Raw genomic sequence first — 144,179 nt, forward strand, 5'->3', positions numbered from 1 at the left:
GTATCTAATCATTTCATCCTCTGATGCCCAGTGGAAATGCACATAGAAAGGCCATTATTTTCCCTGTGACTAGTAAGAGACTATTGTAAAAAATAGCCATCTCAGTGCTAAAGTCTTGAAATGGTAAGATCTGGGACATGGAGAAAAGGATAAAAGAGAATTCCTCTAGTAATGTTTATTAAAGGTTATCACTAGTTCCTTAATGAGCAAAAAGTAGAGATTGTAATCAGGATCCTTTTTAGTTCATTCCACATAAATATTTATGTATTGTCTTATCTTAATTATTTAATTATTCTCAGATGATTTTATTTTTATCTTCACTGAGGTCAATGTTAAAGTATTAATCTATATATTCTGTTTTTCTGCACATACCAGATGGAGAAATGCGTCTGATTCTAGTGCTCGGAATATACAAATCTGGATAACTAGTAGTCCTTAGAGAATAGAGACAAGGTACATATGTCAAAAGGCTTCTGTGGTGGCTCAATGGTAAAGAATCCACCTGCAATGCAGGGGATGCAGGAGAGACATGGGTTCAGTCTGTGGGTTTGGAAGATCCTCTGGAGAAGGAAATGGCAACCGAAGCCAGTGTTATTCCCTGGAGAATCCCATGGACAGAGGAGCCTGGCGGGCTACAGTCCAAAGGGTCACAAAGAGTCAGACACAAATGAAGCAACTGAGCATTCATGCACATATTTCAAAGGGGTCCATCCAATCCCTGAAATGAAAAGTAAAGTTCCATCTCCTCCTTTATTCCCAACTACACCCTCCACCCACAAACATTTAGAAATACAATTTAAAAGTCTGACTCAAAAGAGTCAGTAGGAAGTTTCTTTATCCCCACCCCCACATTTAATGATGGAATACTAAAAAGACTTGGCAATATTTACATTAATACAGAGTTTATCTTCAGATTCTTCACATATTTGCCTTTAATCTCATCCTCTGAGAAAAGCAGAAAAGGCATCACAATTCTTATTTGGTAGGAAACTAGGGCTGTGGTGGCATCAAGTTTGTCCAACATTTCACCTCTAGTCAATAGCAGAACCAGGACTAAAACTCAGGTCTCTTGACTCGCAGGCTCCTCTGCACATCACGTCACACCACCTACCCTGGAGCAAAGGCAAGGCTTCCCCTCTCATTTCTCTTGCTGGAAGGAGGAATGCAACACTATCATTGTTAGGGAAAGCAGACGAATTGAAGGGCATTTACTGGTCGAAGAGTTAGCTGAGCTTATGGAGTGAAGACCATCTGAGTCACATGGTATCCTGCTTAATGAGATGGTAGAGCATTCTAGAAAAAACAACAAAAAAAGTTGTATTGACACAAAAAGTTTACTTAGAGGACTGGTAAAGGATAATTTCAGATAAATACCAACAATGAGTGGTGACAGTGAGGAGAGGTAATGTGAGGGGCAACACAGAGAAGGAATAGGCTTGAGAAAATTTGGATTTTATTGCTCCTACATCACTTACTAGGTCCATGCTCTTGAGCAAAGCTTTTAATCTCTCTGTGCCTCAGTTTCCTTGTATGTTAACCTGCTTATCCTTCTCATAGGCTTCTGTCAGAATCGAGTAAGATAATGAACATGACTTTCAAGATTCTGAAGTGCTGGATAAAGGTAAGAAATCATAGAGCATTACACATAGTGGGTATTAACAAACATTGTTGAACTAAAAAGACTATTTCAACTGGAATTGATTATCACTATATGTGGTGATTCGTACGATTATGTGTTGATAATTATTGCTTTAATGGAAATGGCTAAGTGAATTAAACTGCTGCCAGAATTATGGATCCAATAACATTTTAGAAAATGGTTATTATTCTTCAGTCCTGAAATATCTGGGTATGGAATGCAGTAACAAACACGCAAATTTTGGCCAGCAGCCTGGGTGTTTCTGCTACTTGATAAAATTGGAATGCTCGAATACAGTTTTCCATTTGAAAGGCATATTACAAAAATCTACCAAGACAAGTTAAGTATGTGTCTCTGGCAAAGAAATTAAACAAATGTAGGGAGTGAGAAACATCGATGCAATGTTAGCTATTTTAGTGCTCTATTATCACCCATAGAGATTCTTAATGCAGTATGAAAATGTCATGATTATAAATTCCAGCTATATGGCCTGCCTTGTAGACTATCAAGGTCAGTGTTGCTAAGAACAGATTAATTTGAATTTTACAAACATACTAACCAGTCATAACAGACCTCCATTTCATATGCATGGTGCTTAGTCACTCAATCATGTCCAACTCTTTGAGACCCCATAGACTATAGCCAATGAGATTTCCCAGGCATGAATACTGGAGTGGGTTGCCATTCTCTTCTCCAGGGTATCTTCCTGACCCAGGGATTGAACCTGGGTCCCCTACATTGCAGACAGATTCTTTATTGTCTGAGCTACCAGGGAAGCCTTCATATGTGTATGTATATATGTACATGTATGCATATCTATGTCTATTACATCAGATCAGATCAGTCGCTCAGTCGTGTCCGACTCTTTGCAATCCCATGAATGGCAGCACACCAGGCCTCCCTGTCCATCACCAACTCCCAGAGTTCACTCAGACTCATGTCCATCGACTCAGTGATGCCATCCAGCCATCTCATCCTCTGTCGTCCCCTTCTCCTCCTGCCCCCAATCCCTCCCAGCATCAGAGTCTTTTAAAATGAGTCAACTCTTCACATGAGGTGGCCAAAGTACTGGAGTTTCAGCTTTAGCATCATTCCTTCCAAAGAAATCCCAGGGCTGGTCTCCTTCAGTATGGACTGGTTGGATCTCCTTGCAGTCCAAGGGACTCTCAAGAGTCTTCTCCAACACCACAGTTCAAAAGCATCAATTCTCCGGCACTCAGCCTTCTTCACAGTCCAACTCTCACATCCATACATGACCACAGGAAAAACCATAACCTTGACTAGATGAACCTTTGTTGGCAAAGTAATGTCTCTGCTTTTGAATGTGCTGTCTAGGTTGGTCATAACTTTCCTTCCAAGGAGTAAGCGTCTTTTAATTTCATGGCTGTAGTCACCATCTGTAGTGATTTTGGAGCCCAGAAAAATAAAGTCTGACACTGTTTCCACTGTTTCCCCATCTATTTCCCATTGTAGTCACCATCTGTAGTGATTTTGGAGCCCAGAAAAATAAAGTCTGACACTGTTTCCACTGTTTCCCCATCCATTTCCCATGAAGTAGTGGGACCGGATGCCATGATCTTCATTTTCTGAATGCTGAGCTTTAAGCCAACTTTTTCACTCTCCTCTTTCACTTTCATCAAGAGGCTTTTGAGTTTCTCTTCACTTTCTGCCATAAGGGTGGTGTCATCTGCATATCTGAGGTTATTGATATTTCTCCTGGCAATCTTGATTCCAGCTTGTGTTTCTTCCAGTCCAGCGTTTCTCATGATGTACTCTGCATATAAGTGAAATAAGCAGGGTGACAATATACAGCCTTGACGAACTCCTTTTCCTATTTGGAACCAGTCTGTTGTTCCAGGTCCAGTTCTAACTGTTGCTTCCTGACCTGCATACAGATTTCTCAAGAGGCAGATCAGGTGGTCTGGTATTCCCATCTCTTTGAGAATTTTCCACAGTTTATTGTGATCCACACAGTCAAAGGCTTTGGCATAGTCAATAAAGCAGAAATAGATGCCTTTCTGGAATTCTCTTGCTTTTTCTAAGATCCAGCGGATGTTGGCAATTTGATCTCTGATTCCTCTGCCTTTTCTAAATCCTGCTTGAACATCAGGAAGTTCATGGTTCACATATTGCTAAAGTCTGGCTTGGAGAATTTTGAGCATTACTTTACTAGCGTGTGAGATGAGTGCAATTGTGCAGTACTTTGAGCATTCTTTGGCATTGCCTTTGTTTGGGATTGGAACGAAAACTGACTTTTTCCAGTCCTGTGGCCACTGCTGAGTTTTCCAAATTTGCTGGCATATTGAGTGCAGCACTTTCACAGCATCATCTTTCAGGATTTGGAATAGCTCAACTGGAATTCCATCGCCTCCACTAGCTTTTTTTGTAGTGATGCTTTATAGGCCCACCTAACTTCACATTCCAGGATATCTGGCTCTAGGTCAGTGATCACATCATCGTGATTATCTGGGTCGTGAAGATCTTTTTGTACAGTTCTTCTGTGTATTCTTGCCATCTCTTCTTAATATCTTCTGCTTCTGTTAGGTCCATACCATTTCTGTCCTTTATCGAGCCCATCTTTGCATGAAATGTTCCTTTGGTATCTCTGATTTTCTTGAAGAGATCCCTAGTCTTTCCCATTCTGTTGTTTTCCTCTATTTCTTGGCATTGATCGCTGAAGAAGGCTTTCTTATCTCTTCTTGCCATTCTTTGGAACTCTGCATTCAGATGTTTATATCTTTCCTTTTTTCCCTTGCTTTTCGCTTCTCTTCTTTTCACAGCTATTTGTAAGGACTCCCCAGACAGCCATTTTGCTTTTTTGCATTTCTTTTCCATGGGGATGGTCTTGATCCCTGTCTTCTGTACAATGTCATGAACCTCATTCCATAGTTATATATGTTAATAAGAAACAACCACTATAATAAAGAACAATATTGCTCTTCATCTAATCTTATCATTTCACTAAAGGTTAACTGTTGCAGAGAACAGTTACAGATAAGAGAACAAATCTTATCTGTAAGTGGCTTCCAGTGGGCCTTGCATTGAAAGTGAAAGTGAAAGTCGCTCAGTCGTGTCCGACTCTTTGCAAACCCATGGACTGTACAGTCCATGAAATTCTCCAGGCCACAATACTGGATTATGTAGCCTTTCCCTTCTTTAGGGGATCTTCCCAACCCAGGGATTGAACCCAGGTCTCCTGCATTGCTGGCAGATTATTTACCAGCTGAGCCACAAGGGAAGCCCAGGAATACTGGAGTGGGCAGCCTATCCCTTCTCCAGTGGATCTTCCCAACCCAGTAATCAAACTGGGTCTCCTGCATTGCAGGTGGATTCTTTACCAACTGAGCTATCAGGGAAGGCCTTGCCTTGCTTTGGTTTTAACCTCTGCGCAGTCCTTTTCTACTTTGCTCTATTGCTTTGTGAAGAAAAACACAAAGTGTCAGTGGCTGTTGTTTACTCAGACTAATCTTAGGTCCAAATCTCTGGTTTCTCGAAAACTTTCTTGGGTCCATCATCCTCTAAGGCCTCTCTGCCCATAAAACATACCAAACAGTTTAAAGGATAAGACTACCCTGGCCTAGCATGCTTGCATGTTTGAGAGGATTGTTTAGTTTCTCCAGGAGCATGGCTAATGTGTTCTATACTCTGGAAGTGTCTTTCCATCACCCAGCCTGGGTTTGGTTGTTGCAGTCTGTCTGGTGAGTGTGTGCTAAGTCATGTCTAACTCTTTGCGACCCCCTGGATCGTAGCCCATCAAGCTCCTCTGTCCATCGGATTTCCCAGGCAAGAATACTGGAGTGGGTTGTCATTTCCTCCTCCAGGGGATCTTCCCAACCCAGGGATAGAACCTGTATCTCTTATATCTCTGCCTTGGCAGGTGGGTTCTTTACCACCAGACCACCGGGGAAGCCCACAGCCTATCTGGAGCCAAGACTTTCCAATTGTGAGTGGCTCCTGGGTAACTGGATTCAGCCACTTGGGCTGCACCCACAGTGGTGCTTCCTCTCCTTAAGTTATGGCAGATTCCTCTAACCTGGACAGTGGCTTTCAAATGCCAATTAGCACACAAAATGAAAAAGGATAAAGGAAACTTTGTGAATTTTTAAAATTGAAATAGAATATATATACAACATGAATTTCACTATTTTAACAATTTTTAAATGTATAGTTGAATAGCCTTTAATACATTCATATTTTTGTGTAATCATCGCCACTATCAATTTCCAGAACTTTTGCATCTCCAACTCAAACTCCATACCCATCAACAAATAACAACTCCCCAACCCCCAAATGCCGGAATCCACCATTCTATTTTTTGTCTTTATGAATTTGGCTGTCATCGGTATCTCATTTAAATAGAATCAAATAATACTTGTCCTTTTGTGACTGGCTTATTTTGCATAGCACAATATCCTCAAGATTCATCCTTGTTGTAGTATATGTCAGAATTTCCTTTCTTTTTGAGGCTGAGCAATATTCCTTTATGGATATACCATGTATGGATATATATGGATATATATTTTGTTTGTCCATTCCATCAGTGGATGCTTGAGTTTCTTCTGTTTTTTGGTGTCTCTCCTGAATAATACTGTTGTGAATATGGATGTGACAGCTTACTGACTTTCCAGATAGCGCTACTGACGATAAAGAACTCACCTGCCAATGTAGGAGACGTTAGAGACGTGGGTTGGATCCCTGGGTCAGGAAGATCCCCTGGAGGAGGACTCCAGTATTCTTACCTGGATAAACCCATGGACAGAGGAGCCTGGAGCACGAAGGTCCATAGGCTCGCAAAGAGTCAGACACAGTTGAAGCCACTTGGCACACACACACACACACACACACACACCACATTTTGTTTGTCCATTCCATCAGTGGACACTTGGATTACTTCCACTTCTTGGTACCTTTCATAAATAATTCTGTTATGAACATGGGTGTGGCAGCTTAGCGACTTTTTATGAAATTAAATGTGTTTAAAGATCTGCCCTTCCAATTTTTTCCTTGGTGTTCCTCTGTCTTTTTCTGATGAAATGATGGTGATAGCAGGTAGTTTATTTTTCTTTATTTGGTAAAGCAAGATGTTAACAACTCTAAGTCAGACCTCTTTTAAATTTAATTAAAAAAATTAAGCCTAGAAAACATAAAAAATCTTCTCAAATGTGGTAGAGCACCAGAATCACCTGGAAAGTTTTGCAAACTATAGTTCTCAGGAGCCTGCACTAAGGCTGATTGAGATCCAGTCTACAAAGGTGAACTCAGAGGCATTGATATTCTTTGAAGGCTTCCAGGAGTTATTCTAATTTATAACTACGTTGAGGAATTCTTTATGGCTTTCCAAAAGTCTGTGTCAAGCCAGATATTGCATTTTGGTCAGTGGCTACCCCTGTGCCACCACCAAACCAATCACGGGGTGAAGTCCATGTTAAGCATGTCCAGGGCAAGGAGATTCTGAGCTAGGTCTGTGACTATCTAAAGGTTAAATCCCACGGTGCAATTTTTACTTCCAAATCCAAGTTGAAGTTTGTGTGTTTCCCCCACAGCTGCTTGCACCTGTTCTGTAGAGGAAGGGGAAAAATCAGTTTCCATGACTTCTTGCCTTCTTTTCACTTCCTCAGAGTCCTTGAACTTGGCCATGTCATGCTTCCAAAACTACATTCCACTCAAACTGTACAATATCCAGCCTCCATGATTGTGCTATTTTCTGAAACTAATAATATAGTTATCATTTCTTTTCAAAACTAAATATCTACAGAATCTACCATGTGGCCAAAGGATCAATAAATCATATAGAGAAGCATGTCAAAAATGATGAAGAAAGTTGAGTCCCACAAGAATCTTTTGGGTGCCATCCACAGAATGAACCCAGCTTCCCTGCTGGCTCAGATGATAAAGAGTTTGCCTTTTGCCTGCAATGCAGGAGACCTGGGTTCAGTCCCTGGGTCAGAAAGATCCCCTGGAGAAGAGAATGGCAATCCACCCCAGTATTCTTGCCTGGAGAATTCCATGGACAGAAAAGACTGGTGGGCTACAGTTGATGGGGTTGCAAAGAGTTGGACACAACAGAGCAACTAACCCTTTCACTTTCACAGGATTAACACATCATTCACAAGGTGAATACATCATCCGTGCGGTAAACACACCATCCATGGAGTGAACACATCCAGGCTGATTGTTCACCTTCACTGCCTCCCAAATACATACATCAGTTGATATGTGATTAGTGGGGAAGCTCTGAGGTGACTGAGTGCAGTGATATCTTGAGGAAAGCAGTACATTCCTCATTATCCACCAATCTGTGGGTACTAGAGAGATTGTGAGCTTCTATATTAGCATTTCCACATCCGTCCTCCATCCTCTCTGCAACCTCCAGCAAGGCAGCTTGCCTTATTAGTAACGTGTTTGGGATTAACAGCTTTGCTATTGTGTTAGTGTCTCTGTCGCTACCCAAGGAGGGAAACTGGCAAGTGCTGCACCAGTTGCTAACAGACCTAAAACAACGCCCAGGATGGAATTCTCACACAGCTACCTACCTCAGAGCCAAAAGCTCACCAGCTGTAATCGAGGTATGTGCACCTTTAATAAAATGGACTTCATAATTAAGGTAGGGAAAATTGTAAACATGCTAAAACTCTCACATTGAATTAAAAAGAAATGCCATTCAGATATTTACCAAGTAATGGAATCCCATTCCCATCTGCTTGGGCTTCTTTTCAACACCTCTCCCCTTAGCAGTGCCAAAAGGAGAAAAATTCTCGGCTTGCTGCGTGAATTGTAGCAGAGCCAGCCCGGAGTGTTGTATTGGGAGGGGCTAGGCCTTGAAAATGGCTGGAACTATTAAAAGTGTCTGACAGGTGCCACAAGGACCTGTGAGCTCAGGGGTTGTAAGGTTGACACACTGAGAACTGACTTTCTAAAACCACGATGCTGGCAGAGATCTCTGGCCGGCACAGATCCCAGCAGAGGAGGCCCAGGAGTCGAAACTGGGCCAGGTGTGTTTGTACCTCAAGGCCTTTCTGACAGATACCACCATTCTGGGGACAGTCCCATCCCTGGGTCACTTTCTCTTAAACCACATTAGAATGAAATTTCAAGCAAGGGACACAGGTGCTGGAGAGAAGTGGAAGTGGAAGTCGCTCAGTTGTGTCCAACTCTTTGCGGTCCCGTGAACTATAGCCCTGCTAGGCTCCTCTGTCCATGGAATTCTCCAGGCAGGAATACTGGAGTGGGCTGCCATGCCCTTCCCCAGGGGATCTTCCCGACCCAGGGATTGAACTTGGGTCTCCTGCATTGCAGGCAGATTCTTTATCGTCTGAGCCACCAGGGAAGCCCTGCTGGAGAAACTCCGCCATTATTCTGGGCACATACCCAGATTCCCCATCTTGGTCATCACATCACTCTGCTCTAGAGCTGGAAAGAAGAGAATAATAAGCATTTCCCCTGATAGTTTCCCTCACCCCTCAGTAGTAACCAGCTCTGTCAGTTACAAAAGTGGAAACTGAGAGTCTGGGAAAATAAAGAAGCTCCCTGAACCATTCTGAGAGTTAACTCAAGAATCAAGCAAAGAATTTGCCCTTCATTACTAATTGAAGGTTCCAATTTCAAATGAGTCTGCTTTTGACCAAGGTTCTCAGGCCCCTCCGAGCCATCAGTGGAATGAATACCAGCTGTATGTCATGACATCTCATGGTGACATGGGCCTCTCTTCCCCCCAGTTTCTTTCACCACTTTCTCCATGGACCAGCTTATCCTCCTTTTGTTAGAATGAGGTTTACATTCAACATCCCCAAGTTCAGCACATAAAGGAACCCCATGACTAGCCTCAAACACCTGTGCCAGCGAGCCTGTGATGATGCTGGAGCCATGGTGATCAGAGTGGTGAGAAAAGCTGTGACACAGGAAGAGGGAAAGAATAAGAAGGGCCAGGCTGCTGACTTGGAAAGCTAACTTTATTCATGTCATAATTTTTCCAGAGACAGGTCCTCTTTCTAGTTTCTAGAACTGGTGACAAAACTTTGTGAACCAGAAATTTCAGCATGTGGTCTGACAGGATTTTCTTGATTTGTGAGCTTTCTCATCTAAAAGAGTCTTACAAAGCAATAATAACCCAACCCTAGCAAGGGACATAGTCACATATCACTTTAGTGTAAAGAATAAAAATGTGTGAAATGAGGGCTGAACTACAAAGTCTAGGATGTTCTATTGCATGTTGGAGCCCAGCAGGTGTGTCCAGGAACAGGAGGCTTCCAAGGCTGTTCAGTTCACAGCCACACTTGAAGGCAACTTGCCTCATGTATACACTTCCTCTCACTCTTTCCATGCTCCCCCTGTCTTTTCTGACAATGCTTTCTCTTGGAGAAGGGTAAGAGATGGTAGAGGTGAATGAAATTCAACATATCTGCTTTGGTTCTTGCAGCATAGCTCTCCCAGGAGTAATTATATTCACACCCCCAGCTTATTATAATTGATGTGATTGGTGGGTCCGTCTCTGAGCCCCAGAAAGCCATGCCTTTGCTCGCTGCAGTGGAACTATGTGAGAAAATATACATTGATGTCTATCTAGAAAAGAGGGCTGATTAGAGCTGTGAAGAAGACCCGAAGGAACCTGGTACCTGCAGACAGAGGTCCTGCAATCAGGAGGCAGACTGGGCTTTCCTTGGCTGGGTCACACAGAATCTCAGCAGGTCTAAAGACTTCTAGTGGGTGTCAGTTCAATTCAGTTCAGTCACTCAGTCATGTCCGACTCTTCGTAACCCCATGGGCTGCAGCATGTCAGGCTTCCCTGTCCTTCATCAACTCCCAGAGCTTGCTCAAACTCATGTCCATGAAGTTGGTGATGCCATCCAACCATCTCGTCCTTTGTCATCCCCTCTCCTCCTGCCTTCAATCTTTCCCAGCATCAAGGTCTTTTCCAATGAGTCCGTTCTTCGCATCAGGTGGCCAAAGTATTGGAGTTTCAGCTTCAGCATCAGTCCTTCCAATGAATATTCAGGACTGATTTTCTTTAGGATTGACTGTGATCCTGAATTATAAGGCACTGCCTTACAGGAGGTGAAGGTGAAAGTGAAGTCGCTCAGTCATGTCTGATTCTTTGCAACCCCATGGACTGTAGCCTACCAGGCTCCTCCATCCATGGGATTTTCCAGGCAAGAGTACTGGAGCGGGCTGCCATTTCCTTCTTCAGGGGATCTTCCCAACCCAGGGATCAAACCTGGGTCTCCTGGCACTTCAGACAGATACTTTACTGTCTGAGCCACCAGGGAAGCTTTGGAGGAGGTATCAACCCTGTAAAAAGCCAGAAAGTAAATATTTTAGGTTCTCAGGGCCCTACAGTCTCTACTGTAACCACACAACTCTGCCATTGTAGGTAGAGCAAAAGCAGCCACAGCATCCATAAATGAACAGACATGACTGTATTCTAAGAAAACTTTATTTATAAAAACAAACAATGGGATAGATTTGTCCATGAGTTGTGGTTTGTTGACTTCTGCCTTTGAAGTTGTTCTCACATGTCATTGTTCAGACGCTCAGTCATGTCTCTTATTGTGACCCCATGGACTGCAGCATGGCAGGTCTCCCACAGTTTGCTAAAACTCATGTCCATTGACTTGGTGATGCAATACAACCATCTCCTCTGTCATCCCCTTTTTCTCCTGCCTTCAGTCTTACCCAGCATCAAGGTCTTTTCCAGTGAGTCAATCTTCACATCAGGTGGCCAAAGTATTGGAGCTTCAGCTTCAGTATCAGTGCTTCCAATGAATATTCAGGGTTGATTTCCTTTCAGATTATGGTTTTTCCTGTAGTCATGTATGGATGTGAGAGTTGGACCCTAAAGAAGGCTAGTACTGAAGAATGATCCCCTGGAGAAGGAAATGAAAACCCACTCCAATATTCTTGCCTAGAAAATCCCATGGACAGAGGAGTCTGGTAGGCTACAGTCCATGGGTTCACAGGAGTCAGACATGACTTAGCGACTAGACCACCACTAGGACCATTCCAGGCAAGCCTGGCTGGATACGCACTCTAATTACCCCCTCAAACTCAGTGTATCATGTCCTATTGTTTTCTGAGCTATCAACTCCTTTAAGGAATCTCTGCATAAATCTTTATTGAATTGAATTGAAAAGTACTAACTCCCTCCCCTTCCCCACCATGTTTTGTTCTGGGTTTGTGGTGGTTGTTGTTTGATCACTAAATCATGTCTGCCTCTTTTGCAACGTCATGAACTGTAGCAAGACTCCTCTGTCCATGGAATTTTCTAGGCAAGAATACTGGAATGGTTTGCAATTTCCTTCTCCAGGGTATCTTCCTGACCCAGGGGCAGAATCCGCGTCTCCTGCTAGCAAGCAGATTCTTTACCCGCTGAGCCATCTGGGAAGACCCGGGTTTGTGGTAGACAGACAGACATTAATCTTCCCAGATACAACTGGGTTATTAGCTCATCTTCCTTCACTCATGAGGAAGTTTGCAAAGAGAATTAGATGACTTCTGTATCCAGAAACCAATTTCTGAAACAAATGAATGCATCTGAAGAACTAAGCATGTTAAGTACATTTTAAAGCAGCATAATTCTTCCCAAGAACTGAATTATGTAAACTAACTGGTAGTTTTGAGGACAGAAATACACACCCAAGGACCAGCACGCAGGTTTGTTAAGTCAAACAATTTGTCTTCTGAAGGGTCAATCAAGGAACCAGCTTAAGTCAGTGGGGGAAAAAAAAAAAACAAAACACAAAAAACTTCTTGTTGGACCCCCCTCCTTTGGCCCTGATCCTGTTATTTGATTGAATGTATCTGATTCTCACCCCCCAAACTGCTTGTTTTGTCCCCATAAGCTTAGTGTATCTAGGGTCCAGGCTATAAAGCTGTCCTCTCTGGTAGGGAGTTTGAGGAGAAGATCATCCCTGTCCTGTTGTTTTCACCACCCTCCATCACCCTCTGCGGTGGGGGCCCTCCCACGCCAGCAGGCTGACCAGGCTCTTATGCAAAGAGCTCCAGGCCCCTAATGAGATCCTGAAGAGGCATCATGCTTCCATTGTACACACGGGGCCTCTTTTCAGTACTCAGACCACATTTCCTTGAGATTCTGTAACTAAAACCTAGAGGGCCTTGTCATCAGGTACCCAATGGAGTGGAGGAATTTGCCTTCCCTTAATGTTGGTTTACTTAACATCCTAAAGGTTCTGTTGGAAAAGGCAATGGCAATCCACTCCAGTACTCTTGCCTGGAAAATCCCATGGATGGAGGAGCCTGGTGGGCTGCAGTCGATGGGGTTGTGAAGAGTCGGACACGACTGAGCAACTTCACTTTCAGTTCTCACTCTCATGTATTGGAGAAGGAAATGGCAACCCACTCCAGTGTTCTTGCCTGGAGAATCCCAGGGACAGAGGAGTCTGGTGGGCTGCCGTCTATGGGGTCGCACAAGGTCAGACATGACTGAAGTGACTTAGCAGCAGCAGCAAAGGTTCTGTTAGACCAATTTATTGAACCTGTTTCATCTTTGTGAAGTAAGTTGTTGTCAGGAGAATAAAGTTGCTAAGTTTCAAGGTGAAATCCTGAGGAATGTTGATAAAGGCTATAATTTAAAAGATGTATTCTTACTCCCAGATTGTTTCAGGTGTTTTAGCCTTTTAAAGATATTAGAGTCCATGGTGGGAAGCATCTGCTTTGAAGAGGCCTGAATTTCATAATAATTCCATCATTTTTTTCTCTGTTATAATGCAACTTTTTAATAAAATAACATCAGAAGCAATCTCAAAAAAGACAGAATGATCTTTGCTTGTTTCCAAGGCAAACCATTCAATATCATGGTAATCCAAGTCTATGCCCCGACCAGTAATGCTGAAGAAGCTGAAGTCGAACACTTCTATGAAGGCCTACAAGACCTTCTAGAACTAACAACCCCAAAAGATTCCTTTTCTTTTTTTTTTTTATTAAATTTATTTATTTTAATTGGAGGTTAATTACTTTATAATATTGTATTGGTTTTGCCATACATCAACATGAATCTGCCACGGGTGTACATGTGCTCCCCATCCTGAACCCCCTCCCACCTCCCTCCCCATACCATCGCTCTGGGTCATCCCAGTGCACCAGCCCCAAGCATCCTGTATCCTGCATCGAACCTGGACTGGCGATTTGTTTCTTATATGATATCTGGAATGCAAAAGTAGGAAGTCTAGAAACACCTGGAGTAACAGGCAAATTTGGCCTTGGAGTACAGAATGAAGCAGGGCAAAGGCTAATAGAGTTCTGCCAACAGAACGCACGGGTCACAGCAAACACCCTCTTCCAACAGCACAAGAGAAGACGCTACACATGGACATCACCAGATGGTCAACACCGAAATCAGACTGATTATATTCTTTGCAGCCAAAGATGGAGAAGCTCTATACAGTCAGCAAAAACAAGACCAGGAGCTGACTGGCTAAGATCATGAACTTTTTATTGACAAATTCAGACTGAAATTGAAGAAAGTGGGGAAAACCACTAGACCATTCAGCTATGACTGAAATCAAATCCCTTATGACTATACAGTGGAAGCGACAAATAGATTTAAGGGACTAGATCTGATAGAGTGCCTGATGAACTATGGATGGAGGTTCATGACATTGTACAGAAGACAGGAATCAAGACCATCCACAAAAAAAAGAAAAGCAAAAAAAGCAAAATGGCTGTCTGAGGAGGCCTTACAAATAGCTGTGAAAAGAAGAGAAGCGAAAAGCAAGGGAGAAAAGGAAAGATATGCCCATTTGAATGCAGAGTTCCAAAGAATAGCAAGGAGAGGTAAGAAAGTCTTCCTCCGCAATCAATGCAAAGAAATAGAGGAAAACAACAGAATAGGAAAGACTAGAGATCTCTTCAAGAAAATTAGAGATACCAATGGAACATTTCATGCAAATATGGGCTCAATAAAGGACAGAAACGGTAGGGACCTAACAGAAGCAGAAGATATTAAGAAGAGATGGCAAGAATACACAGAAGAACTGTACAAAATAGATTTTCATGACCCAGATAATCACGATGGTGTGATTGCTCACCTACAACCAGACATCCTGGAATGTGAAGTCAAGTGGACCTTAGGAAGCATCACTATGAACAAAGCTAGTGGAGGTGATGGAATTCCAGTTGAGCTATTTCAAATCCTGAAAGATGATGCTGTGAAAGTGCTGCACTCAGTATGCCAGCAAATTTGGAAAACTCAGCAGTGGTCACAGGACTGGAAAAGGTCAGTTTTCATTTCAATCCCAAAGAAAGGCAATGCCAAAGAATGTTGAAATGACCGCACAATTGCACTCATGTCACATGCCAGTAAAGTAATGCTCAAAATTCTTCAAGACAGGCTTCAGCAATACGTGAACTGTGAACTTCCTGATATTCAAGCTGGATTTAGAAAAGGCAGAGGAATCAGAGATCAAATTGCCAACATCCGCTGGACCTTGGAAAAAGCAAGAGAGTTCCAGAAAGGCATCTATTTCTGCTTTATTGACTATGCCAAAGCCTTTGACTGTGTGGATCACAATAAACTGTGGAAAATTCTGAAAGAGATGGGAAGACCAGACCACCTGAACTGCCTCTTGAGAAAGCTGTATGCAGGTCAGGAAGCAACAGTTAGAACTGGACATGGAACAACAGACTGGTTCCAAATAGGAAAAGGAGTATGTCAAGACTGTATATTGTCACCCTGCTTATTTAACTTCTATGCAGAGTACATCATGAGAAACACTGGGCTGGAGGAAGCACAAGATGGAGTCAAGATTGCCGGGAGAAATATCAATAACCTCAGATATGCAGATGACACCACCCTTATGGCAGAAAGTGAAGAAGAACTAAAGAGCCTCTTGATGAAACTGAAAGATCAGGAGAGTGAAAAAGTTGGCTTAAGGTTCAACATTCAGAAAACTAAGATCATGGCATCCAGTCCCATCACTTCCTGGCAAATAAATGGGGAAACATTGGAAACAGTGTCTGACCTCATTTTTCTGGGCTCCAAAATCACTGCAGATGGTGATTGCAGCCATGAAATTAAAAGACGTTTACTCCTTGGAAGGAAAGTTATGACCAATCTAGACAGCATATTGAAAAGCAGAGACATTACTTTGTCAACAAAGGTCCGTCTAAGTCAGGGTTTTTCCAGTGGTCATGTATGGATGTGAGAGTTGGACTATAAAGAAAGCTGAGCACCAAAGAATTGATGCTTTTGAACTGTGGTGTCGGATAAGACTCTTGAGAGTCCCTTGGACTGCAAGGAGATCCAACCAGTCCATCCTAAGGATATCAATCCTGGCTGTTCATTGGGAGGACTGATGTTGAAACTGAAACTCCATTACTTTGGCCACCTGATGCGAATAGCTGACTCATTTGAAAAGACCCTGATGCTGGGAAAGATTGAGGGCAGGAGGAGAAGGGGATGACAGAGGATGAGATGGTTGGGTGGCATCACCGATTCAATGGACATGGGTTTGGGTGGACTCCAGGAGTTGGTGATGCACAGGGAGGCCTGGTGTTCTGCAGTTCATGGGGTCGCAAAGAGTCAGACACGACTGAGCAACTGAACTGAACTGAACTGAACATCAGAAGGCACCAGTTACATTATTACATTCAAAGTGGTATTAGCAGCTGTTCATGGCTAAGAAACAAGCCTTTTTTTCAGCTAGCTGGAGTTCATTCTATTGAAAATGAGTCTGTACTCATCTCTTTGAAGTATTTCATGGTGATTTTAAAAATCAGAACTAGGAAGGCCAGAGTTTAGCATATGCAGGGATCCTGCATCCAGAAAAGCCAGACTCAGTGAAGGCCTAGGGGGCAAAGAACACCCCTGGGTCAGCTTGGGCCTGAGGACAGTCTCACACTTCCTGCACAGTCAGAGCCTGTATGGCTGGGGGATTGTTATTGTTTGACCTTGTTTTCTTAAAGAATTCATTACTAACACTGAAGGAGGGTGCAGGTCAGTTCAGTTCAGTTGCTCAGTCATCTCCGACTCTTTGCCACCCCATGGATTGCAGCACACCAGTTTTCCCTGTCCATCACCAACTCCTGGAGCTTACTCAAACTCAAGTCCATTGAGTCAGTGATGCCATCCAACCATCTTATCTTTTGTTGTCCCCTTTCCCTCCTGCCTTCAATCTTTCCCAGCCTCAGTGTCTTTTCCAGGTAATCAGTTCTTCGCATCAGGTGGCCAAAGTATTGGAGCTTCAATGTCAGAATCAGTCCTTCCAAAAAATATTCAGGACTGATTTCTTTTAGGATTTACTGGTTTGACCTCCTCGAAGTTCAAGGAACTCGCAAGAGTCTTCTCCAACACCACAGTTCAAAAGCATCAACTCTTCAGCATTCAGCTTTCTTTATGGTCCAACTCTCACATTCATACATGACTACTGGAAAAATCATAGCTTTTACTAGATGGACCTTTGTCGGCAAAGTAATGTCTCTGCTTTTTAATATGCTGTCTAGGCTTGTTGTAGCTTTTCTTCCAAGGAGCAAGCGTCTTTTAATTTCATGGCTGCAGTCAGCATTTGCAGTGATTTTGGAGCCCAAGAAAATAAAGTCTGTCACTCTTTCCATTGTTTCCCTATCTATTTGCCATGAAGTGATGGAACTGGATGCCATGATCTTCATTTTTTGAATGCTGAGTTTTAAGCCAGTTTTTTTCACTCTCTTCTTTCACTTTCATCAAGAGGTTCTTTAGTTCCTCTTTACTTTGTGCCGTACGGGTGGTGTCATCTGCATATCTAAGGTTATTGATATTTCTCCCAGCAATATTGATTCCAGCTTGTGCTTCATCCAGCCTGGCATTTCGCCTGATGTACTCTGCATATAAGTTAAATAAACAGGGTAACAATATACAGCCTTGACGTACTCCTACTCAATTTGGAACCAGTCTGCTGTTCCATATCCGGTTCTAACTGTGGTTTTGATGTGCATACAGATTTCTCAGGAAGCAGGTCAGGTGGTCTTGTATTCCCATCTCTTTCAGAATTTTCCACAGTTTGTTGTGATCCACACAGTCAAAGGCTTTGGCATAGTCAATAAAGCAGAAGTAGATGTTTTTCTTGGAGAAGGCAATGGCACCCCACTCCAATACTCTTGCCAGGAAAATCCCATGGATGGAGGAGCCTGGAAGGCTGCAGTCCATGGGGTTGCTAAGGGTCAGACACAACTGAGCAACTTCACTTTCACTTTTCACTTTGATGCATTGGAGAAGGAAATGGCAACCCACTCCAGTGTTCTTGCCTGGAGAATCCCAGGGACAGGGAAGCCTGGTGGGCTGTCGTCTATGGGGTTGCACAGGGTCGGACACGACTGAAGTGACTTAGCAATAGCAATAGCAATAGATGTTTTTCTGGAACTTTCTTGCTGTTTCGATAATCCAACGGATATTGACAATTTGATCTCTGGTTCCTCTGCTTTTTCTGAATCCAGCTTGAACATCTGGAAGTTCTTGGTTCATGTACTGTTGAAATCTCGCTTGGAGAATTTTGAGCATACTTTGCTAGCGTGTGAGATAAGTGCTTTTGAGTGGTAGTTTGAACATTCTTTGGCATTGCCTTTCTTTGGGATTGGAATGAAAACTGATCTTTTCCAGTCCTGTGGCCACTGCTGAGTTTTCCAAATTTGCTGGCATATTGAATGCAGCACTTTCACAGCATCATCTTTTAGGACTTGAAATAGCTCAGCTGGAACTCCATCACCTCCACTAGCTTTGTTCGTAATGTTGCTTCCTAAGGTCTACTTGAGTTCAGACTCCAGGATGTCTGGCTCTAGGTGACCGATCACACCACTGTGGTTATCTGGGTCATTGGGATCTTTTTTGTAAAGTTCTTCTGTGATTCTTGCCACCTTTTCTTAATATCTTCTGCTTCTGTTAAGTCCATACCATTTCTGTCTTTTATTGTGCCCATCTTTGCATGAAATATTCCCTTGGTATCTCTAATTTTCTTGAAGAGATCTCTAGTCATTCCCATTCTATTGTTTTCTTCTATTTCTTGCATTGATGTCTTAGGAAGGCTTTCTTATCTCTCCTTGCTATTTTTTGGAACTCTGCATTCAGATGTTTTTACATAAAAATCCACATTTATGACTTGTTTCTCTTGAAAACACAAAAGATCCATTAACCCCATCTGGCTCAGTGACAATATTTTGGCACCCAGTAGAGGCTGCCTCTTTTAAATATAGGGTTTAAATAAATCCTTTTGTTGAACACTGACTGAGGCTATTTGTTGCCCATAGTGTCAGGCTTGCCTGAGTCCCTCCCACTCTGTGTTATTTCTTAATGTCAAAGGCAAATACCATCGCCAGTTACCATCATACTTGAACTCATGGTTTTCTTATCGTCAGACTAGTATTTTCTCTTCCCTGCATGTTATCTGCAAGCATTTAAAGCTTTCCATCCTCAGTGCCTGGTGATTAGATTTGTTCCCAAATATCTGGCTCAAGTATGCCTGAAATTCTGCCCCTCTTACTCATCATTTTTGGTTAGCTGGTTCCTCATGTGTTTCTCCATTAAATCACCAGAACACTTCTGAGAAGGCAAATGTGGTACTACTTCCTTAACATTTCATTAATGAGGATTTAATCAGATCACTTTGCATACTTGTGTCCAAGAAGAAGCATCTCTGCCATGAGGATTAGGGTTGGATGGCAATGTACCAAGCAGGATTTCCAGAACAGCCCACAGAGTTTTGGAGGACTATGTCTCCACGTAAATGCTGCAGAAGACACACCCAGAGCATACAGTACCTGGAGTCAGTACCACCTTTAGTGCAGGAGGTGTAACAGTGCTAGCTTTTAGGGATTTCCCGCCACCCCCGCCCCCCAGCAAAATAGCTCTCTTCCTTGCAGTATTCAGATGAGATGGGAGGTAGGTGCAGAGGTTGGACATGTAGAGGTCCAAATATTAGCTTTTTACTGATTCAAGGTGGATTAAAGAATGTGGCTTTGATGTGAGGCCAAATGGAATTGCCAACACCCTGCTGAATTGAATCTGCCCTTCTCTCCTAAATTACAAATCTCACCTCCAGGGACAGACCCCCTTACTCATAGCCCCAGACAAGTAGATGCATCCTTCTGCAGACAGGTGAGTTCAGAGAATGGAGATGAGAGTCTTGAGCCTTGTATGGCCACTTTTTCTTCCTGACTGACAGTCAGTCAATTTATCATTCCTTTGGGAGTGGGGTTGGGGTGGTTAGTAATGAGGGATGGGAGGAAATCACAGGGGTGAGTCTTTCTGGAATCCCACTCATGGATTCACTAGAGTTGGGGACAAGTGCTCCCTCCTACAGTAACCCGCAGGCTAACTCATGCTTGACCTATAGAAATACAGTCTTTTTCATCTGAATGGAAGCATTTCCTCTTGGCAAGTGGAAGCCCAAGGCTCTGGCCCCAATAGGCTTTTACAGAGCAAACAGGGCTTCCCACATGGCGCTAGTGGTTAAGAACCTACCTGCCCAGGCAGGAGATGTAAGAGATGTGGGTTCAGTCCCTGAGCCTGGATGATCCCTTGGAATAGGAAATGGTAACCCACTCCAGTATTCTTGCTTGGAGAATCCCATGGCCAGAGGAGCCCCGATGGCTACAGTCCATGGGATCGCAAAAGAGTTGAACACAACTGAACACACATGCATACAGAGCAAATACAGCCATGGGGTTTAGAAGTTCCATATAGAAAAAGTAGGCGCAGGGAGAAAAAATGAATGTCCAGTGTCTCAATGGGAACAATAAAAAACAGGAACAGTGAGAAAGATCCAGAGAGTTCTGGAGGACAGGGAGGAATGGGAGCCTTTCACTTGAGTTACTTGAATAAACTTCTTGTTGGGAACCTGCAGGACCTCCTTTGAGGAGCTGTTAAGAGGGTTTGGACAATCTTTGTTTCTAAAAACCCCATAATGGACAGAGTACTCTATTTTATACCTAATAGGCACTCACTAAAATGTTTGGTAGATTGAATTAAAGAGAATCTTCTGAAGATTACTACAGTAATGAGAGAGGTACCGAAACATAATAATTCATAGGCTTAACCCTTTAAGGAATGCTTGCATTTTAAAAGAGGACTTTGTTATATCAAATTAACCTGCAAGTGATGGAATATTCATCATGGAGCATTCATGTGCATGCTAAGTTGCTTCAGTTGTGTCCAGCTCTTTTACAGAATTTATTTGGATCAGAAGCTCTTGTGGGGAGGCTTCCTCCCCAACATGCACACATTCCCCAGAATACCAAAGTATTAGTACTGCAGTTAGTCAAATCTCTACCACAGTCTGAATTTGATGATTTCTTCTAAGGAATACTGGTCTTTCTCTTATTTTTGCCATTTGTCTGAGTATAAATATCTCTAGCTCTCATTAACAATTAGAAACACACATTTGTGACAGTGGTTTCTACCTGAAGGATTTATTAGAAACTATAACATTTGTTACAGTGATAAAGACAAAAAGTAGAGCCCACCGCCACCCAGAAGCCCAAATCTCCTTCCATAAATTATGGAATCCATCACTGCTATCTTATATGGCAATTGTAAAGCCAATGGAATGTGATGCAGTAAGGATGGATTTCATATTTATTTTGCTTTTTGTATCAAGTAGGTAGAGAGTTGCTGATGTCAGGAAAGTCCCTAATCGAGAAATCACAGTGCACGGGTTCTGATAAATGACAACTATCTAACCAGGGCCAGTGACCACATGGGTTCCCACTTCATGACCAGGGTCACTGGGGAGACATTTCTCATTGGATCAGCTTATCATAAATATTAGGTTTCAGCCTTTGAGCATATATTGCTGGTTTTCAGTTACTTGTAGCTTTAGAACATCTGCTTTTTCATAGCAAAAAAAAAAAAAAAATAGTAATGAAGACAAGGAAAAGAGAAAGAAAGAAATCTCTTAAGGAAGTGTTTAAACGCTGAGCTGATAGTTTTGGCAATTCTTATTTGTGGCAGGAATAACAGGCATCACAGGGGCAGTGTGACTTCAGTATGAAAGAATAAACGCTTTAATATTGTTAAATACATCATAGCAGGTTTTATAGCAAACTTCATAATAAAGTTAGATGTTTCAGTCCCAAAAAAGCACACACATTGCTTTAATGGTATCTACATGTTATGGATTGTAACGGCCTGTTATGACATCATCTGTTAGGAATTTACTATGAATGCTTGGGGAGGGGTTCAAACAAGCTCCTTCTAATAAGATGCCATGGAGTGTAACTGTATCTAATGACAATTGGTCAATTATGAATAAAGCGTTTTCAAAGAGAACCGTTGCTTTAAGCTCTATTAAAACGTTAATGGGGCTTAGCAAGAAGTCTCCATTTCTTGCCTGCTGTTCTCTCATCTGAAAAGCCACACTCCTATGTGACTCTGCCCAGCTCTCAGGGACTGCTCAGTTCAGAAGGTGATTGGGGACCATTTAGGTTGCAGACAAGCTTTTCCGCTTAACAACAGAGCCAGTTTTGGGGTCGACGCTTGGAGCCTAGTGCAATTCAGATGGGCTGGAAGTTTTTAACATATTTATTTATTTGTGTGGCTGCACTGGGTCTTAGTCGTGGCACATGGGATCGTTAGTTGAAACGTGGAATCTAGTTCCTAGCCCAAGGATCAAACTCAGACCCCCTGCATTGGGAGCATGGAGTCTTAGCCACTGGACCACCAGGGAAGTCCTTAAAACTGTAAGTTTTTAAGCTCTTTTCTGTCTGATCCACCCTGTTTGTCTCTGCTTTTGGATTCCATGGGAAGCATCGGATTGAAAAGGAATCTACTGACCTGAATTTCTGAAAAGAAAAATGTCTTAGCTGGTAACAGACAAGTTGGCTACCTTCAGGAAAAATATTTTCTCTAGTTCCGGAGATGGTACGGGGTCTCAAACCTGCTGTCCTTGGTTGTAAGCCAACCCGCGGAGTTGCTCTGTGTGACAGGTGCAGTGCTTAGAAGACATGAATTTGAGTGCCTTTGGGTGGGGCACACCCTCTCTGGTTTAGAAGGAGCTTCACATTTTCCTATTACCATAGACCTAGCATGTCCCACATTACCTGCCACCTACCAGGCCTCTCAAAAAACTGAGAATCATGAGCCTTGGTGGCACACGGTTCATGGTTCTTTTCTGCTCCCTGCACCTTCTGTTTGACTTGACGTCTTTCACTGATGCCTTCCACAGCTGGGCCTTGTTCCTCACAAAGAGTTTCTGGTGAAACTAGAGTCATAAAGACTGGATTAAGAGCAAAGTCTAAGGAATCCCAGAATCTAAGAGTTTGCAAGCAAATGTCAAGGTTTGGGATACTCCCACCCCAGATGAGCAACCTGAGACCCAGAGAGGGGAAATGCCTCGGGGAGGTCATTCTCAGAAAGGAGAGAGCAGAGACTGAAGCCTTGGTCTCTTCATTCCACATCCTGACACGCTGCACCCACCCCTCGACACAGCTGGCCTGAACGACACCTCCTTTGTAGGGTCTTTCCTCATATTCCCAGAGAGTGTGTCTTTTCCACAGCCACCATGCACACACAGAGGATGGCACCAGCTGTGCAGCCAAACCCCTCCTACACTATAGTAGTGTATCCGGTGAAATGAAAGTCAGGGCCCATGTGTTCACAAAAGCCGCCTAAGTCTCAAAAAGAAGTGCTTCCCCATCAGTGCCAGAGAACTTGGGGCTGGAAACATAAAGGTTTAAAACAAGTCCCAGGAGTCAATTTTGCAGACAGCTCAGGTCATTGGAGTCCAGGCCCTTCTCTGTGCAGAGCACACTGCAACTTCCCTCTGAGCTGGCCTTGGGCATAGGCAGAATGGTGTCAATGATTCCTGGTGCTTTGAGCTACTTGAGGAAGGCTTCCTTCAGCCAAAGATCACTTTATAACTAAACCCTCCCATCCTGATAAAGGAATATCTGAAATTTGTAATGTGTTCATATGAACTAAATATTGCCCACTTTAAGCATTGTGTTTTGTGAAAAACTTCCTGGAAGAGAAGAGCTTCTAGCTTGGTTGTTTTGATGAGCTTTCTTCATGAGTGGAAAGGACTAGGGGCAGGAAGAACCCTGAGCATTAATGAGTCAGGAAAGCAGGTGAAGGAGGTGTTGAGGGAGAGACATTGGCTAATAGCAGTGAAGGAATCACCGAAAGGGATATCCTAAAGAAACTGGTGGCATCGTCTAACCCCATCTGTGGGTGGGACTGATGGTCAGGAGTTGGCTGTGGCCTCTGCCTCAATATCCTTGAAATTCTCAACCCTCAACTGCTGCAAAGGTCTTTAGCAAATACTTTCGGCAATCTGGAAGACAGAAGATAAGTGTCCCAAGTACTAGCTCAGTAGCTGGTCATGGACTCAGTATTTGTTGAATATATGAATCAAATGTATGTAGTATGTACTGTGCTGCCATCTCTATCAATAAAGCATTCTAGCCTGGTTGCTGGAGCCCTTGACCAAAGCTTTGGTGCCTGTGGAACAGGTTCTTAACTCCAGGAGATACGGAGTGGAACAGACCTGAAATCAAAAGATCTGAGATTCCACATCTGTCAAACAACAACAAAAATCATCCAGTCCCTGCCTATCTTGCTGCTGCTGCTGCTAAGTCACGTCAGTCATGTCCGACTCTGTGAGACCCCATAGATGACAGCCCACCAGGCTGCCCCATCCCTGGGATTCTCCAGGCAAGAACACTGGAGTGGGTTGCCATTTCCTTCTCCAATGCATCAAAGTGAAAAGTGAAAGTGAAGTCGCTCAGTCATGTCCAACTCTTAGCGACCCCATGGACTACAGCCTACCAGGCTCCTCCATCCATGGGAGTTTCCAGGCACTGCCTATCTTAGAGAGGTGCTATTTGGTTGTAAAATAAGAGGTTATATGTAAGCGTTGACAACCTGAAAGTATCCACAGAGAAAAAAAGTGTTACCTTATCTTTTCTTGTCTGCTCTTTGTGGGGTTATTGGTGGTTGAGGACTTTCTTTTTCTCACTTCAGGTACAATGGGGGTTGTTCTTAGCTCATCCATTTGGATGTCCCTGGTACGTATCACTCAGAAGTCAGGTTCCCAAGAATAATTGAAAGTGAGAGCAGATTGTTCAGGAGAGTTGGAGTGATGTCGTAGGTGGAGGTTGGAGTGAAATGAAAAATTCTAGTTAAATGGGGAACTTGGAGGGGTCACAGAGAGGACTGGTTGAAGCTGGGTTGCAGCTTCCATTGATGATATAGGGAACTGAGAGACTGTGATAAAGAGACATGGCAGAAGTGATCCCTGTGGCAGCTGACAGCCATTTTTGTTTTCTGAGAGTGGAAACAAGGTTAGGAATGCCTAGGAGACTACTTGTTGTAAGCTGAGCTGGAGTGAAATAGACCCAAACCAAATTTCAGGGAAAACAGCGAGGCTCAGACTCAAGAAGGGTGTGCATGTGAATATATGTGTGTGTGTGTGTGTGTATGTAATGAGGGAATGGGGGCAAACTATCAGCTAATCCTTTGGCCACAATAGAAGAGAGATGAGGACTGCTAAAAAATTTGAGGGCCTGCAAAAGGTAAAAAGCTAGCTAGAAGCAAAAATAGAGAAAGTTTGAGGAGAGGGTAAGCTGAAAACATCTTTGGATAATTTAGAATAAAATGAGCATATCTTGTTTTCTTTTTCTTTTTCCTTAGTTCATTTGCTGTGGTGGAATATTATATACATTCAATGGAATTTTGTATTAGGAATCTGGTGAATGCATCAGAATTTCCACATGGGCCAATGCCTCATGCATTAGGGCATTTATGGGGTGAAGGTCAGAAATATGTATCAAAAATTGCCTATTTCTTAGTTCACAGTTTTATCGTCCCTGCCATTTCTGTTAGGGAGCCAATGTTCTCTCAGACTTGGAGTGCTTTCCTCATTTATGTACTTGTTTATATATAAAAAACTTGAATTAGTGAAACTTTTTCCAGACACATAATTCCAGGAATGTTTTATGCCTTTGTTATTAGTCTTTTGATAAAATTTTCTAATTAAGTCAGTGTGACACTCAGCCAAAGAACAGATTACCTCAGCATCTCCTCACATGTTCCCTTTGTGTGCAGTTTACTCTGAAAGCAACACAAAGTGATCAGTTTCAGCTGCCATTAGATTCATTTAGGTTAGATGGGGAGAAGAACTCCCCTACTGCAAGAACCTGGCTAAACTGCCACATGGGAAATTTTAAATCTCATCTTTAGAGAATGCTGGGGGAAAAAAAATCAGTCACACGTAGGGTTGCCTCTGAAAATAATAATGTCCAGGAAAATCCTCAGTGCTTGAAATATTTTAATGACCTTGTGGCTCAGTGGTTAAAGAATCCACATGCCAGTGCAAGAGACTCAGGAGACATGGGTTCCCTGGGTCAGGAAAATCCCCTAGAGATGGGAATGGCAACCCACTCCTGTATTCTTGCCTGGAAAATCCCATGGACAGAGGAGTCTGGTGGGCTACAGTCCATTGGGTTACAGTCAGACACCTACTCAGCGGCTGAGCTACAGCACAATTCTGTATTGCTACACTGTCCCATGACTTGGCTCAGAGAGCATCAGCATTTTCATAGAGTAATATGAAGACTTTGTGGTATCTGTCCAAACCCCATCTCCATTCTGGGATAACTGATTCCTTAATAGCACTGAGATGGGCCCTACAATTCACGTTGTGCCATGTGGTCCTGCTGAGGTCCATCTATCACCACCTTGGCCAGGGCTGATTGGAGTGGGGTGCCCACCCAATCCAAGTGATGCCAACCACATTCTCTCTTCTGGGAAATGGCACTGGGGCTCAGGGAGCAGAACAGCCCTGATTAAGAGCACAGGCTCTGGAGTTAGGCTGTCTCGATTTGAAACCTGTATCTACTGCTCACATGCTATATAAATTTGGATAAGTCATTTAATTTTTCTGCCTCAAGTTTGTTAGGGGTTCCCTGGTAGCTCAGCTGGTAAAGAATCTGCCTGCAATGCAGGAGACCCCAGTTTGATTCCCGGGTTGGGAAGATCTGCTGGAGAAAGGAACAGCTACCCACTCCAATATTCTGGCCTGGAGAATTCCAATGGGGTCGCAAAGAGTCGGACACGACTGAGAGACTTTCACAAATTTGTTATCTCTAAAACGGGGATAAACCTAATAGGCTGGGTAGAAGGGTTAAATGAGTTAATACAACATGCAGATTGTTTGGAAGCACTCTCTTAAGGGATAGCTCTTTCATTATCTGGGCTGGTCACTTGAGCCAAGTGACTGTGTAATGGGAGACATCACTGCAGAATGGTCCTCTTCAGCCTTGAACCTGAATAAGGAGAGAAATCCAGTCTGGGATAAGAAGAGAGAAGCAGAATGGAGGGAGAGGGTAAAGCAGGGGACCAGAAAGGCAGACAACTGAACAGATGGAGCAGGTGCCTTGGCTCTTCATGGCTCTCTGGCTCCTGTTCTGGCCTCTCCTATGACTGACCTCCGTTTGATCCATTACATTCCATGGGATACTCCTGTATCCTTGTAAGAAATGTTGCTTTTCTGTCTTAACATGCATTCAAGTGAGTTTCCATTACTTGGAACTAAGGATCCTTGGCTAGGAGGGTTAGCTATATCCTCTGTTCCCCTTGAACACACATTTACAAGAAACCAGAACAGAAGTGAAACTTGGGAGAGAAAGATATTCCATATGCTATTTTTTTAGAGTCAATTCGTCTTTCTCAGAATAAAAGAGGGTCACTATTTGACTTATCCTTTTCAAAGAACAGTCATGTTCTCCATTAACCACTTGTAAACTGAGGGACTTCTTCAACAACCAAAACTCACTTTTCTTCTATGTAGAAATGACTTTAGAGCTAAGCCAAATTTCTCATATTCTAACTGTTGCATTTGGCAGTCCAAAAAATAGCGTCCTCTTCCTCTGTCTCGGATGGTAGGAGAGCCCTGGGCAGCAGTGGGATGCAAAGCTCACACATTATTTGGTATTTTCCACTGCCCCATCCAAGTCCTCAGACTCAACTTGCTAAATCCTTTGACTTCAGTCATGAAAAATGACACACATTACCATGCCTCATAACACATCTTCTAAAACCTTTCCAAATAACCAGCCGGTGGGCGGCATTGCCAGCCTCACCACAGACACCATCATTTTTTCCTTTCCCTGTCTGGCTCTGACTTTTTGGAACAGAGGTGAAACTTAACCTTCCCAAACAAAGACGGTTTACTAGGCAACTTAGGGCAAGTAATTAGCTCACACACCATAAGGTGCCACAGAGCTGTTTGAGGATCTCTTCCAAGTTGAGATCTTCCCCACCCCCACCCCACCCCCAGAAACTCACCCTTTTCTCTAAGAACCCACGATCATTTACCACTGAATGAAGGAGCTACACTTATTATGAAAGTAAAATATTTAAAGCCTTTTCAGGGATGGTCAGACAACCTCATAAATCATGTTCTCCCCACGGGTGAGTTTGCGATGGGAAGGTCATGTGTTGACACATTTAGAAGCCATTGGGGTACTGTGGTTTCACAGCTAGGAGGGAAACTTGAGCTTGTTGAAGTTGGAGCTTACTTGTATTTTTATTTATTGAATTAATGAAATCTGGGCAACAAACTGTGCTTTTACTTTAAGCAAATGTGATTTTTTTTCTTTGCTCCCCCACCTACCTCCCCCGCCGTACCCCTCCCAAATACATTTTTATAAATGTTTCAAACACTAGAAAAGCTTCCTGGGCAGCCAAACTGAACCTTAATAAAATCAAGATGAACCAATCAATTGAGGAGATGTGGCTTCCATTAAAATTGACATTTGGGTGTTAGAAGAAGAAGAAAGGAACAGCATGAAAGTAAATATTTTGAATGTGTTTACAAGGCTGCTGGATCCTAAGTGTTCACACATTTATCAATCCATACGTCAGCCTGACTGGTAGCCTGCAAAACCAAGATTACCTCACTTTTGGTGAAGGCTCTGCCATTCTCCCTGTGAACGTGAATATGCATGCATGTGTGTGTATATATGTACTAGTAATTCAACTAGTGATTCAACAACAACAAAAATCATCATCATGATTTAGTGCAGAAGTTTGCAATCCCTTCTATCAGCTAGAATCACCTGGAGAGTTTTGGAAGCCCCCAGGCATCTGTATTTCTTAAAAGCTCCTTGGCATATCGATTATAGTCCCAACAGGAAATCACTGGCATGCTCAAATTGGGTACCTTGAAGAAGGTTTAATAAAAGGACTTTTACAAGGGTGCCAGCAGGGTGGAAGGAAACCAGAAGGGATATTCCAGTACCCTGGGCTGGGGACAGTGGGTTGCTGTTTTACCCCTAGTCTGAATGGGAAAAGGGTGGGAGCAGCTGTCAGAAACAAGAGAGAGGGCAGCCTGACCTAGGAGGGAAGTAGCTGACTGTAGGTAACCCCACAGGAAGTCACCCAGGGAAGGACTACCCCAACCACATTATCCTTCCCGCTTCTGCCCCCAGCTGGTGATCCTGGTTGAGCGACCCCAGCTAGAAGTCAGGAGCTAAGAGAGCCTTTTGGAGCCATCCACCAAGTTCATTCCTCCTCCACCCACAGACAAGAATGGAGAGTGGACCTGGGAGGCAAATAGGAGTAAATCATGCAACCAGATTTAAGATCCTCTGGTTTTCAGTGAAACGGGTGTAGTGAAAGAAGTCAGAAGTGTCAGGTTTAGTCTGACTCTAATTTGGGGAAACACAATCCACCTGGCTGAGTCCTTTTTCTCAGTTGAAAGAAATACAGGGCATTAGGCTAGTACTTTGCTTATCTACCTTAGAGGTCTCTTGGGGTGGGAAAATGGAGAGACAAAATGATGGGTTCTAGCCTCATTCCCCCTTGCAGTCCATAGTAAGTCAGTCACATGCTAAATTTCCTTCAGTTCAGTTCAGTAGCTCAGTCATGTCCGACTCTTTGAGACCCCATGAATTGCAGCACACCAGGCCTCCCAGTCCATCACCAACTCCCAGAGTTCACCCAAACTCATGTCCATCGAGTCGGTGATGCCATCCAGCCATCTCATCCTCTGTTGTCCCCTTCTCCTCCTGCCCCCAATCCCTCTCAGCATCAGAGTCTTTTCCAATGAGTCAACTCTTCGCATGAGGTGGCCAAAGTATTAGGAGTTTCAGCTTCAGCATCAGTCCTTCCAATGAACAGCCAGGACTGATTTCCTTTAGAATGGACTGGTTGGATCTCCTTGCAGTCCAAGGGACTCTCAAGAATCTTCTCCAACACCACAGTTCAAAGCATCAGTTCTTCGGTGCTCAGCTTTCTTCACAGTCCAACTCTCACATCCATACATGACCATTGGAGAAACCATGGCCTTGACTAGATGGACCTTTGTTGGCAAAGTAATGTCTCTACTTTTAAATATGCTATCTAGGTTGGTCATAACTGGGGAATGCTAAAGTATTTCTCTAATACTTGGGCCACCTGATATGAAGAACCAACTCATTGGAAAAGACTCTGAGGCTTGGAAAGATTGAAAGCAGAAGGAGAAGGCAGTGGCAGAAGATGAGATGGTTAGATAGCATCACCAGCTCAGTGGTCATGAATTTGAGCAAACTCCAGGAAATAGTGGAGGACAGAGGAGCCTGGCATGCTAGCATGCTACAATCCATGAGCTCACAAAGAGCTGAATATGACTGAATGATTAAACAAGAACAAAATTATTTCTCTTAAGACATTTTAAGACAGTGAGCATCTATAAGCTACAGTGTATGTTCACAACCAAGAGAAATTGTGTCTCTGTGTGTGTGTAAGGATCTTAGAGATGAGAGTGTAAGGTATTTATAGAGTTGATAAAATTGAAACTTAAAGAGTTTGACCTTGGCTTGCTTATGTTTAAGAGACAAATACATGATGGAGTTACCATGCAAACTTATGTCTGTTTTATTCCAAATATAATCCCACCAAAAGACATGAAAACTGGAAAAACAATTTAAACCTACTTCCACATAGACACATGCACACACTTTTACATGTATGTATTTTAGTATATCTCATTACCTTCCCCAGGTTTAAATATCTTGTCCTGCAGACTGTCCTAGCCAGGGTCCCTTCATCTTCTGACCTTTCAATAGAGGACAAAAGACAGACCATGTGGCAGATGAGCAAAACTACTCTCATTGGGTTTATGCAACATTTGAAATAGATATTTGAAATAGAAATATCTCCATTCTTCCCAAATTCCAGAAGAGTTTTATTTTAATAATAAGTAAAGACGCAGCTTTTGAGAAATTTATTCTCTCACACCATGACTGTCAGGTTTTTCTCAATGGGAAGTTGGGTTTTAGAGGTTCATGTGTTCACAGTTCAGAGAAGAGAGAGGTCAGTGAGAATGAATAGTCACAGGCGCTGTGGGACTTCAAGGGGTCTTACATGATACGGATGAGAATTTTCACAACTGTTCTATGTAAAGTTCTATAAGCCCAGTCTTTGTTCCACTACTGCTACTGCTACTGCTAAGTCACTTCAGTTGTGTCCAACTCTGTGCAACCCCATAGACGGCAGCCCACCAGGCTCCACCATCCCTGGGATTCTCCAGGCAAGAACACTGGAGTGGGTTGCCATTTCCTTCTCCAATGCATGAAAGTGAAAAGTGAAAGGGAAGTCACTCAGTCGTGTCCGACCCTCAGCGATCCCATGGACTGCAGCCTTCCAGGCTCCTCCATCCATGGGATTTTCCAGGCAAGAGTACTGGAGTGGGGTGCCATTGCCTTCTCTGTTGTTCCACTAAGGGAATACCAAATATAACCCTAGAAATGTAGTGTTTAGAGGGTATAATCGTGTCTTTTAAATGGCTGGCCCTAAATACTTCTTTCAGCAAATATTTATACAGTAACAAATATGTACCATGCTAGGTGATAAGTGATGGGGAATAAGGATGAAAAATATATTTTGTTTAAAATAGTGGTTATTAAAATACAGTGAGATGATTGGCATACTGTGGATTTAGTATAAAGAACAACAGGAGTAGAAACCAAATTCTTTTTTTCTTCTTGGCATAATAAGGTACGTTTTCATTAGCAGGTATGATTTGAGCTGAGATTTGAGAGGTGAATAAGATTTTACCTGATGGACAATGAGTCCACTTAAAGGGAAGGCAAAGGGAACTGCATACACAAAGGCACAGAGGTATGAAATGGGACAGTGATTTAAAGACTAGCAAATAGTTCAAATGTCTGTCATATAGGATGCAAATAGGGCAGTGGTGGGAGCAAAGCTGGCTTGGTAGGTGGCAGTGAGATGATAGACCATAATTAGCAAGTTAAGGAGTTTGTATTTCATCTTGTATTTTCCATGATTTTCAACTATTTTGCACATATGCCCATGGATACAACCCTGCAGAGTGTGTATGTGATGTTATGTTAAACATAGCACATCTTCCCAAAGTACCAATTTTCCTGGAAATATTAGACATTTTCTTTTAATTTGTTTATTCATACACTCAGATTATTGTGATATATACCATCTGTTCATTAAAGCAGGAGAGTAAAACACATGTATATGTGGTGGGTAATAAGAAAGTTTTATATTTTGTGTCATTAAAAACTCAGTAGGATTAATGCTATAGTTGAATCATGATAACTGGGGTAAAAAATGAAAAATGTGAATGTCTATTTGTTCGAGGAGGTGGATTGGGGTTTTTTTGGTAATAGTGAAGACTGGAAGAGCTAGTTTGTTCAATTAGGAGCTAGAAATTTTTCATGAAGACAAAAATAAGCTTTTACAAATCTGTCCAACTTCTCTCTCTGTTTATATTTCATCAAACATTTTATCAATGTTTAGCTACTCTTAGTCCTATTTGAATGGAAATGACTTTTCCAATAATTCAGAGGATCCAAGAATTAAGGGAGAAGAAATTAGAAGCAATGTTAATGGCATCCTTAATATACATTTGTAAAATATAATTTAAATATATTTCTCACCAAGAAGCATAAACTTAAGGAAATTTATGAGAGAAATTTGAAAAGCTAAAGTAACTGAGATTCCAGTTTCATCCACCTCATTAGAACTGATTCAAATGTATTCTTTTTAATAGCTGAGTAATACTCCATTGTGTATATGTACCACAGCTTTCTTATCCATTCATCTGCTGATGGACATCTAGGTTGCTTCCATGTCCTGGCTATTATAAACAGTGCTGCAATGAACATTGGGGTACATGTGTCTCTTTCCCTTCTGGTTTCCTCAGTGTGTATGCCCAGCAGTGGGATTGCTGGATCATAAGGCAGTTCTATTTCCAGTTTTTTAAGGAATCTCCATACTGTTCTCCATAGTGGCTGCACTAGTTTGCATTCCCACCAACAGTGTAAGAGGGTTCCCTTTTCTCCACACCCTCTCCAGCATTTATTGCTTGTAGACTTTTGGATCACAGCCATTCTGACTGGCATGAAATGGTACCTCATAGTGGTTTTGATTTGCATTTCTCTGATAATGAGTGATGTTGAGCATCTTTTCATGTGTTTGTTAGCCATCTGTATGTCTTCTTTGGAGAAATGTCTATTTAGTTTTTTGGCCCATTTTTTGATTGGGTCATTTATTTTTCTGGAGTTGAGCTGTAGGAGTTGCTTGTATATTTTTGAGATTAGTTGTTTGTCGGTTGCTTCATTTGCTATTATTTTCTCCCATTCTGAAGGCTGCCTTTTCACCTTGCTAATAGTTTCCTTTGATGTGCAGAAGCTTTTAAGTTTAAAAGAGACACTGATGTATAGAACAGTCTTATGGACTCTGTTGGAGAGGGAGAGGGTGGGAAGATTTGGGAGAATGGCATTGAAACATGTATAATATCATGTATGAAACGAGTTGCCAGTCCAGGTTCGATGCACGATACTGGATGCTTGGGGCTGGTGCACTGGGACGACCCAGAGGGATGGTATGGGGAGGGAGGAGGGAGGAGGGTTCAGGATGGGGAACACATGTATACCGGTGGCGGATTCATTTTGATATTTGGCAAAACTAATACAATATTGTAAAGTTTAAAAATAAAATAAAATTTAAAAAAAATAAAATAAAATAAATAAAGTAACTGAGAAATATGAAAAACTCTGCACAGAAATTTGACAATGAAGAAGATAACAGCAATCTGAAAAGTATAATATGCACTTATATGATTCTTTTAAATGATGAATTTATTATTGTGAAAGTAAAAATTAACATAAACCTTGGCAATTCTTAGGATAGAAAAATATCAATCGCAATATCAGGACAGAATAGCTCTTAATGAAATCTCCAAAAGAAACACTATACTGATAAATGACCAATAAATAGGGAAGATATATCAACAATGAGTATATTTGTATCTAACAACATAACTTCTGCATATACTAATGACAAGGGAGACCACGATAGGAAAATAAGATATTTTTTTCTGTGAAATAGCAGATACTCAGTATATTTCAAGTTGAAATAAGTTAAAGGTAGCCATATAGTGTTCTCTGTGCTGTTTTAAAACTAGACTTTCTTTAAAAAAAAAAAAAAAGCACATATATTTCTCTCTATATAGAAGATTCTCATTCATTTTAGACATAGAATTGTTGGACCAGACCTGAGAAGTATTTTACCTGGAAGGGAAATTTAAAGAGTTCCAAGATATTGGCATAGAGAGACCCTGAACTGACCTCCACCCACAAACACACCAAATCTACACCTACATTTAGAGCAATTCCTCCTGAAGATCCGAAGGCTGACTAAACACCTACTGCAAATAGAAGGACCACATCAAGACTGATAGGAAAGACAGGGAGACACAGCACCTATGGGAATCCCGCTGCCAGTGCAGTGCCTTGCACTAGGGAGGGACATTGCCAAGGAGCCCAAGTGCAGACTCACCCACCCTGGGACACAGCTAAACAACAGCAGTTTAAAGGGCTCCTGGATTATATGGGAAAAAAAACAAACCTAACTCTAGTGCTCCTGCCAAACAGGGAAATGCTGTGGGCCTCTTCAAGGTTGGACGTATCTGTGAGTCCCATTGTTTGATTGCCCATGGGACAAAAAAGATCTTTATGACCCAGATAATCAGGATGGTGTGATCGCTCACCTAGAGCCAGACATCCTGGAATGTGAAGTCAAGTGGGCCTTAGGAAGCATCACTATGAACAAAGCTAGGGGAGGTAATGGAATTCCAGTTGAGCTATTCCAAATCCTGAAAGATGATGCTGTGAAAGTGCTGCACTCAATATGCCAGCAAATTTGGAAAACTCAGAAGTGGCCACAGGACTGGAAAAGGTCAGTTTTCATTCCAATCCCAAAGAAAGGCAATGCCAAAGAATGTTCAAACGACCCACACAATTGCACTCATCTCACATGCTAGTAAAGTAATGCTCAAAATTCTCTAAGCCAGGCTTCAGCAATACCTGAACCGTGAGCATCCAGATGTTCAAGCTGGTTTTAGAAAAGGCAGAGGAACCAGAGATCAAATTGCCAACATCCACTGGATCATCGAAAAAGCTAGAGAGTTCCAGAAAAGCATCTATTTCTGCTTTATTGACTATGCCAAAGCCTTTGACTGTGTGGATCACAATAAACTGTGAAAAATTCTGAAAGAGATGGGAATACCAGACCACCTAACCTGCCTCTTAAGAAACCTGAATGCAGGTCAGGAAGCAACAGTTAGAACTGGACATGGAACAACAGACTGGTTCCAAATAGGAAAAGGAGTCCTTCAAGGCAGTATATTGTCACCCTGCTTATTTAACTTATATGCAGAGTACATCATGAGAAACACTGGGCTGGAAGAAGCACAAACTGGAATCAAGATTGCCAGGAGAAATGTCAGTAACCTCAGATATGCAGATGACACCACTCTTATGGCAGAAAGTGAAGAAGAACTAAAGAGCCTCTTGATGAAAGTGAAAGAGGAGAGTGAAAAAGTTGGCTTAAAGCTCAGCATTCAGAAAACAAAGATCATGGCATCCGGTCCCATCACTTCATGGCAAATAGATAGGGAAACAGTGGAAACAGTGTCAGACTTTATTTTGGGGGGCTCCAAAATCACTGCAGATGGTGATCGCACCCATGAAATTAAAAGACGCTTACTCCTTGGAAGGAAAGTTATCGCCAACCTAAATAGTATACTAAAAAGTAGAGACACTACTTTGCCAACAAAGGTCCATCTAGTCAAGGCTATGGTTTTTCCAGTGGTCATGTAAGGATGTGAGAGTTGGACTGTGAAGAAAGCTGAGCACTGAAGAATTGATGCTTTTAAACTGTGGTGTTGGAGAAGACTCTTGAGAGTCCCTTGGACTGTAAGAAGATCCAATCAGTCCATCCTAAAGATCAGTCCTAGGTGTTCATTGGAAGGACTGATGCTGAAGCTGAAACTCCAATACTTTGGCCACCTCATGTGAAGAGTTGACTCATTGGAAAAAACCCTGATACTGGGAGGGATTGGGGGTAGGAGGAAAAGGGGATGACAGAGGATGAGATGGCTGGATGGCATCACTGACTCAATGGACATGAGTTTGGGTAAACTCTGGGAGTTGGTGATGAACAGGGAGGCCTGGCGTGCTGGGATTCATGGGGTCGCAAAGAATTGGACACGATTGAGCGACTGAACTGAACTGGGACTCCTCCTGAGCCATGTCCACTCCAGCTCCAACCATCCCATCAAAGTGAAACAAAGGAAAATGTTCCAAACAAAAGAATAAAATAAAATCCCAGAGAAGAAAACCATAATGACATGGAGGTAAGTAATATACCTGATAAAAAGTTCAAAGAAATATTCATAACAACCTTCATAAAACACAGGAAAAGCATGCAGGGATTCAGTGAGAAGACTTAGAAAACACAAGAAAGAAACAATCAAAATTTAAGAATACAATAACTGAAATAAAAAATAACCTAAAAATGGAGCTTCCCTGGTGGCTCAGTGATAAAGAATCCACCTGCCAGTGCAGTTGACACGGGTTTGATCCCTCATCTGGGAATATCCTACATGCCACAGAGCAGCTAAGCCCTTGCCCTATGACTATCGAGCCTGTGCTCTAGAGCCCGAGACCTGCAAGTACTGAGCCCATGTGCTGCAGCTACTCAAGTCGGTGCGCCTTAGCACCTTGGAGCCTGTGCTACACAAGAGAAGCCACTGCAGTGAGAAGCCCGCATACAGCAACTAGAGAGCAGCACCCACTCACCCCAACTAGACAAAATCCCGTGTAGCAATGAATGCCCAGAACAGCCAAAAGTAAATAAAGTTATTTTTTTAAATGCCTTCAGGGAGAACAAAAATAATATTAAAAAATACACTAAAGGAAATCAACAGCAGTTTAGATGATACAGAAGAATCTTGAAGCAATATGAATAGACTGATTGCTATAAAGAGATTGAATTAGTTAATTCCCCCAAAACAAAGCCCAAGACCAGATGACTTCCCAGGTGAATTACATCAAACATTTAAAGAAGAGTTAATACCTATCCTTCTCAAATTATTTCAAAAAATGGAAAAGGAGAGAGCACTTCCAAACTCATTTTACAAGACTTGAGACCAAAATCGCACAAAGATGCCACCAAAAAAGAAAATCACAATGTACCTGGTGAACATAGATGTGGAATTGCTCAACAAAATATTAGTGAATGGAGTTTGGTGCAGTCGCTGTGGAAAACAGTTCAGAGGTTTCTCAAAAAAGTGAAAATGGAACTACCATATGATCTAGCAATTCCACTCCTGGGTCTGTATCTAAAGAAAAGAAAACAAATATGTTAATTTGAAAAGATGCATGCACCCCAATGTTCCTAGCAGCATTGCTTACAATGGCCGAGGTATGAAATCAACCTAAGTGTCCATCAGCAGCTGAATGGATAAAAAAGATGTGACTTTGGAATATTACTCAGCCACAAAAAGGAATGAAATTTTGCCATTTGCAACAGCATGGATGGACCTGAAGGGTATTATACTTAATTAAATAAGTCAGAGAAAGACAAATACTTTATGTTATCACTTGTATGTGAAATCTAATAAATGAAAGGAATGAATATATCGGAACAGAAACAGACTTACAGATATAGAGATTAAATTAGTAGTTACCAATGGGAAGAGAGAGATGGTAAGAGAGGGATAAGACATTAAAAGAGACAAACTACTGGGTATAAAATAAGTAAAATATAGGATATATTGTGCAGTACAGGGAATATAGTCAATATTTTATAGTAACTTTAAATGGGATATAATCTATAGAAATATTGAATCACCATGTTGTATACCTGAAATTAATATAATATTATAAATCAGCTATGCTCCAATCAAAATATATTTAATAAATAATTAAACAAATGAACAAACAGAATGACCAAAATTCAGGACACTAACAGCACAGTATCCTGGTGAAGATGCTGAGCTACAGGAAGTTTCATTCATAGCTGGTAGGCATGCAAAATGATACCACCAATTTGGAAGATAGTGGCAGCTTCTTTTAAAACTAATCATATACTTATTGTATGGTCCAGCAATCTCACTTTTTGGTATATCCCTATAGGATTTGAAAATCAGCACATGGATATTTATAACAGTTTATTATTTACCAAAGCTAAAAGCAACCAGAATTTATTTCAGTATGTGAATGGATAAATAAACTGTGCTGCATCCAGACAATGGAATATTATTCAGCACCAAAAAGATATGAACTATTTAGTCATGAAGAGATATGGAGGAAATTGAAATGCATGTTGCTAACTGAAAAAAGCCAATTTGAAAAAGCTACATACTGTGTGATTCTAACTATTTAAACCTCTGCTGCTGCTGCTAAGTCACTTCAGTCATGTCCAACTCTGTGCGACCCCATAGATGGCAGCCCACCAGGCTCCACCATCCCTGGGATTCTCCAGGCAAGAACACTGGAGTGGGTTGCCATTTCCTTCTCCAATGCATGAAAGTGAAAAGTGAAAGTGAAAAGTGAAAGTGAAGTCGCTCAGTCGTGTCCGACTCTTGGTGACCCCATGGACTACAGCCTACCAGGCTCCTCCATCCATAGGATTTTCCAAGCAAGAGTACTGGAGTGGGGTGCCATTGCCTTCTCCATATGAACCTCTAGAAAAGACAAAAAAAAAAAAGTTAGAGATAGCAAAAAAAAAAAAAAAAAAAGTCAATGGTTGCAGTGGGGAGGAGGGATGAATTGGTAGAGCATAGAGGAGTTTTAGCCCAATGAAACTGTGTTATGATGTCATAATGATGGATATATGTCCATTCTACTGGACAACACCAGGAGAGAACCTATGTATGCTAATGGACTCTGGGGGATAAAGATGTATCAAGGTAGGTCCATCAGTTGTAACTAATGTGACAGCTACTCTCGTGGGGAGGTAATAATGGGGGAATCTGTGTATGACTGTAGTTTCCACTCAATTTTCTGTGATCCTAAAACTGATCTTAAAAATCTGTTAAGGGGAAAAAAAAATCTGTTAAGAAAGGAAAACCGTAAGTCCCATTTCATATTCATGAACATGGAGATTTAAGATAGTATTTCACATTAAAAATATAATATGTGGATATTGTTATTGTTATTGTTCAGTCAGTAAGTTGTGCCCGATACTTTGCAGGCCTGGACTGCAGAATGCCAGGCTCCTCTGTTCTCCACCATCTCCCAGAGTTTGCTCAAATTCACATCCATTGAATTGGTGATGCTATCTAACCAGCTCATGCTCTGTCACCCCCTTCTTTTGCCTTCAATCTTTCCCAGCATCAGAGTCTTTTCAAATGAGTCAGCTCTTCGCATCAGGTGGACAAAGTATTGGAACTTCAGCTTCAGCCTCAGTCCTTCCAATGAATATTCAGGTTAATTTCCTTTAGGATTGACTGGTTTGATCTCCTTGCTGTCCAAGGGACTCTCAAAAGTCTTCTCCGGCACCACAATTCAGAAGCATTAATTCTTCATCACTCAGCCTTCTTTATGGTCCAACTCTTACATCTGTACATGACTATTGGAAAAACCAGAGCCTTGACTATATGGACCTTTGTCAGCAAAGTGATGTCTCTGCTTTTTAATATGCTGTTTAAGTTTGTCATAGCTTTCCTTCCAAGGAGCAAGCATCTTTTAATTTCATGGCTGCAGTCACTGTCCACAGTGATTTTGGAACCCAAGAAAATAAAGTCTGTCACTACTTCCACTTTTTCCTCTTCTATTTGCCATGAAATGATGGGACCAGGTGCCATGATCTTAGTTTTCTTAATTTAATTGAATTTTAAGCCACTTCTTTCACTTTCTTCTTTCTCCCTCATCCAGAGATTCTTTAGTTCCTCTTTACTTTTTGCCATTAGAGTGGTATCATCTGCATATCTGAGGTCGCTAATATTTCTCCCAGAAGTCTTGATTCCAGATTGTGATTCATCCAGCCTAGCATTTCACATGTAACTGCATACAAGTTAAATAAGCAGGGTGACAATATACCCTGATGTACTCCTTCCCCAATTTTGAACCAGTCCATTGTTGCATGTCTGGTTCTAATGGTTGCTTCTTGACCCACATACAGGTTTCTCAGTAGACAGGTAAAGTGGTCTGGTATTCCCATCTCTAAGAATTTCCACAGTTTGTTGTGATCCACACAGCCAAAGGTTTTAGCATAGTCAATGAAAGAGAAGTAGGTGTTTTTCTGGAATTCTCTTGGTTTTTCGATGATCCAACGGATGTTGACAATTTGATCTCTGCTTCCTCTGCCTTTTCTAAATCCAGCTTGAGCATCTGGAAGTTCTTGGTTCACATACTGTTGAAGCTTAGCATGAAGGATTTCAAGCATTACTTTGCTAGCATGTGAAATGAGTGGAATTGTGTGGCAGTTTGAACATTCTTTGTCATTGCCTTTCTTTGGGATTGGAATGAAAACAGACCTTTTCCAGTCCTGTGGCAACTGCTGAATTTTTCAAATTTGCTGGCCTATTGAGTGCAGCACTTTCACAGCATCATATTTTAGGATTTTAAATAGCTCAGTTGGAATTCTATCACCTCCCCTAGCTTTGTTCATAGTAATGTGTCCTAAGGCCCATTTGACTTCATGCTCCAAGATGTCCAGCTCTAGGTGAATGATCACACCATCATGGTTATCCAGGTCATTGAGATCTCTTTTGTACAGTTCTTCTGTGTATTCTTGCCACCTCTTCTTAATCTCTTCTTGCTTCTCTTAGATTCTTACCATTTCTGTCCTTTATTGTACCCATCCTTGCCTAAAATATTCCCTTGATATCTCCATTTTCTTGAAGAAATCTCTATTCTTTCTCATTTCTCTATTTCTTTGCATTGTTCATTTAGGAAGACCTGCTTATCTCTCCTTGCTATTCTCTAGAACTCTGCATTCATTTCCTTTTCTCCCTTGCCTTTTGTGTCTCTTCTTTCCTTGGCTATTTGTAAAGCCTCCTCAGACAACCACTTTGGGCTTCCCTGATAGCTCAGTTGGTAAAGAATCTGCCTGCAGTGCAGGAGACCCCAGTTTGATTCCTGGGTTGGGAAGATCCCCTGGAGAAGGGAACGGCTACCCACTCTAGTATTCTGGCCTGGAGAATTCCATTGGACTGTATAGTCCATGGGTTCACAAAGAGTCAGACATGACTGAGAGACTTCCACTTTCACTTCTTGTATTTCTTTTTCTTTGGAATGGTTTTGGTCACTGCCTCCTGTACTATGTTATGAACATCCATCCATAGTTCTTCAGACATTCTGTCTACCAGACATAATCCCTTGAATCTATTCATCATCTCTACCATACAATCATAAGGGATTTAATTTAGGTCATACCTGAATGGACTAGTGGTTTTCCATCTTTTCTTCAATTTAAGCCTGAATTTTGAAATAAGAAACTCCTGATCTGAGCCACAGTCAGATCCAGGTCTTGTTTTTAATAACTGTTTATAGAGTTTCTTCATCTTTGGCTGCAAAGAACATAATCAGTCTGACTTTGGTGTTGACCATCTGGTGATGTTCATGTGTAGAGTCATCTCTTGGGTTGTTATAAAAGGGTGTTTGCTATGATGAGCATGTTCTCTTGAAAAAACTGTTAGCCTTTGCCCTGCTTCATTTTGTACTCCAAGGCCAAACTTGCTTATTTTTCCAGGTATCTCTTGACTTCTACTTTTGCATTCCAATCCCCTGTGATGAAAAGGACATCTTTTTGGTGTTAGTTCCTGAAGATATTAGTTTTTCATAGAACCTGTCAACTTCAGCTTCTTTGGCATTAATGGTTGGGGCGTATACTTGGATTACTATGATGTTGAACCATTTGCCTTGGAAACAAACTGAGATCATTCTGTTGTCTTTGACATTTCATGTGCTTTTGCCTTTTCATACTGTCCATGGGGTTTTCCAGGCAAGATTACTGAAGTGGACTGCCATTTCCTTCTCCAATGGACTACATTTTTTCAGAACTCTTCACTAGGACCCATTCATCTTGGATGGCCCTACAGAGCATGGCTCATAGCTTCATTGAGCTATGCAAGCCCCTTCACCATGACAAGGCTTTGATCCATTAAAGAGCTGCGAATATTATGAACCACTTTATGCAAATAGATCTTGAATTTATGTGAAAAAGACATATTCCTTGAAAAGAGAAACACAATGTACCAAAACTTATACAAGAAGATGTAAAAGATCAGAATTTATCTATATCTATTTTATAAAGTTTATTCCTTATTAAAATCTACCTTAAAGAAAACTTAAAATTTGGATGACTTCATTGGTGAATTCTAGCAAACATTCAAGGAGGAAATAATACCTAATGTATACAAACTCTTTCTGAAAGTAGACTATGAAGGAACTCTTCTCAATTTCCTTAATACTCAGATTTGATGGAAACATTAACATCAAAGAAATTCACTGACAAATATCTCACAACCATGGACACAAAAATCTTTAACAAAGCATTAGTAAATTTAATCAGTCAAGATTCAAAAAGGATAATGTGTGGGTGCTAAGTCACTTCAGTTATGTCTGACTCTTTGCAACCCTACAGGCTATACCCTGCCAGGCTCCTCTGTGCATGGGATTCTCCAGGCAAGAATACTGGAGCAGTTTGTCATGCCCTCCTCCAGGGGATCTTCCTAACCCAGGGATTGAACATGCATCTCTTATGTCTAAAGCATGTTCTTTCCTACTAGCACCACTTGGGAAGCCCCAAAAGGTTAATACATCACATCTAAATGTATTTTATCTGAGGAAGACATGGTTATTTTGACAGCCAAAGGTCAACCAATGCAGCTAATAACATTAAAAAGCTAAAGGAGGAAAACATACATCATGATAAATGCAGGGAAAAAATTTACAATTTTTTTTTTTTACAAAATTCATTATATAAACTCTCAGCAAACTAGAAAAGAACTTCCTAAAATGTTATCTTGTTTAAATTTTTGCACTGATTTGTTATACTGAGGCTAAACATGCTTTTATGTGTTCCTTAGAATTTTAGATTTTCTCCTCTACTTAGGGTTTCCTAGGGACTTATTGTTTATCTTATCAATTTATATGATTTTAATAACATGTCATAAAAACTGCTAATGTTCACCAATATCTACTTCTACTCTTTCCCAGGCTTGCAGCTAAGCTATATTTCTCAATTCCTTCCCTATCATCCTTGCATCTAGATGAGACCATGGACCTGAGTGCTGATCAAAGGAAAGTGAACAAAAGTATGTATGTCATTTTCCAACTAATCCTATGCAGTATCTCATCCAAACTTTCATTCAATAACTCCATTTGCCTCACTTTCCCATTTGGTATAAGTCAAGGATTCTGAGGATGTAGAGAATTACAGGTGAAAATAACCTGGATCTCTTGAGTTACTGTCTGTCAGAGAGCCATTCAGGAGGCCCACCCAGTTGGTATACACCCACAGTGAACTTTGTACAAATGAAAAAGAAACTTTACAAAAAGGCACTGAGATTCGGAGATGTCACAGACCAATCGTACTTACAAACTGCATTGCATAGCATAGTTTATCATAAATATATTCTTTCCCAAATATTTAATCTTGCACAAACAAAAAATATGTAAATCTTTTTTCTTTCCTTTATTCATTCATTCAACAAACATTTTTTTTGTTTGTCTCTTATGTTCCAGGCACTATTCCAGGCACTAAGGGTATAGCAGTGGAAAATTGAGACAAAAATCTCTACATTTATTGTTTTTATATTTTGATGCAGAGATACTGACAGTAAATCATTAAAGTTGTAACATCACATAGAATAGGGACTATGGATGAAAATAAAGTCAGAAAATAAGTAAGGAATATCAGGATGAGGTTTACAATTTTACATAGTATGGTCTGTGAAGGACTCACTGAGAAGGTGTCATTCAGGCAAAGATTTAAGAGAAATGAGAGAGTCGTGAAGATATCTGGAGGAAGAATGACCCAGGCAAACGAGAAAACAAATTTTTAAAAATTCCCAAGGCAGAAGAATGCCTGATGTGTTCAAACATACGTTCAAGGAGCCCAGAATAGCTTAGGCAGAGTGAGAAAAATAGAGGTGACTTCAAGATCATGTGAAAGAAGTAAGATGTGGGTGGCAGACTAGTAAGGCCTTCTGGCTGTTGTGAGGATCTGAGCTTTTCCTCCGAGTCAGGTGAAGCCTTTGTTAAAGGTCTGACATGACAGGCTCTGGCTGCTATGAGGAGCCTGAGCTGCAGCTGTCAAAAGGAAAATAGATCAGTTAGAAACCACTGCAGTCACTCAGGTGATTGATGATGGGGGCTTGGACCAGTGGAATTGCCTGTGAGTGGTGAGAAGTGGTCAGATTCTAGATATATTTTGAAGATAATGGTCAACAGGATTTCCCACTCAGTCGGAGGTGGGGATGAGAAAAAGAAAGAACTGAGCAACTGGAAGAAGGAGATTGTCATTTTCTGAGATGGGGAAGGGGTACATGCCTGAGAAGATCAGGAGTTTCATGTGGAAGGTGACAGCCTGTGATGTTTATTAGACTTCCAAGTGGAGATGTCAAATGGGCAGTTGGATATATGAGTCTACAGTTCAGGGGAGAAGTCTGGGCTGGAGACATACATTTCCAAGTAGTCAACACTTACTGGTATTTAGAATCATAATTCAAGATGAGATCACCAAGGGGGTGAGCCGAGATAGAGAAGAAGATGAAGGACTGAGCCTCCTTTGGCTCAGAGCTAACAGTCCATATGTTAAATTTGTTCCATGTTCCAGGGCTCCACTATGCTCTTAGTCAATGGAAACTGGTATGGTGGAATATACTATCTGGGATATGTACTCTGGGAACCATACTGGGAACTCCCGCAGTCAACTCCTGCTCCAGAGTACTCACTACATCAAGAATGTGGCTTTATCTGTTGTGTCTCCTCTGTGATTTATTGTATTCTGTAGACCCTTTGATTTATAATAACTAATAAAAGGGATGCAAGAACTGGCACCAGGCCTGCAGCAAAGAAACAAAGAATGTCATTCTGGGTGTTACATGCAAATTATGAGGTCACTACAAGTGCCTTCACTAAAGTGACAGGAAATGATAAAAGTTAGCAGGCAAAGGGGAAACTCTTTGATATTATGAAATGTGCTGTAAGTACCACTGCAACCTGTAGGGATCGTCCCATAACTGTAATCAGCAGTGGCTCAGAGGAACTGTGAGAGGACACATTTGTGACCTCGAGAGATATAAAGAGCAGAGAACAGTGATGGCCAAGAACACACCTCTCAAGGATGCTGTTGGGCTGATGCAGTGAGTGCTGCCTATTCTCAAACTCCGAGGTACATTTCCTCCCACCTCAAACAGAGTGTGGAAACATGTGCCGATCACAGTGACGCCAGACCACCTTACCAGGTTACCTTTGACTTTGTTCCATTCCCTAATGTACAAATCTTTTGTGTTTTATATCATCAAATCCATAGTTTCATTTCTTCATTGTACTTATGCTTAGAATATTTCTAAATCCAATTTATTTCTAGTATTTTTAAGAATCACCATTATTTTTAGCAAATATTCCATATTTATTCAAGCAGATGGATCAAGAAGCAGAAAGTTGAGTTATGTTGTTGTTGCTTTTTAATCCTGAATTCCCCCTCTGGCTGTAAGGACAGTCCTTGGGTATATGAAGAACCAACTGGGGTCCCCATCCTGAGCTCAGTCTCCCCCACCCTGTACACACCTGGACCTCTCTTTATTAGCATCCTTCTAGAAACAGAATGACCGCTGCTGTGTTGGCACTGTGGAAGGGGGTGAGTTGGCACACCCATGAGAGGGCTATGACTCTAGAAAGTACAGACTTAGTTGCCTTACACCCAGATTCCTGTTCTCTCCAGGACACTCCCAGTTGCCCTGATGACTTTCCATCTCTTGTTATTCTCAGTGCTGTCCATGTCTCTTTGAGTTTCAGGGTCCTGCATGACCTACTTTTTCAAAGTGATAAATTCACATGCTGTGGTTAGAACTCTTGAATGGGGCCTGCTGTCTCCTCTGCTGAGGGGCCCTGGGTGATAGCAGAGCACAGGGATGTGGTTGAACAAACTGAAGTCTCTGAAGACCAGAACAATAATCCTGTTCTGTCTTGGTTTAGTGTGTCACACAGGGCAACAAGGGCCATCCGTCTGGGCCTTACTGTCCTCACCTTTAATGCACCATCTTTAAGATCCTTCCCAGATTAAAGAGTCCATCATTCTTTGATGCAGTATCACATGGCACTTTATGTTCTCTTTCAGGGAAGGTGGAGTAAGAAAAGGTATTGCCAGAAAAGAATGGATTATCCTAAAAACATTGCTGGAGTGTCATTGTGCTCTGGTTCTAGGAGAGAATTACCTGCTAATGCTGTAAGGTATGCACTGTGTGTAATGAATTAACTCCTCTCCTGGGCACCCAGAATGGTACTGGTACCTACAGCCTTGAGAGAATCAGAGAAAAGACACTGAAAACCTTTGTTTGTGTTCAGTGGCTCATGTAAGGAAACTAAGTTGCAAAACTGTGTTAGACTTTGATGGACATTATGTGGCTGGGGCTGTGTGTGTGTCTGTGTGTGTGCCTGTGTATACATGTTGTGCATGTAAGAGCTGAGATGGGAGGAAATTGCCCTTGAAATAATCCAAAGAAATCCACACAGCCAATGAAGTTGGCCTCTGCACTCTCTAGCGCCATAAACCATGACCCTAAAGTCCTGTGTCCTCCTGTGCATAGGCAAAGTCTGCTCTTGCCATTTCCCCCACCCCTGAACTGCAGGGGTATGACCCAAATTTCTTCTCTTGGATACTGGATGTAAAGGACCACTCCATTATAAAGGGGTGTGGAGGAGCATTTGACTTATTTCAGATCAGTCTGGAAAATGCTGCGTTCAATGAATTTCTTTACTGCAGAACATTTCAGTGCCTTTGGAGATCAGAAATCAGTCGCTCAGTCCTGTCCGACTCTTTTCAACCCCATGAATTGCAGCACGCCAGGCCTCCCTGTCCATCACCAACTCCCGGAGTTCACTCAGACTCCCGTCCATTGAGTCAGTGAGCCATCCAGCCATCTCATCCTCTGTCATCCCCTTCTCCTCCTGCCCCCAATCCCTCCCAGCATCAGAGTCTTTTCCAATGAGTCAACTCTTCGCATGAGGTGGCCAAAGTACTGGAGTTTCAGCTTTAGCATCATTCCTTCCAAAGAAATCCCAGGGCTGATCTCCTTCAGAATGGACTGGTTGGATCTCCTTGCAGTCCAAGGGACTCTCAAGAGTCTTCTCCAACACCACAGTTCAAAAGTATCAATTCTTCAGCACTCAGCCTTCTTCACAGTCCAACTCTCACATCCATACATGACCGCAGGAAAAACCATAGCCTTGACTAGACGAACCTTTGTTGGCAAAGTAATGTCTCTGCTTTTGAATATGCTATCTAGGTTGGTTGTAACTTTCCTTCCAAGGAGTAAGCGTCTTTTAATTTCATGGCTGCAGTCACCATCTATAGTGATTTTGGAGCCCAGAAAAATAAAGTCTTACACTGTTTCCACTGTTTCCCCATCTATTTCCCATCAAGTGATGGGACCGGATGCCATGATCTTCATTTTCTGAATGCTGAGCTTTAAGCCAACTTTTTCACTCTCCTCTTTCACTTTCTTCAAGAGGCTTTTGAGTTCCTCTTCACTTTCTGCCATAAGGGTGGTGTCATCTGCATATCTGAGGTTTTGATATTTCTCCCGGCAATCTTGATTCCAGCTTGTGCTTCCTCCAGTCCAGCGTTTCTCATGATGTACTCTGCATATAAGTGAAATAAACAGGGTGACAATATACAGCCTTGACGTACTCCTTTTCCTATTTGGAACCAGTCTGTTGCTCCATGTCCAGTTCTAACTGTTGCTTCCTGACCTGCATACAGATTTCTCAAGAGGCAGGTCAGGTGGTCTGGTATTCCCATCTCTTTGAGAATTTTCCACAGTTTATTGTGATCCACACAGTCAAAGGCTTTGGCATAGTCAATAAAGCAGAAATAGATGTTTTTCTGGAACTCTCTAGCTTTTTTAATGATCCAGCAGATGTTGGCAATTTGATCTCTGGTTCCTCTGCCTTTTCTAAAACCAGCTTGAACATCAGGAAGTTCACGGTTCACATATTGCTGAAGCCTGGCTTGGAGAATTTTGAGCATTACTTTATTCATTTTGTTACTAAGCAAGGGGCTACAGCACATATGTTACATTGATAGTCTTTGCAAATCTTTTGTCAAGAGAACCCTCATTAGACTACAGCTTCTGGGACGAAAGGTGGAAACCAATGAAGTTCCATATGAAGTGTCCCTGGCTATTCCATATCTTTATTAGAATCTTGAACTCAGTTTTGGAGAGCAAGTTTAGAAAAAAATCTCTTGGCCAGTAGAGGTTTGCTGACTGAAATCCCATCTATATTAGGGGGATTGCCTTCTTTACCTGTAGGTAAGGTTGGCCCTGCTTTCACCACTGAAGGAACACACAGCCTGCCTTTCAAGACATGCTTCACTCCTACTCCCATCCACCAACCAGAAGCCATTTTAAAGGTTTGCTTTGGGAGAAAACTCTAGTGGACAATGCTAAGTATTTACTTGCTCTTTTCCATAAGAGCCCTTAATTCTGTCTTCCCTAAAAGCACAGACAGAATGCTTTCTACCAACATCCCAAGAAGTTATTGCTACCCAAGGACCAAAACATTCTCTTGAAGAATGCCTCCATTAACCTCAGACTTTAATGCATTACTTTCAAATCCAATAAAACAATTAAAAAAACAAACAAAAAAAGAATAAATAAAGTAGGTAAATACATAAACATTTCTATAAGCATATCAAAGTAAAATCTTTAAATGATTTGAAAAGACCCTGATGCTGGGAAAGATTGAGGGCAGGAGGAAAAGGGGACGACAGAGGATGAGATGGTTGGATGGCATCACCGACTCAATGGACATGAGCTTGGGTAAATGAGGGAGATTGGTGATGGACAGGGAAGCCTGGTGTGCTGGGGTTCATGGGTCACAAAGAGTCAGACACGACTGAGTGACTGAACTGATGATGATATAAATACAAAAGCTGAATTTTCATAACTGTTCCCTAGACACTTCCTTGGTTTTTAGGAAAGTTATACTTCAAGGCCAAAATGAATAGAAGAGTTTCTCCCCCTATCTCAAGTAAGACTCCAAAACCTTAATGGTTTTAACATTTTATTCATAAGGAATTGTTCATATTTGCTTGATCTGTTGACTCCAGCTTCATATTCGAAATGATTTATGAAAAATTATCAGATTTGTATAGACTTACAAAAGCTAAGGTTCAAGAAGCAAAGGGTACCAGTAAACATACACTCTTAAAAAAATCTAAATTCCCTTCCCTGACCAACTCTAACAGAAACATTAAAGGGGCCTTTGATGAACAATTGGGGAGCCGACCAAAAGACCCAATTTCAGTTTCAACAAGTCATCAAATATTATATGAGTCAATTACATAAACATTGGAATTTCCCGACATCTGATTCCAATAGCAGGAGAGCAGCCCAGGTTCACAATGGAGATTTCTCAATAGGCAATGCCGTTTTCCAGGTAATTAAAACTGTTTGTATAGGAGAGCAGATTTATCTTCTGAAACCATTTTAGCGCTAGTGCTCTCCTGAGTGGTATCAGTTGACACACTGCATAATCTAGAACAGACTAATTGCTGCATGATTTCTAATTTTTCTGCAGCCATGTAAATGAGCTGAAGTCTGCACAGGTGGAGCCCATTAGAGTGAGTGATTTCCCTCTCATGTTGTTATCTTCATTTGCCGTTGTCTTATCAACTCCAAGTAGGAAATCCGCTGTCATGAAAAGCAGGCGAGGGAACAATGTCTGGCTGAAAAGTCTTGTTTCATTATTTTTTAATTCGTATAGTCCTACCTGTTTAATGCAGCTTTCTGATTAGCATGCTAGGCAGCCAGTAATGCAGTTTTATTTAAATAAGGAGGCAGGGCTTTCATTTAAACTAAGAAATCATCTCCATTTCTTATCAGGGAACAAGGATTCATGATTCAATAATACATGAATTTAATAATGCATAATGGTAGACTTCACAGGTACTAAATAGCAATACCAGAGTGGGTAAGTATGCTCCATGGGTCATCGTCTCCGAGTCCCAATCTGGTCTGCCCATACCTCCTCCCTCATCCTTTCCATTATTTCCTGTCAGTGAAAGAGCTACGTGGTTTGCCATATTCCTCTGACGCTGCCAAGAGCCCAACTCGAGGGCTGCATCTTCACTTTATGACCGTGTTTAATAGCTGTTAAACTGCTGGACTTCGGATTCTGCAAGAATTCCCAAACTGGACCCATGGGAGACTTGAAAGGATTGGGAGGGAGAGGATGGGGAGAGAAAGGTAAGGAACTTCATTCCCTACCACTAATTGCTCTTTCTATGGAGGCATCATTCCATCACTTTATTTTAGTAAGGGGAAACAGTCTATAGTGCATTTACAACATCCAGGGCCACATAATCTTTTCATAATTCTACATATGTTTCACAGCTCATGGGTAACTGAGTCTGGCAGGTCAATGACAGTTCAGCTTAACATTCCTTCCCTTTTGGTTTGTGTGGCTGTCTTTGCTGTGGGCTACCCAGTGGATACCAAGGGAACATTTAGAGATACCAAGGGAACATTTTGTGCAAAGATGGGCACAATTAAGGACAGAAATGGTATGGACCTAACAGAAGAAGATATTAAGAAAAGGTGATAAAAATACACAGAAGAACTATACAAAAAGATCTTCATGACCCAGATAATCATGATGGTGTGATCACTCATCTAGAGCCAGACATCCTGGAATGCAAAGTTAAGTGGGCCTTAGGAAGCATCACTATGAACAAATCTAGGGGAGGTGATGGAACCCCATCTGAACTATTTCAAATCCTAAAAGATGATGCTGTTAAGTGCTGCATTCAATATGCCAGCAAATTTGGAAAACTCAGCAGTGGTCACAGGACCGGAAAAGGTCAGTTTTCATCCAAATCCCAAAGAAAGGCAGTGCCTAAGAATGTTCAAACTACCTCACAATTGCACTCATCTTACACACTAGCAAAGTAATAACTCAAACTTCTCCAAGCCAGGCTTCAACAGTATGTGAACCATGAACTTCCAGATGCTCAAGCTGGATTTAGAAAAGGCAGAGGAACCAGAGATCAAATTGCCAACATCTGTTGGATCATCAAAAAATCAAGAGAGTTCCAGAAAAACATCTACTTCTGCTTTATTGACTATGCCAAAGCCTTTGACTGTGTGGATCACCACAAACTGTGAAAAATTCTGAAAGAGATGGGAATACCAGACCACCTGACCGGCCTCTTGAGAAACCTGAATGCAAGTCAAGAAGCAACAGTTAGAACTGAACATGAACAACAGACTGGTTCCAAATCAGGAAAGGAGTACATCAAGGCTGTATATTGTCACCCTGTTTATTTATATATGCGGAGTACATCATGTGAAATGCCAGGCTGCATGAAGCACAAGCTGGAATCAAGATTGCCAGGAAAAATGTCAATAACCTCAGGTATGCAGATGACACCACTCTTATGGCAGAAAGTGAAGAAGAACTAAAGAGCCTCTTGATGAAAGTGAAAGAGGAGAGTGAAAAAGTTGACTTAATACTCAGCATTCAGAAAAATAAGATCATGGCATCCTGTCCCATCAGTTCATGGCAAATAGATGGGGAAATAATGGAAACAGTGGCTGACTTTATTTTATTGGGCTCCAAAATCACTGCAGATGGTGACTGCAGCCATGAAATTAAAAGATGCTTGCTCCTTGAAAGAAAACTATGACCAACCTAGACAGCATATTAAAATGTAGAGACATTACTTTGCCAACGAAAGTCCATGTAGTCAAAGAGATGGTTTTTCCAGTAGTCATGTAAGGATGTGAGAGTTGGACTATAAAGAAAGCTGAGCGCCAAAGAATTGATGCTTTTGAACTGTTGTAGAAGACTCTTGAGAATCCCTTGGACAGCAAGGAAATCCAACCAGTTTCAGTCCTAAAGGAAATCAGTCCTGAATATTCATTGGAAGGACTGATGCTGAAGCTGAAACTCCGATACCTTGGCCACCTGATGCAAAGAACTGACTCATTTGAAAAGACTCTGATGCTAGTAAAGATTGAAGACAGGAGGAGAAGGGGACTACAGAGGATGAGATGGTTGGATGGCACCACCAACTCGATGGACATGAGTTTGAGTAAGCTTCAGGAGTTAGTGATGGACAGGGAAGCCTGGTGTGCCTCAGTCCATGAGGTCACAACATGGGGTCAGACACAACTGAGACTGAAATGAACTGAACTGATCACGGTGGACGGTGTGCTATCCTGCTTGATATTTAAAGTCAAATGTGCAAGGAATTTCAGCCTGCCAACTGAATTCCCTGAGTGGTTTGACCAATAGGAAAGTCAAATAAATCAGACATACATTGCTTTTTGTGATCCATTTGTTTGTTTTTCATTGTCTTCAATTTGGAAAATTAGATAAAGCCGGCCCACTCCATGCTTTACTGCTTTCATCTGAATATAAGGGGTTAAGCTTTCTTTTTTTTAAAACAATTTGTAATTTTTTTATTTAGGAGAAAATAAAAATGCACATGTGAAATCTTGTTGGCACAAGTACATGAGCACAAAATGTGCTAAATTTGTAAGAATGATTAATTAAGCATTTAGAACTTTTTCATGTGCTCCAGAGTGTTTCTCCATAAGCACAAATGTGTGTTACTGTGTGACCTAAATAAAACTGTCTTATTGGCTTCGGTGAGATTATGAAACCAAATGTGTAATGTGGCCAGTAATACTATGGAAGAATTCCATTCTGCTTGTTTCAGGACAATGAGTACTAAAACCACAAAAATATGATAACCTGTTTGTAGTCAGGATGGTGTCTCAGACCTTTTTGCATATCTCTCAGAATTATTCATATACAAAAATCTGTCCCCGACTACTTGCCTATCGTATGTCAGCCACTGTTGGAAACTGGGTACAAAAACAATAAGTAAGAGACAAGTCTCCCCTCAGGAAGCTCCCAGTCAGGACAAATGGGAAGAGAGAAGATACACACAAGTCCACACAGTGATGTAAGAGAGCTGTGTGTGCAGTGCTGCAGGAGCACAGAGAGGAAATACTCCAAGAACTAGGCACTGAGTAATTCCTCAAAAAAGACTTGTGAAATTGTAATTTCGAGGGTCCGTTCCCTGAGGCGTGATTGAATTGGTGGTGCTCTGTGTGAGACAATAATTTTTACTCTCTAGCCAGTTGTGTAGCCAGCAGTGGATCTGGTTTTGACGTATTTTATATGATTCCTTTGGCCAAAATCACTTGAACAAACTAGGCAAAGAACAACCCAGTAAAAGCAATTCTCAAAATGTTTTTAAAATCCAGTTCACTCTTCCTTAGAGTTTACGGGTTTGTAAATATATGCATGAAAGGAGATTATTCTGTGTTTACTTTTATGTCTTTATAATTTATATTCCTCAAGAAGCCTTTAAGGTGAATCATAATAAACACACACATACATAAGCACACAAGTGCTAGGGTGGTTAAAATAGAAATTTAAAAAAGAAAATAGAACCAATAGAAGGGCAGTTGTACCAGGATCAACGCGTGAGATAATTACGATAACTAAGCTTAAAGCTTCCTGGAAGTTGAATACATTTCTGTGTAAATACTTGAGGGAATACGGTTCACACTATAGTTCTTTTCACTGGTCTTTTGCCCATTTCTCCTCCCTGGGTGAGATGGGGAGGGGGCGGTAATAGCACAGAACATCCATAAATCAACTCTAATCTCTAATGGTATTTTCCATGCACAGTCTTATAGAAGGTCATAGAATGAATTTTTCACCCTCAACAGAATTTTGCTTTCTGTAATACCCCCACTTAAGAAGATTGTAACCTGGGAATTTTTCCCAGGGAGTCAAAATGGGATGTCAAATTCATTATCCTGCACCCTGCTTAGAGCACTAATCCAGACTCCTCAGCGACAGAAACTTGCTTCACAGGTGGTTGCTGAAGTTACAGTATTTTTCTTTATATTTAAAGTTAATCCAGTTCAGTATCAATAGCAAATCCTCTTAAAACATGTACACAGGAGGCCAAGCCAGTATTTTGACATTCCTGGCTGGGAATGATGCCATTAACACCTTCAATTAATCTCCATGCAAAGTCATTAGGTGGCCCAGATTCAAGACCATATGTTAAGATGTTATTAGTTTCCCTGCAAAGGGAATGTTTGGTCAGTTACAACTAGAAACAGATGCCCACCAGTAGGATCAGAAGGGAATAGTTGCTTTAGTTATGACATCTCTCATCTCAGCCATCACCAGGATGGGGCAGGGACCTTCTTAATTAATTACTGAAGTTGCTGCTGCTGCTGTTGCTAAGTCGCTTCAGTTGTGTCAGACTCTGTGCGACCCCATAGATGGCAGCCCACCAGGCTCCCCCGTCCCTGGGATTCTCCAGGCAAGAACACTGGAGTGGGTTGCCATTGCCTTCTCCGAATTACTGAAGTTAGGATTCAACAATTTCAGGTCCTTTATGAAGTTTACTAGGATCAATTATGAGCAGCAGAAGAGAGATGAATATAAAATCCTTAGAGGAAACTGATCTGGTTGAATAGCTACATCTTAGAAAATTGTCCAGTATACCTCCTGGAATGTCAGAGAAAATAATAAACTGAGTATCAGAAAGGCTTCCCTGGTGGTTCAGATGGTAAAGAATCTGCCTGCAATGCAGGAGACCCAGGTTTGATCCTTGGGTTGGGAAGATTCCCTGGAGAAGAGAATGGCTACCCACTCCAATATTCTTGCCTGGAGAATTCCATGGGCAGTAGATAGTCTATATAGCCTGGCAGGCTGTAGTCCATGGGGTCACAAAGAGTTGGACACAGCTGAGTGAATTTCACTCACTCTCACTCAAGTATCAGGAGAACATGATTTAAATATTTATTGTACCACTAGGGAGGTATGTGGCCTAGGCAAGCTTGACTAACATTGCTGTTCTTCATTTTCTCACTCCTAAAATGAGAAGGGGGAAGATGTAGGGAGAGGGCATTATTAAATCTTAGTGCATGGGAAACATATCTTAAAAGTCACTCTTTAAATTCAAGGTGTGTCCAGTCTTTATAACTGACAAATTACATTCTTTGTAGAATAGTATGTATTTGGGTGTAAACCCTTGCAACAATTTGCGCTATTGGTCAAATCCATTTAAATTAATCTGTGGTGGGGATCAACATCTCTTGATTGTAAGCCATTTGTCTAAGAGAATCACTGAATAGTTTTCAAAGTACAATAGACACACAGTTCTGTTTGATGTTCCTAAAATGTATGCAGATGATACCACCCTAATGGCAGAAAGTGAAGAGTAACTTTCACCCTCTTGATAAGGGTAAAAGAGGAGAGTGAAAAAGTTGGCTTGAAACTCAGCAGTCAGAAAATTAAGATCATGGCATCTAGTCCCATCACTTCGTAGCTAATAGATGGGGGGAAAATGGAAATAGTGGTAGATAGATTTTATTTTCTTGGTTTCCAAAATCACTGTAGATGGTGAAGCAGCCACGAAATTGAAAGACATTTACTCCTTGGAAGAAAAGCTATGACAAACTTAGACAATGTACTAAAAAGCAGAGACATCACTTTGCCGACAAAGGTCTGTATAGTCAAAGCCTTGGTTTTTTTCAGTAGTCATGTACGAATGTGAGAGTTGAACCACAAAAATAGCTGAGCACTGAAGATTCGATGCTTTCACATTGTAATGCTGGAGAAGACTCTTGAGAGTCCCTTGGACAGTATGGAGATGAAATTGGTCAATCCTAAAGGAAATCAACCCTGAATATTCATTGGAAGTACTGATGCTGAAGCTGAATCTCCAATAATTTGGCCATCTGATGAGAAAAACAGACTCGTTGGAAAAGAGCCTGATGTTAGGAAATATTGAGGACAAGAGGAGAAGGGGGCAACAAAGGATGAGATGGCGGATAGCATGACCAACTCAATGAACATGAATTTGAGAAAGCTCTGGGAGATGATGAAGGACAAGGAAGCCTGTCATGCTGCAGTCCATGGGGTTGCAAAGAGTTGGACATGACTTAGTGACTGAACAACAGCAAAGTGTATGGAATGGAAGAGAACCATTTACAAGATAGCATGCACACCCTGGAATCTGAGTGAGATTTGTAGATGCCTTGCCACTTACCAAAGTGAATCTCATTCAGTGAGCTTGCAGTATTCACTTAAAGGCTCTTATTTCTTAAACTTGAGTGAACATACATTGGAATCATCTCAGTGAATTGTAAAGGCACAAATGCTTGGACTCTACCACCAGTAGGTCTGGGATGGACCTGAGAATCTGAATTACTAACAAATTCCCAGGTGAGGCTGGTGCCGTGCTCAGGAAACCATGCTTTCAGATAGCTTCACTTTATAGTCCACTTCTATTAAGTGAAAATAAAATTAGACAGATGTGGTTTTCAAAGGTGTTTCCATTCCTGAGTTGCCCAGAGGGGAATTTTCTTTTCCTCCCCCCATGAGAGTAACTGCATTTTTATCAATTGCATTGATTGGTTACTTGCATGGGAATTTATTTGATAAAACATGTTCCATACCCATCCCAAATATGTTTGAAAGCCAAGACACTATAATTGGAAGGTTTCTAAGTTCTCTTCAGACCCTAACCTTCTACAAATATCTGTGACTTGGTAATAAAGAAGAACCTTGAACATCTTTTCATTGTGATATCCTGGTATTGTGCAAACCCAATAGAATGTCATGAATAATCCCCAAATTACTAGTTTGCCTCAACTTTAAGAGTGGCTAAGAAGTAAAGCTGAAGCTCCGATACTTTGGCCACCTGATGTGAAGAGCCAACTCATTGGAAAAGATCCTGATGCTGGGAAAGATTGAAGTCAAGGAGGAGAAGGGGATGACAGAGGATGGGATGGTTGGATGGCATCACCAACTCAATGGACATGAGTCTGAGCAAAATCAACAAGATAGTGAAGGACAGGGAAGCCTGGCATGCGCAGTCCATGGGGTCACAAAGAGTCAGACATGACTGAGCAACTGGACTAAGATATAAAGGAGGTTTCATAAGCCTAAATCTCCCAAGCTCAGCATCATTTGTCATCTCAATAACTTGAATGTCAACACTGCTCTGAGGAAGGAGAGGACTCACTTCCAGGAGGGGAGCTAACGTTTTTTGAAATTTAAGTAGCCAGCCAGCCTTTCCCCTGGTACTTTGATGTTAATTAAACATTTGCTGCTTCAGAGTCTCCATTTGTTTCCTCATTTTACTCCTGTGGTCTAGGTGTTGAACCTGCATTTAATAAACACCAGCAGAATAACCCCTTTGGGATTGTCAATATCAGTAGCTCACGGGACAAAGGAAGAGTTCTGAGGGGAGTGAACCTGAAGATCATGGCAGTAGATGGTGAGCAGGTGGTGACCTGGTGAACTTCAGAAGTCCACCGGAGCATTGTTTAGGTTTCTGAAGTCACTGAGAAAACTGCTAGTGGCCTGAATGTTAAGACCTTGTTAAATAGTAATAAATATTACTATTATTGATGTTATTGTCCATCAGGTATTGGTTTCAAACACTCCACTATCATCACGTCATTTTCCTAATGTACATTTCCTCACACACATTCTTCTAGTTCTCTCCATAACACCCGAGGTAAGCATTTTTCCCCAAAAAGAAGAAACGGAGGCCCGGAGTGGTTCAACGTCATTTCTGAGGTCTCTTAGTTAGAAGAAGCATGTGTAGTTGGAAGTTGCACCCAGGGGTGTGCTAAATCGCATCAGTCGTGTCTGACTATTTGCGATCCCAAGGACTGTAGCCTGCCAGGCTCCCCTGTCCATGGGATTCTCCAGGGAAGAATACTGGAGTGGGTTGCCATTCATTTCTCCAGGGGATCTTCCCGACCCAGGAATAGAACCAGAGTCTCCTGTGAGCCTGCACTGCAGGTGGATTCTTTTGACACTGAGCCACTGGGGAAGCCCAGGAGAGCCTTGCTCAAGACTCAGCCCACCAGAACAGTTATCAGCTTTCAAATGGCCTGCCCATCCCCTTGTTTCCTGAGAATCTGAAGATTTACACTCTGAAGACTGACAGCCATGTTTCACATTGGAGATCACTCCCTCAGGCTGCTTCTAACCCCTTGCTGATTTCTTTCAGACTTCAGGCCAAGGGTCCTCAGGCCAGGCTGAGCTGGGGCCGCAGCAGCCTTTGTAAGTGGGTCAAGCTGGACCTTGTCTAGTTGACTGCTGCCCAGGGAAGACATAGTTCTTCATTGTCCATGGCACTCGGAAGCAGGAATCAATTAACTTTTAGGACAGGAAAAATAGATCACTTGGATTGCTGAAGCAGGAATAGCTTCTGTAACAATTAAGGGAAACCAGTCCAGAGAGGGGATAGCTGTGTCCATGCTCAGGAGCCAGGTGGAGCTTCAGAGAGTGCACTTAGCGGCCAAGGCCTGGGAAGTGCATTAGCCAGCCCAGCCCATGCAGAACACCCTTCAGAACTTGGGGCATTGTTCAGAAGGATGGAAAAAGATGAGCTGGAAAACGTCAAAAGTTACCTATTTGATTCTCAGGGCAATTCCCTGATGGCATTAAAAATGCAAAAGAATGCCCCTGTGAGCTGTCCCTGTGTATTCTAATGATACCTCTAATACTGTTTAGGAATCAAGAAAAACTGATACAGAACAATTAGTGTTGTTCCATGAAGGAGCCAAAGAAAGCAGCCTGGGACTTCATTTAAAATTAACTATGAATGACATTAGATCAGTGGTCCCCAACATTTTTGGCACTGGGTACCAATTTCGTGGAAGACAATTTTTTCATGGACTTGGTGGGGAGGGGTGGTTTTGGTTTCATCTGCTGCTCACCTCCTGCCTGGTTCCTAACAAATCATGGACCAGTACCCATCTGTGGCCCAGGGATTGGGGAACTCTGTTAGATTCATGAAGTAGATAGTATAAGCCACGTTTACCAACATGTTACTGAATATGCTTAAAAGCCTGATCTAAACCTGGCATTAGGTGCAGGAGTCAGAGCCACCCTCACCCATCAAGATGCCAGGCTGATGTACTGATCCGTTCCACCAGATGCCCTGAAGACAGATGGCACATTCCAGACAACAGAGAAATCAAGGGCCATTTACAAGTTTTGCTGTGAAATGTGGGGTGCAGGTGTGTTTTGGTCTTGCTGTAAATCCTCACAATGTGCTACTTCATTCTAAATTGCAGCCCCAAGTCCAAAGCAGGAACATTGCAATGATTTCCAAGTATCAGCCTTATTGTACAGCACTGCCAGGCCAGGCAGCACTTTAAACAATTAAAAATGACCATAGATACTCATGAAAGATGATCAGGTAGCTCTCCAGGTACAAACCAGAAAACATCTCTGAGATACAGTATTAAATGAAAAGCATAGGTATATGAGGCCTATATTTTTATGTGAGCAAATTTACATAGATATACTAGGCTTATATTTTTATGTGAGCATATTTAAGTAGGTATACTAGGCTTGCATTTTCTAGAAAGCTACTCTAGAAGCTATGACAATGACTACTTTTGGGGAGAAGGACAGAGGATAGAACAAAGAAGGGGAATTTCTATTTTTCATTTCACACATTTTCATAGGCTTTGAATATTTTGCCCCCACCCCTGCATATATTATTTTTATTTTTGAATTGTTAAAATCAAAACTGCTCTCATCTACTATCATCAATAACTCAGCCATTAAAAAGAATACATTTGAATCAGTTCTAATGAGGTGGATGAAACTGGAGCCTATTATACAGAATGAAGTAAGCCAGAAAGAAAAACACCAATACAGTATACTAATGCATATATATGGAATTTAGAAAGATGGTAACAATAACCCTGTATACGAGACAGCAAAAGAGACACTGATGTATAGAACAGTCTTTTGGACTCTGTGGGAGATGGAGAGGGTGAGATGATTTGGGAGAATGGCATTGAAATATGTATAATATCATATATGAAATGAGTCGCCAGTCCAGTTTCGATGCACGATACTGGATGCTTGGGGCTGGTGCACTGGGATGACCCAGAGGGATGGTATGGGGAAGGAGGAGGGAGGAGGGTTCAGGATGGGGAACACATGTATACCTGTGGCAGATTCATTTTGATGTATGGTAAAACCAATACAATATTGTAAAGTTAAATAAAATAAAATTAAAAAATAAATAAATTTTAAAAAAAGAAAAGATATTTTAAAACAAAGTAGTGGGAAGGGTGTAGTCTTATAATAAAGGGTTGTCCATCCAATTAAGTTTTAATTAGCTGAAACAAAACAGAAAACAAACATAAATGAGTAGGCATTTCCCCCCAAAAAAGTTATCTTAGTGATTATTTGCATAGTCCCAAATGTCCACTCCAAAATGGCAATGGTTTTGCAGCCTGTCTGGGTGTTGATAAAGGTGACAGATGTGGCTAGAGAGTGATGGCGGGATGTGATTTCCATTTGCTGGCCTTCCCCTGGAAGAGGGGGGTGGCCCCTCATCCCCACCAGAGGCGATGACCCCCAGGGGGCCTCCTGAGTAGGCAGTTACCCTCCCGTCTGTTTTAGTCAGATTCTGGGCCTGCCTTCACACATAACTGCTGGGGTGGGGTGTTGTATATGAGCATGTGGTGCATGCCAACTCGTTTCAGCCGAATCCTGCCTGGGAAAGGAGCATCAAAGGATGACAAGGGATACAGAGATGCAGAATGAGATAAAAGAGACCAAATTTTACTAGCAATCACAGCAAATATCTCACTCGCATAAGTGAAGCCAATTACTGTATTATTGCCTCCTTTTGCACTGTGCACAGTAGGGATGTCACTGGGTAATGGTTTGCATGTAGAGTTAATCACTTTGATGCATTTCTGACTGATCCCAGCAAATTATGTTTTGGTTCCACTATATTAAACACAAGAGCCGGGGATTATCATTAATAAATCTAAGGCACAGCATGCATAAATCTTGAATAAATCAAATATCAATTACATAGGCAGTATCTGCTGACATCTGCTTTCATCAAATAATATATTTGAAATAGGTGTTATTCCAATTTGTGGAAGTCACAGGGATCTTCGTTCAGGGAACACAGACCCCAAACCCCAAAGAGGGAAGCAGCTGAGTGGTTGCTGGGAACGCTCCTCGGTGGTGCTCAATCTGTGAAGCCTCTGTTTAGACGGCTGCACAGAGATCTGGAGAGAGAGGTGTCCTGCTGAGGAAAGTGCTTCCAGCTCTGTGCCATGTTCATCTAGCTACCTTTTAAGTGAAGCAGGAGAGATGGAAGGGAGATGGAAGAAAATGTCCCGAGTGTCTGGCTGTCAGGTGGAGAAACAGGCATTTGAGGGGATATGGTGAGTATTAAGGTCCCAGGAGGCAGAAATCCCCTCTGATGTGAAGACAGAGGGATGTTTTATGACTGTGAAGCCATCTGAAAAGTGAAAGGTCATGAGGGTAGTGTCTAGGACTCACTGGGGCAGTGAGTCCTTCCCACTGCTGTTTACCTTTACGGAGCTCCAGGCACTGGGCAGGATTCCAGGGGGGAAATGTCATCCTTACCAATTCCAGCAACCTCCCAGATGAGGGAGCTGTCAGTATTTCTTCTTACCATCTAAGGAAACTGAGGCATGGGAGGTCGAATAACACGTCTGCGGCCATCAGCTCTCACATGCACACAGCAGAATTCCAATTTGGACCCGATTACATGACATGTGATTATACTGGTGGTCATGGTAGTGGTGTATAAAACAGAAAAAAAAATATGTGTGTCCCTGGGACAGGGGATAGGAAAGGAGGCATCAAAAATGTATGTTTATTTTTAAAAGGCATCTGTTTGTCATCCATCAAGGTAAAGGAGTGTTTCTTTCTTTTTATATATATATGTTTTTTATTTTATTTTTTAACTTTACAATATTGTTTTGGCCTTGCCATATATCAACATGAATGTTTCTATCCATCCGTTCCTTCCCTGTGTTCTTCCATCAACAGGCCAGAATCCCTTCCATGTGAGTTCTTTTTCAGGACTCCCCTGGGGCCTCTTCACAGAGCTTTGTAGGTTAAACTCATTCTTGGGGAGGGTGGAGCTGGGTTAGGAAATGTTCTCAGGGCACTGGCTCATCATGACGGGAGCAACGATTGCCTCATCTGTCCTCTCCAGGCAAAGGAGTCAAGACCAGCGGTGAAATTAGCTAAAGTTGTGCACCTGAAGCGTCCTGAGGCCTCTGCTGAGGGTGGAGACGGTGCCTCCGAGGGGCGGGCAGAGTATTTCACAAACTGCTTGTCCTGACCTGAATATGCTAGCCTATCAAACAACGCTGTGTCCTTTTACCATTTCTTTTATCGTGCTTGGCATCAAAAGAAAGTAAGGAAACCCAGAAGCAGGCCCCCAGAGCTGAGCCAGCTGGGACAGGTTTACATTTTCAAAGCAGAGGTAGGTGGGAGTCAAGGCCATCTCTTTTTGGTTCACGGATCCTGTGAGATGGTTCGGAGGAAGCACTTCAAGGAAGCTGAGTAGGAAGAGCTCTCAGATTTCATCAGGCCTTGGCTCCCCTGCATGCTGAGAGCTGTACCACATCAGACCTGCTGGGCCCCTGACCACATATTTCTCCCGTTCTGCACTCTGCTTTCTATATCAGAACCTGCACTGGGATATTGAGAATGCTCGCTTGTCGACAGATAAGTGAAAACTGATGTGATATCACCACAGAGATGAGCACAGATTTTCAGAGTTGCAGACCCACTTGTAATCATACAGTACATGACATATGGTTATAGAGACCAAGTCGATTAACTTAAAATATTTGTAATGTTTCAAATCTAGCTCTTGGGTTATTTTTCTTGGGATCCATAGGGACTGCAGGTTTTGTTTTCCTATTGGTTTTTCTGATCAGCCTCATGCAGGATTTACAAGCACATCCTCAGATAGTGCATCTGACTCAGATTAGATAAAAGGTATCATCCTGGTAAAGGAAGTTTTCAGGCCACAAAATCACTTTCCACCAATCAGGCAATTCTGGTCAAAACAGTATTAACAAATGGGCTTCCCTGGTAACTCATATGGTAAAGAATCCAACTGTGATATAGGAGACTGGGGTCCCATCCCTGGATCGGGAAGATCCCCTGGAGAAGGAACGACTACCTACTCTAATATTCTTGCCTGGAGAATTCCATGAAGAAAGGAGTCTGGCAGGCTAAAGTCCATGGGGTCACAAAGAGTCAGACACAACTGAGCGACTAAGCACATATACTTCCCTTTTGCGTCAATACTTACACATGCACACACACACACACACACACACACACACTGTTAACACAGGGCAGCACTTTGGCTGGGAGGAGGGGGAACCAGATGTCTTCCTCTCCAGGGGCCCACTCTCCATACAGTCTTATCCACAGTATTAATGTGCTCATTTGGGGACAGCATTCCCAATGCCCTGGACCAATAGCAATCAAAAGAGGCAGCTAAAGACTTTCCAGTTCAATTCAGAATTGGCTTCTCTGAGCTCAGAGGAAAAAAAAAAAAACAAAACTGCCTGCATTAGCTTTCCATCTTAAAACTGTGCCTTTGCACACCTATCCACGAGTGAGGGAAATCCAGAAAGGCCCTGGATGATAGAGTAGCCAGCACTGGCACCTAACAACCAGGAGCACTAGACAGGCATCTGAAAAAGCAGCAGGAGACAGTCTTGTGTTGTTCAAACAATACATATGTTTTAAGAAGAAGAGAAACAAAACAAGGAATAGAAAGCACATAGGCATGTTTTGTGCTGTGTGCATGTGTGTGTGTGTGCTTATACGTGTGTGTGTACAGCATGAGAAAGATAAAAGGTTTCACATCATTTGTGATTGATTGTAGCCACAGCCGTAAGTAATAATCCAATCAGAAAGACTACCTTTGGATAAAATGGATTTTAAGGTCTCTAAATAAATATTTATATTTACTTGCCATTTGTAATTGGCCCTCCTGAGAAGCAGACCTTTGGAATGGAAAACTGGATGTGAGTGGCTTTGAATGTAGACTTTGCTGTTGTTAAGGATGAGTTACTGTGATGGTGCCATCAGATCAGATCAGATCAGTCGCTCAGTCGTGTCCGACTCTTTGCGACCCCATAAACCGCAGCACGCCAGGCCTCTCTGTCCATCACCAACTCCCGGAGTTCACTCAGACTCACGTCCATCGAGTTAGTGATGCCATCCAGCCATCTCATCCTCTGTCGTCCCCTTCTTCTCCTGCCCCCAATCCCTCCCAGCATCAGAGTCTTTTCCAATGAGTCAACTCTTCGCATGAGGTGGCCAAAGTACTAGAGTTTCAGCTTTAGCATCATTCCTTAGATGGTGCCATAGAAGATGCTTTTGCTAACTGCAGTGTGTGTAAAAAACAGAAATGTAAATGACAGTTTATATTTTTAAAAAATCACAGTTTAGATTAAAAAAGAATACTTTGGTACAAAAATACACTAAAAATGGTAAAGATGATTGGTATATGACTCATTCATTCATTCAGCAAATATTATAAGATGTGTTTTCTGACTACTTTCTTCCAGACCAGAGGAGGTAGGTGATGCAAGTTAGAAAAATCATCATCCAAATAAATGTGTCAAGGTTAAATAACCAGGAGGAGACATCCTGCATATTTCTGTTCTTAGATGGTGGGGCAGGGCAGGAGCCAGCTGTAGAAGGACCTAGAGCCTTAATGCTCAGCTTCCGGGGTTGGCAGTCATCCACCTGAATGTGAATTTTGAATAGGCCACTTAGCTATCTTAACTGTGAGGGTTAGACTGGTGGTTTAGTCACGAAGTCATGTCTGACTCTTGTGACCTCATGGACTGTAGCCCACCAGGCTCCTGTCCGTGGGATTTCCCAGGCAAGAACACTGGAGTGGTTGCCATTTCCTTTATGGTCCCAAAATGTCAATGATAAGGAAGATCTTTCTTAGGAAGACTACTGATTCTCATAAGAGCGAGGAATATCAATTCATTTGGAGGAAAAAAAAGGATGAAGCCACCACTAATCAAGGGGGCAAGGTTGGGCACAGTTTGGGTTGTTTACATCTGTGTCTGGTTACAAAAGTTTCCATGTTACCATATGTTGTTATTGTCTCTGTGCAACTCTGAGTGTTTGTCTACTTTGGGAAGGTCAGAGGATGGCCATCCCCCAAACTCCTTTGATCCCCTATCACCATATCCCATCAGCCTGCCTCATTGGTGAGGACTCAGGAGTGAAAAGAATAAAAACTCTGCTGATGTGTGGATGTGCATATCAAAGATTCCAGCATGCACATCTGCATTTTGCAATAATGCCCTAGCAATATTATATCTCAGACATTACTGGCATGTTGCCAGTCATCCTGATAGCAAAAGTCACGTTGTTCCAACACACAGTCAGCACAAAAATGTGTGCACACACACCATCCACATTTAAAATTTGTGTTTCCTTAGTGTTTCCCCCCAGGCAGCACAGATTTCATTTCATCATCTCACCAGAACCTTAACCAATATTTCAACACAATGGGGTCACGAAAGAATAATTATATGAGCACGTGTGGATGGGCCAAGAGCACTGGTGATACACACATGGTAGAAGAATAAAAAAGGTCACATTCCACTCACCTGCTTTCCCTGGTATTGATACACTGGAGCTCAGTGACATTTTGCCTTATTTGAGCAGAAACAAATTGGATTCTTGGTTTCCTAAGAAATATTTATGGCAGAATTCTACCCACCTGCCAGCATCTCAGGATATCAACCTGCAAGTTTCCTTATGCAGAGACCACATACCTCACCAGTCCTCACTGCTCCTGACGGGTAACCCCTGGACGGTATATTTCCAGGTAGCTTAGTGGAGAATGCTGACCTCTCTGACATGCTCCCTGCACATCCTCTGGGAAGAAAACAGATTGGAAAAGCAGAGCTGTGAGTCTGTGGGCTTGGGTATAATACTTTCAAATGTAGCTAATTTTCTTCTGGGCCCTGTGGGAGCTGGATGATTTTCTAACCATCCACATTAAAAAACCAGAATGCTACTCATTTGGCAGAAGCTTTGGAACACCATTTCATTTTATGAAGATGCCATTTGTGAAGAGGTAGAACTCAGATCGATGGCACCTTGGCTTAGAAACCTTGATCATTAGTGGTGTTCATATGTGCACCACATCATTTGCCCTCCAAATATTATTATCTGTTGCAGCTTTCCTGTAATAGAAGCATATGGACTGGATTCTCCAGTCCTGGAGGCTTTCTTGGGTCATGTCCTTGTGGCTGTGACAGAGTAGTTTGACCAACCAGTGTGGCTCTGAGCCTTCATTACCAGCCCCTACAAAATATGCTCACCACTTAATTGACATCTTTGACTGTGATGATTAAGAATGATGAGCCATGTAGAAAAACAGTGTTTCCATTTACCTTATTCATTCCAGGCATAAAGCCTGGGCCAAAGGCCATCTACATCAAAATCAGATATGGGGGACACACTTGTTAAAAAATTCAAGAAATGTATTAATCCAAAAATTAATTTTTTGTTAAACTAAGATTTGAGAACAAGATTTGGTCTCTTATATTTCACGGACTGATAAAAAATCATCTAAAGCATTGGTAGGTGGCATTGTTTCAGGTTCCTTCCCCAGTCTATTCATTCATTCATGAGAAAATTGTCGAATGCCTACCATTTGCTCTGGCAGTAGAGAAAGGACAGAGTCAAAATGCTTGAGTCTGTCTACCAGCAGTCCCCACACTCAGAGGCTGCATGTCCCTGTTACCTTTAGAGTGCTATTTAACCATTCGAGGTTTTGGTTTTGTCATTTATAAAATGAGTGGTATAAAAGAAGCTGCCTCATAAGATTGTTATCAAAGTTAATGGGTGAAAGTATTTGAACAGCTTAGAACAATGGCTGGCATATAGTTAGTGCTGTATTGAGTGTTAGCTTTCATCATTGTCATCAGTACTATTGTGATTCCAGGTTTGGGGAACATACAACAAAATAGGCCAGGACCACTTTCCTTCAGGATGCACAGTCTGACTAGAGAAAGCATGCAAGTAAGCAGTGCAAGAGAAAGAGGGAGTAACTAATGGGAAAAGGTGTCACCAACTCTGACCGGGAGAGTCTGGAAAGGGAAGATGAGAAGTAGGATTCTGAGCTGAGTTTTGGCAACTCAGGGGTCGTTTTCCAGGTAGAGAAGGGTTAGAGTGGTTCCAGGCTGAAGGATGCATCCTCTCTGGTTTGTAATCCAGACACTGTCTTCCTAACGTTGGCTTCACTCCCTTCTGTTCAGCTGAAGCCTGCTCTTTCCGCTCTGCCCTGGCTCTTGGCTACATGCTACGGACTCTTCCAGCCAACTGGACAGTCCTGGAGAGCTCTCCTGGGGGCATCCTGGAGCACTGCAGAGCTCAGAGAGCAGAGCCTCATTCCCAGAAAGGGTGAGTCCGCCAAGAGAGGAGGAGAGGCAGCAGTGCTTCTCCGAGAAAGTGGTGAAACCAATTGCTTTAGAGGGCGGGTGAGCTTCCTCCAGGAAAGCAAATGGAAAAAAGAGAGCAAAACATTTTTTTTTCTCTCTTATGTCTCAAAGTTAAAGTGAAGTTGCTCAGTTGTGTCCGACTCTTTGTGACCCCATGGACACCAGGCTTCTCCGTCCATGGGATCCTTCTCCCGGGAATTTTCCCCACCCAGGGATCGAACCCAGGCCTGCAGCATTGAAGACAGATGCTTTACCGTCTGAGCCACCAGGGAAGTCACCCAATTCTGCCACCCCTGAGCAGAACTGGGGTATTCTGGTCCTGGTGCAAGTCCTCATAGCAAATAGATCCCTTTGAAAGTAATACCAAATAGTCACTTTTCCTTGTCATCTGTGGGTCATGCCCTTTTAGCATGGTATTTTGCCTGTTAATAACATCTCTATGTCTGTTACCCTTTTCATCATGTGCTGTTTTGGAAAGCAAAAGCCAAGATTATCGCTGGTTAAAATTGGTTACTTGAAGAGGAAGTTTGGCAATTGCTGGGTGTTTTCATTGTTGTTTTTAAATTTTATTTATTTATTTTATATCAGTGCATAATTGCTTTATAATGTTGTGTTTCTGCTTTACAATAAAGTGAATCAGCTATATGTATACCAATATCCCCTCCCTCTTGGACCTCCCCTTCCCTGATCCCACCCATCTAGGTCATCAGAGAACACCAAGCTGAGCTCCTTGCATTATACAGCAGGTTCCCAATTTGTCCCACTCTCCCCTTCCCCCAACTGTCCACACGTCCACGCTCTACCTCTGTGTCTCTATTCCTGCCCTGCAAATAGGTTCATCTATATTATTTGTCTAGGTTCCACATATATGTGTTAATATATGATATTTGTTTTTCTCCTTCTGACTTAATTCATTCTATATGACAAACTCTAAGTCCATCTGCATCTGTTTTTCACATGGCAAATTGCACCTCCAGTCTGACTCATCCAGGCGAGCTTGGAAGATGAAATGTTTGGACCAGAGGAGAAGTAGAAGCAAGGGGACAAATGATGGCAACAAGAACATCCTCGGCTGCCAGGCTGTTTCCCCAAAACCCACACTGGAGTGCAGAGGCACCATGTTCTCTGACCTCCTCATCCATACTCTCAACTCTTGCTGGGGACACAGATGGTGAGAAGCAGCAGGTTACTTCCCATGAAATCCATGTCCACAAGAGGTTTCCTTCACTGGCTTCTTTCTAGTAGAGTGTGTCTATACATTTTTGGGTTCACTTTAGCCCAGATGAAGCAAGTGGCTGGTTGAACAAGAATCAGAAAGTGAGACACACGTGCAAGAGGGGTGTGGTTCCTAATAAAAATGGATAACGCCACAGCTATGGCCTAGTTCTCACCCTATATGAAACCACAGTCTAAGGCTTGCCCAGGTTTTGTGTTTAGGCCATTGGAATCCAGGCTACTGAATCACTTTTCGGAAGAGATTCAAATTCCTGGAGCAGATTCCCTTTAGCATGTTCTTCTGGCAAAACTATGGAGTGAAGATCTTTAAAAATCTAGAGACTTAAAAAAAAATCACTAGAGTCACTTTTACAGCAAAGCTTCTACTTCCTATCCTTTACAAGAATAATCTCAAGTTATTATTATTTGTTGAATATTTGCTGGAGTCACTTCTCACTTCTCCCCTAAGGGTTAGCTTGGGTTTTGTGGACATTCTCAATTCTTTCCTTGTGCTGGAGCACTTGTTTCATCCAAGATGTTACATGGATGAGAGACTCACTATTAACCTTGCTTTCAAGGAAGTTCCAAACTAACACATTAATACTACGATAAGTTTGGGCAAAAAGCCCATCCACAGCTATCTGAATACAATATCTGGGCATATGAGACACCTGATTTTCAGCCCAAGGAAACCGTCTGAGAAGCATACAGTATTACAATCTGGCTATATTTTATGCTCCCTTTCCATCAGTCTGGGATAAATTGTGTGTGTCAAGTTTGGCAAGCGTGGGTGAGCTAAATGGAGCTGTTAGCTGTCTTTTCAACATATTTATCTGTTTCATTGCCTGCTCTAGGATGTCTTTGTGATCATTATATAGGGATCACAGATAATAGACCATTTGAAATCTTACTTCAATTAGAACTTAATCCTCAGATGTCAATAATAGTGTTTCATACAGAAGGTTACAATGAAAGCAGTGTCTTTTGTGCATATTATTTAAACAAAACAACAACAGAGCAAGAATAAGAAATGGCCTGAACATTTTCCAAAACTAGATACTTGACACTGTCCCATGAACCTTTGTCACTAGGATAAAATGAGGATTATATTTCATTATCCTCTGCAAATCAACAGTCACATAAGATGTATAAGGAAAAAAATCACATAAAACATCATCATCCCACTTTAAATTCACTATTTTTTTTATTTCACATAAGAGAATTAACTGCAAAAGATGCTTTTCTTTTATACAATTAAGAATACAATCCAAATTCTGCACAGGCTACAATATAGATCAACCTTAGAAACATTATGCTAAGTGAGTTAAGCCATACACAAAAGGACAAATATTACATGATTCCATTTCTATGAGATACCTAGAATAGGCATTCATAGAGACACAATTCGTAGAGACATAAAGTAGAATATAGGTTACCAGGGACTGAGGGCAAGGTGGGAGATGGAGTTATTGTTTAGTTGATACAGAGGTATTGTTTGGGATGATGAAAAGGTTCTAGTAATGGATAGTGCTCGTCTTTGTACAACACTGTGAATGTACTTAATACTATTAAATTGTACATTTAAAATGGTTAAAATGGTTATATATATATATATATTGCAATAAAAAATGAAAAAATGCAATCCAGGATTATAAGGGATTAAGGTTTCTCATTCATATTGTGCACTAAGACATTCAAAAGAGTCCAGAAAATATAAAATAACAGAATGTATCTTTATGGTAGAGGGACTGTTGACTAGGGAGAAATTGGAGTGAAAAAAATTTTTAGCAAGCCCTGAGTTTGAAGAACACTGTCTATTACAGTGTATTGGTAAACTATTTCTCCAAAATAAATGTTTTGTGAAAGTTATGGTGATGGTGATGAAATTTCTTCCCCTTCTGCATGTTTTATAGCACCAATGGGAATGAAGAAGTTCTCTATGGTTTATTCATCAATAAAATATGTTGGCTGTTTTGGGCATCCATTTTCCCTTTTTTTAATTAATAGTGCCCCAATTTTGATTGGGTTTCAGTACAAGCTGACCCCATCTCCAGTCCAAAAAGTTACACATGATTAGCTTGTGCCAATCAATATAGCCAATTCCAGAGGTCCCAGTGATTGGGTCAAGATGGGCATGCAAGGCAGTTTCCCAAGGAGATGTCAGGAGACTCTCAGAGACACTGCTCGTAGGCAGGAACTTGCCCAACCTTCCACACTTATCTAAAGAGAACCTCTCTGTCTTTTAGTAGTGCACTATGTTTTGGTAAAAGTCAAAAATTAGTGCAATACCTTCCAGCCATGAAGAAAAACATCTCCAAAGAGAGAAGGGTAGAAATGAGTGGATTGCAGAAAAATATGAGCAGTCTTTATCAATACATGCTTGAATCACATTTTGCCTCTGAAGCAATTTTGAACCAGTTACATGAACCAGTAAATTCCCTTTATCATTGTCAACTAAGTCAACTTGAACTGAGTTTTCTGTTGTTTGTAATCACGTTCAACTTATAATACATGGCACGTATTGTGTGCTTACTATGAGCAAGTCATTATCACCAGACCTTTAGATACATTATTTTATTTCATCTTCACCACAATCCTTTGACAGCCCTTAAAGGGCACTGTTATAACCCCCATTCTAAAAAGGCAAAATTGAGTCACAAATTAAGTAAGTTGCAAGAAATTTTGAGCAGATGTTAAGAGTTGAAACCAGATTCAAGTCTAGGCAGTCTGAATCTAGAATCTGCGCTCTTAAGCAGTATGGCACAATGTCTCATCCATCTCCTAATATCATAACAAAACATCCTAGACATCTTAGTCCTAAAGATTCCTGTAGAAGGTACATTATATTGATAATCAGCAATATTGTCTCCTCGGTGTTACAAACTCTCCTTCATATGGCTAATTTATCCACTCAACATTTACTGAAAAAATTTATAAATATTGCCTGAAAGCTACATGCCAGCACTGTTCTAAGCACCAAAGTTGTAATCCTGCTCTCATGAAACTTAATCTCATGGTAGGAATAGATAATAAATATAAAGTTTAGTGTCAGGTAGTGGTAAATGTTACCAAGAAAATTAAAGCAGGGTAAAGAGACTTCCCAAAGAAAGCTGTAAAAATGATGAGTACTACAGGAACATGTAATGTAAATTCATCAGTATAATTAGGTTAAATTTTCCAAGGCAAAGATGAGAGATGGGCAGGTGGGGAATCAGTAACATCACATCACTTGATATATTTTCTATCTCTGTCACACCCAGTGTGGACATCCAGAAAACTGGAATTTTCAGACAGGCATAAGGGAAATTGGAAAAGAGTACAATTCATCTAGGAGGTAGGTACCCAGATAATCATAGCAAGAGTCCCTCAAACAGTCAGTTACTTCTCTGCAGGGTAGGTTAGGGGCCTAGACACCAGATTAACAACTAGAGCCAAATGTTAGCAAATGACCCTTGTCAGGAACTGTCACACAAACAGGACATACCTGGGGACAAGAGTAAGGGGAAATAGCCAAGTATGGGCTGTTCAGGGAAAGTCAGAGAAGCAAGGCAACAGCCAACACTAAATTCAGTATGATTCTGAGCAATATGATATACAGACTTTGGATTCCTTTTATACTATCAGCATCAGGAACTAGTGTCTGAACCTATAGGAAGCTATTGCCATCGATTGAAGTTTAAGAGAAATACCTCTGGAAAAGGTTTTGATTTTGCTTGGATATGAATGATGGGCTGAAAGACATGCTCCATACTGGCTTATATAAAACAACAATATTATCAAACAATGAATAAACAATTGGCAAATACATTACTGATCAGTAGAACTTAACTATATCTTTTTTTTTTTTTTTCAAGTAAAAGTGAATTTACTCAGGAATAGCAGAGGAATTGTAATTTGGGAGAAGCAAGCTATAGAAAAATCCGTGGGCAAGACCAACAAAGAAAGAACATTATTTTACAGAGAAAAGAAAGGAGTTGGGAAAGATTATTTTGAAAGCAAGTCCATTGGAGAAAAGTGAGGGATCAGGGTGATGACTCTTTCTCATTAACTGAGTTGTTGGGGTAGTCAGTTCTTCTAAGAGATGCAACGTACACCTTTTCCTGTTGGGGACTGTCACTGATGACTCCCTTGTTGAAAACTTTTTCCTTGGGGTCTGTAATTGACAATTCTTCTTGTAATGGAACTCCAGTTGTACTGCATGAGAGCTCTTCTTTCTGGCCTGCTAACGCCATATGAATTGTTTCACTTTATTAATTTTCACATAACACAGCAGTAAAAGGTCATTTTACTCTCCCATCTCTGCTCCCAATCCACTTTTAGAAACATACAAATCATAGAGAATTGATCTAGGAGCTCCACAAGCAGAAGGCTGATGTGTACCATGAGAGATGATGTCCAGATCTTCTGTTCTGCTGAGTTGTTCCTCTGGGTTACAGCTTCCCATGGCATCTGGATCCACCATAATGGACTCCATCTGTCTGGTGAGAAACCACAACAATAAGTTGACAGTAAATGCAAAAGCACTGAAGATTCTTGACCACATACCTCAGCCTGTGGTGGTGGCCATTGCAGGGCTGTACTGGACAGGAAAGTCCTGCCTGATGAACTCCTGCTGGTGTCGGAGAGTCTCCCGTGGAGATGTGGGACACTGGTGGCTTGCTCTGGGGATGGGGGCACTGCAGCAGCAGCCCTGGAATGTGCCCCTTGGGGCAAGCCCAAAACGTAACCACATTTTTGAATCTGAATATACTTTAAAATAGATTAATAATTGTAATACTAATAAGTTAATAGATTAATAATTGTAGCTACTGATAAGTTAGACTATTAAAAATGAAGCATGGTCAGTTCTCTTCCAATGAACCATGTATTTGTTATACTCGACTGTTCAGACCACAAGCTTCTCCCCATTGCAAAGTACCCAAGGGGACATTGAATTTCTGGCAAAATTCGCACTCCTAGGAAGTCTGAGTGATCTCAAGGATTTCTTTTACACCAAAGAGGAATGAGGTTCAGTTGCCACCCCAATCTCTGTGTCTTTTTCTCAATCAAAAGTTGGCTGGAACCACAATTAAGCGTGTTGAACCATCCACTTTAATTGGATGCCTCACACATCATAAAAGTTAACCATTTTATGCCCAAGGTATTGACACTGACCTACGCTAAGTCATGGTAGGTTTCAGGGTGCTCACAACCCTTGCTTCTCTGCTACTGTGTATTCACACTTGCTTACCAAGTCAGTTTGTGGTTTCCTTTCTTTCAGTTCAGTTCAGTCACTCAGCCCTGTCCGACTCTGTGACCCCATGAACCGCAGCACACCAGGCCTCCCTGTCCATCACCAACTCCCAGAGTCCACCCAAACCCATGTCCATTGTGTCAGTGATGCCATCCAACCATCTCATCCTCTGTCATCCCCTTCTCCTCCTGCCCCCAATCTTTCCCAGCATCAGGGTCTTTTCAAATGAGTCAGCTCTTCACATCAGGTGGCCAAAGTATTGGAGTTTCAGCTTCAACATCAGTCTTTCCAATGAACACCTACACTGATCTCCTTTAGGATGGACTGGTTGGATCTCCTTGCAGTCCAAGGGACTCTCGAGAGTCTTGTTCAACACCACACTTCAAAAGCATCAATTCTTTGGTGCTCAGCTTTCTTTATAGTCCAACACTCACATCCACACATGACTACTGGAAAAAACAGCTTTGACTAGACGGAGCTTTGTTGGCAAAGTAATGTCTCTGCTTTTGAATATGCTGTCTAGGTTGGTCATAACTTTCCTTCCAAGGAGTAAGCATCTTTTAATTTCATGGCTGCAGTCACCATCTGCAGTGATTTTGGAGCCCCCCAAAAATAAAGTCTGACACTGTTTCCCCACCTTATTTCCCATGAAGTGATGGGACCAGATGCCATAATCTTACTTTTCTGAATGTTGAGCTTTAAGCCAACTTTTTCACTCCACCCTTTCACTTTCATCAAGACGCTCTTTAGTTTTTCTTCACTTTCTGCCATAAGGGTGGTGTCATCTGCATATCTGAGGTTATTGCTATTTCTCCCAGCAATCTTGATTCCAGCTTGTGCTTCCTCCAGCCCAGCGTTTCTCATGATGTACTTGGGATATAAGTTAAATAAGCAGGGTGACAATATACAGCCTTGACATACTCCTTTTCCTATCATTACCCGGGTAACCTGAAAGCTGACCTTTGGATCAGAAATACTCTGCCAACCTTGATGCAACCAGACCAAAAGGCAGAGGAGAGGGAGATTTTAGGGAATGTGGAGGTTTATCCTGGTGAGCTGGGGAAAGGTGCTCTGAGGAGGCAGAGCTTGGGGACCACAGATGGTCGGGCTTTTCGAGCCCAGTTGTGAACTGGGAGGGGTGTGTATAGTCAGCAGCAGTGTTGGCTCCAAGAGCAAGTCCCGTGGTGTGCCAGACACACACACACACACACACACACACACACACACACACAGCAAGGGAGGAGGCTGGAGAGTAGAATTATTGTCCATGCGCCATCAGATCGTGCCGCAAGCTCAGGAACCTCCACTGACCCACCCTCGCGCATGCGCAAGAGGAATGGTCACTCTCTGCATCCTCATCCCTGAGCCACCGAGCCAGGTTCAGTTCAGTTCAGTCACTCAGTCATGTCCGACTCTGTAACCCCATGAATTGCAGCACGCCAGGCCTCCCTGTCCATCACCAACTCCCGGAGTTCACTCAAACTCACATCCATCGAGTCAGTGATGCCATCCAGCCATCTCATCCTCTGTCATCCCCTTCTCCTCTTGCCCCTAATCCCTCCCAGCATCAGGGTCTTTTCCAATGAGTCAACTCTTCGCATGAGGTGGCCTGGGAAGTACTGGAGTTTCAGCTTCAGCATCAGTCCTTCCAATGAACACCCAGGACTGATCTCCTTTAGGATGGACTGGTTGTATCTCCTTGCAGTCCAAGGAACTCTATTTCACAACTACAGGGAATAGCTGGAAAACCACCAGGGATGTGGGCTTACAATCACATGGGACTAGAGAAAAGGGGCTCGTGGGTTGTAATGTCTGATTGTTCCTGTTCCAATCCCAGCACCATCACTTCCAGCTGTTAACACATCTGCAAACCTCACTAGCCTTTCCTAAAATGGCAGTAATCATTGTGCTACCTTCAGTTTTGATTGTAGGGATTAAATGGGATAATAAATTTAAAGTGCTAGGCCACTCAATTTATCTCAACTCTTGTTATCATCATGAAGAAAAAGTGCAGGGCTCTCTGCTGAGAGAGAGGCAGTGGTTTTGGCTGAGTCTTTCTTCTCAGCGTGGCCCGTTCTGCTCACAGCCTGAACCACTACAATTCCTGTTTCACTCTAGGGGCACAGGATGTACTTATCTAATGCTTCTTTGCTCATCAATGAATTAAGTCCTTCTCTCAAAAGGACTGTGAGGTCTTCCCAGACAAAGGTTATGAGTATTGCCTCTGCTGATCACTCCCTCCCTGCCCAGCCCCACCCTCACTCCCTTAGCCCTCCCCTTCCTGCCCTGCACAGAACTGGGCATGTAACAGCTTCCACCCTGTCCTGTTTTAGTCTGTTTTTACATCTGAATCATTTCCCCACTGTTGCCATCTCTTTGAGAGTAAAGATTGTTTTATGGATCAATTGCATCTCTAACACCTAGCATGATGCCCATTGCATTGTAGAGGGTAAATAAATGTTTATTGAATGAAATGTAAATAAATAAAAATTAAGTGCTATTTTTGCATAAGATATATTTCTTAGAACATTCTTACAAGTGAGCTATGCATCCTGCTGTTTTGATCTGAGGTAATTTGAAAATCCACAGGAAACTCGACTAAATAATACTGTAATTGTAGCCTCTCTCTCTCCCCCCACTCACACACATCTCTCTTTCTTTTCTGTGTGTGTGTGTGTGTGTGTGTGTATGTGTGTTCTTGGTTTTCTAGAGACCAGGGAAGTTTTTGTGGGCTTCTCAGGTGAAGATGTGGGATTTATCCCTGGGTCAGGAAGATCCCCTCAAGAAGGAAGTGGCAACCCACTCCAGTATTCTTGCCTAGAGAATCCCATGGACAAAGGAGCCAGGAGGGCTACAGTCCATGGGGTCGCACAGAGTTGGACATGATTGAGCATACACAGAGAGGTTTATATAGATGGTACAGATTCCTTGGTAGAAGGTACAGGTAGCTGGCTTTGGCTTGGGTCTCTACACCTATCTCACCTTGACTGGCATGAATGTAAGGGCTCTTTCCTACATATTTGACTGTCCACTGCAGAGAGGCCACCAGCCCTGCAACTTGGCTAGGCTGGGGGACAAGGAGTGTCACTGTCCAAGGCCAGTTTCATACCAAGAGATTCATTCTAGGCCACACAAAGTGGGAGAAGCCACTGATCCTCAGAGACAGGGCAACTTTTTCTGTTTTGGGGTGTGTGCTCAGTTGCTTCAGTCATGTCTGACTTTTTACTACCCTGTGGACTGCAGCCCACCAGGCTCCTCTGTCCATGGGGTTCTCCAGGAAAGAATACTGGAATGGGTTGCCATTTCCTTCTCCAGAGGATCTTCCCAACCCAGGGATCAAACCCACGTCTCCTGTGTCTCCCTTATTGCAACAAATTCTTTACCCACTGAGCCAACTGGGAAGCCCTTTTATGGGTAATTACTGGGCTCCAAAATCACTACAGATGGTGACTGCAGCCATGAAATTAAAAGACGCTTACTCCTTGGAAGGAAAGTTATGACCAACCTAGATAGCATATTCAAAAGCAGAGACATTACTTTGCTAACAAAGTCTGTCTAGTCAAGGCTATGGTTTTTCCATTACCACTCCAAATAGGAAAAGGAGTGGTAATGTATGGATGTGAGAGTTGGACTGTGAAGAAGGCTGAGCACCAGAGAATTGATGCTTTTGAACTGTGGTGTTGGAGAAGACTCTTGAGAGTCCCTTGGACTGCAAGGAGATACAACCAGTTCATACTGAAGGAGATCAGCCCTGGGATTTCTTTGGAAGGAATGACGCTAAAGCTGAAACTCCAGTACTTCCCAGGCCACCTCATGCGAAGAGTTGACTCATTGGAAAAGACTCTGATGCTGGGAGGGATTGGGGGCAAGAGGAGAAGGGGACGACAGAGGATGAGATGGCTGGATGGCATCACTGACTCGATGGACATGAGTCTGAGTGCACTCCGGGAGTTGGTGATGGACAGGGAGGCCTGGCGTGCTGCGGTTCATGGGGTCGCAAAGAGTCGAACACGACTGAGCGACTGATCTGATCTGATCTGATTTGACTGTGGTAAAAGGCTTCTTTCCCTACTGTCCAACTTAGTAAACTGGCATGCATTAGTTTATCTTCCCAAAGCAGATGGAATATCTTTGGTCATTTCTTCCTACTATTATAAAATAAATGTCAAGTGGGCCTTAGGAAGCATCACTACGAACAAAGCTAGTAGTGGTGATGGAATTCCAGTGGAGCTATTTCAAATCCTGAAAGATGATACTGTGAAAGTGCTGCACTCAATATGCCAGCAAATTTGGAAAACTCAGCAGTGGTCACAGGACTGGAAAAGGTCAGTTTTCATTCCAGTCCCAAAGAAAAGCAATGCCAAAGAATGCTCAAACTACTGCACAATTGCCCTCATCTCACACACTAGCAAAGTAATGTTCAAAATTCTCCAAGCCAGGCTTCAACAGTATGTGAACCATGAACTTCCACATGTTCAAGCTGGATTTAGAAAAGGAAGAGGAACCAGAGATCAAATTGCCAACATCTGCTGGATCATCAAAAAATCAAGAGAGTTCCAGAAAAACATCTACTTCTGCTTTATTGACTATGCCAAAGCCTTTGACTATGTGGATCACAATAAACTGTGGAAAATTCTGAAAGACATGGGAATACCAGACCACCTGACCTGCCTCTTGAGAAACCTGAATGCAGGTCAGGAAGCAACAGTTAGAACTGGACATGGAACAACAGACTGGTTCCAAATAGGAAAGGGCATCCGTCAAGGCTGTATATTGTCACCCTGCTTTTTTAACTTATATGCAGAGTACATCATGAGAAACGCTGGACTGGAAGAAGCACAAGCTGGAATCAAGATTGCCGGGAGAAATATCAATAACCTCAGATATGCAGATGACACCACCCTTATGGCAGAAAGTGAAGAGGAACTCAAAAGCCTCTTGATGAAAGTGAAAGAGGAGAGTGAAAAAGTTGGCTTAAAGCTCAACATTCAGAAAACTAAGATCATGGCATCTGGTCCCATCACGTCATGGGAAATAGATGGGGAAACAGTAGAAACAGTGTCAGATTTATTTTGGGGGGCTCCAAAATTACTGCAGATGGTGATTGCAGCCATGAAATTAAAAGACGCTTACTCCTTGGAAGGAAATTTATGACCAACCTAGATAGCATATTCAAAAGCAGAGACATTACTTTGCCAACAAAGGTCCATCTAGTCAAGGCTATGGTTTTTCCAGTAGTCATGTATGGATGTGAGAGTTGGACTATAAAGAAAGCTGAGCGCTGAAGAATTGATGCTTTTGAACTGTGGTGTTGGAGAAGACTCTTGCGAGTCCCTTGGACTGCAAGGGGATCCAACCAGTCCATTCTAAAGGAGATCAGTCCTGGGTGTTCTTTGGAAGGAATGATGCTAAAGCTGAAATTCCAGTACTTTGGCCACCTCATGTGAAGAGTTGACTCATTGGAAAAGACTCTGTTGCTGGGAGGGATTGGAGGCATGAGGAGAAGGGGACGACAGAGGATGAGATGCCTGGATGGCATCACTGACTCGATGGACATGAGTCTGAGTGAACTCCGGGAGTTGGTGATGGACAGGGAGGCCTGGCGTGCTGCGGTTCATGGGGTCCCAAAGAGTCAGACACGACTGAGCGCCTGAACTGAACTGAACTGAACTGAATTACTCCTTGGAAGAAAAATTATGACCAACCTAGATTGCATGTTAAAAAGCAGAGACATTACTTTGCTACCAAAGGTCCGTCTAGTCAAAGCTATGGTTTTTCCAGTGGTCATGTATGGATGTGAGAGTTGGACTATAAAGAAAGCTGAGTGCCAAAGAGCTGATGCTTTTAAACTATTTTGTTGAAGAAGACTCTTGAGAGTCCCTTGGACAGCAAGGAGATCCAACCAGTCCATTCTAAAGGAGATCAATCTTGAGTATTCATTGGAAGGACTGATGCTGAAGCTGAAACTCCAATACTTTGGCCCCCTGATGCAAAGAACTGATTCATTTGAAAAGACCCTGATGCTGGGCAAGATTGAAAATGGGAGGAAAAGGGGACAACAGAGGATGAGATCATTGGATGGCATCACCCACTCAATGAACATGAGTTTGGGTAGGCTCTGGGAGTTGGTGATGGACAGGGAAGCCTGGCATGCTGCAGTCCATGGGGTCACAAAGAGTCAGACACAACTGAGCGACTGAACTGAACTGAACAGTTTGAATTGGAATCAAGTTGTCCTGCAAAATGGTACCAATGTTTTTTCCTTTAGCATCATCATGAGTCTTCCTAAGGATGGTCAAAGGAGATATTACAAACGAAGTCACTATCCAACCTACTGTTCATTTCCCCACTGTCAAAAGGCACTGGTTCAGGTAACACATATATAAGAATAAGCAAATAAAGCCCTGTCCTCTCCTCGCTTGCCATTGGCTAGCATGACTCAAGTTATGCTCAGTGTTTATGATAGGTTGCCCCCGGCTTGTATACCTGGAGAATCTTTGCTCATTTAACCCTTCTGCTTCCTCTCCCCAGCACCAGTAGAGACTCCTCTTGACCTGGTAACATTTCTGAGTCTTCTCTGCTTATCTGCTTATCTTTTGAACCAAATTCTGGGGCATGCATCTCTCTCTCCCCTGATCTTACCAGCAGTGAATACATTTTAAAGTGCATTTACTTGACACATATTTACAAATCTATCTAGTGGGGAAACCAAAGGGCCGTTTGACAGAACTTGCATTCACTTGGGACATCAAATCTTTACTTTTGACATTAAATTCAAATGACTCGATGCTGTCATTTGTCCATATAGTGTCACAGAGATAAATAGATAGGATTGAAAAGCATTATACAGATTTAAACTGTATTCCTATTACTGGGCCACACTGCCTTTAGGATACCACATATTAATACAGTTCTTGTTAATAAATCCTATAATCATCTTCTGAATAATACAGTTACATTACATTTTTGGTGAAAGTGTTAATTTGTTCAGTGTAAACATTTAAAACAGGCTTCTCAGGTGGTACAGTGGTAAAGAATCCGCCTGCCAGTGCAGGAGATACAGGTTGGATCCCGGGGTCAGGAAATCCCCTGGAGAAGGGCATGGCAACCCACTCCAGTATTCTTGCCTGGGAAATCCCATGGACAGAGAAGCCTGGTGGGCTATAGTCCAATAGGTAGCAAACAGTCAGACAGGACACAAACTGAGATGCATACCAACATTTAAAAACTTGCTACAGTTCTTTGTAACCCTCTTGTGACATGTTTTCATTACTTATGAAAGCTCAAAGGAGTAAGAAAAAGAAAGGGAGCAAGACAGCCCCATCTTCTCACACTGAGCGGCAGCCTCCTGTGTGGTGAAGACTCCAGGCCCTCAGGCTGGGACAGGCCCTTTGGAGGGGTCCTGTGCTTTGTAAAGGACACTGCCTGCCAACATGGCCACAAAGATTCTCCTGAGTAAGGAAGAGGCCACCGGAGGCATGAGACCTGGTTCTGTTTTTCCCCTCCTATTTTACCCCATTCCTGTGCCTCCATTCAGAATTCACAGAAAGCAGAAACCTAAACATTTTAAATAAGTAACTTGAAGAATTATATGATGTTGAACCATCCTACTTAAAAAAAAAAAAAAAAAAAAAGATAGTTCTGTGGATTCTAAAAGCAAATGGTGGACTATAATATTAGGCACTAAATTTCTACTAATTCATAAAAACTAAAATAGAATCCATTAAGAATAGTGGGGTACTGGTGCAAAAGGAGATGTAAATTATCCATGATCATGCTTGAAATGCAAAACCTGATCGTGTTTGGCATCGGGCCAGCTACCATTAAAGTAATTATTTTTAATCATCAGCACTTGGTGACATGAATACTCATATTTGTTGATTTACTGAGAAAAGCACTTTATATTGTAAATAAAAAGGATGGAAAATATACATTTGGATTTTAGAACAAATAATAATGATTATTCTTGCTTTTTGAGAGCCTTTCATTTTATACAGCCATGAAAAAAAAAAAAAAAGCCTGTTTCTGTGTGGTTCAGACATGGGCCTGGTATAAGTGTCATTTGGGGCAAGCATGAGCTTATTTTTATGTCCTATTTTTAATGGAATAGTTGGTTCTATTCTTAAATGAGGATTGGGGGAGGATTTCTGGGGATACCTTTAATGGTAACCAAAGGAGACATAGAAAATGGCTACTGAAATGTACCCTAAGAAATGTACCCATGAGCACCCTCAGAAACCTTGGGACAAATTATTACTTTTCTTCTACTGCAGTTTCCCAGCTCCTGCTGGAAACTGAAAGGTGAATCATGCTCACCAAGGAAATGGGGACCAGAGGGGGCATTCTAGGCAGGCAGAGATTCTTGCAAAGGAGTCTGGGAGATGGCGCTCTGTGGAGGAGACAGAGGAGTGCCTGAGATGAGATGAGGCTTCCAAGTGGACCAACCGAAGAGCACAGATGACCTTTCACTCTGTTCCAAGCAATGGATGTCTCCTCCTAAATCCACGATTTTCAAGCCGAAGTGCACTGGAAAAATTACCCCAACTTACTTGTTTTTTTATTAATTTTTGTTGGGGTCTAGCTGCTTTACAATGTTGTGTTAGTTTCTGCTGTGCAACAAAGTCAGTCAGCTGTAAGTATACATATATCCCCTCATTTTTAGATTTGCTTCTCTTTTAGGTCTCCACAGAGCACTAAGTTCCCGGTGCTATAATAGGGTCTCATTAGTTATCTATTTTATATGTAGTATTAGTAGTGTATATCCCAGCCTCCCAATTCATCTCACCCCCCACTCCCCACTTGTTATCTGCACACTTTGTTCTCTACTTCTATGTCTCTATTTCTACTTTACAAATAAGATTATCTATACCATTTTTCTAGATTCTGTATATATGCATTAATATTTGTTTTTCTCTTTTTGACTTACTTCACTCTGTATAACTCTAGGTCCATCCACATCTCTACAAATGGCACAATTTCATTTCTTTTTATGACTGAGTAGTACTTCATTATATATACGTACCACATTTTCTTTATCCACCTCAACTTCCTTATAATGCAAACTTCTAGGTCTTATCAGATTCCCTTCCTTCAAAAATTCAGATTGCTGGGCCCAGGGCAGGGCCCAGGAGCTTGCATTTTATCCAGCACTCTCTTGCAAGCACCTGCCTCCACCCCTGCACTTATTCTGAGGCATGCAATCTCCCTTTGAGCAGCCCTGAAGGATTTTGAACAGAGCAATGATCGCTTCGTTGGCTGTCTGGAAAACGGACTGCAACAGGAAGTTGGCTGGCGGGGAGAGCAGTTATTGTAATAACTGAATTCTTGCTGCCATGCTGGGAGTGAGACAGAGGGAACAAAGCTGAGAAGCAGTGGGTAGGGGCATCTGAGAGGGTGTGAGGGCTGGTCACATGTGGGCTCCGGGGTGAAGGACCCTTAGTACTCTTGGCGCAGGGGACTAGAGAGGTGGGGGGTGCTCTTATTAAAAGGAGGGCTTCTTTTTGTTTTCTGGAGGTGAGTGGGATTGGGAAGGAAATCTCAGGGAAGTGATTGTACGTGTTGGACAAATATCACTTATTTAATATGTGGGACAACTTAATGGGAGTCATGAGATATATGTGAAGGTCTCTCCATAGATGAAAAATGGGCCACCAGAGGGAAATGTGTAGGGAGGGTGGAAAGGGACATTGTTTCTCCCACAGTGAAAGGAGACTGCAGAACATCCACTGTTTCCTCCTGCCTCAGGAAAAGCACTGCTCTTCAGTTTTTTCTTCCTATCAACTTCACACCCCAAATGAAGCCTAATATTAGCAAACTGCAACACCAAGGATAATAAAAGCTGTTCATCTTGATAGGAATGTAATCTAATAAGAAAAAACGTAAATTTTTCGAGCCCTCAAAGTGCCTGGAAATCCCCCTCAAAATCTTCCTATAACTCAAGGCAAAAGCTTTTCTCCAGTTTACTCACTTTTTCTTGATTTACCCATATTTGAGATAAATGACTTTTCGGTTTTTTGTTATGTTTTAACAGAGGGATGATTGACAATCAATAGTTTAGTTTCAGATGTACAGCATAGCGATTCAACATGTGTACACATTCTGAAGCGGTCCCCACAGCAAACTTAGCTACCGTCTGTCACCTTACAAAGTGAATGCAGTATTATTCACTGTATCACCCACGGCCATACATCACATCTCTGGGACTTACTTAGTTTATAACTGAACGTTGGTACTTCTTAATCCCCTTCACCCATTTTGCCCAACCCCCTTCTCTCTGATAACCATCGATCTGTTCTCTGTAACTATGATTTTTGTTCGTTTTCATGTGTTTACTTATTGGGTTTTTTTCTGTAATCTTTTTGGACTTTGTTCTCTTGCACTGGCATTTTATCTTAATAATTTCCAAAGCTTTTGGTTTTATTTTTCTTTGACTATCACAACAGTATTACAAACTTTTTTTTTTTTTCATTTAATTAGGCACAATTGTAAGGGCTAGCCTGGAAACCTATCACATGTAGTCAATTCTGTGGGAAAACGTGTTCCAAAGATCTGTTTGGGGAACACAAATAAATTGTAGCTGGCGATACAACTGTAGTTGGCAATTTATTATTGCCAGTATTTAGCAGTATCATCACAGACTATTTCTTAAAATAATGTAATGTTATTGTCCACACACTAATAGGGTTTTGGGGGTTTTTTTAAACAAAATATTCTTTTGGAAGGAAAACAGCTTGATTTTATAGGAATATAATGCCTCATTAGGAAAACATATTTGAACAGAAGTGGCTGAGAAAGGCAAGCATATGGTTTAACCAGAGGATGTTAAGACTGGAAAGAAAACTCCACCTGATTTTCCCATATGTGAAAACAGCATGGCCAAAGTCTGGGAAACAGACCCCAGGGACCATAGGGGGCCCCTATTCTTTGGCTCCCACTAAATTCATATGATGCTGCCTTCAAATCATTCTACTAAAAATACTGGATTCTTACTCTGTAATCCCCAGTGGAGATCCAGGCCTGTGTTGAAGAAGAAAGGGGACTTACTTATGCCTAGCAGAGAGCATCAAGCTCACTTTTTATCCTTTCATTTTCAAGTTCTCGGGCAAGAAGCCAGAACACTAATGTGAGTGTTCAAAAGATAGGCTTGGGGTTTCCCGGAGTGGGGGGCAGGGGGAGATGGGATTGAGCAGGGATGGATTTTACACAGTTAGACTTGGCCTTCCAGAAGTCACTTTTCCCATAATTTAGCCAGCCTCCTTCTGTGAGCTACATTACCATTATTCGCCTCAAGGCCAGGATTTTCCACGCTGTCTTTGGACACACACATACTACCTGGCCCAAATATTTTGCAAGTGGGCTCCCCATTCTGCTGGAAAATAAATCTCATGCCAAATGTAGATTTCCAGTGTAATCCTGTGTATTAATTTTACTCACACTCTCTAGATGGCAAAAACACAAGTCACTCCCTCTATTTCATTGACCATGACCTGAACTGGATAATGGCTGGTTCTCTGAAGACGGTGGTGCTGGAAACAGTTACCCACTGCTGACTCCTTGGCTTTCAGGTTATGACTGGCAAGGGGGGAGGTCTGAGTATACCAGTCTTTATCCTAAGACAGCTATACAGCAAAGCACAAGCCTTCTGGTCTGGAAGGAATTCAGAATAGGGTTGTCGTAGTGGAAAGAGGCATTGATGTTTTGTTTTATTTTATAATGATATAATTTTTATTTTGAATATACTTTATTTACTCTTATTTTAGGGACCCTCTCAAATTTTATGAGAGATCTTTTATTCTGATAATATGTTCTTGACACGTAGTTGACAATTTTAGGCAGTTAAACACCATATTTCTCTTATGGTCAACTAGGAATTATATTGCTTTACCAAAGAATCTGAACAAAACATTCTCCCTTCCTTTTCCATCTTAGTAGTCTCTTTTCTTCTCCCCTTCTCTTGTGTCTTCTCTTGCTTTCTGTGAGTGTGTGTATGTGTGTATGTATTGTGGGGGGGGGGGTGTTTGTAGAAAAATGAAAACCAATCTGCCAGAAGTTTTCAGTTTATTCAGGTTAACTGCCATACAGTAAAATGCATCCTTTCTTGATATATAGGTTACTGAATTTTGAAAAACATATACATGTACCGATAGAGATATAGAGTATTTAAATCACCCTTCGAATTTTCTTTATGTTCCTGTGTAGTCAATCCCCTCTCCCCAGCCCCAGAACCAACTAACTTGTTTTGCAGTTTCTTATTTTTGCCTTTTTGTAATGTCATATAGGTGGAATCATACAGTATTCAACCCTTTGAATCTGACTTCTTTCATTCAGCATAATACTTTCCAGATTCATCCATGTTGCTCCACATACCAATTCTTTCATATCCCCACATACAATTCCATGTTATGGACACACATGCACCGATGTATTTGTAGTACTCATTTACCCATTTGTGAACATGCGGGTTGTTTCCATTTGGAGGAATTTATGAATAACGCTTCTATAAACATTTGCATTCAAATATTTGTGTGTGTAGCTTTTTGAAAAGACAGTTGATGGTTTAGTCTGGGAGGATGTAGGAAAGCAAAGGAATATTAAAAGAAGAAAATCTAGTGTGTACTTGTTAGAGACAAGCTGAGACTGCAAGGGGGAAGAAAGAATTTATGCACGAGTATGTGGAAGAAAATGACTGCGGGAAAGTGTGTCTGTATGTACAGCCTTCTTTGCTGGGGGGATGGTGGGAATGCAGACAGACAGGCAGTAGTCAGTGGAACCAGTTGCCACCCCGTCTAACGCTGATACAATCCTAGTTGTATCCACACCTCCCAATAATGTGAATATAAATGGTTTAAAATAATTTATTTATGAAGTCTTTGGATATCGTTTAAAATGTTTTCCAGTTTTATTGAGATATAATTGACATATAGCACCAAGTTTAAGGTGTACAGCATAATGAAGTGATTATCACAATAAATTTCATGAACATCCATCATTTCATACAGATACAAAATTAAAGACATAAAGTTTTCCTTGCAATGAGGACTCTTAGGATTTACTTTCTTAACAGCTTTCATATATAACATGCTCAGTCACTCAGTCGTGTCAGACTCTTTGAGCCCACCAGGGTCTTCTGTCCATGGGATTCTCCAGGCAAGACTACTGCAGTGGGTAGCCATTCTCTTCTCCAGGGGATCTTCCCAACCAAGGGATCAAACCCAGGTCTCTTGCATTGCTGGCAGATTCTTTACGGTCTGAACCACCAGGCAAGCCCTAGGACTTACTTATCCTATAACTGGAAGTTTGTACCCTTTGACTGCTGTCATCCAGTTCTCCCTTCCCCCACCCCTCACTTCCAGTAACCACAAATCTGATCTCTCTTTCTGAGTATAGTTTTAATTTGGGGAGAAAAGTATTCTAGAAATGGGAATTTATGATTCAAAAAGCTTATGCTTTCTATATATGTTTTTAAAAGACTTTTGACATGTTCTAAGGAAGTTTTGGCAATTTACTTCACCCCCAGTAGTATGGATATTAATGGATGGTAATTTATCATTTAATGTTAATTTTGTCAGGTAGCTGGGTGAAAATTACACCTTGTTATTGATATCATTTGCATTTCTTTAATGACTAGGGAAATTAAACTTTTTCCTATGCTGTAAGGCATCTGTATTTCTTTTTTTGTTTGTGTGTATATAGTAGCTGCCTCTTTCTATTATCCATTTTTGAGAAACTTGACCATTTAAAATGTTAAACTTAATATTGTCTTCTAACAAAGAAATTTTTAATGTTTATGTACTTAAATGTATTAGTCTTTTCCTGTAAAAGTTCTGCCTTTAATGTTGTTATGAAAGATACTTTCCCCCAAAAGATTACATGGATGTTTTCTCATAATATCTTAATGGCTCAATAAATACATATACTATATAGCATATGTGATATACCATATTATTTAAATATTTTTAAAAATGATTTTTGGTATGGGTAGAGGTTTCAATTTTCCTACTGCTTTTACAGTGTATCAAAATCATTTACTGAATAATTTATTCTTGTCTCAATGATTTAAAGTATCTTGGTTCTCACCTTAACAGCTTTTATAAGTAGTTAGATATATTTTTGGATTTTCCGCTTGGTTCAATAGTTTCTTTGGCTATTTTTGCATTCTATACTGTTTTAATTATTATAGCTTAAAATTGTTGTTCTTTGTGTTTTTGCTATTCTCATTTATTCATTCTGATGAACTTCAAAGTCACCTTTATCAAATTTTATAAAACTCCCGTAAGTACTTTGAAAAGAATTGTTGTTATTGTTATAGTTGCCTTACATTTATAGTTATAGGTGTAATTCACCTTTAATAAGGTTGAGGTTTCTCATTAAAGAATTTGGTAATTTGAAGATTTATTGAAGTTTTCTATGTAATTTCACAATAAGTCATCCCCATATTTATTATTTAGTTTATTGGTAATTAAAAAAATTTTGCTTGCTATCTTCCATTACATCTTTTAAAACTAGTTGTTATTGGTGTGTAAGAAAGCTATGATTTTAGTACACATATTTTTGAAAGTGGCCAACCTTTTTACCTTTCTTATTCATTCTTAGAGGTTTTTCTCTGAGTTTTTCTGGTGGAATGGAATCTGAAAACAGTGGTAATTTTGCCTCTTCCTATCTGTATTTCACCACAGTTGTTCAGAAATGCATTGCCTCGCATAGACACAAGGGCTTCCTAATGCTTCTCCCTACTCCTGTGACTCCTCACTCCAGTCTATCCTACATACTGCTGATAGATATAATCACCTCTCTATTCAAAAATTACCAGAATATACCCTTTTTCAATTATTGTTTATTTAGAAAACCCTTATGGGGCACCCCATTTGTGTCAGGCAATACCAGTAGTGAATAAAACCAGTGTGACTTCTGCCTTTTGAGCTTTCCATCTACATGGAATGGTGACAGATATTAAGCACACCGCCCAAGAAACAGGCACACTATTATAAATGGCAATGCTTTAATGGAAAAGACTAGGCATTATGGACAGAAACTAGATCGGAGAAGCCCCTCAGAGGACGTGACTTCAGGACTGTGAAAGGCAGAGTGAACAGGATTGGGTCGGGGAAGAGTAAGGGAGTCTTTCCAGAAGATGGAAAGAATGTGCAAAACCCCAAGGCAGAAAAGGGTGATGCATTTGAGGAACTGGAGAAGAAAGGTCAGTGTTCCCAGAAGGCAGTGAATCAAGAGAGAGGTGGTAAGAGGCTGGACTGCCAAATCAAAGATTGAGTTTTATTCTTAGTGGGAAGCCATGGAAGGTTTTTGTTTTGGGTTTTTTTCATGGAAAGATTTTAAGGGTGAAAACAACATGGCATGATTTGCATTTCAACACAGCCTCCCTGCATCTGAGTTAACACGTCATTTAATCAATCATAAACCTGTATTTACAATTTATGTCCAAAGTTGGTAGTCCTCCAGCAAATGTCCTGTGTTTCAACAAGGGATTAGACCTTGTTTATTAAAGACTTGATGACTTATAATAAGCTTCAGGAATTCACTGAACATTCGTGGAGCATCTAATCTTTGGCAAGCTTTATTATAGCTACTAGGGATATAAATATATAACATAGGATTCCTCAGGGAGTTCACACCTAAAGTAGAGAGGGAGAGAACAAAATATAACTAGAAATAAATGTAATTTGATATGTGCTCTAACAAGTTATACAAAATACACTACAGAATCAGAAGAAAGGATCCTAACTCTGGTGGGCCGGGGGTGCAGAGCAAAGGGAGGAAAGATCATGGGTGGGACAGTGCTACAAAAGCAGTGATGCTCAGGTTGAATTTTGACAATTAAGTTTCTTAGGTTTGAAACCAAGAGTTACAAGGAGAACAGTATGTACATCTCTTAGAGGCATGAAGCAGAGGATAATTCCTGCAAATCAATGATAAATATTAAGACATTAGCAAGATAGACTTAGGAGAACAAGTGAGAGAATGGAAGACAGGATATAAAATACGTAGGAAGGGATGTGAGTGGGCAAGGGTATTGCATCATTGTCTTACTGGGAAGAAATGTTTCATTCAGGAGGAAATGGGTGTCATTCTAGGTAGGAAGTAACATGACCAGATTTGTTTTTACAAAAATATAACAGGTGTTGAGGTAGAAATGCCTGATCTAAGATGGGTGAGACTAGGAAGGGCTGGGTCAGGGCTGTGGTGGGAGAAATGTTGAGGGAGGAGAAGTATGAGCAATGTAAGGTCTCGGGGCATCTTAAATGAGGGAAGTGAGGTAGAGGAAGGAATGAGAGGGACTCCAGAGTAAATGGATGGTGGGTTTGGGGGAGAAAAGGATGAGTTCATTTGGGAGCATGTTGGTTTAAAGTAAAGTTTGGGAAACTTTTTCTAAAAATGGTCAGATAGTAAATATTTTAGGCTCTCTGTCACTACTGTTCAACTCTACCTCTGTAGCACCAAGGCAGCCATAGATAATACATAAAGGAGTGTGGCTGTGTTTCAGTGGAACAGGGTGGGAGTATGGGTTGGGTTTGGTCCAAAGGGGTCAACCCTTGGTTTAAGATATTCCATGCACAGGGACTTCCATGTGAGTGACCATAAGATACTCAGAACAATAAAACTGAAACTCAGGAAAAGAGCTCAGGTTTAGCAAAGTTTAGAAGTCAGTAGATGGCTCATAGCCCACCCACTGGCAAACCAAATTCCCACTAATAGAAGTAATTTATTGAGCAAAAACAACATATATAGTTGTGGTTTAGTCCCTGTCCGGCTCTTTGCAACCCCACGTACTATAACCCACCAGGCTTCTCTGTCCATGGGGATTCTCCAAGCCTTAAGAATACCCTTGGGGTGCTAGTGGTAAAGAACCCACCTGCCAGTGAGGGATACATAAGAGACGTGGGTTCAATCCCTGGGTCAGGAAAATCCCCTGGAGGAGGGCATTGCAACCCACTCTAGTACTCTTGCCTGGAGAATCCCATGGACAGAGAGGAGCCTGGCAGGCTACAGTCCATGGGGTCACAAAATGTCAGACCTGACTGAAGTGACTTCACATGAATGCATGCTTATATAAGATTATATAAGCTCTTCATTTCTCACAAGTCTCATAATCTTTTTTGTACCCTATACTAGACTCATATTTTTGTGTGTTACCTATTCATTTCCTGTTCTTATTCAAGTTTTCAACTCATTATATTGTGTTTGGTTTTCTGAGTAGAAAAGCATTTTGGCCAAATACAAAACTTGAAAGATACCAACATGTAAGGGGGAAATAGTAGAAGAATCTGCAAAGAAAGAGTGAGAATAACAACACTGATCTGAAATGGAAGTAGCTTGAAGTGGGTTTCCCATCTAAAATTTGTGAGCAATAAAACACTTCAAGACCTAGATCAAACAGCACCTCCCTGTAAAGCCTTTGGCAATTATCCCAAAGTCTCTATTAATAAGAACCCTGGCCCTCACCGGTGGACCTTTCCTACAAAACTTAGCATTTGCCCTTCATTACACTGCTTGATTGTTTTCCTTCTTAGAGTCTCCTACTCTATCTAACCCTTGACTCCACTAATGAGTTACAAACTCCTTGAGGTCTGGAACTCTAGCTCTTACCCTTTAGTTTTTCTCACAAATCCTAACATAGTAATAAATGTATAGCAGACACCCAACAAATATTAATAATTGTTCATTGAATATGTCTTGCTTCCAAGACAGAAAAAGCTAATGCTTTAAGGAAATATCATGTTTGGTTTTATATTTAAGTTTCTAGATCTTCAGTTATTTAGCCAGTTTCTCATCAATAGCCTGCCCATCCTTCCCCATCATACAGCCTTCGCCACAAATCTCTTTTCCTTTGGCAATCCCATGTAACCCTAGAACCAATCCATCCTACCACACGTGGAGTTCCTGTCAAGAGTTCCACTTTCTGTTCAAGGACTTCTCTTATTTCCTACTTATTTATCCTAATGCATTGTCCTCTTGACCCAAAGAATTATCTAATGGCTTTTACAGAAGGTGTGTATAAAAGTAGCCTTGCTCAAGTTCATCTTAATAGTAGCTAGTATATCTTCAATCTGCTTTTCAAGCAATAACTAGTTCACTGCTTTTTAAAGAACGCCTGCTAAATAGTTAAGCAACTGAGTCTCCACCAGAAACTTGGAGACTGAATCCATGTGTTAAGTTTTGACCAACATCCCTGAGGAAGTCAATGTCCCAGACTCTGTGAAGCCTCAGATGCCAAGCCCCTCCTGTCAGGCTTGCGTCATCTCTCAGCACCTGTGGTCATTTTGACTTGACTCTATATTAGAGATAAGACACAATGCAAGAGTACGTGATGCCCAGAGGCTTCTATTAGGAAACTTTGAATGGAGTAATTCCCTCCACTTTCAGTGGTGAATTTATACCTTTCCAGAGTATAAGGGTGTGGCCCTTGCCTAATGAGCTCTCTTAGAAGTAGAATTTCTTGTCTTATGGCATGAAAATTAATGCATATGTTGAGGAGTTTACTCCTCTTCCTATAATTATTTAATGATCTTCAGACATCCAATTTTTTAAATGTAGTTATTTTTAATTGAAGGATAATTACAATATTGGTTTGACTTCTGCCATGCATCAACATGTATTAGTTATAGGTATACATATGTCCCCTCCCTCGTAACCTCCCTCCCACCTCCCATCCTTTCCCACCCCTCTGTGGTTACAGAGCCCCCGTTTGAGTCCCCTGAATCATAGAGCAAATTTCCATTGGCTACCTATTTTACATGTGGTAGTGTATATGCTTCCATGCTACTCTCTCCATTCTTCTCACCCTCTCCTTCCCGTCCCCACCCTTGTCCATTAGTCCATTCTCTATGTCTGCATTCAGACATCCAAATTTGAGAATAGAAGGGAAAAACACCTATTTCATGAAGATAACGTGCTAACAAATTACTACTCCAAATTCTCCACCATTCAGAGCAGAAGCATCTTCCATGATAAGCTACAGCTCACATGAAACACAAAGATGCCTTTTTTGAACACAGCAATCCACTCAAGATTTAGCCAACATTATGGTTCTCCCTCTGAATAATTTGTAAATCTAAAGTGTAGTAGAAAGAGAGACATGTGTTAACAGACACAAGCCTAACCTTTCAAATAAATTCCGTTTTACTCTATCCCAACAGCAGCTGGTAACCTTCTGACTTTCTTATCTCCTAAACTTTTTGTTTTCTATCCATCTGTTTAGTATTAAACAATGTCAATTCTTCCCTCCCCACTCTAGATCTCTACCCCCATCAAACTAGACTAAATAGAACTAAATTCAATTACTACATTAAGATATATTCTGCCTTACTGAAAAACAAAATATCTCCTTTTTACCTTAAATCAAAGGGCATGCTTGAGCTGTGTCCCTCCTGATAACTGAAGATTTTGAGATGGAGGAGGGAAAGCAGGAGCTGTATGCATTTCTTCTTATGTGCTTCCTATAAAATTTGCTGTTAAGGAATTTAAGTCCCTCCACCCAAGGATTCATCAACAGTAGCTTAAGAATTCTCCAATTTTGACCACATTTGCACCATGTGAAATCTAAGAGATGTGGTGGGGACACACTGTGAAGGTCCTCAAGTGGACACCTTGGGAGTAAAAGCTTTGTTATAGAAGAATGCCACTCTTCTGGCTAATAAAATATGAGAGCTGATGAATGTCCCAGGAGAGAGTGGGCACAGTCTGTAGAGAGAGGATGAGCAGGATGGACATTAGCTCTGCTGAGTGTCCATCAGGCACAAGAAAGATATGGTCCAAGATGAGCCAAGGAGAGCTAAGGAAATGCCCTGACTCCAAAGACCCCTATTATTCCACACAGCCTGTCAGTGAGCCATCAGAGTCATTTCTCCAAGACAAGGCATTACTACACCTACCTATGAGAAATCTTTGCCAGGAATACACTACAGTTTCCCACTAACAATAGTAATCCACCACACCCAATCTGTACTATTCAAAGGCCACCAAGCTGTCCCACCATAATCATGACAGACGCTATACTGGGATCAGCAAGGGGAAGAAGAGTATTCACCTGTGGGCTAACCGGTGGGGCTGATATCCCATAGAGAGAGCAGGAGGGGGAATAAATGACATTTTAAAAGGTCATTGCTGAAAGGAAGACAAGAAATACTTGCTTTCCATTCAAAGTATAAAATAGTTCCTTTGAAATAATTATTTAAAATAAAAAGATTTTATTTTTAAAATCTTGTGCATGGCAATAAATCATGAAAGTAGTACATAAGTGCCTGAAGTTTGGGGAATTAAACTTAATTGGCATTAAGGAAAATGATGCACTAAAATATACATAGGTTGACCTTTAATTTCTTGCCAAATGACCCTCCTCACACCTTTCTGTAGGGTCAGCCCCAGGCATTTGAGTTGGAGGCTGGAGCTCCTACTCAGTTATATGGAAACCCAAGAGGTACCTGCCTCCATCCACCTCACTGCCAAGTCAGGCAGCTTCCTGGGTGGAGGCAAAAAGAGAACGGAATTCTGCTGGGCCCTGAGCTCTGCTGCTGTGGGTCTCGGTTCCCCTGGTAGGGTCCCCTAGCTCCTGACAGAGGAAGTACATTACCGTGGGGACTGTCTTCTGTGTAAATGCCCATGGGTGAGTATACCCGGCAAGGACTCCCTTTCATGAGGGGGCTGTGCCTCTGGGTCACGGACTGTTTTTCAGCTCACTGGGGTCACCCTTAACTTGGAACCGCCAGCAGGACTTGGGAATCCAGGCCAGCTGGGGCGGCACGAGCAATGGGCACCCCCTGGTTTTCTGAATCACCAGCCTCCTGATGGTGATCAGAGCACCAAGAAGGGACTAATTTAAAAACCAAACAATGTGGTAATTGCCCCTGGTCACCCGGTTGCCTGGCTTTTGGAAGGCCGCTGTTTCCGATTAGAGGGGCCTGGATCTGATGAGGACTAACAAAGTGTAACGAATGATCAAAGCGACAGTTACAACAGTGCGAGTGCCCAGTGATTGATCTGGGTGACATAATAATGATAACCAATGAGGTGAGGTGGGGGGTGGTCCCCTCCAGGTAAGGATGGGGGTGGGCCCTGGACAGGTCAGGACTTCTCTCTGTTTAGGGAAAAGAAGGTCATAGGGTGGAAGCGGAGGCACGTGGAAAGGAAAGAATGAAGTGGTCATGCTTAAAACTTCTGCACAGGAAAAAAAAAGACAAGTCAGTCATGGCTAAGAATGAGATCCTTGTTCAGAGACGGAGATTAAGATTGGCAGTCCTGGGATATCCACAACCCACCTATTGGGCACCTGCACAAAAGCATTTATTCTATAGAAAACTTAGATCTCTGTAAATATATTAAATAAAAGTTAAATAAAACAAATAAAAAGAGGCTCATTTTAGTTATTTTTGATAGTTATGTTTTCTGACTAGGAGAAGAATTACCTCTTTAAAAAACAACAAAAGTAGAGTCTCAAAGAGACACTTGCACACCCGCGTTCATAGCACCACTATCCACAACAGCCAAGAGGTGGAAGCAACCCGAGTGTCCATCAGGGGATAAATGGATAAACAAAATGTGGTTTATATACACGATGGCTCAGTGGTAAAGAATCCGCCTACCAATTCAGGAGACTCAGATTCGATCCCTGGGTCGGGAAGATACCCTGGAAAAGGAAATGGCAACTCACTCCAATATTTTTGCCTGGAAAATCCTATGGACAGAGGAGCCTGGCAGGCTACAGTCCATGGGGTATCAAGAGAGTCGGACACAACTGAGCACCCACACACAAAATAGGAAGGCAATCCTGTTCCATGCCATAGCATGGATGAACCTTGAGGACACTCTGCTAAGTGAAATATTAGTCCCCAAAGACAAACATAGTGTGATTCTGCTTGCGTGAGACACTGAGAGTAGTCCAATACATAGAAATAGAAAGTAGAATGGTGGTTACCAGAAGCTGGGGAGAGGGGAAGATGAGGAGTTGTGGGCCATAAGAGTTTCATTTGTGCAAAAGGAAAGAGTTCTGACACTTGTTGCAAAATAATATGAATATACTTGAAAGGCATCACCACCTCAATGGACATGAGTTTGAGCAAGTTCCAGGAGATGGTGAAGGACAAGGAAGCCTGGTATGCTGCAGTCCTTGGGGTTGCAAAGACATGGACATGACTGAGTGACTGAACAACAGCAACAACTGAGCTGTATACTTAAGAACGGTTATGCTGGTACATTTCATGTTATCTATTTTTCACAATGAAAAAACAAGAGAGTCTGACAGATTTATTGTCATTTAGATAAAAATAATTTTTCAGTAATATTAAACATTTCCTATTTTCCCAAGAAGTGTGTGCCAAATCTAATTTGACTGACTCCTTTGGAAGTTCAAATTTTACAAAGGGTAGCAGAGTGGTGTTGACTTCAAAGCCTTTGTCTACTTGCCACTAGACAAATGGCTCAGGAATGATGAATATCTGTGGTTCCCATGCCTGTGTCTTGTGGGTTTTACGCTGGTTTTGTTGTCAATCTCCGAACTCTGCTTTCTTTTCTGTGGGCCAATCCCATATTTGTCAAGGAAATGAGAAAATGTGTTAGAAACATTAATTCAGTTCTACATAAAATGAGCATAAAAATGTGCAGAATCAAGGATCAGGAACAAAAAATGTGCTAATCACTTGAGCTTCAATAGTTTCTTTTCTCTTTTGGGCATGCCATGCGACTTGAGGGATCTTAGTTCCCCAACCAGAGATCGAACCTGTGCCTGCTGCAGTGAAAGCGCAGAATCCTAACCACTGGACGGCCAGGGAATTCCCTCACTTCAGCTTCAGAACCTGGTCTTGGGCGCTCCTGCATTTCTCTTCTCAGAAGCCTGCTCTGCTTACCATCATCCAGATATCCATGGGGCCAACATGGGCAGTGTTGCCAGTTCCAGAATTGTGGATAACAGAGACCTGGGTCTATTATCAACCTGACCCCAAATCACAGGCACAAATATTATGAATTTCAAGGTTCACCTCTAGTCAAACTTAAGAGATTCTGTGACTAGATATAAATCCATCATCTAAGAAAAGACTGACTAGCTTTCTTCGGCATAGAATCAATGTCATTACTAGGTTGACTCTTTATTGCTACTTTGCTTCTTATTGCACAAGAAAAATATTCATTCTATCCTTGAAAACAAGAAGCTGGTATTTTTAAAGAAGAGGGTATATTCTCAAGGATTCTTAAGGTCTTAAGTGATTGTCTTAAGTCATTGTCTCAGTGGAGACAATGAGATGCCTTCTTATGGATCTGCAGAGATTTTCTATTGAATTTTATACTTTAGAAAGGTAATTCTGAAGCCCAGTTGAAACATGCTGCCTTACCCAGGACTAGCCTCAGGATCCCAGGCATCTCACATCATCACTTGTATATTCTGCTTCTGCCCCAGGGCTGAAGGCATGTCCTTCTTGCTCTGTTCCACCTGGAGGCTGCAGACACATGCAGAGGAGGAAAGGGAAGGGGAGGAAATGTAGGAAAATAAATAGACGGCTGTGTGCTAACAGGATACTGTTCCACCTCCGCCTGCCCCCGCCTCCCTGAGCTCACTGCGTATCCCCAGCTCTGGGCTGGAGGCAGCCCGGCAGACACACCTGGCGTGGGGATGGTGGGGAACCAAGTGCAACTGGAGTACCATGTGTGAACGCTCACCCCACCACTTGCTAGCTCTGCAGTACTGTACGAGGTCCTCCCCTCTCCCAGCCCCCAGGTTCCCATCTTTGAAATGGCGACACCCTCCTGCGTCCCTTCGAGTTTGCCATAAGGATCCACTAAACCAGAGCTGTGAAAACACGCTGCAGAGTGTGAGATCTCTACACAAATGTGAGGCCTCTTTGCTGATTACCATTTGGCAGATGCAAAGCCTTGTGCTGTTGACACAATTGTCCTCCACAGCGCTTGGCAATTTGGACTTTGCTGACAAACAGGGGGAAGGTGGGAACATTTGCCTCTAGCTTCAGTTTTAAAATAGGGTTTAAAAGGTGTTTCACAAAACTGGCTGGCTGAGGCAGCCCCAGGTTCTAATGGACCTCTTATCCACACTGGCCCCATCCCCCAGCCCCTTCTCCAACTGCCCTGACCCCTCCCTGAACTCTTTCTACTTCAGCCTTCTTTCAAAACAAACCAACAGGTAAACCAGCATGGTTTCTCTTTCTAATAATCCAAATACAGTCTCAAGGAGACTGGCACATCCAGACAAAAAGACCTATCACTCTGCAGCCTCCTTCTCTGGCATCCCCCTGTCCAGCCTGGTCAGGGGGCACTGCTCTGCTGTCATACCTTAAACCAGGCTATGCCAGGCTCACCTGCAGTCACTCAGGTCCCCAGGCAGCCTCAGATGTAAGTTCATGTGTTCCCCTGAATGGCCTTTTATTGTCACACTATTTTCCTGAAAGTTCTTGGAAAATCATTATCAGTGACAAAATATTTTCCAGAGCTCCAGGATTTTTCTTCCTGGTGACTTTTAAACCTTTCTGAGGCTCCCTGTTCCATCAGCGGCCACCCTTTCAGGCTCCAAGCACATGCAACTTAATTAGTTTTAATACTTTAACTGTTGAAATAGTTAATAGTAGAACTTGGACTTCAAACCACCGCCATTCCCCACCCCACCCCCCAATCGCCTATGTGTCTGAGGTTGTCAGATCAAGATGGAAAAATACCTCTAATTGTTTCCAGACAATACACAACGCTCTCACTCTGAGTGAGAATGAGTATAACTTACATTTTCACAAAGGATCCTGGGGAGGCCCGTGGGAGATTCCTGCAAGCCAGGATTCTTTGTGCATTCCAGTCCACTGGAAAATAAAACCCAGTTTCAAAACTAAACCGGGAGCTTTTACTTCCCTTAGATTATTTCTAGATGAGTAGCTATAGCTGGTTTCATTTTTCTTTTTTGCACAACAAACATTTCTTTTCAGATTTTTATAGATTTTTATCTTGGCCTGGTATGTCAGAAAGCAAACACCGTGGCCCAGAGGAATTGACAACTCTTCACTGGAATATGGCAAATATATTGCCAAATACGTACCCCATTCAGGCCCGGAAATCTGCATGGTCTTCTTTTCTTGCCTATAAGTATCTCCCTCCTTGAGAATTTCATCTCTGGGACTACAGTTTTATCACTAAGAGATCCATTCCTTTATGTGTAGAAGATTTGAGAGTTTCAAGAATGTGCACAGTCTGAAAGCAGATGGAATTGTTGACAGGTAACACCTTAGTCAGACTCTGATGAACAGAAGTTTTAAACTCTGTCAGAATGAGACTCCAGATTAGGACCCAGAGAAGGGAATCTTAGGGGTGATAGAGAAGAAAGTGAAAAAAGGGAAACCAAGTCTCATTGACTCACATCCTGTATGTGCCAGGCACTTCCTAAGGCCTACAGACAGGTGAAAGTGAAGTCGCTCAGTCGTGTCCGACTCTTTGTGACCCCATGGACTGTAGCCTATCAGGCTCCTCCGTCCATGGGATTTTCCAGGCAAGAGTGCTGGAGTGGACTGCCATTTCCTTCTCCAGGGGATCTTCCCGACCCAGGAATCAAACTGGGGTTTCCCGCATTGCAGGCAGACGCTTTACCGTCTGAGCCACCAGGGAAGCCCCTACAGACAGGTAGGTGTTACTGAATCCGTTTGAAAGATGAGACTGGGATTCAAAAAATGCTAAGGAGATTACCAGAGAACTTACCTTACTTTAATGTTGTTGATTTATTTTTATGTCAACACATGCAGATCCAATTTCAAATATTTTTCTTTCAATCAACCCATGTGTCTTGTGCTATATATATATATATATATATATATATATATATATAGTGAAAGTGAAAAGTCACTCAGTCATGTCTGACTCTTTGTGACCCCATGGACTGTGAAGAAAGTTTATCTGTTTGCTGCCTCCTAAGTTCATCTGCCAGACTTCTAGGAACATCAACCACAATTTAGGAAGACACCTCACACTTAGAAGTCAATAGTTCTTGAGAGCAAGAAGAGATCAGAACTCGTTGGCATGAGCAAGCCCTCCCCAGTCACACATGAAGACTGGTCCATAATTCATTCTCCCCTTGGGTGTCTCCTACGGGAATGGGAGGTGGGCCCAGCAAGCGACTCCGTAGACAAGGGAAATCAGTCACCATACCCCGACATCCTCAGCTGTCGTCGTTCCCTGTTTTCTTTGGAAGAGTTACTCGATGAAAAAAGACTCATTTGTTTTTAAGGTTAGACTCAACCAGAAGTCCTCCAGATCACACTCTGGCACTAGGCTCATCCCTGATCTAGACTGAGAACATGTTAAGGTCCCTTTTGTCTTTTCTTGGAGACTTTCATTTTTCTTAACCTGTAATTTTGCGTCTTTTAAAATTTGCTTTCTGTTGAAACCTTTACTTAGAAAAACATGGTAAGCTGCCAACATATCTTTGTGGGTATGTGAAACTGAAATAGTCTAGTATGCCTGAAAAGTGAAAGTGAAAGTGAAGTCGCTCAGTCGTGCCGGACTCTTTGCGACCCCATGGACTGTAGTGGCTCCTCCGTCCATGGGATTCTCCAGGCGAGAATACTGGAGTGGGTTGCCATTTCCTTCTCCAGGGGATCTTCCCGACCCAGGGATCGAACCTAGGTCTCCCACATTGCAGGCAGACGCTTTAACCTCTGAGCCACCGGGAAGTACACAGGGGCAAAAAGAGGCACAGGAAAGGAATGTCCATTCCCGTTACAGAATTAGGTGCAACAATATAAAAGAGAAATAGTGCTACACTGAGATAGGAAAATCACCAAAGTTAAGATAAGAAAGCTGAAAGAAAATAAGTGTACTGTAGAGCACCATCTATCTAGATAAAGCATCCAAAATATGTACTTTATGTGGACCTATTTATATATGTAATGTATAGAGAAAGATTTAGAAGAGTCCATAGCAAGCTGACAACAGTGGTTGCCTTTGTGGAAGATGCTGAGCTTTAGCTAGACGTCACAAGAGACCTTTGCTTTATCTATATTGTTTGACTTCTTAAAGTTGAAGTATAGTTGATTTATAATAACTGAATCACTTTGCTGTACACCTGAAATTAACATATTATTAGACAGTTTTTAATGAGAAGAATGTGTTTAGCTACTCCTTATGCAATTAGAAAATAAATTAAGTTTTCAAGTTCCAAATCTGATGTCAGTCCCCTTTTATTATTACTACATTTACCATGGGCTTCCCTGGTTGCTCAGTGGTAAGGAATCTGCCTGCAATCCAAGGGACCTGGATTCAACCCCTGGATTGGGAAGATCCCCTCGAGGAGGGCATGGCATCCCACTCCAGTACTCTTACCTGGAGAATTCCATGGACAGAGGAGCCTGGAGGGCTACATTCATAGGGTCACAAAGAGTTGCATACAACTGAAGTGACTAAGCAGCAGCATATTTACCAACTGTTGTTTTTGGCTCTGTTGTTGCTGTTATTCATATTTAATTTTGCCAGCCTGTGAAAGTAAAACTCTGGGCATCACTGTGCTAAGGCTGAATCAAGGCAGATAGTCAGTCAACATCATTAAGTGCACAAAAATGGTCATTTTTAATAAGTATCACCATAATAATCGTACATTTTTAAAAGATAGTGTAAAGACTATTTTCAGTATTTTAAGTGCAACACAACGACTTTTACTTACATTATTTAAATGAATTGAATTTTAATTCTTTGAAATTTAGTGTTACAATATACCATGTATAGTAAGAGTCTGAAAATTTATTTGTTACCACTGGCCCTCTAAGTTTCTTTTTGGCCCTCTAGCACCTAAAATTATTTTTTTAATCTGTTTATCTTTAATTGGAGGATAATTGCTTTAAAATATCATGTTGGTTTATGCCATACATCAACATGAATCAGCCATAGGTATATATATATCCCCTCCCTCTTGAACCTCCCTTCTACCTCCCACCCCATCCCACCCCTCTAAGTTGTCACAGAGCACCAGGTTTGGGCTCCCTGTGTCATACAGCAAATTCCCACTAGCTAACTATTTTACATATGGTAAGGTCTATGTTCCAATGCTACTCTCCCAATTTGTCTCACTCTCTCCTTCCTCAACTCTGTCCACATGTCTGTTCACTGTCTGCATCTCTGTAAGCACCCATGACTGTTATCCCACATTTTGCATTTGAGGAAACACATTTTGCATTAAGAGGCGATCTTGAAAAGCAACCAACACATGCTTTCAGGTCTGCAGGAACACATCCCAGAGACTTTTCCCTTCACCATCCACTCAGCCCCCTAGACCTCTGCCACAGTCTCCCAAAGGATTCAAGTTCAGCTTGCAAGCATTTGTCTCTTACATCATCGATAGCCCTGTACTCTAGACTTGGACTCAACATCAAGGTAAGCCTTGGGGAGAGATCAGATTTGTAGAACTGAAAACTTCAGGCCCATATGACGAGGTTCCCTGGACATACAATCCGAAAGCTCCAGGTCATGGGGGAGGTGGGGTGAGCTGGCGAATCAGTGGCAGAGACTAGCCTGCTTCTGGAGCTCTTCCAGCCCATGATGCAACCAACAACCATGGCTTTGGTAAAGGACAGACATGTCTGCTGTTCTGTCTGCATCCATCACTTCCTTTTGCCAGACCAGGAACAGCATTCTGAATCCTTAGACGAAACAATCATTTCCTTCTCTTGCACTCTTGGGATTGCAGACACTTTGGGGGATCCTTTTGTTCCCTTGGATCTCAGCCCCCTAGACCTCTGCCACAGTCTCCCAAAGGATTCAAGTTCAGCTTGCAAGCATTTGTCCCTGAACAAAAGTTCAGGGCCCCTAAAACTCTATTATATTGCTTCCTAGAAATCAATCAAATTTCACTCTTTCCTTTCTCCTTATTAACAAGTGTAGAACTGATGTTAGCTGGGTCTCTGATCCCATAGGGTCCACAGGAAATCAGCTCAAATCTACATTCCAAACCCCATCGAAGTTAAAGCCCTTAATCTCACACGCTAGTAAAGTAATGCTCAAAATTCTCCAAGCCAGGCTTCAGCAATATGTGAACCGTGAACTTCCTGATGTTCAAGCTGGTTTTAGAAAAGGCAGAGGAACCAGAGATCAAATTGCCAACATCCGCTGGATCATGGAAAAAGCAAGAGAGTTCCAGGAAAACATCTATTTCTGCTTTATCGACTATGCCAAAGCCTTTGACTGTGTGGATCACAATAAACTGTGGAAAATTCTGAAAGAGATGGAAATACCAGACCACCTAACCTGCCTCTTGAGAAATTTGTATGCAGGTCAGGAAGCAACAGTTAGACCTGGACATGGAACAACAGCCTGGTTCCAAATAGGAAAAGGAGTCCATCAAGGCTGTATATTGTCACCCTGTTTATTTAACTTATATGCAGAGTACATCATGAGAAACACTGGACTGGAATAAACACAAGCTGGAATCAAGATTGCCAGGAGAAATATCAATAACCTCAGATATGCAGATGACACCACCCTTAATGGCAGAAAGTGAAGAGGAACTCAAAAGCCTCTTGATGAAAGTGAAAGTGGAGAGTGAAAAAGTTGGCTTAAAGCTCAACATTCAGAAAAGTAAGATCATGGCATCTGGTCCCATCACTTCATGGCAAATAGATGGGGAAACAGTGGAAACAGTGTCAGACTTTATTTTTCTGGGCTCCAAAATCACTACAAATGGTGATTGCAGCCATGAAATTAAAAGACGCTTACTCTTTGGAAGGAAAGTTATGACCAACCTAGATAGCATATTGAAAAGCAGAGACATTACTTTGCCAACAAAGATTCATCTAGTCAAGGCTATGGTTTTTCCTGTGGTCATGTATGGATGTGAGAGTTGGACTGTGAAGAAGGCTGAGCACCGAAGAACTGATGCTTTTGAACTGTGGTGTTGGAGAAGACTCTTGAGAGTCCCTTGGACTGTAAGGAGATCCAACCAGTCCATTCTGAAGGAGATCAGCCCTGGGTGTTCTTTGGAAGGAATGATGCTAAAGCTGAAGCTCCAGTACTTTGGCCACCTCATGCGAAGAGTTGACTCATTGGAAAAGACTCTGATGCTGGGAGGGATTGGGGGCAGGAGGAGAAGGGGACGACAGAGGATGAGATGGCTGGATGGCATCACTGACTCGATGGACGTCAGTCTGAGTGAACTCTGGGAGTTGGTGATGGACAGGGAGGCCTGGCGTGCTGCGATTCATGGGGTCGCAAAGAGTCGGACACGACTGAGCGACTGATCTGATCTGATCTGATCTGATCTGAACAGCATAGGGCCAAATAAAATAGTTATTCTACAAGAGTTGGCTATTCTTACTGTTGTCTTGAGAGGTTCTTGTTGACAATACAGCTGTAACAAAGTAGTGGCATCAAAATGTCCATCTTGGTTTCAAGACTTTTGACCAGAAAAGATAAATGGAATTATCAGATATTAAAACCTTGAGTCCTATTGATGGAATTTTTAATATCAGTCAGTTGGTGGGGAGCCTGGGTGGTAACCCACCAAGCCATTTCTGGTTTCATTTCAGCCTTGACTGACTCTTACAAGGCTGGATGACAATATTTGCTGAGAGATACTACAACTTTTTCCTTTAAAAGTCATCTGCTTGGTATCCAGTGGCTCTCATACAGGGTTTCCTCTAGTCCTGGGTGGATTTGTCCTTGATGCTCCTCCTTAGACCCACAATTCTCCATGCTCACCCACTCAAAACCAGGGTTGTGAATTTGCCACAAGGCTTCCAAAGGGAGACTTTGTGAGTCATGCCATGGCCTCTGCTATTCCAAGTTAGGCCTTATTTTTATAGTAAGCATCCAGATACCATGTAAGTAGGCTGCTGCTCCTGCTGCTGCTGCTAAGTCGCTTCAGTCATGTCCGACTCTGTGGGACCCCATAGACAGTAACCCACCAGGCTCCCCCGTCCCTGGGATTCCCCAGGCAAGAACATGAGTGGGTTGCCATTTCCTTCTCCAATGCATGAAAGTGAGAAGTGAAAGTGAAGTTGCTCAGTTGTGTCCGACTCTTAGCGACCCCATGGATTGCAGCCCACCAGGCTCCTCCATCCATGGGATCTTCTAGACAAGAGTACTGGAGTGGGGTGCCACTGCCTTCTCCAATGTAAGTAGGCAAGGGACTGATATTACTAAGTCAAAGCATCTAAAAATATCAATTCCAAATGATCTTTTTTCATATTCAAAGTTATGACCTCTAGTTTAAAACCAGCCTTCCAACTTTTGCTCACTGTGGTGTTAATTTCCTGTGTAATAGTCAAAGATTCACTTTATCAGATCAATACTTTCTTATATTAATATCTTCCTGTACCTTTTGGATCTTAAACCATCATGCTGTGCAGAGGAAGCCACTTAAATATTTGATAAGGGAATAAGTAGTCTCCAGGTGTATTTAAAATTGCATCCCCCAAACCTTGTGTGTATTCTCAGGGCACTTTATTAACTCAACATAATAACTGATAGCAATAGTACTATTACTCACACATCAGTGGTTAGTATTTTGCATTGAGACTATAAGAGGTCTCAGTTGTATTACTCAACAACAGCTTGTTTAAAATTGAAACAAAAACTAGGAAAAGAAAGAAAGGTCAGAGAATATAAACTTGTTTGGGGAATTCCAGAAGTATGAAAAAATAAAATCACAAAGACAACATTCATTCTTCAGCCATTAAATATTTTTGGTATATGATTATCTGTGCTAGGAAAATGCTATAATGATTTCAATAAATTGACTTCTTGGGACTCAGAGCAATGGCCCTTGTATTTTGACAAATTTAGATCATGATCAAAGGGAAGGGAAGCAGGGGAGATGGGAGAAGAGGAGGGGTGGGCTGTGGAGAGGGAAGGGGAAGGGACAGAAATAAAGAAAAGAAGAGGCCCCATGGCTCATCACAGGCATGATACACAGAACTGCTGTGAATTCCTTCTTCTGAGCCTTAGCACACCTCTAAGCCATGGAGTTAGCCAAGAAGCAGCTGCTTGGAGGGGAAGTTAAGGGCTTTGAACCGGTGAACTAAGAGGCTGACACAAAGTCTTTTGTTGTAGGGTAACAGTGGGGTGGAAAGAAAGAGGGAGGGAATGTGGGAAGGGGTAAAAAAGTCCAAGGAATCCAAAAATTATCAGTGTAAACCATGCTTCTCTAATTTATATGAAAGCAGAAAGATGGAACTTTTTACTTACCAGTTTCTATGACTTTCAAACATGTAGACACGTAGAATATGGCCTCTAGTAGTGCTTTTGCCTCAGAGGCCATTCAGTTTAGGGTCAGGCCTTCCCTTAGCATTTTACAATTTCTAAAGCCCTATCATACATGATGTCATCAAATCCTGTCAATCACCTCAACTCTCAGAAACAAGCAAACGCTAAGTCCCCAGGGTTCAAGGACACATCCAAAATCACATGAGAAATAGGTAGTGTTGGTTTCCCTCTTCAGGGCAGAAAGAACTCTGGTTATGGGTCACGTAAATCGAATTCACAAGAAGGTCATGACTGTAGTGGATGAAGCTGTGGTCTCCCATGCAGTGCTGTACAAAGTCTGGGAGGACTTCCCTTTTTCAAGATGCCCTAGTTGTGGGCATCTCAGAGAAGAATAAGGGAGTGTAGAGGGACTACAGAGGACTGGACAGGCAAAGGCCTGGGACCTTTGAAGGAAATCAAACTCTGAATATCAAATCCATCACTTAGCCTCCTCATCCTTGGTTTACTAATCTGCTATCCCTTAAACGAGTGGTCAATAAAGGTCTCAGTTGTTTGTATTCAGTATTTATATATTAGGTTTAGAATCATCCTAGAGGCCAGATACTAGGTAAGGTAGCCTCTTATCTTCTCTCTTGCCTGGAAAAGTACAAAAGGTAGAGATTGCTCAAAAGGGCCCAAGCAGTGCCCACTTGCTTCTTGGGGCAATGCCACCCTCCTTCTTAACAGGACTTTGGGAGCACCTGAAAGATTTAGGCCATCAAAGGGAATTATAGAAGAGAGATTGATGATTTTTCTTATGAGTCCAGTGAGTTTGGAGACCTTCAAGAACTAAATTTAAAACCAAGATGGCTTACAGGGTACAAGAAGGAATGATATTTCTATTTAAAATAAATCAATCAAACCTTTAGAGAGAAGAGTTCTTCTTTGGAGACACTGGAGCAAAAATTGACCTTGCTGAGCCATGAAATGTCATAGACCTTAAAAGATTTTCCTAAATCAATGATATATTTTTAAATCACTTTCCTTAAGCCAATCAGTCTTGTCTTACAATATGGCAGAAAGAAACCTATGGAAGTCATTCCAAAAAGTGCCATGGTAGGTCAAGGATGAGATCATAGTGGAGTATCAGGGAAACTCTTTTTCATCAAATTAAAGTTTGAGGGTCCAGAGAGCATGGGCCTAAATTGGATGTCTGTGATGTCATTTCCAAGTCCCACAACATCTCACCTAGTGCTCTTGTGTAGCTTTAAATTCTACTGCTAAGAATCAAACATTTGGGACAAGATGCTTTCAAGATGCTCATTGTGCTTTGCTGTTGATTGAAGTTGCATAATCTCAGAGACCAGGGCATGCTTTCTTATGCAGTCTGTGTGTACCCTTCTTCACTACCTTAAAAAGGCATCTTCATTTTCTTATGTTTCTTTCCCCTCCCTTCTGTCCTCTTACTCCTCTGCTTTCCATTTCATCTTCTCCACTTTGTCCTCTTTCTCCAGGGCTCTCTTCCCTTTCTCTAATTGACACTTATAGCCCCCATGAAATTACCAAACTCTTCCAACCCCCATCTCCTATTCTTCCTCATCTAGAGTTCAGTACTAAAAGCTGCCTGGCAGCTCATGTTTGAAGATTCCTCTGAGGCTTGCCTGATAGCTCAGTCAATAAAGAAGTGAAGTCACTCAGTCGTGTCTGACTCTTTGCAACCCCATGGACTGTAGCCCACCAGGCTCCTCAGTCCATGGGATTTTCCAGGCATGAATACTGGAGTGGGTTGTCACTTCCTTCTCCAGGGAATCTTCCTGACCCAGGGATCGAACCCGGGTCTCCCACATTGTAGGCAGACTCTTTACCGTTCGAGCTAAAGAATCCGCCTGCAATGCAGGGGACCTGAGTTTGATTCCTGAGTTGGGAAGATCCACTGGAGAGGGGATAGGCTACCCACTCCAGTATTCTGGCCTAGAGATTCCATGGACTGTATAGTCCATAGGGTCGCAAAGAGTCGGACATGACTGAGCAACTTTCACTTTTTCTTTCACTAATCAGTATGACCATCCCAGGCATCTCCACTTTATAGTTGGAAAATTCCAACCAACCATGACTCCTCTGAGGTCATGGATGATGAAATTCAAAGCCTAGATTGTTACACTGGTACCCACCCTACAGAGAGTCAAAGCTCTTTCTCTACACAAAAGAACATTTATTATTTGCACTGTTCTTATGAAAATGGCTTCCGTTGTTGGTTTTTAAAAGCATCTCTATGGTGATTGATCTCAACATCCTTTCTTGGACTTCAAAGGTGTCAAGCAGACTTCTAGTTTCCTAGCTGTGTGAAAGACCCCAGGCTATTTGGAAGAACTGATGCTGAGTTCTTTGAGTATTTTACTAGATGCCAAGATTAACAGTCTTATACTAGCACAGGGATTTAAAAAATGTGGCAAAGCCTTGGTTTGAAAGGAAGTGATCCCAGAAAGAGGAAAGCAGCTTTCCCAAATGAGGAACTAAATTGAAGGTTTTATGTCCCATCCTGGGACACAGAGAGTCTGGGAGGAAGATCAGGTGAGAGAGGACCATGGGCCCAGGCTTTGGAGAAATATGACAAAGAAAGATGAATATAGCACACATTTCACACCCCAAAACTGTCCTCTTTAGATAAATAATAGCAAACACTTCCTGATAACCTGCTATGTGCTATGCTACATTTAAGTCATCTCATTTAGTCTTCAAAAAGAAAAGAGTACTAACTTATAAGCCCCAGTTTTCCACACATGGAAATTGAGGCTTAATTGTTAATTTGCACAAAGCCATAGTTAGGAGATGATGGAAGTAGAATTTGAACCCATGCATTCTGACTTCAAAGTGGAAGCCGGTAATCACTGTTGTCTAAGGGTGGGTGGAACGGGCGCTCATGTTGAATCTTCCACTTGGAGCAGAGGAGAAATGGCAGCTCTCATTGGAAGAGCAGGCACCCAGGCAGAGTAGATCCCTCAGCCCCTGCTTCCTCAGGAATCAGCTGCTTCAAATCTGAGAGCAGATGGGGAGCCAGAACAGAGCCGGCAGCAATGGTGGTGTGGGGAGTTTAGGAGGAAGGGTACAGAGGTGGTGTTTCCAGTAGCCGCTGAACCACCTGGGGAAAAAGAAGCTGAACTTGTCCCCACACAAACGGACTGTGGGAACTAGATGCCTGGGGGTGACGGATCATGTGTTTGGGAGCCTGGATAACCAAACACATCAGGAACAGGGCACATTTTTTTTTCTAATCTTTATCTCAAAATGTTGACAGTGTATGTACCTTATATTCCCAGCTTCACTGTACACTCAGGGAGGGCAGGAACAAGCCTTCCATATCCTTAGTTCTCCACCACGAAGACACCCAGCACCAATTCACACATTGACTTGGAGTTTACACGTTCATCCGTATTCTGGAAAGAACTCAAATACACTCATTATCCCTGCCTGCTAGGAGCTGGTGCTTTAGAACAAAAGTAATTGATCCTTTGAAAAAAAACTCACTTGAAGTATTATTCCAGGTGTGCGTATGTGTGTCTGAGGAAGGAGAGAAATGGCATTTATTATGCGTCTACTGCAAGCCAGGCACTGTGCCAGGTCTTCTACAAATGTTATCTCATTTAATCCTCAACTGGCTGGATAAAGTGGGGACAAGTATTAATATGCTTTTGGTACAGAGGCAAAAAGTTAAGAGGCTTGAACTCACAAAGTTAATGCATCATGTAAGCCCTAGTAATTCTGGCTCCACAACCCATCTTTTCTCCCATTTCATTGAAAGACTTGCCAAGTAGAGAACAGGCTTTTGTAGGATAAATGTTTCCTGCTCCCCCCACGTCCCTGTGGTCACTGGCTTTGGGCCCCCTTGCTTTCCAAGCATTGGGATTCCTACCCTGGCACTGAGGTTGCTATCAGTGGGGCAGGGCGGGTGGCAAAGTCCTAGGCAATGTGAAAGTGCTCCAAACACATGGGAGGGATGAAATCTGCAGCGGTGGCTCAGTTCCCCCTTTTTCATATCAGAATGTGCTATCCTACCCCTCGTCTGGTAGTTCCTTTCCCTCTAGATGCAGCGTGGTTGATGACTCTCCACACAGCTCCCTCTGTGCTGCGTTACTCCAGAGAGGGCTCCAAGCTATCTTCTGGCCCTGCCTCATGCTACCAGATACTCTCTGCATGCACAGAGGAGAAGAATGAAACATTCTGCCCATAAAATTGCATCACGTCAATAGAGCTTTCTCTGGAACCCCTTAGCCTTGACCCCAAGTGCAACAGTAAAAGAAAAAGAAAATGTGAGCAATAAATAACACTTCCCCCCTCCTCTGCCCTCTGCTCAGGAAAACTCCAAGGAAACACTAAACCAAATTCACTCAGCCTCTGTTTCTAAAATCTTCATGAAGTCCCATAGTCAGTGAGCCTAATGAAACCCGGCTCTTACAGCCAGCTGTGTTTGAAGACAGCAGTACACGACTTACAGAGCCCAAGGTGAGCTGCTGCCAAATAGCCTTTCCGTGCATGAAAAGCCAGAGGATGAAGAGTTCCCAGCAGGGAAGAGCCTCAAGAAGTCACCCAAGCCAGCTCTCAGCTTCCAGGCAGCCAAGGCCAGCACTTCCTGGCTCCCTCTTCAACCCCCTCGTAGTAGGCGCCCCCGACTCCCAGCAACTTTCAGCTCCAACAGCCTCGCCCGCTACTTTTGTGTGAACAACCAATAACAAGCATCAGCGCCTGAGCTCCCTGTCTTTTTCCTCCCTTTGCTGCTCAGGGTGATTCTGAGCTTTACTATCTGCCTCCTTCAGCCTCTGGGTCAGTTCTGCCTCCTGCCTTCTGGGGGGACACTCTTGGGTTTCCAAATAGAGCGAGTGCATGCTTGCTAAGTCACTTCAGTTTTGTCTGACTCTTTGCAACCCTGTCAACTGTAGCCAGCCAGGCTCCTCTGTCCATGGGATTCTCAAGGCAAGAACACTGGAGTGGGTAGCCATGCCCAGCTCCAGGTGATCCTGTCAACCCAGGGATAAAACCCATGTCTCTTATGTCTCCTGCATTGGCAGGCAGGTTCTTTACCACTGGGCACCACCTGGGAAGCTCTCCAGAGAGAGATTGGGTTCCAAAGGAGCAGGAGGAAGGGACCCCAGAAGTGGGTGAGGCAGAGGCTGGAGGACCTTGGGGAAGAGTCTGGAAAGCCTTGCAGGCAGCAGCAGGCCTGAGGCAAGGGAACAGTGTTCAAGAGAGAAGGGAGGAGTGCAGGGGGCCCTCTTACCATCCACACAGGGCATCTGAGAAGTGCAAGTAGAGGACTAGATTTATTTTGAAATTACCTCTGATTGCATGGACTGTGTTCTTTCAGCCGTAACGTTGCTCCAAGACCAAAACCCCTGGGGCGTGACTTCATCAGCATGACGCTGGTGTTTCCACAACAGGTCTTGGGAGGTTGTGGGGAGCGTGCAGGGTCTGGAGGGGCAGGGAGCACATGGCCTGAGTCAGGACTTTGTCTCAGTCATCACTGCAAACACCAGATCACAAACATTAGGCTGCTGTGAGCCCCACCAGAGATTTCAAGGCAACCTGATGCAGTTTCTCTTTCATTCAAGAAAGATGAAGAGCTCATGGGAATCTTTGTGGTAAGAACTGTAGGGCCAAGAAAGATCACAAGATAGGGAAAAGGGTACTTAAATAAGGCTATTCTAATACAATGTCTGTTTCTTTTTACTTAGACTTTCTGGTTCTAAAGCTGGGAAGTAAAGTGAAGTCGCTCAGTCGTGTCCGACTCTTTGCGACCCCATGGACCATAGCCTATCAGGCTCCTCCGTCTATGGGATTTTCCAGGCAAGAGCGCTGGAGTGGGTTGCCATTTCCTTCTCCAGGGGATCTTCCTGACCAGGAATCAAACCCGGGTCTCCCGCATTGTGGGCAGACGCTTTACTGTCTAAGCCACCAAAGCTGGGAGAGATGTCAGAAATCAATCAGTCCATCCCCTGACTTTGATCACCATGTAACCAACAGGCCAGTTTGGCAGGTGACACAGCTCCTGATGCCAGGTGACAGCAGAACCTGGGACCTGTGGTGACATTGATGGGTTACTCCTCACACAGGGGCCGGATCCTGCCATCCCAAGGCGACTGGTCAGAGTCTCACCCACGGAGATGTTGATTTCAATAGTTTGAGGTGCAGTATCAAGACAGTAGAAATCAGAAACACTGACCTGATGCTGGAGCCCGTTCCTGTGTGCTTTCTATGGGGAATGCTACAGACTGAACGCCTGCACACTCCACAAATCCATATGTTGAAACCCCACCCCGCAATGTGAGGTGGGGCCTTTGGGAGGTGATTAGAATTAAACAAGGGCATGAGAAGGAACCCTCGTGAATGGGATTAGTGCCCTTAAAAGAAGACTGGAGAGAATGCTTGCATCGTCTCTCTCTCATTCTGCCCTGTGGGGACCCAATGAGAATGGGGCAGTCCACAGCCTGGAAGAGGGCTCTCACCAGGGCAAGGCTGTGCTAGCACCTGATCTTGGACTTCTGTCCCCCAGAACTCTGGGAAAGAAACTTCTGTTACTGAAGCTAGCCTGTGACATTCTGTTGCTGTTCTTTAGCCACCCAGTTGTGTCTGCCTCTCTGAGTCCCCATGGACTGCAGTGTGCCAGGCTTCCCTGTCCTTCACTATCTCCCTGAATTTGCTCGAATTCATGTCCATTGAGTCGATGATGCCATCCAATATTCTCATCAGGACCCCAAAGGGACCATGATAGGGAACAGCTGATGAGCACCCCTCATTAATAGCACCCCCTGTGCTCCAAGGCATTGACCAGAGAGGCAGAGGAGGCTGTGGGAGGGCTTCTGAGGGAAGAGCCTGCAGACCCCTGCTTTGACTCAGACCACCCCCACGAGTGACCTGGAGGAAGGGACAAGTCCTCATGGCCCCGCTGATGCCCCTTGGAAAACTGAAGACATTGAAATAGAAGAGGACCTCTGCTGTTCCTTCCTGCCCGCATACTCAGCAGCTCTGAGTATCCTTCTCAGCTCCAGGCTCCCATTTCTTAAAACTTGAGATTTGTACAGCTTCATTTGTTCCTTTTCATGACAATTTCCATTCTTTTTTTCAGCTTTTTTTTTTTTCATCTCATTGAGTGGAGCACTCCATATAAGAAAGCCAGCCACCCCAGGCTTGACTAGGCTATGAGCACAAATAGAGTCACAAGAGCAGTTACACACACACAAAAAAAAGGCAAAAAAAAAAAAAAATGCCCTTGATACTCAAATGGAAAGTCCTGTCGCTGCAGTCACACTAACAGATTTTGTTTCTGGGACCCCCTTTTCCCCAGAGGCAGGCACCTCGTGAGTATTCACAAACCTCTCTGTCAGGAGTATCACTGTGGGCATCTTCTCTGTGTGCTTGCTATGGATCAGGCACCCTTCTTTGGGGGAACTCCTCTGGCAAAGCCCCCGGAGCAAGCTTCACAATTTTCACTGTGGCCAGTGCTAACCTGGAAAAATCAGGTCTAGACAGGGTGCTGCCTGCTGAAGCTGCCTAAGCAATCAGTCCTCAAGGGACCAGCGTGGAGCCAGGTTCCATGCAGAAGTGGGGAGAAAGGTTGTCTCCTCTGCCCGCTCTCCCAGGTAGTGATCCTTGTGCTTGCAATCACTACTTCTGCCTCTGGCCAATTCCCCCATCTTCCAGCCTCCCTCCCTCCCCAGTGGAGATCAGAAGCAATCCCAGGTGGGTAGGGTGGGAGAAAAGCAGAGTTTTCTTTTCTATCCTTGTTCAATATACGTGTATACATAAACATATACATGTACAAATAGAGGAGATCAAACCAGTCAATCCTAAAGGAAATCAGTCCTGAATATTCTTTGGAAGGACTGATGCTGAAGTTGAAGCTCCAATATTTTGGCCACCTGATGCGAAGAAATGAGTCAATGGAAAAGACTCTGATGCTGGGAAAAATTGAAGGCAGGAGGAGAATGGGATGACAGAGGATGAGATGGTTGGATGGTATCACCAACTTGATGGACAGGAGTTTGAGCAAGTTCAGGAGTTGGTGATGGACAGAGAAGCCTGGTGTGCTGCAGTCCATGGGGTCGCATAGTCAGACAGGGCTGAGCAACTGAACTGTACTGAGAGTGTATGCTGCTGCTGCTGCTAAGTCGCTTCAGTCGTGTCCAACTCTACGCGACCCCATAGACATCAGCCCACCAGGCTCCCCTGTCCCTGGGATTCTCCAGGCAAGAACACTGGAGTGGGTTGCCATTTCCTTCTCCAATGCATGAAAGTGAAAAGTGAAAGTGAAGTTGCTCAGTCGTGTCCGACTCTTCGAGACCCCATGGACTGCAGCCCATCAGGCTCCTCCGTCCATGGGATTTTCCAGGCAAGAGCACTGGAGTGTGGTGCCATTGCCTTCTCCAACTGAGAGTGTATAGAGAGTATAAATAGAGTATATACATGTATATATACTGCATATATATATATACACATATATATATTGTGTGTGTGTGTTTATTTTGTTTGTTTATAGGGGAGGCAGAGGCTCTGGCTCATCAATTCTGCAAGAAATCACTTCAACTCCCAGTCTATTTGACAAGGATTCCCTTCTTCATGGTGGGGGAAGATCTCTCTCTTCCTATAATCTTTCTAAGGAAAACAAACCCCTCATAATTTCAAAGAATTATATATTTCTTTGAATAACTGACATCTATTAAGAATTCTCAAAAAGACTTTTTTTTTAAATCCAATAATTCTATTCTAAGGAAATATACAAATGCAGACAAAGATATACATCATGATGATAAAAAAAAAGCAAAAACCTTAACTCCAATAAGAATATCTATATAATGGAATATTTATAAAGCACTTTAAAATAACATTTTAAGGCATTTAAAAACTTATATTTAATGAAGTGGGAAATGTTTAAAAGTCATTCATGGTAAAATGTTTATATAATATTGTCCCAATTTAATAATTCCAAATAGAATCATAGACAAAAAAGACAAAGGAATTATGTAAACATTCAAATAATGGTTATTTCTAAGCAGTAAATGAAAGGGTATTTTTATTTATTTATTTTCTCTGCTTCAAAGTCTAAAATAAACATTAAATCAACAAATAAAGTCTATGGATTTATGTATTTTTTAATATAACAATCTAAGGGCTGGAGCATTTTTTCCTAAAAAGAACAAATTCCTGCTGAGAAAACCAAAACGTTTCCAGCTGACTCCTGGGTGGATGAATAACACAGTGGGCTCTGTTCATTCCCACAGCAATCATTTGTTGATCGTGGGTGGATCAATGCAACCCAGGATGGCAGTCCATGCTTTGCTTACCTTTACCTATTTCCTCATCTCCACAGGTCCTGGCCGTAGGTACCATTATAATGACTCATCCACAGATTAAGAAACCACAGTTTAGAGAGAAAAGGTCATCTTGGGCACCAGCTGCAGAGCCAGAGCTTGAGGCCCATATCCCTGCTCCAAGGGCTACAATAGATTGTTGGCCACTTCAGTTTACCCCCAAGAGAAAACAATTTTCAATCACTAAAAATCAAGAGGCACCTCAGAGATAAAAACCAACCCTCACAGAGTAGACAGAGAGAGAAGAGACACCAGAGAATGCCCATTTCAGAAGAAAAAAGAAAGGGGCTATTTTCCTCAATGCCCACTCCTGTTCCCTGAGCCCAGGTGCCCCCAGGTGGGAGCCTGAGGTGTTCACTCTCTTTGCCCAACCTTACGGGACCCTCTGCCTCCTGCTCAAAAAGGAAACTCAGGAAGATGGACCATTGCCTCTAGTTCTAAATAAGTGGTAAAAACTAAATTCAGAGTTCCTCTCCTTGAATCCTAAAATCAAAACCACCAGCCAAATCACCCAGTGTAGACAGAGAACAAAAAGAGCCTCCTGGCTGTTGCCAGCTGGACAGGGCCCCGCCAGCCCAGGGAGCACGGTTTCTGCAGCACATTCTCCTCCAATCAAGATGTCCGAGGGTTCCCTGCCGCTCCATCTGACAGGAGCACAATACTCTCCTTTTCAGACGTCTTGGGTTAATTTCTTTATTTTTTCTGGCCCACATTTTGAAGTCTTTCCAGCCTGATGGACTGAAGTGGAAATTACAATCCTATCAGGTCTGTCCAAAACAGATGCCACATAATCACAATCATATTAATAAAGTTGGCAAGCATGAGTATGAAGAATCTGAGAAAGGGGAGGGGGAGGGAAAAAAGAAAAACAAACTAACAACTTCCAGAATGTCTTAACTGATTGAACACTCCTGCCATGAAACAGGTTTCCCTGAGAAATCTGTAGTTGGCCTTTTCCGATCTAAACTCCAAGTAATTCCTTTCATTTAATGTTTCTACAGTTTGGATGAAGGGAGTGAAAAGCGAGGATATTTTCTCGAATCTTTTTGGACTTCACAACACTCGAGGTCTTATTTATGCGTGGGTTTCCAGCTGTGCATGACATAAGTCATTGAAAACTGGCACATCTTCCCATCAGCAAGCACAGCACAACCACAAGCTTGGCAAGAAGTTCACGTTGCCAGATGCCTTCACTGTTTCTTAAACTATGTATTCAAGGCACTCCACATTTTTTTTTTTTTCCCTTGCTGGAAATAGTTTCAAAGAAGAACACAATGTTTTGGGTTGCCTGGCCAAAGTTTAGCTGTACTTTTGCATCTTTGCCAAACTTCCTGTTTTTAGCATAACAATTTATTATCTCGCTGGTTCTTTACTCAAAAGGATTTGCAGGCACAAATAACTACTTGGTTTCCATGTCTTTTCAGAGAAGAAGCTCATTCACTTTCCCATAATTATCCTGTAGATGCAAGAGCAGAAATGTATTTAACCTTTGGGAGTGCTACGGAGGTGCAGAAAAGGCTTTAATTATTCAAAACCTCTACAATCTGAACTTTAAAGAACTGACAATTATTTTGTGTATGTGTGCAAGGAAAATAATTCTTTTCAGGTGGTTTGGCAAGATCACAGATTTGCCACACGTGGCGTTGTAGAAGCCAGTTCAGAGTAATTTGGGGTTTGGAAGCCAAGGTTAGACTAAAGAGATTTGATTCATCAGTAGCAATCAAAGAAAGCATTCGATCAGACACCGTTATGCATAGTTCATCTCTGATTACTAAGCTACACAGTCACCTTTTAGACTTCACACACACACATGCACACACAGACACACACACAAACAGAAACTAAAGAGTAAGAGGCTTTTCCATCCCCACCTAGCAGTCAGCTAGCCTATCAACCAGTAAATAGATTGAGAAGAGACTTAAATTCTTGATTGGATTGAGGCGGCCACTTATAGTCTCAGTTTTCTTCTACAAGAATATCTTAGGAATAACTAGAGCATGTGTTATTTTTATCGAGACACACACACACACACACACACACACACACACACCCTTACACACTTCAGTAGTAATGACCTGTATGTACTGTAGCAGAGCAACATTGATAACAGTGTGGTTAATTCTTCAGCAAAGTGCATTTAATTTCTAGGGTAGGATTTATTTCATCTTAGATGTATCCAATCACATTTCTTCACATCTTTTAAAAAGTACTTCACACTATCTGCAAAAGAACAGATAATGTCGATTTCTTATATGTTCATGCTTCACGGATCTTAGAATTCTTTGATGGTGACTTAGCAACCACTATAAAAATAACAGCTTCCTAAAACAGAGTGACTCAAAGAGAAAGACCCCTTCGAGGAAATGGTTAATATTAATGAGAGAATGCAGTGTAGTCCAACAATAGATCAGCATCAGTACTTTGGAGGAATGCTTCTAACTCAAGCAACAGAGGCTCAACTTTTGTCTTTCCATTTATGAACTGTTTCTCCAGATGAAAGCAGAGACAAAGACAATATCTATTAGATAGATGGCTGGATAGATGGACAGATGATAGATAGATAGATAGATGATAGATAGGAAATGTGTGTTATCGCTATATGTCTTTCTTTCTTTCTTTTAAGATTGATGCTTTGATTCTCTTAAGCAAAGACTGGTCCAAAGAAGAAAAGACTGGTCCAAGTAGTAATTCAATGGGCTAGAGCACAAACACTGGAGAGAAAGTTAAAAGGGAAGGTTTTCTCATAACAAATTATCACTCAACTCAAGCCGTCGCAGACACTATAGTTTACTACAAGGCTACAGAAGGTGGCCCAAGATTTGTTGTAAACTCTTCCAAAAGGTGAGAATGTACTTTTATTATGAACCATGGGGCATGTGGCTTTAAAGAGTTATTTTTAACATTTAAACATAAACAATATCAGCACTAAATATAGGATCAAAGAAATACTGTTTCCATGTGGAGTTGCCAAAGCACAGAAGCATGACTGCAAAGTACAAGTTTCCTTTGAAGGGGATGTTGCTATCAAAACTGCTTACTCAGCACTCTAGTAATAGCAAAAGAAAGTGCATATATACACATTTATTCATTATATCTTGCCTGGTGTGAAAAAGGTTTCACTCCCCAGCCTTTAAAACCAAAATCCAACATCCCACACCAAAACCTTAAGGGCCCCTCACTAGCTTTTTTTTTTTTTTTTTAATGAACACATTTAAAGTAATGTTTGAAGCCTGTAGTATCAGAATTTATTTCTACAGAGTTAACTCTATTTAATATCCTTGGCTCTAAGCTTAATTTGCTAAATCGTGCTGTTTTTGAAATTTATTGCAAAATTATTGTTCTCCAGGGAAATAATTACCATTCCTCTTATTTCCATGGTATTGCTTTCCTCTGCACGTGAGTTTAAGTAAGCGATTTAAAAAGCAGCTCTGTGTTTTGAGTAAGTATCAGTCAAGACAAGGTGACTCTCATACTATATTTGAATTTAAGAGAATACCTTCTGTTCACCCGAATATACAATTTTCTGAATGAGAACAATTGGATATTAAAATTAGAAAAGAATCCTGGGAAATGACTGCATCTATCTATTTATTTATATATTGCCTTGTTGTAAAAAGGATTCTAGGCAGCTCAGGAGCATATATAAAATATAGCTACAGAACATAAATTAGAAGCAGCATAAAGCAAAAAAGCAAACACTAGAGTAAAGACGTAATGGACTCAGGAATGGATTGGATATAAGCTACTGGAATTCTATAAATGAAGCACAAATTTGACTTTAGACTCAAATTTCAAGGTATAAATAAAAACCTGCTCATGATTATATGACTCATGAATAGCAGGTTCTCGGAACATTATCATGGAAGTTTAAAATCTTTTATAAATCATTCATTTGAGAGGTAGACCATGGTTTCTAGTCTTCTCCGTTGACTGTTGTGTGATCACTTTGGAGGCCCAGGTAAATCACACTGCATCTGTTTTTCAGTACTTTGATAGCATATCCTGATTTTTTCCTGGGGAATTACCTATTCCCTATTAGTATGCAGGTGCTGTGTCCCTGGCTCTCCTGGTTTCCAGCAACATTGGATCTTAAGCAGCTTGGCAACAACACAAGAGGGAAATGTCTGTGACTGAGTCCTTCCAAGTGGGTGTGTGCTGCCAAGAGAGGGATTGGTTCATGCTGCTGCTAAGTCACTTCAGTCGTGTCCGACTCTGTGTGACCCCATAGAGGTCAGCCCATGAGGCTCCCCCGTCCCTGGGATTCTCCAGGCAAGAACACTGGAGTGGGTTGCCATTTCCTTCCCCAATGCAGGAAAGTGAAAAGTGAGAGTGAAGTTGCTCAGTCGTGTCCGACTCTTCGTGACCCCATGGACGGCAGCCTTCCTCCGTCCATGGGATTTTCCAGGCAAGAGTTCTGGAGTGGGTGTTCATGGTAATGCCTTATTCCAATTCTTCTCATAACCTGCTTCTTCTACGTCCCCATCAGTCCTGTGAGCCATTTAAAGACCATCCACTTATGGTTACCAGGGAAAAAGGAGGGGGAGGGATAAACTGGGAGATTGAGATCGACATACACACACTGAAGGGAAGTAAAAGTCACTCAGTCACGTCCGACTCTTTGAGACCTCATGGACTGTAACCCACCAGGCTCCTCTGTTCATGGGGATTCTCCAGGCAAGAATACAGAAGTGGGTAGACCTTCCCTTCTCCAGGGGATTTTCCCAACCCAGGGATCAAACCCGGGTCTCCCGCATTGTAGGCGAATTCTTTACCATCTGAGCCACCAGGGAAATCCAAGAATACTCGAGGGGGCAGCCTACCCCTTCTCCAGGGGATCTTCCCAACCCAGGGATCAAACTGGGGTCTCCTGCATTGTGAGCAGATTCTTTACCAGCTGAGCTACCAGGGAAGCCCCATATACACATGGCTATATATAAAATAGTTAACAATAAGAACCTACTGTATAGCACAGGGAACTCTCTTCAATACTCTAATGGCCTATTTGGGGAAAGAATCTAAAAAAATAAATTAATAAAGTGATTATGTTATATGTATAACTGATTCACTCTGCTATACACCTGAAACTAACACAACACTGTAAGTCAACTATACTTTTAAAATGTTAAAAATAAGTAAATTAAAAAAAAATAAAGATCATCCAGTGAATTTCTTTTCTGCTTAAATGAGCATCTCTTGCCTACAACTATAGAACACTGAATGAAGTAGGGCAGACAACTCAAATGCAGGTGAGTAGAATGTGTCTGTACCCCATTAGGTAATTTGGGGTAAAGTTAAGTGGAATCCTGAAAATCTATTACCCATTTTAATGTCATTGTGATCCTACTCGGTGCAAACTGGATCCAAAGTAGAAATAGTCACTAGTGAAGAGTATCTGTGTCCACAACAAGAATCTCTACTAAAGGATATATGTCCTTTTTCTTCATTAAATTCTTAATGTTTCTCTTTCCTGTGTAGGATATGGGTGTATTTAGACAAATGTTTGGAGTATTCTACTACCATACCCCACTTTCAAGGTTAGATGTAAACATTGTTAGCAGTATTATAACACCTTCTGTTTGTCCTAGTAAATAATGCCTAAATTCAACACTGGTAAAACTCAATGCATGAATAATGCTTTATTTATTTGTTATAAAGAATTTGTGCTGCTGATGAAAATTACTTCTCCTTTTATGAGCTCTGGACTGGAGAGCTAATGGAATAAGAACTACCGAGTATCCAGAAGAGTCCTGAAGGTCCCCCAAGTGCCCAGCGTATGTGCCCAGCAGCATCCGGGTAAATGTCTCACAACTTACTATCTAAAAAAGAAAAACAAAAAGCCCCAATTTGTAGTGCTTACAAATTTCTGTGGTATAAAGATTCCTACCGCAGGCAACTTCAAGCTATTAATGGGATGTTACTGCTGGTGGAATTGGGAAGAGAATGCACACAGGGTTCTGGAAGCTGGTACAAGTAAGCTCCCATGCAACACTAGAAGTGAGAATGGCTGGGACCACCTGGGACCCTCTACCAGAGTGCTTGCACTTGCTCCTGGACAAATAATAGAATATTATTTGTATCTCCTCAAGCAATAGAATAAAAAGAAACTATAAAAATAACTTCAGTCATATACACTGAGGGCAATTATGAACAATAAGATACAAAAAGGCCAAAAACCAACTGCTGCTTCTGAAGCACGCAGAGCAAAAGCAGAGGACCACACATGATCCCTGCACACAGGGCCACCGAGGCAGGTGGGCAGACCACCTAAGCCCCCCCCGGCCTGACCCACTGATCCACCCCCACCCTCACTCCTTTCAAGAAACCAGCTCACCCCACTCAGGGAGTGAGTAAGGGAATCTGTTTCTTGTTTTCGCTCCCTCTTGCTGTAGCATATAGTGTTAGTCACTCAGTCGTGTCCGAGTCTTTGCGACCCCATGGACTGTAGCCGACCAGGCTCCTCTGTTCATCAGATTTCCCAGCCAAAAATACTGGAGTGGGTTGCCATTCCCTTCTCCTGGGATCTTCCCAACCCAGGGATCGAACTGGGTCTCCTGCATTGCAGGCAGATTCTTTACTGTCTGAGCCACCAGGGAAGCCCACGTGAGTTCCGTTAAAGCCTTGCCTGAATTTCTTATCTGGTCTCATCAATTTCTACTGACTAAAGAGTCAAAGCACCCTGGTGGGCAACAGGAGGATCTCTCCTAGGTCCCTCTCCTCCAACTGGACCCAAGGAAGGACTGCAAAGAAGGTCCAGCAATCCATTACTCTTCTGAGCTATGTTCTTCTTCTAGAAGGAACAGTGGAAACCTCAAAAGTAAGGTTGATCTCTATAAATCAGTCACGTAAATATTGGGTAATAGGAGTCTCTGTCCACTCTGTCTCAGGCTCCTCCTCAGGAACATGAAATCATTCATCAGGAATAGATATCCTACATGAAGAATATCTTCAGTATCTTTTCAAGAGACAGTTTCCATTTAAAGGCAAAGTGACTTACCTTGTCTATAAAATCAAATTTTCAAGAAAATCTATGCTATTTTGCAGGAAAAAAAGAAAATCACCACTTAAAGACAGTGTACTAAAGTGCCTAAATTACTAAAGTACACAGCTCCTAAATCTAGGTCTCTGGGTTTGAACATCGGCTCTGCTTTTTGCCCATAGCATCTGCCCTTGGGCAAGTAACTTGAGTTTCAAAACCTCAGGCTGTTCCTCTGCAAAATGAAACTGATAAGAGGATTTCTGTGAGAACTCAGATAATGCAGGACTTAGCCTGGAGTCAGATATGAGGTAAGTTGTTCCTGTCACTACTCTTTGATGGTCTGGTCTGCCCTTGTCAGAGGGCTCCATGGGTCTGGGTTTCCTTTTCAAAGATGCAGCAGCAGCTAATAGAGTTCATTCAACCCAGGAAAGGATATGGGGAAAGGACTGTGAAGAGAAAGCAAGTCCTGGAGGAGTCAAAATGACAGAATCGAAGGATGTGGAATTTGCCTCTCCTCACAAGTATACCAAGAATACATCTGCAAATGGAACAGTTCTCACAGAGCACCTGCTGAACACTAGCAGAAGACCTTGGACACCTAAAAGGAGAAGAAAAATCCCCACACAGCCAGGTAGGATGACAGAAAGGAAAAAAGGAAAAAAGAAAATGGAAAGAGACCAGGACCTCTGGTGGGGAACTAAAGGTAAGAAGTTCACAAACTCAGAAAAGCCCACTCATAGCAGAAAATCAGCTAGGACAGAAAGGGACCTTTAATGGATTGGAGGGAAATGCAGCAACAGGTCTGTGAAAGGCAGGACAGAATAAGAACTGCACACACGATCTATACCACCGACCTGTGTACCCCTGCCTGAAGAAGGGTACACAGAGGGGCTGAGTGCTGGATAGTGGGGTTTGGAGAGTGGACCCAGGGAGGGTACAGCTGTTGGCTGTGAAGAGACAACCTGAAGACTTACAGAGTGAAGTAAGTCAGAAAGAAAAAATATATATATTGTATAATATCACTTATGTATGGAATCTATATGGGGCTTCCCAGGTGGCACAGAGGTAAAGAATCTGCTTGTCAATGCAGGAGACACAAGAAATGCGGGTTTGATCCCTGGGCGGGATCCCTTCTCTTCCTGGAGAAGGAAATAGAAACCTGCTTCAGTATTCTTGCCTGGAAAGTCCCGTGGACAAAGGAGCCTGGCAGGTTACAATCCATGGTGTCTCAAAGAGTTGGATACAGCTTAGCACACACACATACATGGAATCTAGAAAAGCATGAACTTATTTCCAAAGCAGACATTGAGACACAGACATAAAGAATGAACATATGGATACTGGGGAGGGAGTAGTTGAGGTGAGATGAATTTGGAGAATGGGACTGACATATACACAACCAGGTATAAAATAGATAACTAACGACAACCTACTGTATAGCACAGGGAACTCTTCTCAGTGCTCTGTGGTCACCTAAATGGGAAGGAAATCCAGAAAAGAGAGGGTATGTGTATAAGTATAGCTGATTCACTTAGCTGCACAGAAGAAACTAACACAATCTTGTAAAACAATTATACTCCAATAAAAATTAATTTAATTTTTTTTTTTTTAAAGAAGAGAAAGCCAGTCCTAGCAGGGTGCTTTCGATGGGCACAAGAACACGATGACAGGCGCTGACAAGGCATTCCTCCCCACCTCGTGGGAAAGAGCACAAGCCTGGAACAGGTGCAGTCAAGGGGGCCCAGAAGGGGGTGGCCGAGAGGATGAAACTTCCATTATCAGCGTTTGGCTGAAAACCTTCAGAGCCGTATTTCCAACAGAATTGTAACTGCTTACTCATCTCAAATAACTTAAGGCATGTCATCACCACTCGCGGCCACAGGAATGAACCCTGCCACGGACTGGAGATCTGTTTTCTTCCTTAAAGCTCTGAGAGTGTTCTGCTTCAATTCCCTGTATGGGATGTAGATATATTAAATACCCAAAAAAATGACCATAAAGTGAACATTAAGGTTGAGAAATGAAGTCCAAGGATGCCAAGAAATTCGAAAGTAAGTGTTCCCCCAGCAGCTCTAATTCAACCATCTTTGCAGTAATGCATCCTTTCTGATTTCTGGATCCTCAGAGGAATGCCCACTCTGGGTCCTTCAACTAAGCCAGGGGGGGGATGTTTGGGGTCCCTGCTGATCCTTCTCACTTCCCTAGGTCATGAGAAAATCCTGTCTCGGATCCTTCCACTGAGCCCTTGAATGAGGCCAACTATGGCAAAGCATGCTCAAGAGCCCAGAGCAGGGGCAAGGGGCAATTCAGCCCCAGGAAGCTGGACCAGTTCCCTTCCCTGGCCCCTCCCTGAAAGCCAGGAGGCGACTCCTGACTCCACACAGCAAATGTATCCATACAGATTCCAGGATGCATTAATGGTTCGACACAACTGATGTGCTGAGGCACCTCCAGGGTACATTAGTTGAAGTGGCTACAGCAGCTGGTGGCTCCTCTTCAGGCATAATTTATCTATTGCACTTTACTTAATGTGCAAAATTAAATTTATGCTGAATCCATGTGTATTACCTACTGTGCATGAGCAGCATGAAATATACCATAAAGCAAATCAGCCCAGAGCCATGCTCTTAATTGCTAATGGCTTTCAACACACTTCATTGTGGTCTAACCAAACTTGGAGTCGATGCTACACTAAGAATCCTGCTCACATCAAGGTTGAAAGTGCTTCTCCCCAAAACCTCCTAGAGAAGTAAAGGGTCAAAGAGAAATGCTTTTAAGCCAATCTTTCTAGAGCCTATGTTCATTAAATCACAGATTTTGCACTGTTTCACAAATATTGTGACCAGTAAAATTTTCCACAAGAGACATCATTTTGCTGAAAAATAAGCAAATCAATGTCAATTTTTTTAAGTGGAATATAGGAAATAACCTCAAGATTTATCCCAAGTTCTGTTACTGCCAGGCCGTTGTTGCTGTTGCTGTTCAGTCGCTCAATTGTATCTGACTCTTTGTGACCCCATGGACTGCAGCACGCCAGGCTACCTTGTCCTTCACTATCTCCTGGAGTCGGACCCAATTTCTGATTCCATATTTTAAAGTGTAGGAGTTGGAATGGTTGATTTCTGCCTCTAGCAAGAAAAAAAAAATACTATGTAATCAAGTATAGTGAATTTCAAAAAAACAAATCTCTCAAAGGAAGCTTTAAAAAATGTGGTGTAAAATATATTAGCACACACTCTCACACATCTAAATTCACACCGAGCAAAAATTAATTCAAGTTTGCAACCTGATTTGAAAAAAGAAATTTGGCGGAGGAAAACAGAAAGGGAGAGAATAAATGCAGAAATTTAAACACAATTGTATCTCCTCCAACAATGATTATTCACATCTTTCATGTCTCTTATCAGTTTAAAGTATGCTTTGTATGACTACAGAGACCATTTTCTATGGGGGAAAAAAGTTATTTGCTTTGTAATTTGTGCTAGAAAGGAAGTATCTGTAGAAATGTCATGTTCTTCCCTTGAAAATAATTTGTAACCTTCCCCACGTAAAGGACAGAGGAAAAATAAAAACAGTGACTATATTACCTTTCAGATGTCATCTTTACATATCTTTTCAGTAGATGACTATTAGTAAGAAATTTTAGAAAATATACCAGCCTTACAAAGCATACCATTTTTATAAAAATAAGAAAGTTCTATTAGGAAGATACAAAGATAATTTTACTTGTTTCTCTGCTCATCCTCATTTTGTTTTCCATAAGAATATAAGGATATTATTCACTAAGGATTTTAATCTGACATTTTAAATGTTTTATTCAATTCTAGTTCTTTTTGATTTTACGTGATTTACGGCCGAAAAACTAAAGTGTAGAAATGAATTGCCTGCATTCATATAGAAATATATATATGCACATATGTATGCATGCACATGCATTCTTTCAGTCGCTATCGTATTGAATCATAATAAATTGAATAAATGTGCATGTAGAAATAGACTTCCCCATTACTTCTGCTTTTGCATGTATAAGCTATGTTGTTTTACTGAAAGTTTTAATAAATATGCTTCCAGAAATAAAACCATTAGTAGCATCTGGATCTTTTATTTTGGAAAAGATGTGTTCAGTCAGATTAGACTCAGAAGAAAACATTAACTGAGCAACTACTAGGTGTAAGACTCAGATCTGTAATTTGGCTTCTACTCTGGGAGCACATAGTTAGGTGATAAGCATGGACATGCACATTAATAACTAGTGCAAGGTGAATAGTAGTAAGTCTTAGGATAGGATTATGTCAGTGTGGGGAGTCCTCTGGGGTTGAAGTGGAGGGCACAGTAGATTGACAACCGAGTCTTAGAAAATGAGTATAACTTTGGCTGGAAGACAATGGTGGGAAGCCGAGTGGCTATCACAGCTGGCAGAGGTAACTGCTTGAAGAACAATTTGGATAAATGAAGGGAAGGTCAAAACTCCAAACTGTGACACACCAAAGACATACTCAGAGCCCTTAGCGAGGTTGTCTTGGACTGCCTCAGAATGAGACTTTAAAAAAATAAAAACAAAAAAGAAGAAAAGCAATGTTTCCCTTTTCTAGCCATGACCTCTAGTTCATATCTTCCTAGTCACAAGTTTCCTGGGTTTGAGAAGAAAAATTTCCTTTCTTAATCCACAAAGGTGATAAGCTTTTTGCAGTGGTCCTTACCTTCTTTAGTTGAGCTAGCTTAGCTGCAAAGGTGGTTAGAAGAAACAAGGACATTATCAAGTGCGTTTAAACATCCCATCTGTGGTATTTTACTGGATATCTTTTAGAATAAGACTTTTCCTAAGTTCATTCTATGCTTTCCCAAACACAAAAATTCCTCTCCTACTTCTTTCTAACCTTTCCCTCCCTCTCTCCCCTTTTCTCCCTCGTTTAACATCAAGGGGCATAAATGTGAGACTCAAAATTGGAATTAGGTTGGAAGATACCTTCTTTTAATTATTTGCATGATATGGGTCTTAACAATCAAAGAGACTTATTGTCTTTTAGCTTCTATGATTTTCTCCCATTTTTCCCTCTTCTCTGGACAGAATGCATATTTACCATGTTGCCCCAGACCTGGTCTTCCCATCTCATTCAACACTAGAAGGCTTTGTCAAAGGAGAGGTCAATAGCCTCTTAGAATCTTTTGGAGATAGAGAGAGCCTGGTAATCGTTTCCCACAATGGGGTTATCTGCTATCTGCCAGGGCTGTTTTCCTGAAAACGATATCTGATCAAACAACCCTGCAGTCTCTAAAAGTACCCAAGGGGGTCTTCCCAGCCCCATCCTCTTTCTCTGCTTTCTGTCAATCAACCCAAGCCAAGATAATGTGTGATCCAGATATTTTTTTTAAGTGTCAACATAGACCATGGTGATTGGGTCTACATTTAGATAAAATCTTATTTATATTCTCTAATCCAGCTCATTATTCACAGATGGTTCTACTGATTTCTACTGTGTTGTCCTTCATGTCAAGATCCAACAATAACTGCAGCAAATTTGCATTCTTTCCTTCCTCTTGTTTTGACTCAAGCACATTGTTCACGGAAATTCGAGTGATAAGAAAAGGAAACAAACTACCTTGGAATGTGGCTGATTCTCTAGATCTCTGTCTCAGTACAGGGAAACTTCAAACTCTATAATCACTAGACATAAAGAACAGACGTTTAGACTCAGTGTGAGAAAGCGAGAATAACATTGAAACATACACATTACCATATGTAAAACAGATGACCAGTACAAGTTGGATGCATGAAGCAGGGCATCCAAAGACAGTGCTCCGGGACAACCCAGAGGGTTAGGGTAGGGAGAGAGGTAAGAGGGGTTTCAGGATTAGGGAGACATATGTACACCTATGGCTGACTCATGTTGATGTATGGCAAAAATCAACCCTATATTGTAAAGTAATTATCCTCGAATTAAAATAAATTAATTAAAAAAATAAAAAATAAAATGCAAAATCTTTAAAAGCTGAAAGCAGTGAAGTTCCACTAATTCTGAAAGAAAAATATAAAGCACTGACACACAGTAAAACTAACAGTGTGTCTGTGAAGAACAGTATCCTTATACTTTCCATTCAGATTTTCTAACACTATCCTTCTAGAGAATTAAGGACTGCTTCCTTTTTTCCTTTGGAATCATGAGCATTCCTGCTCAAATCAGATCAGATCAGATCAGATCAATCGCTCAGTCGTGTCCGACTCTTTGCGACCCCATGAATCGCAGCACACCAAGCCTCCCTGTCCATCACCAACTCCCAGAGTTCACTGAGACTCACGTCCATCGAGTCAGTGATGCCATCCAGCCATCTCATCCTCTGTCGTCCCCTTTTCCTCCTGCCCCCAATCCCTCCCAGCATCAGAGTCTTTTCAAATGAGTCAAGTCTTCACATGAGGTGGCCAAAGTACTGGAGTTTCAGCTTAAGCATCATTCCTTCCAAAGAAATCTCAGGGCTGATCTCCTTCAGAATGGACTGGTTGGATCTCCTTCAGAATGGACTGGTTGGATCTCCTTGCAGTCCAAGGGACTCTCAAGAGTCTTCTCCAACACCACAATTCAAAAGTATCAATTCTTTGGTGCTCAGCCTTCTTCACAGTCCAACTCTCACATCCATACATGACCACAGGAAAAACCATAGCCTTGACTAGATGAACCTTTGTTGGCAAAGTAATGTCTCTGCTTTTGAATATGCTATCTAGGTTGGTCATAACTTTCCTTCCAAGGAGTAAGCGTCTTTTAATTTCATGGCTGCAGTCACCATCTGCAGTGATTTTGGAGCCCAGAAAAATAAAGTCTGACACTGTTTCCACTGTTTCCCCATCTATTTCCCATGAAATGGTGGGACCAGATGTCATGATCTTCGTTTTCTGAATGTTGAGCTTTAAGCCAACTTTTTCACTCTCCACTTTCACTTTGCTCAAGAGCCTTTTTAGTTCCTCTTCACTTTCTGCCATAAGGGTGGCATCATCTGCATATCAGGTAATTGATATTCAGGCTTTGGCATAGTCAATAAAGCAGAAATAGATGTTTTCCTGGAACTCTCTTGCTTTTTCCATGATCCAGCAGATGTTGGCAATTTGATCTCTGGTTCCTCTGCCTTTTCTAAAACCAGCTTGAACATCAGGAAGTTCATGGTTCACATATTGCTGAAGCCTGGCTTGGAGAATTTTGAGCATTACTTTACTAGCATGTGAGATGAGTACAATTGTGCAGTAGTTTGAGCATTCTTTGGCACTGCCTTTCTTTGGGATTGGAATGAAAACTGACCTTTTCCAGTCCTGTGGCCACTGCTGAGTTTTCCAAATTTGCTGGCATATTGAGTGCAGCACTTTCACAGCATCAATACCTACATTTAATATTTGAAATTTTCCAGGTCCCACCTGAGCTGACTAAAAGCAACCTACCAAATTTCTTTTCTCACTGCCTAAATAATGAGAAGGGTTTGGCAGGGATCCAATGTGTGTATGTGTGCTCAGTCACTCAGTTGTGTCTGACTCTTTGCATCTCTGTGGACTGTAACCTGACAGGCACTCCTGTCCATGGAATTCCCAGATGATGCAGTATTAAAGAATCCACCTGCCAATGCAGGAGATGTAAGAGATGCGGGTTCAATCCCTCGATCAGGAAGGTCCCCTGGAGTAGGGATCCAGGGCCCAATCTAAAATCTGACCTGAACTGGACTTCTGCAGCCATCAGTCATTTCGCTGGATGATATAGGATCTCCACCAGCCGTGAAGCAAACCTCTGGCTTCCTACCCATGATCTGTCCCAAGATCAGCAGGCACATTCCTGTCTAAACCCTTTACTGCAAATCGTCACAGCTCCTTTCATCAAGTTAATTATAGAACCAAGAGGCTGGAAGGGGAGCCTAAGACATCATCTGTTCCATCCCCCTGGCTTTCTTGCAGTGCTGTATTTAAATCATCCCAGACAGATGGAAATCTATCCGGTTTTTAAAGACCTCCAGAGCAGGAGATTCCACAAGCCCATCAGTCACTCACTCTGCTGTTTAACAGAGCCTGTCAGAGAATCCCTCTTTATCTGTAGTTCAAATCTCACACACTGCAGTTCAAACCAATTTCTTCTTGTTCTGTATGTACATCAACCCTTCACATACCTGAAGATCATTACTGAGGCATCTCTCGAGCTTCTCTGAGCTGAGCTGATCAATTTCAATTCCTTCCATCTCTTCTTATAAATCTAACTTTCTAATGTTTAATTATCTCTGTGACTTTTCACTAAACTTTGGTTCCCTTCTACTCAAGGATTAACTAGAAATATAGGTATCTATTTTTGTCTTCAAGGCACTGCTTCTCAAATTTTTTACTCTCAGGATTCTTTTTTCTCTTGTAAAAATTAAAGACCCCAAAGACATTTTGCTTATGTAGGTTCTATCTTTAGGTATTTGCTCTGTTAAAAATTAAGACTAAAAAATCTTGGGGCTTCCCCAAACATCCAGTGGTTAAGACTCTGCGCTCCCAATGCAAGGGGCACAGGTTCGATCTCTGGTTGAGGAACTAAGATCCCACATGCGGCATGCCAAAAAATAAAAAAAAAATTAACAGTAAAAAAAACTTTAAGACCCCAGAATACACAAGCATACAGCCCATTATCCATCAGAGTGATGATGTCCTCATATTATGGGACCTCTGTATGTTTGTGAGAGAATGAGCTAAGAAAGCAAGTAACAAACTAGTATTATTATAGAAATTGTACAGATGCTGCAGGCCTCCTGAGAGTCTTCAGGCTCCCCAGGGTTTCTGGACCACACTCTGAGACTCTCTGCTTTACGGGAAGTATAGCCCTCTTCTCATTGTAAACCTGGATGCACAGGCAGTGGGCAAGGAATAGAGTCTAGGGTAAAGACAGCCAAACCAAACCAGGCTACATTAGAAGGCAAATGAAAGCCTTTAGCTGTCAGCAAGTCCGGGTTCTCAACCTTAGAAAGGAGAAACTGATTTTGAGATCAATAAACTGAACTTTGTTGGTCTTTTTATGGGAGAATATCAGAACAGAAAGGCAGAGGGAGTTGCTGTTGATTGTGCTTTCTGAGCAAAAGCAGATTCTCTAACATGTAATCCTCTTAATCACACACAAAACCATTCTGTTTATTTACTGTTGAACTGGCCACAAATAAGTTGTTTGCTGTGAAACAACAGAGCTCTTCAAATCCCTTGCTTACTGCTGTTTTTACAGTTGAAATTGGCACTATCCACCAGATCCTCCCTAGGTCTGCCTATTGATTTTAAAGACCCTGAGGGGATGGTGGGGCTCGGGGAAAGGAAGCAGTCTGCACAAGTCCTTTTTTTGCAGGTTCAATCCCCAAGCAAAACCAGACACTCAAATGACCTCTTTTCCTTTGTTCTCCCTTCACTAATTTTATACTGTCCTCTTTCATACCTGAAAAACTGCTTCTTTCCTCAGCCATCTCAAAATTTAAAACTGTGAGCCCAAGTCTTGTTTAACATATGTATAAGGCATTATAGGTTTATCCATCAAGCAACAAGTACTTATTATTTACCTTATATTCAAAATTCTGTTAGACATAGTAGGTAACTACCACAGAGACTTAAGTCTTATTTTCTATCTCTAGGGACTCACAGTTTAGTTGGAGGTAAAATAAAACTCAAATAAAACAACAGCTTACTGTAAATGACAGAATAGAATTAAGTTCTAAATTCCACAGCACAGGCTAAGTATTATAGGAGTTGTCAGAAAGAGTCTCTCTGTTAGGATATAAAACACACCCCACAAATTTTTTAAAAGTGGAGTATTTCAGTGGTGTTAAGGTGAATTTGGAGTTGGAACTTGAAATGTATTTCTTCTGAAAACTTGCAGGGTCATTCACACAAGCAGGCCTGGCCCTGTGTTTAGAGGTCCGGGACTAGAGGACAAATGCTCCCTATCTCCTGCTTTCCAGTCTGACCTGATGCCTGCCCCTAGGGAAAGCTTCACCTGCGTGAACAGGAAACCCCAGCCTGCAGCACAAACGCACTCTACAGCCACACTTGCAAGACAGCTACCACTGGCACCCCTGGGGCTTACCAATGAGTGTGCTGGAAGCCTGCTTAGCCCCAGGAAGATGAAAGAGGGGCTGAGGAAGAGGCTCACGCAGACCCTGGAAACAGACTCTGTCCCTCTGGGCAGGGAATTCCGGAGATCTGGGATCCGAGATGTACCTGAAGGGGGATGGTATAGTGCAAGCTCCAGGTGAGCATTGCACTGAGTGCTCAGAATTCGCTCCTTGAAGGAGAGAAGGACCTGTACTGGGCCAAAGCACGTTCTCCAACATGCAGGACACAAAGCCAAATCCCCATACCCGAGGAGGTAGCTTTAAAGTAAAGGAATTCCAATATAAAATTCTGTCAAAATAAATATTGCTCATATTAAGAGTCTTTCAATATTCCTTCTACTTCTTCAGTCACGCAATTTCTTCTTCTTTAAAAGAATTCTGTGCTTTGATTAGCTTTTTCAAAGTAAAACTATCACAAATTTTATTTTACTTAGATTAATTTACCTTTTACTATTTATTCCACAAAAAAAATTTTAAATGCACTTTCATAGGAATTTTCAGAAGTAACTTAATTTCAGAAAATAGTCCAGACCTGGAAAGTAAAACTTTCAGTCAACTAATATTTCAAACACACACAAAAGTTGAATGAAAGTTTCTTTTAATACAGTCAATTCTCAATCTTTTTTTGAAATGGCATTAGTCTCTCCTAAATCAGCTATTTAATTTAATTTTAATATTTATTCATCAGACTTTCTTGATTTCTGAGGCATCCTAGCTCTATTCTTCCTCTTTCCTGCATCATTCTGATTAATGAGATTTTCCTGTCCCTAGTGAAAACCAAAAAGAAACATTCCAAACATATAGACATGGAGAATGGAACCAAGGAAAGATGTATTAGAAGAAAATGACAGGCTGGTTTTTCTTGAGTGCTGCCTTGTGGCCCATCACAGCATGGCCAGCATTCACAATAGATGGAAAGACATTTAATTTATTAGTACAGCCTCTTGTGAAAGTACCATAGGGAGAGTACAGTCATAGCACAGAGCAAAACTTCTTCAAAAGCCCATTTCCTACTAGGAAATGGGCAAATGACTTGAACAGACACTTCACCAAAGGGGATATATGGGTGGCAAATAATACGTGGAGAATTACCTTATGTTATTAACCAACAGAGGAATGCAGATTAAACATACAAGGATATATATTATAACACTACATATCTATTAAAATGGCTAAAGTAAAAAAAAAAAAAACTGTTAATACCAAATGCTGTTATGGATGGATGCAGAACAATTCGATCTTTCATACATGCTAGTAGGATGTAAGATGGCTAAGCTATTCTGAAAGACTGTCTGGCAGTTTCTTAATACAGTTAAACACAGTTATATAACCCAGCAGTCACACTTTTGCCTATTTCTCCTTAGGAAATGAAAACTTGTATTTATTTATTTATTTATTTTTTACATAGGCAGTAACATTTTTTAGATAAAATATAATGATTTTAGTCTTACAAGATTTTTCAATCATTATTATGTTCCTTATATGTAATGCATAAAACCTGTAGATGAATATTCGTAGCAATTTTATTTGTAACAGCCCCAAACTAAAAACAACCCAATGGTCCTCTGATGACTTACCAGGTAAAAAAGAATACATATGTACAATAGAAAGTTCCTCAGCAATATAAAGGAATAAACTACTGATATATGCAAAGAAATAGAGGAAAAAATACAATGGGAAAGACTAGAGATCTCTTCAAGAAAATTAGAGATACCAAGGGAACATTTCATGCAAAGATGGGCACAATAAAGGACAGAAATGGTAGGGACCTGACAGAAGCAGAAGATATTAAGAAGAGGTGGCAAGAATACAGAGAAGAACTGTACAAAAAAGATCTTCATGACCAAGATAATCACGATGGTGTGATCACTCACCTAGAGCCAGACATACTGGAATGTGAAGTCAAGTGGGCCTTAGAAAGCATCACTATGAACGAAGCTAGTGGAGGTGATGGAATTCCAGTGGAGCTATTTCAAATCCTGAAAGATGATACTGTGAAAGTGCTGCACTCAATATGCCAGCAAATTTGGAAAACTCAGCAGTGGCCACAGGACTGGAAAAGGTCAGTTTTTATCCCAATCCCAAAGAAAGGCAATGCCAAAGAATGCTCAAACTACTGCACAATTGCACTCATCTCACATGCTAGTAAAATAATGCTCAAAATTCTCCAAGTCAGGCTTCAGTAATACGTGAACCATGAACTTCCAGATGTTCAAGCTGGTTTTAGAAAAGGCAGAGGAATCAGAGATCAAATTGCCAACATCCGCTGGATCATCGAAAAAGCAAGAGAGTTCCAGAAAAACACCTATTTCTGCTTTATTGACTATGCCAAAGCCTTTGACTGTGTGGATCACAATAAACTGTGGAAAATTCTGAAAGAGATGGGAATACCAGACCACCTGACCTGCCTCTTGAGAAACCTGTATGCAGGTCAGGAAGTAACAGTTAGAACTGGACATGGAACAACAGACTGGTTCCAAATAGGAAAGGGCATCCGTCAAGGCTGTATATTGTCACCCTGCTTATTTAACTTATATGCAGAGTACATCATGAGAAATGCTGGGTTAGATGAAGCACACACTGGAATCAAGATTGCCGGGAGAAATATCAATAACCTCAGATATGCAGATGACACCACCTTTGTGGTAGAAAGTGAAGAAGAACTAAAGAGCCTCTTGATGAAAGTGAAAGAGGAGAGTGAAAATGTTGGCTTAAAGCTCAACATTCAGAAAACTAAGATCATGGCATCTGGTCCTATCACTTCATGGCAAATAGATGGGGAAACAGTGGAAACAGTGGCTGACTTTATTTTTGGGGGCTCCAAAATCACTGCAGATGGTGATTGCAACCATGAAATTAAAAGTAAATTAACTTACTCCTTGGAAGAAAAGTTATGACCAACCTAGACAGCATATTAAAAAGCAGAGACATTACTTCGTCAAAAAAAGTCCGTCTAGTCAAGGCTATGGTTTTTCCAGTGGTCATGTATGCATGTGAACAAAGAAAGCTGAACACCGAAGAATTGATGCTTTTGAACTATGGTGTTGGAGAAGACTCTCGAGAGTCCCTTGGACTGCAAGGAGATCCAACCAGTCCATCCTAAAGGAGATCAGTCCTAGGTGTTCATTGGAAGGACTGATGTTGAAGCTGAAGCTCCAATACTTTGGCCACCTGATGCAAAGAGCTGATTCATTTGAAAAGATCCCGATGCTGGGAAAGATTGAGGGCAAGAGGAGAAGGGGATGACAGAGGATGAGATGGTTGGATGGCATCACCAACTCAATGGACATGGGTTTGGGTGGACTCCAGGAGTTGGTGATGGACAGAGAGGCCTGGTGTGCTGTGGTTCATGGGGTCAGAGAGTCAGACACGACTGAGTGACTGAACTGAACTGATATGCAAAAACTTGGTGAATATCAAGGGCTTTATGGTGAGTGGAAAACCAATCTCAAAAGATTACATGCTGTATGATTCCATTTATATGGTACTCTCAAAATGACCAAATTATATTCCTGGAGAATAATCAAGTTGGAGTTGGATGGAGGGTACAATATGATATTAGGGAATAACTTGAGGGAGTTTCTTTATGGTAATATATGGTTCTGTATTCCAATTGGGGTGACTGATAAGGCTATAAAATCTATTGCCAAAAAGATTAGGCATCCACCACTGACTTGTCCAGAGCCTTTCCCAAAGGGAAGTCATTTCTTGATCACTTGCAATTTATTTATCATTTATCTGCTTCTCACAGGGTATTCATTGCACTTGAATGCCCCATACAGCCCACTGGGATTGGAAGGGTAATGTCAGTATTCCTCATATTGAAATGAGCAGATGGAGAATTTCCAGGCTCCTAGATTTTTAGTCTATTGCTTTTTTCACCACACCTCCTCTCAACAAGACCCTAGGTATGAAAGTCAGGGAAGAAAGCAAGCCCCACTCAGAAGAACCATCTTTCTGTAGTGAAGATAGTTATCCTGAGATCCCTACAACTGACTTTTCCAACTGGACCGTTATTTCATTGCAAGACATTGTCAAACACTTAGAGGAAACTCATGGGTTAGATTTCTCGCCTTCTTGACATTAAATATATTTTTTTGCATTTACAAAACCCATGATTCCTTCCTCAAGGGTAAGGACATAAACCCTTTCCAGACTGTAAGTCACATTATATTTTATCTTGATAGCTTCAGTTCATGTGGTATTTTTCCTTCATTCCTGCTCCAACTACCCTAAAGTCCAAATAAAACATTATCAACAGATCTGGGTGGCCTCCAATAAAGGGTGCTTTCTCTTTGTCTATTTAAAGTGCCCTTGCTATTTAAAAAAAATTATATTCTATTAATAACAGATGCCTGGTATCTTACTTCTGTAATATAGTGTAATTAACAATGCAAATGTGAAATAAAAATCTCATTATTTATCAGATAGACATGAGCAGGTGATTATGTACTTAGAGGTATAAAATGCATAATAAAAATGCACAGTGATAATTGTTCCAGAAGAGCTTCCATTTCTGGGCCACAGAGTTTTTAATTTTGAATATAAAGACTATCTGTGTATTTCCTTTTCTCTAGTCTAGCCCTGTGTATCATTTTTTTTCTCAATCCATCCAAGCTCAGTTTGAATAACTTAAATTTTATAGCATCTTGTTTAAACTCAAGGCTAACTGGGAAAAAGTGTTACAGAGCCTATACAAATGATACATTTCTGTTCTTCCAAAATACTCATATAACTCAGGAAAATTAGACAGACCAATTTTATTAACCATTTTTTAAGATTCTATTTGAAAGGAAAGCACTCCTGGATGGAGAGCTTGTATATCAAATTTCAGACCTAAGTAAACTTTCATAGCTGAGCTGTAAAAATAGTCATTTATAATGAAAACACTGCCGAATTTTAACTATAATCCTGCCAGTGGGTGACTATAATAATCTAACAACAATCATCGTCATTATAACGAATCACCCAAAAGAGAGGTTGTTGCCCTCTCCAAATGGGCAAAACACTCCCCTCCAAAGGGAGCATGCTCCCACAGAGAGAACCTAACAGCCAGAGAGCCAGGTACCCTTCCATCCCAGCACTGTCAAATTGCAGGAAGAAACTAGTCAAGGGAACCGCCCTGCCCTCATGCATTATACTTTTCGCATCCTAAATGACCTAAAAACTCAATTTTATCAAAGGCAATTCTGTTACTCCCTGACTGCATTATCTTCCTCTTTGCCTCATAACTCTGTAAAGCTTTCAGTTCAGTTCAGTTGCTCAGTCATGTCTGATTCTTTGTGACCCCATGGACTTCAGTGTGCCAGGCTTACCTGTCCATCACCAACTCCTGGAGCTTAATCAAACCCATGTCCATCGAGTCGGTGATGCTATCCAACCATCTCTTCCTCTGTTGTCCCCTTCTCCTTCAACCTTCAATCTTTCCCAGCATCAGGGTCTTTTCCAATGAGTCAGTTCTTTGCATGAGGTGGTCAAAGTATTGGAGTTTCAGCTTCAGTATCAGTCCTTCCAATGAATATGCATGACTGATATCCTTTAGGATGGACTGGTAGGAACATTTTGCAGTCCAAGGGACTCTCAAGAGTCTTCTCCAACACCACAGTTCAAAAGCATCAATTCTTCAGTGCTCAGCTTTCTTTATAGTCCAATCTCACATCCATACATAACTACTGGAAAAACCAGAGCTTTGACTAGACGGACCTTTGTTGGCAAAGTAATGTCTTTGCTTTTTAATATTCTGCCTAGGTCGGTCATAGCTTTTCTTCCAAGGAGCAAGATTCTTTTAATTTCATAGCTGCAGTCACCATCTGCTGTGATTTTGGAGTCCAAAAAAATAAAGTCTGACACTGTTTCCACTCTTTCCCCATCTATTTGCCATGAAGTGATGGGACTGGATGCCATGATCTTAGTTTTCTGAATGTTGAGTTTTAAGCCAACTTTTCACTCTCCTCTTACACTTTCATCAAGAGGCTCTTTAGTTCTTCTTTGCTTTCTGCCATAAGAGTGGTTTCATCTGCATATCTGAGGTTATTGATATTTCTCCCAGCAATATTGATTCCAGCTTGTGCTTCATCCAGCCCAGCATTTCACATGATGTACTCTGAATTTAAGTGACATAAGCAGGGCAACAATATACAGCCTTGACGGACGCCTTTTCCTATTTGGCACCAGTCTGTTGTTCCACGTCCAGTTCTAACTGTTGCTTCTTGACATGAATACAGATTTCTCAGGAGGCAGGTAAGGTGGTCTGATATTCCCATCTCTTGAAGAATTTTCCACAGATTGTTGTGATCCACACAGTCAAAGGCTTTGGCATAGTCAATAAAGCAGAAGTTGTTTTTCTGGAACTCTCTTGCTTTTTCAATGATCCGACGAATGTTGGCAATTTGATCTCTGGTTCCTCTGCCTTTTCTAAATCCAGCTTGGACATCTGGAAGCGCATGGTTCACATACTGTTGAAGCCTGGCTTGGAGAATTTTGAACATTACTTTGCTAGTGTGTAAGATGAGTGCAGTTGTGCAGTAGTTTGAGCATTCTTTGGCATTGCATTTCTTTGGGATTGGAATGAAAACTGACCTTTTCCAATCCTGTGGCCACTGCTGAGTTTTCCAAATTTGCTGGCGTATTGAATGCAGAACTTTCACAGCATCATCTTTCAGAATTTGAAATAGCTCAGCTGAAATTCCATCACCACTACTAGCTTTGTTCGTAGTGATGCTTCCTAAGGCCCATTTGACTTCACATTCCAGGATGTCTGGCTCTGGGTGAGTGATCACACCATTGTGATTATCTGGGTCATGACGATCTTTTTTGTTCGTTCTTCTGTGTCTTCTTGCCTCCTCTTCTTAATATCTTCTGCTTCTGTTAGGTCCATACCATTTCTGTCCTTTATCATGCCCATCTTTGTATGAAATATTCCCTTGGTATCTCTAATTTTCTTGAAGAGATCTCTAGTCTTTTCCATTCTATTGTTTTCCTCTATTTGTTTGCATTGGTCAATGAGGAAGGCTTTCTTATCTCTCCTTGCTATTCTTTGGAACTCTGCATTCAAATGGGTATATCTTTCCTTTTCTCCTTTGCCTTTTGCTTCTCTTCTTTTCTCAGCTATTTGTAAGGCCTCCTCAGACAATCATTTTGCCATTTTGCATTTCTTTTTCTTGGGGATGGTCTCGATCACTGCCTGCTGTACAATGTCACGAACCTCTGTCCATAGTTCTTCAGGCATTCTGTCACACAAATCTAATCCCTTGAATCTATTTGTCATTTCCACTGGATAATTGTAAGGGTTTTGATTTTGATCATACCTGAATGGTCTAGTGGTTTTCTCTATTTTCTTCAGTTTAAGTCTGAACTTGACAATAAGGAGTTCATGATCTGAGCCACAGTCAGCTCCCAGACTTTCTTGCTTTTGCTGACTGTATAGAGCTTCTCTATCTTCAGCTGCTAAGAATATAATCTATCTGATTTCGGTATTGACTGTCTGGTGATGTCCATGGGTAGAGTCTTCTCTTGTGTTGTTGGAAACTGGTGTTTGTAATGACCAGTGCATTTTCTTGGCAAAACTCTGTTAGCCTTTGCCCTGCTTCATTTTGTACTCCAAGGCCAAATTTGCCTGTTACTCCAAGTATCTCTTGACTTCCTACTTTGCATTCCAGTACCCTATAATGAAAAGGACATATTTTTTGGGTGTTAGTTCTGTAAGGTCTTGTAGGTCTTCATAGAAACATTCAACTTCAGCTTCTTCAGCAGTACTGGTTGGGGCATAGACTTGGATTACTGTGATATTGAGTGGTTTGCCTTGGAAATGAACAGAGATCATTCTGTTGTTTTTGAGATTGCATCCAAGTACTGCATTTTGGACTCTTTTGTTGACTATGAGGGCTACTCCATTTCTTCTAAGGGATTCTTGCCCACAGTAGTAGATATAATGGTCATCTGAGTTAAATTCACCCATTCCAATCCATTTTAGTTCACTGATTCCTAAAATATCGATGTTCACTCTTGCCATCTCCTGTTTTATCAATTCCAATTTACCTTGATTCATGGACCTAACATTCCAGGTTCCTATGCAATATTGTTCTTTACAGCATCAAACTTTACTACCATCACCAGTCACATTCGAAACTGGGTGTTGTTTTTGCTTTGGCTCTGTCTCTTCATTCTCTCTAGGATTATTTCTCCATTGTTCTCCAGTAGTATATTGGGCACCTACTGACCTGGGGAGTTTATCTTTCAATGTCTATCTTTTTGCCTTTTCATACTGTCCATGGGACTCTCAAGGCAAGAATAGTTGAGTGGTTTGCCATTTCCTTCTCCAGTGGACTATGTTTTGTCAGAACTTTCCACTATGACCCATCTGTCTTGGGTGGCTTTACATGGCATGGCTCATAGTTTCATTGAGTTAGATAAGGCTGTGGTCCATGTGATCAGTCTGATTAGTTTTCTGTGATTGTGATTTTTATTCTCTCTGCCGTCTAATGGATAAGGATAAGAAGCTTATGGAAGTTTCCTGGTGGGAGAGACTGACTGAGGGAGAAACTGGGTCTTGTTCTGTTGGGCTGGGCTGAGCTCTTTAATCCAATTTTCTGTTGATGGGCAGGTATAATGATGACCTCCTTCAAAAGATCCCATGCATGCACTGCTGCACTCAGTGCCCCCAACCCTGCAGCAGGCCACCACTGACCCATGCCTCTCCAGAGATGCCTAGACACTCACGGGCAAGTCTGGGTCAGTCTCTTGTGCAATAACAGCTCCTTTCTCCTTGGTCCAGATGCACACATGGTTTTCTTTGTACCCTCCAAGAGTCTGTTTCACCAGTCTTATGTAAGTTCTGGTGGCTCTATGGTGGGGTTAATTGTGACTTCCTCCAAAAGAGCTTATGCCATACCCAAATCTACTGCACCCAGAGCCCCTGCCAATTTGGCAGGCCACTGCTGACCCATACCTCCACAGGAGATACTCAAACACTCAAAGGCAGGTCTAGCTCAGTCTTTGTAGGGTCTCCTGGTGCACACAAGGTTTTGTTTGAGCCCTCCAAGCATCTCTGGTGGGTATGGGGTTTGATTCTAAATTTTGCCCCTCCTACCATCTTTCTTGGGCTTCTCCTTTGCCCTTGGACCTGGGGTATCTTTTTTTGGTGGGATCCAACATTCTCCTGTCGATGGTTTTTCACCAGTGAGTTGTAATTTTGGAGTTCTCACAGGAGAAGATGAACACACATACTTCTACTCCTCCATCTTGCAAGTAATATGTGATCTCAGCAATCAGCACCAAATTCTTTGGCACTCCCTGAGGAGGCAGATGGGCACAAGGGGCCACTGTTGTAAAGTTTTACCCCTGAAATAAGGCCAGTTCACTTTTTAATTTTTACAAATGTGCTGCGTACAGGAAGGGAATCTCTCAGACCCAGCTTAACTCAAACCAGAAGTGAATCTACTCCTGGCACTGCTGGGTTTCAGGTTAGCCTGAATGGGGTCCCATGCCAGGCCATCATAAAAGGCCAGTATCTCCAACTGGCCCTGGCAAAGCCCATCTACCTCAAGCTTCTTATCTCCTCAGCCAAATGAATAGTTTCATTAAAGAATCACTGGAGTGGTCTACTACCATATTACCCTGAATGCACTCCTCATCTGATCTCAGAAGCTAAGCAGGGTCAGGTTTGGTTAGTACTTGGAAGGGAGGAAATGACTGAAGAATTTTTTTTGAGCTAGTCAATGTTCCTTAAGGGGGTTGATTTTTTTTTAAGTCTTTTATTGAATTTTTACAATATTTCTTCCGTTGTTTATGTTTTGGTGTTTTGGCTGCATGAGCCATGTGGGATCTTAGCTCCATAACCAGGGATTGAAACTGCACATCCTGCATTGGAAGGCAAAGTCTCAACCCCTGGACCACCAGAGAAGTCCCAAGGGGTTTACTTTTTTGCATGTGAAACATTTTCTCAATTATTGAAATGTGAATTTGTGACATATTACTTTTCGTTATCATCATACATTAAACTCAATAGGATTTTTTTTTCAATTTACTGTTGGGGAACACATTTCTTATTCCCCAAGTCTTCATAGGAAGACATTTACACAAGTAGAACTGCTTTCTTAGCACTTCTTTATCCTTGTCTCATATTGGTAATTTAGGGAGAAGGAACTAAGCAGGATGGCCAGCATTTGCTTCGTTTCCCTTGAGGAATTATCTTGTCAACTGTGGTCCAGAAGATGCCGACTTCCTAGGTTCCCCTGCCCATAACCCAGTGAGTGTGACACTAACAGAGGTACAATGTCAGCAAGCCCAATTGCCTGAGGGCCTAAACCTCATTCGCAAAGCTGATATGATCATTTCCATCTGTCCAGTTTATGTATCTTTCAACTGGTGCTAAACTGGATCAGGAACAAAAAGGGAGGATCATCTTTTACCTCTTCCAGCTATAACATATGTCAAGTGATCTGCTGTTGGGGGCTGAGGGAAACCTAGCTCTGTCTATTCTTCAGGTAGAAAATATTTAAAGAGAGGCTGGGCTTCCCTGGTGGCTCAGTTGGTAAAGAATCTGCTTCCCTGGTGGCTCAGAGGGTAAAGCATCTGCCTGCAATGCAGGAGACCTGGGTTCGATCCCTGGGTCAGGAAGATCCCCTGGAGAAGGAAATGGCAACCCACTCCAGTACTCTTGCCTGGAAAATCCTATGGACAGAGAAGCCTGGACACGACTGAGCGACTCCATGACTTCACTTTCAATGCAGGAGACCCCAGTTTGATTCCTGGGTAGGGAAGATCCCCTGGAGATAGGGATAGGCTACCCACTCTAGTATTCTTGGGCTTCCCTGGTGGCTCAGACAGTAAAGAATATGCCTGCAATGCAGGAGACCTGGGCTTGATCCCTGGGTTGGGAAGATCCCCTGGAGAAAAGAATGGCTACCCACTTCCGTATTCTTGATTGGAAATTCCAAGGTCAGAGGAACCTGGTGAGCTACAGTCCTTGGGGTCGCAAAGAGTTGGACACAACTGAATGACTTTCACTTCACTCACTTTTTATGATATTGGAGGTGCTTCTTCCTACATAAGAAATAAATCAAAACCTTCTGACAATTCACAAATCTAGGCATTTTGGAGCCTGGGAAAATGTGGCATAGAGTTATCAGTCTTGAGTGTTAAATACATGTGATAACATCCTTCATAAAGAGGTGGTTCTGCCCTACTCACCAGGAAAGCCTCCCACTGCCCACCAGGTATGCTGCATTTTCTTACTAACACATCCCCAGGCTCCTCAGCAGCTGTTCTCCTGAGGGTATGATCTCTTTTACTTAGAATACTGAAATATACAAGTTTTGTTGGAGTTTCCCAGGTGGCTTAATGGTAAAGAATCCACCTGCCAATGCAAGAAACACAGATTCAATCCCTGGATTGGGAAGATCCCCTGGAGAAGGAAATGGCAACCCACTCCAGTATTCTTGCCTGGAGAATCCTGTGGACAGAGGAGCATGGCAGGCTGTAGTCCATGGGGGTCACAAAAGAGTCAGACACAACTGGTGACTAAACAACAAAACAAAGATTTTGTTTAAAATTTTCTTAAAGATAAGTAGTATTCCATCCTCAGTCATTTTCAAAAGTAATTAAAACCATATGATTTCTTAACTTCCATGTAATCTAAAGTGTTTAGTTACCACCCAATGGCCTATAAATGTTTAGCAGGCAA

The 144,179-nt window shown here is 41.9% G+C and overlaps 2 long non-coding RNA genes across 4 annotated transcripts; one reads left to right on the forward strand and one right to left on the reverse strand.

Moving 5' to 3' along the window:
* Positions 1 to 38,771: 38,771 nt before the first annotated feature.
* Positions 38,772 to 80,854, forward strand: LOC133257220 (uncharacterized). 3 transcript variants are annotated; one of them, XR_009739454.1, is made up of 6 exons: positions 38,772 to 38,832; positions 43,088 to 43,185; positions 46,215 to 46,327; positions 65,844 to 65,925; positions 73,000 to 73,160; positions 80,181 to 80,854. It is a non-coding gene; the product is annotated as an uncharacterized LOC133257220 (long non-coding RNA). The 3 variants fall into 3 exon arrangements; XR_009739453.1 differs by lacking the exon at positions 46,215 to 46,327; XR_009739455.1 differs by lacking the exons at positions 73,000 to 73,160; positions 80,181 to 80,854 and adding an exon at positions 68,442 to 70,823.
* A 5,959-nt stretch (positions 80,855 to 86,813) lies between these two features.
* Positions 86,814 to 98,811, reverse strand: LOC133257221 (uncharacterized). Its single transcript, XR_009739456.1, has 3 exons — positions 98,643 to 98,811; positions 97,249 to 97,353; positions 86,814 to 96,431 (listed from the first exon to the last, which is right to left on the reverse strand). It is a non-coding gene; the product is annotated as an uncharacterized LOC133257221 (long non-coding RNA).
* Between the last annotated feature and the right edge of the window lie 45,368 nt (positions 98,812 to 144,179).

This window comes from Bos javanicus, chromosome 11, assembly GCF_032452875.1.
Source record: "Bos javanicus breed banteng chromosome 11, ARS-OSU_banteng_1.0, whole genome shotgun sequence".
In the NCBI taxonomy this organism is placed as follows: Eukaryota; Metazoa; Chordata; class Mammalia; order Artiodactyla; family Bovidae; genus Bos; species Bos javanicus.